The following is a 105,993-nucleotide window of genomic DNA, read 5'->3' as shown; positions in this document are numbered from 1 at the left end:
TCGACTGAAATGACTGACAAGTCAGCCAACCATACAGCAAGCCAGTGACCCTGTCTGTCAGTTGCTGTGATGATCAATCAGTTGATCAGATAACCAAGAAAGTATTCAACTAACAAGCCAGTGAAATTACCAATTCATTGGTCACCGACTGTAATCAGCCACAGAGGCAGCCGTCCAGAACAACAGACAGCCGACAGATCAAGTAGGAGAGGTGATAATGTTCCCTGTTAATTCACCATGCCAAATAGTCAGTTAGCTAATGCGGTGAAGACAGCTAGCCGGGCAAACACACATGATTAGTTACGGCAGCGAAGCCTGCTGCTATGACACAACCGGTCAGTAAGTGTGACAGAGAAGAGACTGCAGAGTGCATGCAGCCAACAGATGGCCTGACTGAGTGAGGAGGTGTGTGATAAAACATATCCATTCAGAGAAGAATTACATACATGGGGGATTTGATTTCTCCCCAAAACAATTTGTTTGACACAGATAATGGACCAACAGAACATACAGTACATTATATATATATATATATATATATATATATATATATATATATATATATATATATATATATATATATATATATATATATATATATATAGAGAGAGAGAGAGAGAGAGAGAGAGAGAGAGAGAGAGAGAGAGAGAGAGAGATCAAACACATCTCCAAACATGAATCCATTCTGCAGGAGAAATATTTCTATGATAGAACCTCCTCATCTCTCCCCTTTTTAACAGACCACCTGCATCCTAACTTCCTTGCTTCCTGATTCAGGGCTAAAATATTATCAATTTTCTGCACACCCACAAACCGCAGACGTGCATGGAACAACGTGTACAGATTAATGATCACACATCCCAGCCTCCCGCCATGCAGATGATTTACACCGACAGAATGAAAAGCAACGAACGAAACCGGCAACACGATAAGCTGTTCATTTATTCACACAAGCACAGTGCATACTTACATGGCAGCAAGGTTATCACCACCATCAACGTGACGTGAAAATCCTCCCACCTTAAAACGATATTGGAACGGCACATGCAGCAGCGGACTAACTACCACAGCGGTGTGCAGTATGTGTGTGTGTGTGTGTGTATGTGTGTGTGAGTGAGTGAGTGTAGGTGTGCGTGTGTGTGTGGAGACTCGCTAAGCTGCACACTCACTGCTACTGCCTCAGCTGGGGCTGTCTCAATGCACAGCCTGTACCATGTCGGCAGGCGGCAGGGGTGGGCATGTGTGTGTGTGTGTGTGTGTGTGTGTGTGTGTGTGTGTGTGTGTGTGTGTGTGTGTGTGTGTGTGTGTGTGTGTGTGTGTGTGTGTGTGTGCGTGAACAGTGCTGCATAGCAAGGAGGCTGCTCTTCACTTGACAAAGCCTTTCCCTCACTGGATAGAGGGATTGAGATAGATAGATGGAAAGATAAATGAATGGATGGGTTGATGTAGATGGAGAGAGATGAAAGGTTGGAAGCATGGAAAAAAGGGAGCGGATACGACAGATGTTCTAAACATCTCTCTTTTCCTGTGCTTCTCTCTTACTTGACGTCTGTGACATTTTGCCCTCAGAGCAGAGCAGGAGGTTCACTTTAGACATGAACACAACCTCGTTTCAGAAATGACTGGTGAAAGAAGAGAGATTGAGAGAAAAAAAGGGGGCAAGGGACAGAGGGAAATAGAAAGAATAGATAAATGATGTAGAAGACTACCCACTGGAGCAAGAAAGGTGAAAGCAGCAAGAGATGGAGCGGGACAAAAAGAGAGGTCCGAAATGTCAACAAGTAAGAAAGATGCTGAGGTAAAGAAGGAGCGTGCCTATATGCAAAAAAAACTGAGAAAGAAAAGAGGGAAGAGGAGGAGGGGAGGGTAACTTTCAAGGACATGGATTGTTGTCAGGTTCATTCTTGTGTTCTGCAGATCGGGATACCCATACCACACATGCAAACTTGTGTACAGCTCATCCCAGTGGACATGCTGGCTGCGGAACATCATGCTTTTGTGTGCCTGTGCAGGTGTCTGCTCATCTACACACACACACAGACACACAGACACAGACACACACACACACACACACACACACACACACACACACACACACACACACACACACACACACACCTGTTCTGCCTTCATCTGGCTATCCTGCAAGCCAGGAGAGGATAACAGCCTTGTGTCATGTTGCTGTCATTTCACTATCCAGCATCTCATACTGTCACAGCTTGGAGAAGAGGAAGAGGAGGAGGAGCCCCCCACACACACACACACTTCTCTTACTCGTCTTCCGTTTCATTTTTTTCCTCTCTCTGTTTTGTCAGGGTCTATTTTTCTGTTTCTTTCTTGTAACGCTCTCTCTACCCCCTGTGGTGTCACAGGTGTATTATGTAAATATCAGATGTTGGACAGCATCAGCATCCCTAGCAGCATTCCCCTCACACTTTAGGTTATTCCCACCAGAATAAATACAGGTTAAAGAGAGCTGAGCTGTGCACATCCAGCATGTGCTGACATATCTACAGTATTGTAGCGGTCTAAGCGTTTGCATGCTGTACAGAGGAGCCATGCTGCACGATTGTTCCACTTTAGAAGGAGAACATCCCTGGTTATCTGACAAGTTTTGAGTCACTAAACTGAAGCGTTCAGCATAAAGTTTGGAAAAAGGAGCAAAAAAGGGATACTCAGATTCTGTCATAGTTAATGTCAAGCTACGAGACTTGCTCACTTGCTTATTAACAAGCCTCAACTACTCGAAACATCCCATTCTGGCAAGGGTTTATCTGAGACACCATGTCTTGCGGTGGACTTTTACTACCGAGGAGCCCTTACAAGAAACTCATACTTCAGCCAGCTCACGAGCTCGCCCGCTGTTGATTTTGTGTTTTATGTGTACAGATAAATACTGTATATACAAAAAAAGGAACGCATTTTCTTTTTTCAAATCTAAGATAAATATTTTAATCACGATTCATTAAGAATAAATGGAAAAAATTATATTATCCATTGAAGCAACATCTTCGAGTTGCCACAGTGGCTGCAGTAATGCAGGTGAAGACAGGTGGAACAGAATATAATGGTATAGAGAAGTAGTTGGCAGGCCTATATAGTCCTTTATATCATTGAGTTAACAGGATGACTGTGTACTAAGTTCATATATAATAATGACGTTATGTGAGGAAGCATTTGGCGGGGTGTGGAAAATATAGGTTTTTAAGAACATCTATTAGGATCATTAATCTTTGATGGGGAAGGAAAACAGAGAGATTTTCTGAATGAGAGCGAGAGAGAGAGAGAGAGAGAGAGAGAGAGAGAGAGAGAGAGGTAGGGAGAGAGAGAGAGAGAGAGAGAGAGCAGTGATGGGGATCAGAAACAGGCCCTGAATATCAATGCAGCACGTCTGAGAGAATTCAGGGCTGCAGTGCACCAAAACCTTGGAGAAAGTGCACAAGAGGACAAAAACATCACAGGCAGCCGGCGCTGGGGTTACCTGTCCTGCAAAGCCAAGACCACCCATACAAAACCCCCATCTTGCTCCACTCACATGTCATGAATCCCAACACAGCGACACACAACACTCCCCTCATTTGGATTTCCTTTTTGATGTCACTTGAAAAATTGTCCTTGTCCTTGCAATTCTAGGTTAAAATTCAAAATAGACATTTTGTGAACTCAGATGTTCTGAGAGACTCTGAGGTGCAAAGAAATGTGCGATACCACACCATATTTATAGTGGAATTAAACTATAACACAGTGATTTGAAAGTCAGCTTCACCCCACCCAAAATCCTGCAGGTAAGCCCATCCTAAGTAGATGCTGCAGGCACACCTACGTACTAAAGAGAACACAAACACAATTTTTTTTGATTAAGCTAAATGTATGCTATTCATCTTAATTAAATGACTGCTAGAATCATAATTGTAAGGCTCCTCATCATCTTTGTCCCTCTCTCTATAAAGTACTTCTTCCCAAAAAAGCTCCATTTCCTTCCAGAAGGAATCTGTTAACCCATAAAGTGCCATGTTTACCTTAGGTCAATCAGACCTGTCATATCGTCACAAGCCACCAACCAATAACTATTAGCCTTATTAATTGTGGAAGCCTTAGACCAGGGGTGTCAAACTAATTTTAGTGAAGGGGCCACATCCAGCCCATTTTGATCTCAAGTGGGCCAGACCAGTAAAATCATAGCATAATAATGCATAACAACAATATTTCTCTATGTTTAAATCATTGGTGAAGGTTTTTGGATGATAAACCCTATTATAAGGTATTTCTACAATAAACTAGAAACGTAAACTAGAAACAGCCCACTGCCTGGGCTTTCCTCTGCAGATCCCCTCACTTTTTGACGCGATTGTGACGCCACTTTCATGACGTGATCCATTTTAACGACTTGCAACACAATGCCTCGCGCTGAAAAATACAGTGAAATGTCCAAAAACGTTATCCTCCATTTGCAGCTTGTCACAACGCCTATTTTTCTCCCGATCATTAATGGTGCACCGTCTGTAGCCCCACTGACAGCACGGGTCCAGTCCTCTCCGACCCAGTCCAGCTCTTCAATGAGAGCGCTATCATCAAGACCACGAATGAATATGGCCAGTTAGGCTCCAATCAGTGCTCCAATCAATTGTGACTGTGGCTCAATGGTTAGCATGGCTGTCTTTCAATCAGAGGATCGGTGGTTTCAGCTAGTTTTTTTCTGAAATTTTAACAATTGGACTGGACCGCGGGCCATATGTTTGACACCCCTGCCTTAGACCATCTCCTGAGTATAAAATAAAACCATACAATCATGGACTTTGTGCGTGCACACACACAAGCGTGTGGTCAATGAGATGTCTCCCAAAGGTCTCTAACCTTTCTTCTATGAGAGGTCACCATCACGCATACTTCCTCTTATCTAATATATTACTCACACGCTGCATGTCTGTACTTCCTTCAAGCAATAACCTCTGACAGTTATGAAGAGTGAAAGCCAATTCTACAACTGCATGTGAAGAGTCTGGGGCCTGTTTTATCTGATGTGCAACATGCAAGCTGCAATTTGCAACATCAGATCATTTTATTTCATGTTGATTTGGACTCTATCACAAATCAAGACCAATGACAAATGACCCACACATTCACATTGAGAATAGTCCTGCAGAACACATGAATTAATCTACGATTTGCAAAAACAGCCCCTGAAAAACAAGACTGTCTAAGTGAGTAAAAAATGAATAGATTTGAATGCACTAGTACACTAGTACCCTGGATATATTTTTAGTTTTTGGAGTATCCTTATTTTAGAAACCTAGAAACGTGGTTACGCTACCTGGAGTATTCCAAAGAACCAGGATACCGTGTCATGCATCTTATTCTGGGTTCTCAATATGTCAGAAACTAGCCACTACCCCTATCCATCCATCAGAGCACTTACCATTATATCACCTGCTTTTTTAATTCCAGGCTCGCAAGCAATTTTCATTAATATTGTATTTTCTTTGCATCTGCCTCGGTCAGCAGTGGAAGCTGATGGACTATTGCACGCAATGTTTCTGTAAGTTATAATAATAATAATGACTTTAATGCCAACGATATGGGTGACACACTGAACTATTCGGTATAGTCCTAGTAATTACATATGTAGCCCCAACTCCAGCAGGAAAGATTACCACTCACATTAGTATGCAACATTATTTGGTTTGGGACGATAATTATGTAGTAAAGTAAAGCAAAATTCTCAGTACAAGAATTGGACGGTAATAATACCCTTCATTAATACCACCAATCCATCGATTAATCACTAAAATATTATAAAACAGTGTCCATCACAGTATCCCAGAGGCTGTGGTGATGTCTTGAAATTGCTTGTTTGACCAATCAACAGTCCAAAACCCAAAGATATGTAGTTGACCATCATAAAAGAAACACATTTTCATATTTGAGATTCATTTACTGAAAGAGCTACAAAATGATATATGTTGACTAACTGCAGTTTTTGCATAAAACATGTTATATATAATCACAGCAAATGGTGTCAACACAATGTTTTGAAACAAGAGAAGAGAAGATTAGCAAATATTCTGAGTATTTCATTTGTGACCAATCTTACTGTGACTCATACAATCACAACCAGCGTGACAGGCAATACAGTTCAATGAGGTCCTCATGTACCTCTCTCTACACTGCTCTGTCTCTTTTCTCTTCTCTCAGTCCTTGTTCCAAGACTGATGGAGAACTTCAACTAACTCCCCAAGGACAGTCATAATCCATAAGACTAATGGAAACGCACACACAAACCTGATAGCTCCACAAAAACTCAGACACCTACACCCACACACACACAAAGCCAGCAGACAGGAAGACATCGTTCAACAGTTGAGATGAAGTAAAATTCTCTTTAGCTAAGCTTTCTGCATAGCGCACCCAGAGGCAAGGGTAGGCAAAGGAGAAGGGTGTCATGCCCAGATCTCCTGGGTAGTTCTGTCTGTCTCTGTTGTGTCTGTACGTCTCCTTGTCTCTCGTTCCAGACTCCTCCCTCCTCGTGTGCCGCCCTCCTGTGTGATTGCAAGCCCCGCCCTCATTGTTTCCACCTGTGTCTCGTTCCCCTGTGTATTTAGTCTGTGTCAACTCCCTGTCCTGTGCCGGTTTGTCTCTTGATGCTTGTTTGCCTAGTAAACTTTGTCCTGAACGCATAGACCTCGCCTGTGTCTGCTTGTGGGTCCTGCTCTCCGTGGATCGTAACAGTACAAACCGGCCAAGACATGGACGCAGCAGACTTCAATCCTTGCCGTAAGCTGTCGTTCCCAGCTGACCACGACCAGCTTCTAAGAGACATGCTGGAGGCTCTCCAAGCCCTCCGCCCGGTCAAGGCTCCAGCTCTCCGTCTCCCGTCGGTGGCCCAGCCGATCTCGGGCCCTCATCTCCAGTCGGCGGTTGAGCCAATTCATGCTCCACTCTTCCAGGCGGCGGTCCAGTCAATTCCTGCTCCATGCCCCCATCTTGACGACCGGCTTCTTAGTGACATGATGGAGTCCCTCCGTGCCCCGTTCCCAAGCAGGGCCCCGGCTTCCCCTGTTCTGTCGGCGTCCCCTGTCCCTGCTGCTGCCTCAGAGCCTCCCTCGACACCGGGCCTCTCGCCGGCACCGCGCCCTGCTCCCCAGAGTCGTCTCCCTGCTCCCCAGAGTCGTCTCCCTGCTCCCCAGAGTCGTCTCCCTGCTCCCCCTGACACCTTCAGGCTTCTGCCGACACCGGTTTCCCCACCGGCGCCCCGATCTGCATCTGAGTCCTGTTCCCCCTTCGGAGCCCCCGGCCCCCTTCTGCCCACCTGATGGCCGCTCTCTGGCCAGACACCTGGACTGGTTCTGCCGTGCCACAGGTCCCGGCTCCCCTCCACCCACCCTATGTGGTTCAGTCCTGGTGGGATGTCTGGGAGCCGTCCCTGGGGGGGGGGGGGTACTGTCATGCAAAGGAGAAGGGTGTCATGCCCAGATCTCCTGGGTAGTTCTGTCTGTCTCCTTATCTCTCGTTCCAGACTCCTCCCTCCTTGTGTGCCGCTCTCCTGTGTGATTGCAAGCCCCGCCCTCATTGTTTCCACCTGTGTCTCGTTCCCCTGTGTATTTAGTCTGTGTCAACTCCCTGTGCCGGTTTGTCTCTTGATGTTTGTTTGCCTAGTAAACTTTGTCCTGAAAGCATCTACCTCGCTTGTGGGTCCTGCTCTCCGTGGATCTTAACAAAGGGGACATTACGCAATGACAGACACACCATATCCTACAGTGGCTATACCCCTTCGAGTCAAAGACTGTAGAAAGAAGTTGATGTCGCCTCTGGGTCTGAAAAGTGAAGCCAAGAAGTGCCTTGCATTCTTTCTAATAGCCATCAGGGGGGTTACAAAAAGAAGACTGATTGTAAAGAAAGAAGACTTTGATAAAGTGACCTTATTTATTACTCGGTAAACATTTTTCGAATGAGATTATGGTCTATCACTAGTTCCAAGTCTTTTTCAATACATTCCGATGTTCATCTGATAAATGATGGTCCCATTTAGTGTAAGCCAGATTTTAGTGTATGGTTTAGGACATGGTTACCTTGTGATTGACAAGTCAGTCCCATGGCTACCTAGAGGAAGTAGCAACGTAGATAGGGTCACTTCTGTCTCCAAAAGAACCCAAGATGGCAACAACCAAAATGCAAAACTCAAGGCTTTAAAACCAATGGGTGACGTTGCAAAATCCCCTCTAACGAGTTAATTAATTAAGCTTACAAAACGCTAAAGATATGTAGGTCATCCGTATAATTAATAACACAATTGGTGTGTGGACAGAAACTCTGTATTTAAAAAGCAATAGTAGTCTTGGGACTCACTCTTTTGACATGAATATGCAAATGAATGCAGCAGAGGTGCATTTAAGAGTTTTACGATAAACTATTCGCGTCTCAACAAAAATCTCGAAGATAGCATGTGCAATAAGTTGATGTGACAACAAAATATCCTTTATTCACTTTGGGTATTAAAGGATAATACCTGGAGACTACCATAGCAAATTAAAAATGTAATTACTTTAACCACTAAATGCATGTTTTTTTTTTTTTGCTTTACAGATTAGATTTAGTCAGGCAGTATTTCTTCCTGGTCTATTATCAGTATGACTCAGACTGTAAATAAATTGAGATAAAATGTTTCAAATATTTGCTCGGGCCATTTTAGCACACAGGATACAGCAGCATGGACAGATTTATGAGTGACACTGCAATATTGACTAATCCTTACTTTCAGTGAGAGTACTTCATTGTATTTCGTCAGTATGATGCAGATTAAAACTAAAAACAAAATGTTCATAGGCTGAATGGCAGTGCAGAAACTGTGAAGAGAGGCTGGTGCCTTAGCACTGGTAGTGCTGAAATATTAATGAATGACCACATGGTCCATTCTTAACACCTAACAACAAGTGCAAACACCAGGGTTTTAGAATGTTGTAAAGAGTCTGGTGAGAGGTAATTGTATGTGGGGGTGGAGAACTAAGACTCACTGTTGAGACATCCAGGTAAAAAAGGGCTTTTACTTTTCCTCTCCTCCCCATGTCGGTAATTGACTTTCGACAAAGAACACATTTAAGGTTGCACGTGGAAGGTGTGATTGAATTAACTAGCTCTCTACTTACACCCGACATTCAAATTAGAATGGATATTCCTTTACGTTCTCTTCTCTTTTTCATCTCCAATACAAATATAGATAACAACTAAATGTGTGGATTGGTCACATGTTAAAACAATCTGACAATAATTACAGTCAATGAAAATATTGATTTTTATTCTACTTCATTTGACAAATGCTCAATAGCAAATAAACCATTTTGATGTATGATAGAATTACAACCAAGAGCTCTTAATAATGTGGAGATCCACAAGGTTTTTGTAGAGTAGGTTTCGATGGAAGCCTTATTGAACCCATCACCTTGCTGACGGTGGTCTTTGTTCATGATTGTCTGACCTCTGGGAGCAGAGCTAATTTAAAAAATAAAAAACACACACACTCACATTGTTGTACTGATAGTCTAACAAAGCTGCCTGCTTCTGAAATCTGTTCAGCTGGTCGGGTATTCAGTCAGTGAATTACAGACGAGAAAAGCTGGGCGTCTAAAGCCATTAATTTACGCCAGCTTCCTCGTTTTTCTCTTTTTCATTTATCTCCTTTCCCTCTCGACACATAGACTCCCTCCTAAATAGCCATAGATTCAGTTCTTATTCTGCCCATTTCCAGGGGAAATTAATGCCTGGTTGAGGTGAGTTGTGAGGATTAAGCTGTGGCAGAGGATTAATCAGTCTTGCATGTCTGTAAACTGGACAATTACACATAGTTTATAAAAAGACTGGAACACGCGTATGAATAGATACAGTCAATGTAATTGAATATAGTTCATTCTCAGTTGAATACAATAGGGTTCCCAGCAAGAAAAGACAACCTGTATTGTGTTTTACATACTCTTTTGTTGCAATGCTTTTGTACATTATTTTAAGTACTTAAGTAGCAATGACATCATTTCCTTGTTAAATGAATATATAAACAAAGGATTTTGAGACCCTCACATAACTATTTGCTAAGTAAGGAATATTATGACCATCATGCTGCTTTTCTTGAGAAAAAAAAGAAGCACTGAATTCACTGAAAAGTTAGTTAGTAGTTTCAGCTGTTATATCGCCTGCCAGACCGACCCGTCAATACAGGTGTGTGCTCGCTGATGCAAGTGGAGGATTTCTTTTTTTTTTATCGCAGAAAAACAATTGTTTTTGAAAGGCTAAATGCCAACAAATATAGATTACAGCAGAATATTTATTTAAATAGGATAAAACATGTTATTAGTTTGGTAATGATTACTATTTTCAATACATTTTGACTACTACAGACAAGAGGATCACAGCTTTGTGTGTGTGTTTGTGTGTGTGTGTTTGTGTGTGTGTGTGTGTTTGAAAGAGAGAGCGACAGAGGTGGACTGTTGTATACAATGTTTTGCAATGTGTATGCAATGTGTTCTGTACGCTTTTAATAATATTAACTAAAATGTTAATGTTATGAATGAAACTACTTGGTACAGCCCGAATTATGGCTATGATTTGGATTGTGACATTGAAGATAGGATAGTACCCTGATGATATGGTCCAACTAAGCACACATACAGACTTTTTAAGGGGAGCCATTGTTTGAATAGAGGATAGATTGCTTTGAAGTAGGCTTTTTACAATTAGATATTTTAAATTAAATGTTCATACTATTTCTTAAATGTTTGCTCACAATACGGACTACATTGCTTGCAAAAACCTAAGAAGGTTTTATGTTTTAATTAATTAATTTGGGGTTTTGAGTGTAATGACTCAGCAACTCGTGGAGAGAGTTTCACTTTGGACCTTATACAATTAATTTTCACCAGCTAACAATAACCATTGTAATACAGCAACATGAACAGTAATGAGTAATGAGTCCACATGTTAGCTGCAAACACTGATATATGTAATGTTATAATGTTAGACATCTGTGTGTTCTGTACAACACTTTGGAAATGTCCAAACCTCACCAACACAACATGTCCAGTACAATCGAAAGCAGAACTTAATGTACTAACCCTGAATACGGATCAACACTAATGCACTTTCACACTTTAAACGGCATCTAAAATTAGTTGTTTTGAAGTGAGGGGAACCGCACGCCGCGATCAGCTGTTAAACTAAACAGCATGCGCAGGTACCAAATCCACGGCCCGCCACTGGAGCCAAGTAGATACACTGAACGGTTGCACGGTCTCTTCACCGCAGGACAGGACAGCAGAGACAGAGAGGAAGAGGGAAATAAGAGTAGGGAAAAGAAGAGTGCTGACAGAGAGGCAATGCTCTCCTTTACAGATCGTCTCTGACCTTGAGTGTGAAAAAAAGATAGATTATCTTTGTGCATGAAGAAGACAAGTCCAAACACCTCCACCACTGTCTGGCTATGTTGCTTACACAGTATTGTCTATTGCTTGGTGTCCATCTTAGTGCCTGAGCCAGCATAAACATACAGTCAGAGAGAGACCGTCTGCATGTTTGTCAAATTACTCTACCATCTATCAGCCTTCAAAATTGTCAAGCAAATGACAAAAGTAATTATTGGCATTGCCATTTTTACCCACACATGATGCAGAGGTTTAAAGACAGAGCAAATACGAAAGATGTCACTATGTAAAGGTGATGAGGAGCCAACGTTTATGGGATGTACTGTACTGGCAATAATATATATTCTGTGGTACTTAATCTTATTGTGATTCTGAAATATATAAACAAGTTCACTATATTTTGTCAAAATCAAATTGATATGAGATCAAATATCCAGTGAGATATGCAACACAAAAGTGAGAAAACACTTGCCCCCATTTTAAACATTGTATATGGATCTGATCAGCAGCATCCAATTAATTGAGCATGGCATGTAGACAATTCAAGAAATATTGCCTCCTTTGGTAATTTAGAGAATGCCGGGAAAGATTAATGACTTGCATTATTCCAAAGAGGTGTCTTACAATTCGATGACTGCTATGTCACCTTTGTGTGTGACAGATTGAAGTCCATCTGTAGTCCCTCCCCCAATATTTAAGTGGGGTCAACTAGTTCTACTGCTTGATTAGTAATGTGGTGTGCTATGATATGGTGGAAAAATGGTTGTCAAAGGGTCAGCAAATATCAAACAGCAAATTTAAAGCTACAACCCAGTGTACAATACATAACTGAAAGATAGTGCAACTCTTATATGACCGATGTGACCATGCTACATTACCTACTGCATGGAACTCTGCTGCTATCAATGCACACAGTTATTGCACGGGGTATCTTCATCTGCATGCTACACTATGACTATAGTCGTTTCAGTTCAATTAAAAAAAAATTATAAAGGAAATGGGAAATTGTGTAAATGAGGAAGGAATAAGAAATAAGAAAAATACTTTTTTCAGTGTTTGTTATTGAGGCAAAATCATGGATCCTGCCCTTTTTTCTCCAACCAAGAAAAAGCCAATATTCTCCAAAGATAAGATAATTTCTCATCATATATATCGATGAACAGGGATTTTGTTTAAACATAATTGTTATGACTCATAACCTTTAGCAACCGCTCTGCTGCAGAAGTAGCAGAGCAAAGAGGAGACAGATCTATTTTGGATGCTGTGCTGCATCCAGCCGCTGACATGAGAGATTTGCTGACAATGTTGCAACATCCCTCACCCCACACTGAATTGTTTGGGACATTTTAATTCACATTAAACATCATGATGAAGTAAACGTACATAACATGAATTAAGAGAGAGTGAGAATACTGGTATGAAAGAGAATAGAGGTATGGAAAATATGGAAATGTGCTTGTGAAAATATTAACACCAACAAGAACAAGCAACACTAACACACAACACAAATAGTAAAGGATAGACAGCAGGAAGGCAAGAGGTAATCTCCAGCAAGAAACAAGCTTGTTTAACTGGATTCTGATTCTTTTCCACCGGTAGCACTGGTGTTACCAACTTTTCTCAGACTAGCTCAGTCATAACCTCTTGTCTCTTCCTTCTCACAAGCCTCCTTCTCTTTAGTTATTTCGTTTTTTGAAATGGTCAGCTTCATTTCTGGAACAGTGTAATAACTAAAATTATGCATGTGTAATTTGTCTCAAAACCCTGCAAAAAAACAGTTGTTTCCAGTGAGATATTAATTACTTTATATAGTGACTTTATAAATAACTTCTAATTCTGTTCTGAATTTATCTTTTGAAAAAATGTATTTAAGTCACATAGAAAAGCAGAGTATTAATAAGAGTAGCTCCTAGTTGTACTAAACTTATAAACATGCCTATCCATACCTGTAAGCCACCGCAGTTCTCCAACATGCTTGGGAAGGGAGGAGTGAGCTGAGGGGTATTTAGTTGGTTGTTACCTGCCACAAATCACGACACGCCACTGAAACTTACTCTCTGTTCCTTTAAGTTGATTAACGCATATTTTTGATTCACACGTCACTACTAACCAGTGTTACCCCACTGTTTTATGCATTTAATTGCTCAACTTTATTCTTCCACAATAGAACATGTGCTTGGTTCAGTTTTCAAGACAGTGAGGCAACAAAAAGTCCAAGGTACAATAAAAAACAAAAAAACAATGAGAACACAACATGATAACATGTGCAGCGTAAAGAATAGACGCTCATCGCCTCGTCACGTTGTGTTTTTAGCATAGAGAAAGTATGCAGCGCTGCCACTGCAAAGAGGAGGTGGAAGTGACCCTTAACGGCTGAGTGAGAAAAATGCGGAAAATAACGCAAATGGAGTGAAGTTATACTTAAAAGAGATCTGTTGCATTTCCACAGGGTAATATTTAGACTATGATTTCCTCCAGTAAAGTACATTTGTGTTAAGACTTGAACATAGGAATGTTGGGGTTTGTAGGCTACAGTGAGGATCTCTCTCTCTTTCCATTTTTACTGTTCTGACACATTCCACTGGTGAAAGAATTCCTGCCCTCAAAAAGTTCTTGTTGCTATGCAACTGATCTGCCTGGCACTGAGAATAATGTTAGCTCACAGAGTACAACCCTTCACACACACACACACACACACACACACACACACACACACACACACAGAGAGAGACACACAAACCAAGCAGCTCTTAGCGTACATCCTGTGCTTGTTAAAAAAGGATGAGCTATTAAACTAGTACGAACAAAACATCTTTAATCTGCATTGTTTTTGACCAAATAAGCCTTTTGCATCACAGTGATTTTCATAGTCTGCTCTTACAGGCTAGAACTAAATATATTACATAGTTACAAACATTACAAAATGTCTCTGACTTTGCAGTCTTTGTTGTATAAAGGCAAGATAATGAAGACATTTCACATTGGCACATTAAAGCATATGAGAAACAGATTGCTGTTATGGTGGATGGAAACCAACCTTACCCCTGTGAGTGTCAGCAGGCTTTTATTGAACACAATTATTTAATAATTATATTTCTGAAAGAAATGCAGATGAATAACTTTCCAAATAATTCTGCTACTTTGTTGTAAGTATACTTTTATCTCTGATGGAGGACTTCAAGAACAAGTTGCTACGAATAATAAATATGCTGTTAAACACAAATTGCTTGCTGGCATTAGGACTTATATTTCAAGTCACAATTACAATTCCTAATCATGAATAAAAACTAAATTAGACATTTGCTTTCAAAAAGATTGTGTAGGAAACTCGACCAAAATACAGGTATATTATATAACCCGTCTACATAAACTTGAATCATTGTTCCTCGTGGTCACTTCCATCTTCAAGGAAGTAATCAGACAACCTAATCCTTTTAAGTAATTAAATGTATCACTCTGTCATTATCCAAGTCCACAGTTTGACCGGCCTCATAATACTATTATTATTAATACTATTACATAGTTTTGATACAATCCCCCTTCAGTAACAGTAGCTTTAAAAAGTCAATGTACTATCCTTTGCTATCTGCATTCAGCCATATTGATACTGCATTACTTTATAAGTCAAAACTGGCCTTAAATCCTTTATAGTAGAAATGGACTCAATCAGGCGAAGCTGTGCTTGCAGCAACATAATAAAGTGTCAGCAAATGTGTAAAAAAACAACCAAGATTAGCCTCTAACTCCCCTCAAGGGTGAAGAAGAGCGTCAGATTAGGCGACCAGGAAGCGTGTGATGAAGAGTGATGGAGAAAAAAGGAGAGACTAGACTGGTTTGGGAATGGTGAGCTTCAGACGAGAGACAGCCTGGGTTGCAAGTTAACCAGACATGCCTGGTTGAGATGCACTACGCAAATAACACTGACTGCTGCCAAGAACACACACACACAGGCTGTGCTTCTTTCACACGCCATCTCTTATTATCCGAATATACACACACACAGACACACACATACAAAGTGAGAGCAACTTGCTCACTCACTGGCTTTTCACTGCAGAGCTTTAGCCCATCTCCCTCACGGTCACACCAAGGGCATCCACTCCCTTGAAACAGAACCGCGCAGCTTGACACAAGAGAGGAGGGAGAGGAGAGAAAGGATGGTGAGGAGAGGAGAGGAGAGGCGAGGAGAGGCTGAGGAGAGGAGGTTGTCCATTTAATGACTACGAACACATGCACAAGGAAAAGACTAAGTACTATACAAAGACAGAGTGATGGAATGATTAAGCCACCTGTGAAAAAGAAAATATGCAAACAATGGAGAAGGAAATTATTTTAAAAAAAAAATAAGAAAGGAGTGGTGGAAATGCTGCAGGTGATGAAAGGAAGAAGAGGAGATAACAGAAGGTGGTAAAAAGCAGAGAGAGAGGGCAGGATGTCGATGGGTAATGGAGATGAGATGTTAATGTACCTGCTAGTGATGCACTGCAGCAAACTGAGGGAAGAAGTAGAAGAAGAAGGAATAGGACGTGGTTGAGGACAGACAGATCAGAGGAAGAGGGGCATAAAAAAGAAAAAGAGGAAGAAGACAGGGTGGAGAAGAAAGAAAGATAGATGATGTGGAGATATGCATTAGAAAGAAAGGAGAACAGAAAGAGAGAAAGAAGAAGATGCTGAGATGTAGGCTAAACTTTAATGGAGCTGATGATGCCGCAAGATGATGCTTGAATAACCTACATAAATGTAATGCATACTCTAGCCGTACTTTAACTGTGTACAAAGGCTCCTATGTTATCACTTTTACATATCTATCAGTTTAATAATTTCCATAATTAATTAGATCCCCAAACACACAGACTGGAAATTGTGCTCTTTATAACGAATGTAGAAATATGACTCAAATGGTTCCAAGCCACACATGCCATGTACTTGCAATATAGTCAGCATAAGTACAACTATGTTCCATCTCCCATTACAAGTGCTCGCTGTCCAATTACACAAAATTGCTCAAACAATATTCCAAAAAAGCTTGACACAGAGCTACCTACATGAAGGCATCTTTGATGTTACAGCTGAACTACAACTGAACCTGCAGAGCAGCAAATCATCACACGTGGTTGCTGAATAAAGACGTCCAAAAACAGAGAGAAAAAAATGACGGAGCAATTTCATCAAAGATGGAACTAGGAAAAGAGCAGATCAGGGGTGGGAATGAAACACAGCCATTGCCACGAGCGAAACACCTTTTAAGACACAGCTAATCTCCGACACAGAGACCAAAACACACAATATACATAGAAACTGTAAGAATAAAGTCACCACAAATATCAGGTAAACTGTCAACTTTTGATTAGGGAAAGATAGAGCAGATGGTTTCATATAGAAACTTCTGTAAAGATCGATTTTTAAAGGTTGCGACAGTTTTCATCGGATTTTTTAAAAGGCTCTCTGTCTTGGATTCAAAAGGACCTCGCCAAAGCCCGAAAGTGTTAAAGTCCAGCATAATGAAGATTGCACTGTCAAAAATTCAAACTATCTAAATGCAATGGTTGTTAGCCAAACCCATTACGCATCTTTCATGACCTCATGAAACTAGAACATCACCTCACACCCCAACGAGCAGCTCTCTCGTAACATCAGTATGACTTTAACATCATGGCTATATTTATCTTTCGCCGTACAAGTAAGCTTTTTGTGTGAGCAAGACATAAGACATTAAAGTCTTTGGACTATGAACATTTCACATAAAACATGAATGCTAACTTCTGAGCATGTCTTTAGCTAGGATGTTTTCTTTGTATGTTACTCTTACATTAGGTGAGTAAAGGTGAAGAAAAAAATGGATGGTCCAAACCCTAAATACATTCAGTAAATGATACATGACAAAAGGAAAGCAACCAATCTTGAAACAAATCTATTAGAGAAGCCAACACCATGGTTCTCTGCCGAAGGTGGATTGCACTCTCTCGGTTAGGATTGAGTCACTGGCCCGAGCGATGGATTTTGAGTATCTCTGGGTCTTTTTCGCAAGTGAGGGTAAAATAGAGCTTGTACCGGACCGTTATGGTAAAGAGGGAGCTGAGCCATAAGGAGGAGCCTTATGTATGATTTACGTTCATCTACGTTCCGACCCTCACCTATGCTCATGAGCTTAGGGTAGTGACTGAAGGTATGAGATCACAGATACAAGCGGCCATAATGAGCTTCCTTCGTAGGGCGGCTGGGCTCAGCCTTAGAGATAGGGTGAGGAGCTCAGACATCCAGAGGGAGCTCGGAGTAGAGCACCTGCTCCTTCGCAACAAGAGGGGACAGCTGAGGTTGTTCAGGCATCTGATCAGGAGGCCTCTTGGACGTCCGTCCCCCTTTACAGGATTTCCAGTCACGTCCAACTGGTAAGAGGCCCCGGGGTAGCTCCAGAATACGCTGGAGAGATTACATATCTTGTCTGGCCAGGGAACGTCTCTGGGTTTCCCAAGAGGAGCTAGAAAGCGTTGCTGGGCAGAAGGGCGTCTGGTACACCATCCTAAGCCTGCTGCCTATGCGACACGGCCCCGGATAAGCGGAAACAAATGAATAGATGAATGGATGATACATGCCAACATTTTTTTTTAACAATTCCTCTCAAGCTGAAACCAGAGAGAAATATTCACCTTATCATTTCAGATCTAATCCGCAACTAGTAAGGTGCACTCAGGTGTGTCTGCAACGACCACTGCCGTATTGGTTGATCGAATGAATACAACTCACTATTTTGTGCAAACTCTCGCTGGTGCATGTAATGGTAATTCCGTTAGCTGTTAGCTAAACACATCGTCCAAAACACTAAAAGTGAGCACACTCAACTGTATTAACAACGACATCACATGATCCTCCTGAATAGGTAGATATTGTTCTAGTCGTTAAACAAAGCTAAAGTACATACATACCCCCGGCAAAATGTCTTGACTTTGTGTAACATGGCATATTTAAAAGAGTAATTATTCCTTGAAGGGATTCATAAGATAGTAGTAGTCATAGCAGGGTATTCATAAGATAAATGATTGATAGGAGGTACCATGTGGATGAACAACCAACAAGTAAAAATAAAAGTCTGAACCGGTTCGAACCACAGAGACTACATTCATTGGCGCGCACCATTACACTGCGGCGTCCATGCAACTCACGTTGCTGAAAGGAGATATAACAACGCTGGTGTCTTAAAGAAAATGTGTTATTGTGTATTTTACGGACCGCCAAGTCCTCTTCAATGCTGCATAACATAAACGGTAGACTGTATTTTAGTCTAAACATTTTGTTTCTAGTTAAATGTCCAGTGCCGTGGCTGCCAAACCTTTCAGTTCGCCAGTCGGCCATCTGTGTGATAAAGTTACTGCTGCGGTGAGAATCTGCCTTGTTCTTTTCAAACTAACCCAGACACACGTACATGCATTCTCACACACACACATATGCACTTGTATGCTTATTTCATACACCTGTAGTGTGTTAAGAGCGGCCTCCATTTTGTGTTGCATTCTCCCTTTAAATAAGAACGGCGTAATCGTTTACATGAATACGTCCACCATTTTTAGCAGCATGTAGGTCTGTGTGGAAGTTATAACTTCTCCATCACATAGCTCTTACAATGGTGCAGAAAGAAACTGGGCAGGCATCCAGTTTTATTTCTGCAGCAGAATAGGGTGAAACATAACTCTCTTATTCTCTTACTCTCTCACAAACACACATACACATCAAACATACATTATTTCTAGGTATAAAAAGGCACACACTGTGAAGGACAGTACAATGCACATGGGTCGAGTGCACAACATATGGTAACAGATTTTTTTGGTAATGCTTTGACCACATGGGTCAGATTGGGAGGAATACAATGTCAGCATATGTTTGGCCTCGATTCAATCATAACCATTAAAAGTGTAAGATCCAAAATTGATTGGTCACACTTTGACTGCCCCTCAACGACTTTAAACTTGGCGATGCTGAGCCAATGGCTCGTAGTTCACTCTGCTAACTATACACACAAGCTGACAGAGCTAACAGTGTTTACCTGATGGGGAACCTGAGGGTGTGTGTTACGCTTCCGCTACAAAACTGTCAGTCGGGACGGCTTCCTCAGCTCTTACCACCACATGAGAGCAATGCAGAGCAGCGTCCATGAGCTAGCCAGTAGGGCACGGTCACTCCCATGCACTAAAGTGCACTAAAAGCAAGTGCGGTCGGCCTGGCTGTCATCAAAGCAAGGAAAAGCTCTCATAACACACACAGAGGGAGAGCAACTACATTCTCTTCTCAGGTGGACATTAATTCACTATGTATTTAGATAGTCAATGGTTGTTTGCTGCTATATTAATGCTCCGAATGCTTTTATTGGCCCTTTAAATTGACTACTTTTCCGGTCCCTTCAAAAGCCACGTGCTCTCGACTAAGATGTCCTGGTAATTTGATAGTAGAGAAGAACAAATCAAAAAAACATCTCACAGGCGGAAACTAATGTCCTTGTGTTGGACATCAGAACAGAGTGTACAGTAACATACAAGAGCCAATAATGTGAAACTTACTTGGAAAGCAATGGCTCGTTAAGTAAATGTGGGATACTTCATAGAGTTGGTCTTGCGCACGTCAACAAAACCTAATTATTTATAGATATAATTGCATTAACAAGTGAATAAGCAAATGTATCTGGAAAAATGTAAACCAATTAATTTGATGTTATGGGTTTATTTTAATGTCACCTGAGAAATTATTTTTGGAAAATTTTTCCTCAGGGGCATGGCCCAATTTATACTCACTCAATATTCAAATTATGTTAGGTCCCAATTAATTGCAGGGTGCATTTGGGAATATGGACCAGCAGTATATCTGAACGGCCCTTCCCCACCTCCAAAATGAATGAACTTGGCTGCTACCATGGACATTAGGATGTCTTCTTTACCTCGACATTGAAACTTAACCAAGTTAAGTAATAGTCCTTTGATGAAGAGATAACTGTTGCTTTGTGCTTGGCAGGTAACACAGGTGGTCCAGTCTTAGTGTGGACACATGATGAAGTGGCACAGTCAAATTAATTTGTACGTCTTGGCAAAATGGGTGATTCTGGAAGGCCAAATCTGTCGAGACAGCCAAAGTGCATTCTCCATTTTCCGTTAATCATAGATGAATTGTTACGCACGCAGCCCTGCACCACAGGCAGCCCACGCCATTTTGCCTGACCTGCTTTGCCATGGTGATTTTGTAAAGTTAGGTTTGCAGACACAGCCACTGCCGAAAGCAACTGCACAACAAATATGCAAATACAATGCAGGGACTTGAGTGGTGGCTACTAGTAAAGCTGGTCTGTGAATGTACAAAATCACTCACTACATCACCATTAGTTATGGGCCATTTCAGTTGAATGACATCTATGTAAATAATCAAAAAGAGAAAGACAGTCGTTTACTTTGATGAAGGGAGAGTCAAAGCATGTTTATAGCAGCATATGAAAGTGTTTCAGAATATGTTCTTTTTTCCCCTCATGCTCTTTCCGAACCTCATCTCTTTCCAAACCAACATATAATTCTTCCATTCTTTCTGCATATCTCCATTTTCTCCTTCGAGCTGCAATCATTACAAGAAGCTAATTAAGTAAGACCAATGGTGAACTGAGTAACCCCATGGGCAGACTGTTGCAGCTGCCTATTTTAGGAAAAGTTTGCTGTTAAGGCAGCATAGAGATACTATGCATAGAATGGACACAATCCCTCAGCCCCATCAGAAACAAAGACAGCCGACAGAGAGGAATATCTGTGTCCCTGTATTTCTGTGAAGCAGGAACTCTGTGTAAGCACAGGCATGCAGGTAGCTCCTCTCTTTGCTCCGTCCTGCACTGTTCTTTGGTGCACTGAGTGCGTGGGTTCATTGATTGTATCTCTCTCTTGGCACTTTAATGGTCGTGGTACACTCGTCTCTGGTCCCAGCATTAGCATGGTCAAGTTATTTCCTCTCAGGGGCTATTTCCACTGACCGAATAGGATTTTTCCATTCACTCCTTTAAACTTGTGTAAGAAAACGGCAAGCTGTGTTTTTCCATTATTTCCTATACGCTGCCTTGTGATACAGGGAGCAAGAAGTGACTGTGCCTTGATGTGTTTATTGGTAACATAACAGGCTGATTTGCTTTAATTCTGAAAAAGTAGTCAATCTAGATAAGTGTCAATTATAAACCAATTGTCTGTGAATTGTACATCTTTGCAAATTCTACCCAAACTGTGCAGTGAGCAATGGTGCATACATACTAGCAGATTAGTATTTCCTATTTGATATGAACTGTAGATTATTTTATTTTTTTATCTTTGATACCGTTATCATATCACAGAAAATGAAGGTCCACTTACTGTACATTTTCCAGAGCTTCACAGCATTAATGAATATAAAAAAAACAATTTAAGAAATATGAGATGAGGTTGAAAGCTCTGGAAAATGTCCAGAGAGTGGGTCTTGTCCAATCAGTCAGAAACAGAAATCCCCAATTTCAAATGTAGATACATAAGGTCAGCAGACTGGAGCATGATACAGAGGGGTCTACAAAACATCAACATTAATTTTGTGAGATGACTGAATACCCTACACACAGAGAGAACCCAATACAGAAAAAAAGCCTTGAAGCAAAAGATTAAGTTTGGGAGTTAGGGTAAGTGAAAATAGAGAAACAGAGAGAGAAAGACAGTGAGGGAAAATCCAGGTGGGAGTGCTCCATCAAGCAGCTTTTCCCTGCAATTAAGGATGATTTGCTTGGGGTAATTCTACACACATTCACACACAGACAAACGCTATCCACTGAAAGTAATTGGTGTCATGAAAACTGAACCTGAGTCCACCAGAAGGTAGTCGTGCTTTGTTGTACCTCAACTGCACACCTCACCCCATCATCTTCCTGCCCTCCACCCCCATCCGTTGGGTGCATTCGGTGCTGCACATTTTGAGCATCCTCAATATTTATATTGTCCGTAACCGATGACTCTTCATGGAACTCAATGAGAAAGGGTAACAATACTGAAAAAGAAAGCTGCCTGCCCACTCGTAGAGAATTACAACTATGTAAAACTTGAACACTTCATGCCAATACTTAATACTCCCAGAAAAAAAAAAAACATCTACAACAAATGCTATTAATTACATTTTGATTAAAGGTAACTCTTGCCATTCAGGATTTCCCCTGCTGTATACCACTGGATTACAGTATAAACTGCAGTATGCCTTTGGATTACAAAGCCTTTAAACAGAACAGATAGCCACATGAGGTCTCCTTAAAGGCCACAGTAGAGCACAGCAGGTGAGCTGTGTAGAACATTGGGCAGGTGCAGGCAATGAATGAAGCCGCATATTGCCAATCACATTGCAACTGTGAATATAGGTACATTTAACACCTTGAATACTGATGATACATAAATAAAAAAGGCCTTTTTTTGGCTAATTTAAAATTTGCGAAAATAAAGTCCATCGCCATTACTATCATCCAATTGTGGTGTGTGACTTTGTAAGAGTGTGTGATCATCAAGGCTCTCTCAGGAGACTTTCCAGTCCCGTCATGTTGTCACAGGGTTTGGCACTGGTCTTGTTTCTCCAGATGTTCCCACCATCCTGCCTCTTCTTTTTTATGTCTGCCTCCTCTCTGACTTCTCTTCCATTTTCAGGGATGAGAAATTCACTTTTACATTTTCCATGTCTTGCTGTCTGCCTCCTTTGTCAAATGCAAGCACAATCCCCTCCCCCCATCTATTTTCAGAGAGTCAGAGAAATGTTTACCCTGCAGAACAAATATTGTATTTACCTAACTCTTGAACACAGAATTGCCAAACTTGATTATAATTTTTTTTGTACAGGCAGTAAGACTTTACTTCTACTTTACTTCTATATTCAACAAAGTCACTTCAAAACTTTTAAAGTTTATAAGAAAAAATGTTTTTAAAGTTAATAAGAAGAATGATAACTAAGAACGAATATCCTATTGAACATAATTTTTCTTAACAAACCACAGTACAACAGTGCTGATTATTGAGCCCATTTCAAAGGCAGTCTGATACACTGAGGCATACAGTGAGTTACCATAGTTGTGGAACCACATTAAGGATTACAAAAACTGATTTACTTCACTACATGTCAAGTGTAGTGTAACTGTTTCCAACTAATCCCATTGTGCCTTCTCCAAAGTGGCAAAACCGGACTCTGTAATTCAACAGAACTGCCATTGTTTGAAAAGGATTTACTTACAGTGAAACCGCAGAAAGAGGAAAATGTGGCGACGGTGCTAGGTACAGTTTCCCCGGATATCCTTTTTGGTGCTGATGATAGCTGAAGTAGACTAAATATAACCTAGAAAGCTTGTAGCAGGAGTAGACAGCAGGCCGGATTGGTCTTTTCCACGCCGCACAGATAGTGTATTTGCAATAAGCCAACTCATTCTAAACGGCTGGAAAGCTGTATAGCACGAGAAAGTACAAGAACAAGAAGCTTCACACTAATAAGGCTCTATCCCTAGAACACATAATTGGAGGGATAGAGGGAGGGAAGGAGGAAGAGAGAGGGAGGGAGAGAGGGAGGGAGGGACAGAGCTGGTGTCGTGTATATAAAGGGCCTGCTTGCATGACCTCTTCTAATGAGAGCACAAACTGACCCATACACAGCCAGAGCCTTCAGTCAATCTTGAAAAATACTGATAAATTGACAGTCATCAACTTTGCACTCAAAGGGATTCGTCTTGTTCTGCAGAAGGTGAGTATATTTGCTTAATTTGCATTCTCTGTGATTCCTCTGTGATTTAGAATAAGGAGACAAAATAAAAGTGAAACGCCCATTGTTAAGTTGAGCAGAATAATCTTCAGTAATCATATTAGTAGTTATTTTCTTTTTAGCTGGCTGGTAGTGGGCGGGGCTTATCAATTAACCCACTGTCTCAGGAGTGATAAGGCTTCAGGGTAGCAGCGACCAGGAGAGATTTTGGCACTGAGTGAGAGACAAGACGCCAGGGCCACTGTAAGGTTTTGCTCTGATAACTAAACACCTATCACCTCCAGCTCTGTTGTTTTCTTTGTGAACGAACCACCAATAACAACAAAACTCGAACAAGAACCGCCTACTGACGCCATGTGGACTGGCTGCTCTAGGGAGCTCTTGGTCAGAGATAGCCGCTGTTGCTGACTGGGGAAAAGCCCACACAACCACTGCCAGCCAGCAGGCCTTCTCTTTAGAGCACATTTATGTTCGGGGATGAACGTCTGGGAACAACATGTAAATCAGTTTAAATGGCAGGAATCTCTTGGACCTGATTTTGTCACAGATTATCTGTCTCATGTCAGGATAGACTAGAGTGACAGTTTGAGCAAATATGACAAAAAGTTGTTTTTATCAAAGTAGCTGTAGCTTTAAGAAAAAACACCATGGCCCATTTCGAACAATTTATGCGTGAAAGGATTCAGCAATCACTAAATCCTTTTATTTACCTTTGTTGAGCCATACACACTGAAAAAGAAGGTGTGTCCAAATTTTTGACTGGTACTGTACCTTTCAGTATTCATCCCACAAAATATGTACGTATACCACATGAAGTGAAGTTCTCAATGATGATGATGATATCTGAGTTCAGCACTAGCAGAACCCATTAGCCTAACACATACTGCCCACAACCCTAACCCTAACCCTATTGCAGACAACATTCAGACTATTTTCAGCTCAACACCGTATGGTGAGAATTCAATGGAAAAGATCCGACAGAACCAGAAAGAAGGAAAAAAACTTCAGAAGGGCCTGGACTTCTCCACGAGATACCACAAACTCAATTACACCTAAGATCGATTTAGTCTGCACTTCCTGCAATCCGCTCATGTTTAGTTGGGTGTCGTCAAAAGCTCACAGGGATCTCAGTCCTTCAGTGCCTGTTGCAGTTATGAAAACATTCCGTTCAAAGACCCTCCTCTTACAATGAGGTCTCTTTGATAAAACCTCTCAGCAATCTAGGCAGTTCTTACAGAACACCAGGCAATATAATGGATTAGTGTCTATGATTTCTTAGAATGTCTCTGAAAAGATGAAAGAGTTCAAAGGTCGTCTGTCAAGAAGCCTTAAAGTTTTAGACAGAGAGTTTTCTTTTATGTGTATGTGACAAGTATTATAATCTTAATAAACAAATATACAGTATTACTGCACTGAAAGTGTGAAAGTTGAGTGCTTTTTGGGATATGTGCAATTCACCTGTCCCGTTTTTTGCACAGGATATTTGAAGGGGTTGGGCCAATGGGTCAATGGGATCAGAAGAAGCTGAGGGAGAAATCAAAGGAGAGCAGAGGTCACATTAACCAAATATCTTCTGTCATTGACAGAATTATTTTTCCCAGGAAAACTCTAAAGGCCATCTGTCACGTTGACGGACTGGAGGCCTTGGAGCACGTCTGTGAACGCCACCAGTCACACCGCTACTGGTCACAGAGCGCTACCGATTGCAAAGCGGTGCCGGTGCAGCTGTGCCACTGGTGGAGAAGTAATGCATGCTGGGGGATATCCTTCCAGTTAAGCGTGAGCTTGCAAGATTGCAAAATCCCACATTCAGAGACTCTGGTAAGTTCAGTCTCCAGTGTGGCAGCAAATCGTGGCTTCAGCCTTCAGAACAAAATAAAAATGTCCATGATCATTTGTTTGTCCAAGGCAAATACAAAAAGAAAAAAAATATAATCTGCTTTGTGTGTGTTAACATGAATAGTGACCGCATGGTCTGTGTCATGTCTCTGTTCATCTTTTCTCTCCATGCCCTTGAAATAAATACACAATCTATAAGCCTGTTCTGTATATATATTATATATGTAGTAGACAGTGGCTCTGTCTACTTTGTTTGTTTTCAATTTACAGAGACAGGACTGTGTATTGAACCCGATTTTTTTTCCATTGCACACAGAACTAATGGGCATTTGCTGAATTTGACAACAAGTGTATTGGATTAAAATTGAATTTTTACAACCCTGTCTGTCAAAAAGACAACGAGAATGTCTAACGCAACCACTGATGTTGAGGGCTGGGGTACACAAGCAAAAGTCTCAGAGGTCAGGGGAAGGTCAAGGAATAAAGGGGGCTTTGTTCCAGTTTTATGACGGGTTAGGGATGACACCGATTTTTCATCTACTCAACTATTCCTCTACAGTTGTGTATGAAAGGTAATTTTCAGTGCTGGGCAAAGTTGAAAAAATTTAATCGATTAATCGCATCATTTTTCTGTGATTAACAGCGATTAATCGCATTATGCTCAAAATTCAATAATGAATGAAAACCTAGTGTATTGCACGCTTTTTCTGAACAGGTACCAGGAGAAACATTTGTCTTTTATCAGGGAACAGCATAAACAGTCTGTTCAGTAGAAAGGGACCCTGTTAGAGTGAGGTAAAGTGGAATCGCACAAAAAAAAGTCCACAGCTAGAATTTACTGTGCAAGGGGCTTTTTATCAGATTTTTCAGTCTATAAAGCCTACTCCTTCTTTTGTCCATGTTCAATTTGTTGCAGTTCTAATTCAGCAGCACTTGCTAGACTGTGTTTGAAGTGGCCCACAACTGTTCTGCATTTGGCCAGGACATTGTCCAACGCACTGTTCTGCAGAGACACCGTGACAGAGCGCTGCAGAGTGCGCGCACAGGGTATGCGTTCATCAAGATAATGAACTCTCCAGTGAGACCAACAGTTAACGCACGTTGTAACGCCGTCACTTGTGTAGTCCGCTCCGTTTCATACAACTTGTGTATTCTCCTCACGACCGTGCTTCTTGAGGGAGGCTCATATGCGGCGTCATTCGTTGGGATTCTAAGAACGCTGGCATCAATGCTGTGTAACGCCTTTAAGGTACTTCAGGCTCGTAGTACTCCGGTGATAAGACAAGTCCAGTTTGCAGTCGTTACAAATAGCTTTGCTTCGATCAACTACGCCGTCTGGAAGAGATTTTAAATGAAAATGTCCATTTAAAAGTGCAGTACCTGTGTGTTAAGCGTAGTTAAGCCCCTCCCAATGCAAAAAAAACATGCTGTTAACGCATGATGAAATCATTGTCGGCGTTAATGGATTGCTACGTGAACGCATTTATAACGCGTTAACGTGCCCAGCCCGAGTCATTTTGTAATTAGTGTGACCAACATAATCTTAACTCACTTACCAAACACTCCATCCCTATGACAACTGAGCAAACTACATCCTCTGATGAAGACTGTGAGATGCAGTTGACAAAAAGCCAGTGAGGGATATTTGTGTGGAAAATGTACATGGTCAAAAAGATTACAGATTTGCCTTTAAGCATCTGATGGTGGATATTTTAATAATTTGTAAATACCCTGACACATACATGTTAAGTAAGCTAGGTATTGAAACATTCTTCAATTCAAAGTAAAATGAAATAAAAGTTTGTTTCTCCATTTGTTTTCTTTTTCTCCAGCTCTCCTACAAGTAGAAAAGAAAGTATTTGGCCTTGTAAACAACCAGTTGTATTGGGGAGCAACAAGGATAATCTTGTTAGACAATAACCCCCTGAACAATTGTGTGCGTACATGACCAGGAGTCATATTCCTTCACTTATGCATTGAGACTATTTTTAGGAAACTTGACACAACACACAATGTACACGCACCCACAAACACACAGCTATACAAACACAAACACACACACACACACACACACACACACACACACACACACACACACACACACACACACAGTGCTTAAAGTTGAGCAGAAAGGGATGACACATGAGGCAGAGAGGAGGTCTTCCCATGCCCCCCTGCCCTTTCTGTTGGACTTGGACATCTCCCACAGGCTGAGCTGTAAATAGACAGTACCCCCAAAAACTTCACACATGCATGCATGCACGCACGCACAACACACACACATAGCTATATTTAGACTCTGGCCTGCCACCATATGACAGTGAGATGGGGCACATCAGCCTGAATCTTCAAGCAGAGAAAAAGCAAAATTACATTTGAAATGAAAGTTAAACTTTGGAACACTGGCTTGCTTAAGGTTTGATAAAGTACTGAAGTACAGAGGATTTCACGCAGGGCTGCTTCTAGCCTTGGAACATCTGTAACTGATAATGCATAAACAGATCACAGTAATAGTTTATGAAATGTCAAGAGGGGTCTAATTGCAATACCACAGAACAGAAACAATGTTTTATTGGACTATTTTTCAGGATCCAGCCCCTTGAAAGATTGCACAGTAAATTGATTGTGCTTAAACACTGCAGTGGTCAACCTACAATAAGGTTCAGTAAATTAATGTTGTCAGGGAGTTATTGCTCTTCCGGTTAGGTCTCATTGTTACCGATGGCTGTAGACTAGGTACGGTGGAAAGATGTACACACATGCAAGCACAGTAACTCACACGGCCACTAAGATGTTTTGACATATGATCAGACATGATGCTGACAAAAAGCAATCCAAAAATGTTGAGTTCATTAGTTTATTAGAACGGAACATCAGTGAATCTGAGGCAGAAGTAAAGTAACATGTTGCCTTGGGGAGAAGAGGCAGTGAAGAAAATAATTTGTCTGTTCGGAGTTGGGGAAAGGCCGTTACAGCAAACTGCTTCCAGTGGTCCCCATCATCATGCATCTATCTACTGGTAGTCCTGCAGCAGCCACTGCAGCCAGTTACTTTTCAAGTCAACTTTAGCAGTGTGTACTAGTGGTGAAGAAGAAGCTTGCAAAGCCAAACAATCAAACAACTGATTCTGCATCTGTTGGATACAATAATGATCAACCAATAGTGAACTACCTTTATGGAACCGACATAACAGCACATCGATCTATTTTGCACAATTGTTGTAAGGTTTTGCTCCATGACTACAGTGTTTGTGTTGAACGGCAATAATTACTGTCTGAATTGAACATTTGGCAATATTTTTGTGTGTTGTCCGCAAAAAAAAGTTATGTTCAGAGAGCACCTAACATAACTTAGAGTGACGCTCAAAACAATTCATCCACCGTTTTACAGTCGTAACCATAGCAACAGAGTAGGCTACGGAGGAGGCTATAATTATTGGCTGTTCGTGGTGTTTTTATAGGTAGTAGAGGAAAAGCGAATCAAAAATAAATCTCAGAAACGTATCAATCATATCGCTAGGGAAAATGTTCTAGATTGTTTTAATGCCCAGCCTTGTAAGGGGTTAGGAGGTCTGGGATATAGGAGGGGACCAGTCCATTTAGGGCTTTACAGAGAAACAGGAGAACCTTAAAAGAAAACCTGAACCAATCTGGCAGCAAGCAGAGAGAGGACAGAACAGAGGAAATATGGTCCCTCTTCCGCATACCTGACAGGAGCCTTGCTGCAGAGTGTTGCACCAGTTGCAGATGGGACAGGGACGCAGCTGTATGTAAACAGTGCATTAAACGGAATACAATTCAAATGAATGTAAATGAGACAGTTGGAATTGAAATCCAATATTCTGTAATATGAACACATCTACAAAGTTACTATTCATCAAATTAAATTCTGATAATGCATGGGGCTCACAATAAATAACAAATATCACAATATCACAGCATGTGCACCAGAAGGTGATTCTAGCTGTGTTGCAGTGTGACGGGTGAACCAGGCATAGTTGCCTGTTTTGCTAATGCACTGCAGCTGGTGATAAATGATGGATTTGACATGTGGAGCAGGTTATCGTTGCAGCTGGGATGCTTTTTAGGCACTCTAACCACAGCACCCCTGCATGCAAAGTACTAATCTTGTCAATATAATGCTAATGATCAAGGGTCGGCTATCGGGCCAAAACAATTATGTGATTTAAGAAACTACATGTACGTACAAGTATATAACTATATAAGTCTCTGCAACCAGTATTCATTGTGCTCCATCATTATTAAAAAAGCATCACAGTAGCAATGCATACACATTTTTCCGCGGTACTGCCATGATGTGTGTATAAGCACAGCTTGTCCTGGAAGAAGAGTGACAACTTGTACAACTCAAGGACAACTTCAATGCCACAACAATGACAAATTATTGCATGACCTTACTGTGAACATCAATGCACACCTCCAAGAGTACAATGTTGTTTTATTCTGGACTGCTGATGTTTTTGCTAAAGATCAAGGTGTTTCACACCTCCAGTCCCTCTAAAGATGTTTAATATGTCAACCCCACGACCTGAAAGATAACACTGACCCAAACCCATTTCATGTCTTTATTACCAATGTGACAGTGTCAATGCCATATCAAATGGCACCTACCCATTCCAGTTTATACTGCAGATATAAATGAACCTCTGTGTTCAGCTACCAATAACAGTGTGAACAGTAGGAATGGGTATCGTTCGGGATAGGCTTTCCGTTCGGTTCCTTATCGCTACTTTTTTTGTGAAAGAAAAAGCCAATTAATTAGAAAAGAACCGACACAGTTGCTCCCCTTTTAATAACTATGTATTAAACAACTAAATATACACTGACAGCTTTCATTTATTATCCTGTTCTTATTATCAAACTCTATATGGCTGCTAACGTTACCTGCAGTGAACGAGGATGGACTTAAGTGTCTTAAAGGTCTTCAGCATGATCAGAATTTCAATACCTCAAAAACTGTATTAGTGTTAAAATAACTGCCAAAGATGTTTAAACATGTTTGCTCGCATAAAAGGCCTCTCTATCCTAAAGTCCCGGGCTTTATTTCAGTCCTAGTACGTCCCTGTACTCCCCTATGGTTAAGGTTTGATCGGGTTCAGGCCAAAAACAACATTAGGTTAGAGTTAGGGAAACATCATGCTCAGGTTCAAATTACTACTTGGATAAGGTTGTGTGCTCCTTCTCCTAAAATAACATCCTGGTTAAGGTTGGGGAACGATTGTCATCATGGTGAAAAGAACAAATAAACAGTGGTCTAGCAACATTTTGTTTACCCTATGAACACAACTCCAAATTCATACGACTTAAGGCTTTGTCACTTGAGCGCAAATATAGTTTTTAGGGATTTTCTGAAATGACTGATCCTGTTGTTTTTCTTGGAAGAACAATTTAGACTTACAAGACATTACTTATTTTACAAACAAATACAACCTTAACAAATTGAACATGCACCATTTATTTTTATTTTGCTCATTTACCAACCGGCCAGATGTTCCCAAATATTAGTAACAATATGAATTAATTGAATGTTCTGGAATAGAGTTTGTTTTTTGATGATATTTGGGAGTTTCGTTGAGTTAAACTGTCGTAGCAAGAAAAATGGTATCCCACACAGATCGTTTCCACAAAATATACAAAATAAATAGCAAATACAGAGGATCCATCCTCCAACAGCATCTCAGAAGAACTGGGTTCCTTCTCCCTTTTTTTCCAGGCCTAATTTATCTATCATACTCTAAAATAACAACCAAACTTTTTTTGTATACATGCTCTATTTTGAGTGATTCAATTTATTCCTATCACTGAGCAATTAGCAATTAGCTATCCCTTTCGCTTTCACAAACAAGATGTCTACTCCCACCATGTAACATAAAAATCTCCCACTTGTTTTGAATGCCACAAATACATGCACAGTGAATTCAGGGGGAGTGTAACAAAGAGCAGCAAGTCAGCAGGAAGGAACTTAAGTGACCACTCAAGAGGCACCTGCTGTGCCTCAGACGTGGCAGGAATTTCAAGCCTAGGGGGTATGAAAGATTCTAAAAACAATACATGTATGAAACATATACAGAAACATATGATACTAAGAGCATTTTAAAGTGATATAGAGGCCGATATGTGTTCTATTACAAGTTAGTTATGTACAAGTTTGTCACATTGAAATGTGCAACTATTCGAAAATGAAACTCTGCAAGTTCCTTTAGTCTCACGGAAAGCTCTGTTGAGCAAAAGATTTGACCAGAATGCACCCAATACAAACAGCCTACTGTAAGCTCTTTAATGTGAGTCTAGATTATTTAACTGCAAGTGATGAAAGTCCACTTTTGCCAAGACTTAGATATCAGGCAAGTTGACCTAGCCTGACAAACAAAAGCATAACTAGACATTCCTGATAATAAGGTAAACAATCACACAAAGCTCACTTGGTTAAAACTAATGTAAAAATGCTTATTTAAGGTAATGCAATCTGACAAACAACAACTGGAACTATTATAAACACACTGCACCTTAGTACATGAGGGGAACTGTTGACAAACAGCGCTGTTCGTTTTTCTGGATGACTATTAGCATAACAGCAATTTACAGGCCTAACAGCCAAATATTTTCGAGGCAGTTCTGCCAACATAAAATTTGTGAAACAAACACATAACAATTGTTTGGTGTGTTGTTCATTCAAAAAAGGTGTCCTTCAGAGAAGAATAACTGTATTTATTCATATAAAACTGTGCCTTACTGTCTGTGAGAAAATCCTGACCACACTATTGACAGAAATTCAATTCAATTTAACGCTGCGTTTCCAGAGCTATTAAACATATTTTATATAATATATCAAGCGGATTCTGACGTGTGTAAGGCCAATGAGTATAAAACCGAACAGTAAAAAGATTTAGAAACAGATATGTAATAGCTGTGATCCTAAATTATTAATTGGCACATCTGGACAGCCAAAGATATCATTTATCACTGTGAGATTACACCCTTGAAAACATCCAGTCATCTATTGTGAGCGAGATGGAGAGAGGAGGATTGAAAAGGGACAGAACAGAGAAGAAAAACACAGAAGAAACATAATCATACGTCTGTTCCGAGACTCTGTGAGGGCCATAATGCCTGCAATAGTGTTTTTGATTGTTGCAGAGAGAATTGGTCATGGGTAAATCGATTCCAACACTGTGCCATGATATGCAAATGACAGACAGAAGGAACACTAAATCTGCTGCAGTAATTAAACGTCCTAAATGGCTCATTAGAATTCATGATTTTATTAGCTAATCAAGTGTTTAATTTGGGGATGTTTGTGTAAACATAATAAAAATGGAAAAAAAACATTCTGATTTACCGAAATGGTGAATTGACTGGAGTGTCTATTATTGGCCAGATTTCTACAGCTGGATCAATTGCTCAACCGACCTTCATTTAGGAACTACACAAGACACTAATTGTAGCCACACAATAAGATGTCACCTCTTACTACGTTGCAAACACAAACAAACAAAGTAATGATGTATGCACTCCGAATTGATAGAGTTAGAGGAGCAGTAGTAATGGAGCAACTGTTTGTGAAAAAGATTAATGAGGAAGGCAGTCTAGTCTGCCTTTCAAACGATTTTGATACAGTATCCCCTTTCCTTGGAGGCAGATAGCGAATAGGATAAAAACATGGAACAAGATATCGCCATTAAACGTGCCCACTTGATTACTTACATTAAAAACATTGTTTTTGTATGACAGGTTTTCTGAAAATGGATGTTTAAAGATGCAAATGATGCTTAGGCACTACTGAAGTCTTTTTGAGAAAACAACCTTTCAAAGATATGGCTTGTGAATGCAGGATAACCACCGCTTCACCCGACTTCTTAAATAAGGTGCAAGAAGTATCAAAAAAGCTCAAACTGGTAGAATAGATATCAGCACACTTAAATGTATGCAGAGAACACTTTATTTATTAGTTTTCGGTCCAAAGGACCTTCTTTAGAGCTCTGGTTTTATCCAGCAGAGCTCTGATGAAGGTCCTTCAGACCAAAAGCTAAAAGTGTTCTCTGCATAGATTTAAGAGTGAGGATATCTATTCTACCAGTACAATGTTATACATTGTTAAATTCCATATATTTTGCAAGACACTACAGGGAACAACTTAAAAAATAACTTTTCTGAAATGTTATGTTTAAATATGTAAATTAGGCATTATACAATGCTAACTTTTTATGAAAGTGGGAGAAATCTACAGACGCCAATAAGCAAAGTACAGTAACATATAGCCCTAAATGTGTATTTTGAATGTTTTCTTTCCGATAGTCTGAAAGAAGACCTAGCCCAAAATCTCCAGATTGACCAGTGCATGAAAAACAATGTTTTGCCGAGGGGGTGTCCCATAAAGGAAGATTTTTTTTTTTTTTTTACACACACTGGGTTTTGTTTTCATAGTTTTGGCCAAAACTCCAGCTGGGTATTACTGGATTTTACTCCTTAGTTTCACTGCTGGAATTTGGGAACATGGCAACACTGGTCGCCACAGCATCACAATTGAGCCAAAAGGAACAGGCATCTAAAACAGCAATACTATAAATCGGGCTTTGCTATTTACCTCTCGAGGATCCACCTCAGCATTGAGAAAAGATTCTCTGGGTTGTAGACCTTCTGATAATAACCAATATCTCAGGAAAATTACTACTGATCCGGTGTCTCATTCGTTGCTTGGGGAACCACCCGGGGAACCTCGTCTAGAGGAGACTGAGGTGTGTTTTGGGCGATATATCCAGACCCTAGATTCCTACAATATCCATAACTATGCATAGCTTAGTCCACCTTTCTACTCACTTAAAAATAATACCAGTACTTCGGTATCAAGTCCATGCCAAAATTCTGATAACATAACATGCTCGTTTTTCTACAGTACCATAGGTACGGGGGATCAGCGCTCATTACCATTCTGGAACCACATTTACATCCGGTGGTCACCTCAACAGAATTGTTTTTATTGCAATAACAGGAATCAAGGCCATTTGCTTGCAAAGCTGGGGAGCAAAAAAAATGTAAACCCTAAAGGTGTATTTGTAATGGGGCCTTTAGTGTACCACTGCAAAATCCTTAATCTCAACAAAGTGTAAAATATACTGCAGGTAGAAAATATACTGCAGGTAGAAGAAAAGGCTACAAAATGCTTCAAGTTATATTTTTAGGCTCTTTTTACAATAGGTGTTATTAATGTGGAGTGCATATTCTTGATTTGCATTGGTTCACCTTGGACACTAGGAGTGCTGAAAACTAAAATAACAGTGCACACAGCAACAAACAAAAACCCTCAGCCACTGGTGTCAATGATTAAAAACACAATATAATAATACAATTAATAATAATGATTGTAGCTCATGGGGATGAGTGGTCATCCTGCAACCACAAGGTAGCCGGTTCGATTCCCAGTCTCCCCATATTTCGCATGTCGAGGTGTCCTTGAGCAAGACACTGAACCCCCAGTTGCTCCCTGGGCGCTTCTCAGCAGCCCACTGCTCCTAAATTGCTATGGATGGGTTAAATGCAGAGAGCAAATTTCATCTATGTAATATGACGACGTGTTTAAGTATAAATGTAATCCCAGTGGTGTGACGTTGGCTATCATCAGTGGGTCTACAACAGTCGCAATACTGCATAAGTACACAGTTTACACAAACTAAATAACGTATCACTTGTGATATACAGTAAATAAAGTAAATGTCTGACAAACATCCATTGTATCCATGATTACGTCATCAGTTGGAGTACTTTAAATTAACCCCAGTTTTCCCTCTATTACATTCGAGTCACACAACTGTGTATTTAATTTACTCAAAAAGAATGATCTTGCATCTTTGAAAAACATATATGGTTGTTGAACAACACAGTCAGTTGCACACAAAGAAAGATTTTCTGAAGTTGTGACTGTACAGTTTATCATAGGCTGGAAATGACATACTGTCCTTGCTCACAGGAGAATGAGAACATGTTTGTTTTTTTAAATATAAAACATTGGAAAGAAACATCAATATAACTTTTAATCATGTGGTTCACGTTGTACAAATTGAGCATCTGATGCTTAGCTCTGTGATTCAAATGCAACGGTGAACCAAAGAGGCACGTGTTGGGGCTACGTCCTACGGCTCTTAGTGGAAAGTAACTGAAAATAGGTCGCCTTGTTATATCATCAACCAATCATTATGTCTTCAAACTGTGTCACATGAAGAAAGAAGATACCCCATGTTCCATGTGCAGCACACATCCACACCAATAGAAGTGGAAAATAAGAAAGTAATTGGTTGCATCCATCCCCTCTGTTCCACTGCATACCTGCGGCAGAATACACGTCTCTGTGGCAACTCTACCGCAGACAGAATGGGTAGCAACAGTGTGTCCTTTCTGCATCTCACTCCGGATGCCAGGGCATCTCCCATTATCACTCCTCGTCCGACAGACAGCGGGCTCCTAACGACCACGACACGGACAAACTAAAAAAAAAAGGTTTGGAACGCAAACACTAGAACGTGAGGGACTCAACCCCCACTAACTGGATATGTGGGAGATATTTCCCAAATCGGAAGCGTGTCCTACCTGTTTCTGCCTTTCCAGGAGGGAGAGGGGGAGGAGGAAGAGGAGCGAGCGCATCAGGATGAAGATAGATGCCGCATTTAGAAGATCAGGAGATAACGGAAAGAGCGCAGTAGCGGGGACGTGGTGGCGCTCCCTCGGTCATTCAGGACGCAGGTCCCGACACTTTGCGCTCCGTTACTGGTGGCGCACAGCTTCTCCTACACATGCAGATGAAGGGCACAGTTGTTGCGCAACATAATAGCAATTGAATCCCCTTTCTTTCTTTCTTCCCCCCCTGAAAAGCTTCTCACCAGTGGTGTCATGAAAGGAGGGTAAACCCTAAAGGCGGTTATAAATGGAGTCAACATTGAAGCTAAAGTGAACTGCATCCTCATGATATCACGTTGACCATGACTAACTTACCTTTAGTCTATAAACAGTTTATGAACAGTAAACTACTTCAACTGAGGGGAGTTCAATTAGCAGCTTTTCCATCTACTAGCTAGCTATCTCCCAGCTTACATGTAGCGTTATCGTTTTTCATAATAAGATGATTCATCTCTTTAGGTTGCTAACGAGTGCGTCCACAAGCTAAGACCTCTGGTGAATTCCAAGTGTTTACTTTAACCATTTCACTGTGACTTGCTTTTTTTAATGACAGCCACGATAACGAACAAATAAAGCCCCCTTACCTGCAGCTCGACCCGGCTTGTGCGTCGTGTAAGCCCTCGTCTTAACATTAGAAACTTTCTTGAGATGTGCTTAGCTAACGGTGTGAAATCAACGTGCCTTTAAGAGATGAGCTGTTCATGGTTTTCTCAACAATAAACTCCAGGCTAGACAACAATTACGGCAGTTTTGGAGACATTTCCAGATTCCATTCGACTTTAAAATATTATAATATTCTTCTGCTTATGAATATACAAACTATTTTCGAATCAGTAATGCTAACACAATAAAGATGGCTGCCGGAAGTGATATAACTGCCAACTGCCATAAAACATCAGAAGAATAAAAGATGTAACTTTTTGCTGGTTGTTTAGAAAGTGATGCATACAAAAAATAAACACACTAGAATGTTAATGAATATCAATGAACCTGATAACAAAACCCAAATGATTGTTGAAGCAGACAGATGTTCACGCCATATTCGGGCCAAAGCTGCCCCGAGTATATTTTACAGGAATTTGGGGATGTAGCAAACTAAGGTAGTTAATTACATTAAATATACTTTACAATAAAAAATAAACAAATACTTAAAACATGTTGTCAATTCAAAGGATCATTTATGTATGCTTAACTTCAATCTATTAATTTGGACAATTGTAAAGCAAACAAAACCCCCAAAAAGATCCTGTATTTGTCCACAAGCATTGCATTCCTAGAAGTGTATAGATGGCTTTGAAGCAGCATGTTGGGGAAAGAAAATGCAGAAAACATAATGAAACACGTGAAAAAAAAATGTAAATATTCAAGAGCATTTTACTGTAGGCTGTGCATCAGATGACTCATAACCTCAGTGGGTTAAAAAATAATACTAGCTAGCTAGATATAGTGTCAGTTTACTTTTATTTTTCTAACGATTCCTTTTTTTAAATTTTATTTTACAATTGTTGCCACACTGTGTACATTTTACAATTGAAATTTAAACTTGTCAAGTTTCTATGGATAAACTATGGAACAGCAGCACTCTGTCTCAATAACCTAAAACATTCAGTATCTTTGGCCTTTCATGCAATTTATTCTCCCAATATTGGCCTGCCTAATGAATCAGTCAGCCTCTAATGTGTATTGCAAGAAAAGCCACAAGGTAGGTCATGTTTTGCATATGTTGCATTCAGTAATTTTTTATTTATGAAATCATGGTAACATATGTGGTCAAAGAGATCCCATTATGTGGGTCCCTGCTCATCCAGATATTCTGGGCAATGTTGACATACTGGCCAAACTAGTTGTTAGAAGGAAAAATGCACTGTAAATGTCAATATTTAACTTTCAAAGACAAACGGGATAGGATATAGTGTATAATTTGTATGGTTTTACACCAAGAATTGAACAATCTGAGCTTGGATGTTTTTTCCCTTGTGTGTTGCATCCTTCCTTTGAACTGAAATATAAATGTTTTGTAAATCCAAGATGCCACAAATGGCTATACTTCATCAAATTAATTCCTTTGAGATCACAGATCTTCAAAAGCCAAAATAACAAACACAGCTAAGTTTGTTTCCCATCCTCTTACCTATTGTGCTTGCTTGTTTGAGGTTGTATTTGTTGCTGTCATTCTGCAGTGGGCAACATGCAGAGCACTGAAAATTGATTTACTGGCAGAGATTTAGATTTTTCCATTACGCAGCGCACGTGTTACCAGGGTGGGTGGGTTGGAAACAAGTTCTTATTGGCGTTTCTATTCTTGAAAACACACCTGTCTTTATCCTGCACTGTGGCAAAACTTTTGTTCTTTGACGACTGTCACTGCAGCACACTGTAATTAGTTTTGTTGTGCATTATTAGAGTTAGATGACAGGGGTCATGTTCACTTCACCTATACTGCATTCTGTATTTCTGTGAAGTCTTTCACCAGATGGGTCACTGACCTGCTCTCTTACCCAGGCCGAAGTGTGCAGAGGCACAAATGGAGCAGCAGGAGCAGATGGGAGCGAGACGGATGAGAGGAGGATGAGACAAGAGCTGTGTGCTTAATATTTAACCAGTGAAGCAGCATGCTGCTCCGCCCAGAAGCGGGGAGGATAAAATCATCACAGTGAAGCGACACTGATTATAGAGATGCTGGAATTCACAGGTGGAAAATAAAGTACTCCTCTGTACTACCCACATTTTTGAAGTGGCACTTCAAGTGTTGGAGAGACTTTACACTTCTTTTTTTTATTCCACAATGTTTCCAATGAAAATACTGTACTTGGGTGAAAATATCCCCCGACATTGCCAAAATACCGGCGCCTCATGCTTGTTTATACCGTGATACGGTAGGTATTCCTAACTAATATTTCTGGATGTATAAGGTCAGTGTGGACAACAATAGAAATATAACTTTTACCTGGAGTATTTTATGTATGTGTTATCTGTTTTAGGTATTTGGGGTAAAATGTTGCTGTGAATGTACTGATAAAATAGCCACAGATTTACTCATCTGATGTATTCATGGTTAATTGTTTTCTTTTAGCTGAGAAGCAGTTTAATATACTGTGCTGGTGCTAATGGTGCAGCAGCCGGCAGCGAGCAAATGTTTATGAATATTATTTGGATAATACAAGATTAATTGTGTATTTATGCATTTCATTTGAATGCAAATTAGCAGTACAGTTTAAGCATGGTGGCAAAGTATGGAGAAGAGAGGTTTCGCAGCAGCGCCCCCAATTGAGAGTTACCTCAACTGCCAACAGGCAGTTCTCCCTTCTCACTATATTGGCTGCAAACCAGTGGGAACCTGGTTTCACAGACACAGATTACCACTATGCTTGTGACGTCAGCATCCTACCAACATCCCCTGGAAATTCCAGTTGGCATCACGCTGTGTTTAATCCTCACCTGTCAAACCTCAAGGTCACCCACGCTAGGAGAGAATTATGTTATATTCATAACATGGAATCTGTGACATTATTAACTTTTAAAGATATAAGTGACTCAATTCAAATAATGTGAATCCCTTACTAGAACTGGCTGCTAGAATTGAAAACTAGGACGAAGGCATCTTTACAGAAATGGAGCTCGCAGAATGACCCCGTGGATTATTAATTGTGCTTTCTATTGCCAGCTAATTACTGGGTAAGAACATATGAGGCGGTAGCTTTTCATCCCTTAAACTAGACAGAGGAGCGTGCATGATTAGGACACTATCAGTTGACAGGAAGTATCCTCAGGTCACAGATAAGACAGTAAATAGCAACCATGATAAAAATTCGTAAAAAATGCCTTTAGTCAGGAAAGATGGTACTGTCATGTGGTAGTATGTTTAGCCACTGGAACCTTATATTTCACATTAGGGTTCATGTAGAGTCACAACAGTGATGGAGTAACAGATGGGCTGCTTGTTGGAGGCCGATTTTATCATAAAACTATAACAAATTAAAAAAAAAGATATTTTTTGAAAATGAGATATTCTTCTCCACTCAAGTGGAATAATTTTGAGTCTTGATTCTTAAAAAAAAAAAAAAACAGGGTGTCACTTTCCTCTCCTGTACTGCACACATTTTTTTAAAGGAATAGTTTGACATTTTAAGTAAAACTCTCACTTTCTAGCCGAGCGTTAGAAGGGAAGATTAATACTTCTATGTGGATATCATTATCTTTATACAAAACCCTTTTTGTAACTATTTCCCAGTTTCAAGACTTTGCTAAGCTAAGCTAACGGTTTGCTAGCGACAGAGTTCTAATAAATAGACAGACATGAGATTGGATCAATCTTCTTATCCAACTCACCAACCAGGCGAATAATTGTACTTAATAATTGTACTAAGTCCCAGATATGATGTGTCCCTTCTTGTCATACAGAGGTTTAGTGAGCAGAAGGAAAAAAATACACCTTTGATTTGATACACCTTTGATTTATTCCATTTGTCACTTAAAATAGTACATTATCCTTTTGTTGCTCTTTTTAAATAGAGAGCCCTTTTGTCCTTGGAGGTACAGCAGCCCGAAAAACCATTTTACCTTTCATAATTGTCAAAAGATTCCCAATGCAATGAAGAGCAGGTTTATCTGTTGAATACTAAATTGTGTGTCAGCACAACTGGCCAAATTGATTCCCAGATGATGAGCCAGAGCAATACTTATTCTGGACAAAGCTCACCTTAACTAAGCCTTAAAAAGAAGTAGGTAGCATACTTTCCATCATAATCATAATAAAGACAAAAACATATATGGGTATAATATTGACAGCTTAGACAGTTCCCTGGAATATGTATGTCCAAGCAGAAATACTAAAACATGACTGAAAAGAAATCTGCAGCAAAAAACTCAACTTTGGCATTTTTTTCTGGGTAGTTTGGGGTGAGGTTTTCCTTCTATCAGACAATTCCCACATTCCATGAGCTGTTATGAATTAACAATCATTTGTTTTTTAAAGTGCGTCCACTTTCTAGTGTAAAATTGATGTGTATCTCTTCTCTATCCAGAATAATAAAGCCTAGCAAAACACTGTTCTTTCTTAGAAACCGTCACTTAAAATGATATGTGACTTATGTGACTAATTAAGGGAAAGAACAGTTATGTAGGTCTTGCCTAAATAAGATGTTAAGTTAGAGCCATTGACATGGGTGATAGTGACTCAATTAATTACAACTTGTGAACTTGTCAGACAAACCTGCTCTGCTTAAGGATTTCCAAAACAAATGACATACAACAAAAGGGACTACTGGTTGAATTTAACTGGTAAAAAACCTTGTACAGGGACCATGTGAGGCATCTGAGACAAATGTTCCTAAAGATGGCATCTCTGGATTTAGGCCTCGGCAGTTGTTGGTAGAACTCGCACAAACAGGGTTTTGGTGTCTAGTGATTTTACCGATGAATCACCTGGCAGCTCTGAAAAACACAACGAGACAAACAGTTACAAAGTATGTTTATTTCTATTTAGTCAGCTAAAAGTAGGAGTGGAAAAACATTCAAGCAATCACAAAAAAAAAATCCCAGTTTAGAAAAAAACCTGCAAAGATCTCAAGCTGCTCACATTGGGAGGTTAGTTTAGTTTATTCAAATGAAATAATCGAAAAAAGAGGGTCCAAAAGAAAACTTTGGAAAGCCACTAAGGAATGTGCTGTAAAGTGTCCATCCATAATACAGAACTTTATCACATCCAAATTGTGCCATTATATCATAGCCACTAACATACTGACCTGTTCACTTACGGATAAGAGGCCACCTGACCTTCCTCCAGCATTTTGTTCATGTTAAATGTCACATTTGTTGCAGGCCAAAGAACTTATAAATAAAGTGAAGGGGATATTTAAATGACCTGACACCAAACACAGCCAAACAGTTACTGTCACTTGTTTGTTTGCAATTTGTAAAGTACATTTTTTTACTTTTTACTGACTGTTTTAGGAGAAAAAAAATTGGAACAAAATTTAAACATGATAACAGACATTGTCTGGAAACTACTTTTCCTCTCAGTGACCTGTTAGATGATGAAGGTAAAAACTATGAATCAGATTTTCCTCTTGCTGTAGATCTGCCCAGAATGATTTACCTTAAATCACTTTATTAGGCTTCTAAGTGGATGCTATAGTCAAAATGGTATCCACAATCTTTTCATCTTACCCTGGCTGAGGTCCTGGTCCAGGTAGAGTTTAACCCGTCTGCTACGGAGTCCAAACACCTTGGCAGCCTCAGACAGCAGGCCTGGGTAGTGGAGCCCATTCTGACCCACTGGATTCACCAGCAGGAGGGTGCCCACATCTCCTGTCTGGCATTCTGGGGGAGATGGGATGAGTGGTCAAGAGAAGTAAACCATGCAGAAAGACTTCACTTTCTTTACAAATAAGACATGATTGGCTTGAAGTCCTGTAAAGGTAACACACCCGAGCCAAAACCATGGGAAAAACAAGATACAGAGAGGTGGAATGATAGAAGAGGGTGAGAGGGTCAAGGTGAACATTGAGTGTGAATGACTTAAAGCCTTAAACTGGATCATGGTACACTTAAGTAACAGTGGACACAGTACAACACACAATGAGTGTAGTCGTTTCTAGTGGATTTACTGTACAGATTCTGATTTTATACATAAAACATATAATCAACATATATAATATGATGTTTTAGTATAGTTTAAAATACCCAACAGTATATAAAAGCAGTTAAAGGAATGGTTTGACATTTGGGGAAAAACATGCATTCGCTTCCTTAAATGTATGTATGGTAAATATAAAGCTACAGCCAGAAGCTGGTTGGCTTAGCAAAGTATAACGACAGAAAACAGCAGAACAAGATAACCTAGCTCTGCTCAAAGGGAAAACTTGCTTAATCACATATTATTTTTTATTAAACAATTGTGTTAATAAACAACAATTGCGGTTTAATGGGGGATTATGTTTTGGACATATTCTTTTCAGAAACAGCCAGGCTAAAAATGTCAGCAGGATACATTAATTGTTGTTTTTGTTCTGCCCAGGGGATTTGTTGGCTATAATTAAAAAGATGAATGACAGCCTCATAACAGTGAGAAGGACCGACTTATCAGTTGTGCATGGCTATATGTACAGTATTGTGGTTGTGTGTGTGTTTTTTCTCACCAGCTGGTTGTGCGTCGCAAAGCATCAGGTTAACGTAAGGACACAGGAGGGTGTCGGTGGTCTGGGCTAAACCAGGGGAGGAAGAGCCTGAAGTCACTGACACCGTTGTTCCACTCAAAGTCTGAAGGTCCATTTTACTAGTCAATTCTGAAATGAACACACAAATGCACACATAATCAGTTTATAGCTTAAAACAAACACCCAAATCCTGGCGCAACCGACGCTGTCACCATGTATGTGCACTTCCATGATTTTATCATACAAGCATCAGGAATATTATAAATATTGTGTGGGAGTAAGAGGTGGTGGCAGATGTTTCAACTGTGACAACCATTCACTGCATTTATATCTTTCTAAGGGTCCAAAACCAGTTCTCACCAGTTCCGCCGTTGAATAATCTGAGTTGGGTGTCATTGGTTCCAAAGATACTGCTGCACACTTTCTTCAGCTTGTCCAAGTTTAGTCTGTTATCGCCTTTAGGGTTCTCCAACAGCACCACCCCCTCTGAACAAGAAACGAGTTAGCCAGGATTACAGGATTATTGACATAGCTAAATAGTTCACAGAGTAACATGCAAAATAACCGAGGCAGGACCAACTGCCATTGAGAGTTTAATTGTTACACATATTTTTGTAAATCTTCTGGCTGCAAGGACAGACTTGCTTTTTGGCCTTCCAATGTACTACCTTGTTCTTTGTTGTTGACCTTCACCCTGATGTTCACATAGGTGCAAGCTGGTCCATTTAAAAGAGCCCGAGGTGCTGAAGATCCCTTTACTATGGTTAACTCCAAGTCTGAACCTTTCAGCTGCAAGAAAGAAAGAAAAGAGCATGACGAAGACATACTGACTTTTTATGTTCTTTAAACAAAAAAAACTAATTATGATTCATACCACAAATACAGTCAGACAGTGGTGATATGGGAGTTTAAACAATATTCCTGCTTGCCCTGAGGTGTCATTACATACCTGAGTCGTTTCTTCTATGATGACGCTGGCAGTCTTGGGGATGGGGAAGGGCAACAGTGGAGCCTTGGTGGTAGCCAGGATGAAGTCAGTGTGAGCCTGGATCACAGAGCCCAAGTACTGCCCCTCCGGCTGGCAGCGGTAGTACACACTTATCTCATCTGATGGCACCAAATGACCCTGTAAACAGGTAGTTGGTTTTGATTAGAATGTTTCAGAAACTAAGAAAGTATGTTTGTTTTAGTAAAAAAAAAAAAGAGCAAAAAACAGAGTGTAGGACCAAATAAAGGGAGCCGGGAACAATAGGAGGTTTTTTATTGGATGAAAACATGTCTATTTTGGCAGTGTGTGCTGACAGCTTCCTCTAACCTTGACACATTCAAACACATTGATCTCATTCTAATCTTCAGTGTACAGCCCCTGCACATGTGTGGACAGCCCTACACACATACAGTATATTGACTGTATAGTGCACACACACGCACACGCGCACACACAGCTCAAGGGCAGAGGAATAACGTTAGCTAGATACAGAGAGGCAGTCAATCAATGGAGGAAGGTTTATAGGCTTTTCCTGCCAAGTCAAGGTACTGACTCTACCCTGAAGGGGCTCGTACAGTGTGTGAGTGTGTGTGTGTCTCAAGTCACAGAGCTACAGCTATCGCCACTTTGTCAGCGATCTCCAGTCAAGTCCAATAATAAAAGGAAACACTGACCTCCATTTCTCATCCCTGCATATGTTAACACACCAATACCCACGCAAACACTGATTAACATGCATGCACCTCCACAAACTACAACCAAACATGTCAAAGAATTGTTGAAAATTAAATCCCATCGCAGGGGTGGAAAATTCCAAACAGATCTCAGTTTGAAATAACTGGAGGAATTTAGCCTGGCCTGGAGCCAGTGCACACCACTGCTGTAGGGGGACGGAAAAACTGTTTGTTGCTTGTGAAAACAAGGGGCTGTTGGCTAATCCGTCTTTACTCCCCAGACCACTTCAAAGCTCCAACATTAGAATCTGAAAGGGGCCAGACTGTAATTAAGCTTCCATTAAGCCTGCCTTATGATGGAGAAATTTCTAACTGTGACGCTGCAGTGGAAAGATTTTAAAACTGCCCTGAAAAAAATAGTATGGGACATAAAGAGTAAAGGGGTAGCACTGGTTGATCAGGAAGGAAATGTAACTAAATATAATACAGCAAATGTGTCAATGCTTGGTCTGCATTGAAGGGCCGAAACCACCGATTACTTTCAATATTTCCATCAATTAATAGTTTATAAAATATCAGAAAAGAATTTAGGAAAGGTTTCTCACTGAGGGAAAGATGTAAAAGTATTAAGAGCTAGTCAACGCTAAGGAATAGTGATCAATGCTTCCTTTCTTATTTCCTTTAGCAGAGGGTACACTGGTCCATCCTTTAAGGATCACAAATATAACAAACAAATCAATAAATGAGCATACTAATAATTAAAATGGAGTTTGAAAAATTATATAAAGCATTACACTACTATAATTCATAACTTGAATTAAAACATTATATTTTTCAACTCTTTTTCAACTTTGTACACATTTAATGATTGATCTTTTTGTCATCACATTTCCACATTAAACATAAAAAAATATTTATAATAATGATATTGACATGTTGCAGTTGAGAAGCGGTAAACCAAGTTAAGTATTTTTGCTGAAGAAATCCCTTAAATGATCAATTTAAGTTGTTGCTGATAAATTTGCTCGACTATATACTGTACACACAAGAAGGAACGGGTGTGTGGTGAGGATACGGTCAGCATTAGGACGACTAAAGATCACTGACAGATGCTAAAAGAAAAATTGTTTTGACCACAGGTATAGTATTTTGTTCCAATTCTACAGAGCATGCAGAGTCCCATACATTTTTCAGGAGAGGATCAGAAACCACTTTACTGGCCAGGCATGAGAACATATACCAGAAATTTGACAGTTTGTCAGTTGTCATCATATTTTGATACTCCCAACGTGACATGCTCCCAAATGCCTCTATTATTCAGTACATTTTCTTTCCCCTGCTTAACTGTCACGAATCATCACGTATCATATTATTATTAATATTATATTATGTATTTTTTCTTCCAGTACAACTGCTCAAATGGCCTCAGTGGCATGTCTTGCTCACCCTGGTACAGCCCTGTTTACATGTTGGCAAACTGTTTCTAATATGTTGTATTCTATTCATTAGACACTGGATTGTAAAATTCACTAGTAGTGTGTTATGTGTCACTCTAGTTTCCAGAGCTAGTAGTGCTCCTGAAATAATTGTCCCACCTTCTTGCGTAGTTTCTGAATGCGGTTGATGACCTCTCGGGCAACGCCTTCATCCATCATGGACTGGTCCGGGGAGACATCCAACAGCACAAGAACCTGAAGGACAAGAGAGCCAGAGGACAACAGGAGGCTTTTTAAGCTACATATTCGCAAAAGTGATCACAGAACTGATCCAGCTATTTGAATCTGTAAGTGGGGGCACACCAGGCTCCTTCAATAGGTATTTAAGCACAAATATAAAGTTTTCATCAGGACTTTACGTTTCAATATTCGGGCAAAGAGAAATACAGAATTCTGAGGAGTTATCTTTTTAAGTATGCACTTTAGACAGTTCTAGGTCGGCACATTAAAAAAGCTTGTTGACATCCTAGCCGAGGTGATGATGTTACAACATGAATTAAATATTTTCATGTTACTATAACAACAAACAGTAAGCTCCTACAAAATTAACGTTGACAGGTTGGACACTAATCATGTACAACCCACAATTACCGCAATGTGCATTTGACAGAATAGTAGAAGAGTGTGACATAATTTCCAATGACATGAAGATCTCAGTGACCAGACTCCTCCAGCCACACGCTATACAGCCAATAAGGCTGGGAGCAACCTATTTAATAAATCTGCCTTACACTGTTCAAACATTTATAATGTAGAAGTATTTTTTTTTTATATATATACAGCTACCCCCACGCAGCAATAATGACAATAGTGAGTGACTGAGAAAAGTCCACAAAAGCAAACAGAAAATGAATTTTGAGAGAGAAAGAATAGAGAAACGGACAGATGGGAGCTGAAGAATCAGTGCGAGCGAGCGAGAGTAACAGAGAGAACTAAAAAGCCAGCTCAGTAAACTGGTATTAAGGTGCAGCCGTGTGGTGTGTATACGGTTGGAGGAGCACTGATTAGAGAAGGCCTGTGGGAAACGCATACATGCCGGTTTCCACTTAGCCGTGAAATGATTTCATACATCACACTCAGTGAGGACGAATAAATGCATTTACAGTATATGGCAGCTTGGTGCAGGAGCAGCCGCGCAGAGGGTTTTTTGTTTTTATCAGGTTACATTACACTTTGCAGCTCAATCTAATAGTAATGTGGCAGTAAGGAGAGGAGGGGGAGGGAGGGTATTGTATGTGTGTACAAATTGCTATACATTGTCGTGTGTGTTAAAAAGTGACTGCAATTATTTAGAACCGTTTGTGTGATCCAAGCACATGAATAAATGTATCAACTTTGAAAAAATATTTAAAAGATTGACATGCATTAAACATATTAAACCAACTAAAAGAAAAAATATACACATCTATATCTATATTCATTCAAATAAAAGGACGAGACTCCTTCAAGAATCAAGGCATAGCCTCACATTATTTTGGGTAAAAATAAATATCTTTCTTGCCGAGAAAAGAAGGAACTATGGTTGAAAGCAAATAGTTTCGACATGAAACTGATCACAACAGGGTCTGTGGATTATCTTGAGTAAGCGGATGATTTATGGAAAAAGACATTGCTGGTGATTATTTCAAATGTAAATGGCACTTTGAGCACCACAAGCCGAGTGCCATAAAGTCCCTTTATATTGGGCAGAAGGAAGACATCTCTATGGTGGATATCTTCAAAACTAACACCTCCCATCAAAACAATCCGAATTGATAAATCAAGAGGAAAAATATGCATTTCTGATTTTAGGTTGGACCGTCCCTTCAAACAGGGACCCTATGGTCCTACACAGAAAATCAAGAATGAAATCTTTATCCTTTTTTTCAAATCCCATTTGTATTTTTTTTATGTCTTGGGTTTAAATTTCAAATCATACCTGTGAATCAGAGTGTGCTTCATACTGTGCTGCTGAGCCAGAGCTCTGGTCGAAGGTGTACATGAGTCTCAGATCCTCCTCGTGAAGCTCATGGCCGTCCACCTTGATGGAGCCTAAACATTAACAACAACAATATGAACATTTTCAGAACCACAGTTATGGCACTGAAGCTAACAATACACACTGTTAAATGGCAAAAAAAAAAAAACATCCATCAAGTCACAGAACAGCGTATGAATTGTACGTATACGTTAATCTGCCGTTCATGCAGAATTCAACACCCGTGGAACCTTACTGTGTCTCAGCATCATCAGACCACATATCTCAAAAGACCATCAATTATACAGCCCACACAAAACTCACCAGGGGCTATGAGAAAATGAGTCGAACCATAATTAATATACATTCATTAAAACAATTTGCGACCACAAATAATATACGATTTTCCTCTTGGGTTGGGATATTTTTGGTAACAATCATGTAAGACAAAATGATTTGAGTCTCCAGAGACTCATGAAAAATGGTCTGGATGTCAAGTGACATGAAATAAAGACAATCATTCACATCACTACAAACCAGGTAATGATAATAATAACATAATTATCAAGAGACTAGACGAGTACAACGTACTGCTTTTTAGATGCTTTCCTGTGAAAATCTAAAATACCACCAGTCTAATAACAGAAAATGGATGATCTAAGAGAGGATGAAAATCTGTTTATGCATTTGAAAATGATCTATATTGATGTCCATTATGATTAAATCGATGCTGACAACAGACTTTAATGCAAATTGGATGATAAACAATTAGGTGCCGGGCTATTCTCTTAATTAAATTTGAATACAGTTCCAACTGATTGTGTGAAATGAGTATTTATTTCGGTGTTCCGTCTCGTGGAAAGGATTCTAGAAATGGTTTCAATTACACCTAATCATACTGAGTAAAGTGCTCTCTTAACCAGCATGCATGCCGGGGCTTTGTTTTGAATTAGCATGGGTCTGGACCAGTATTTGCTTGCATTTTTAGATTCCTCACATTACAGTCTTCCTGGCCAAATCCACACAAGATCTGAGCTTTTAAACAATACAGCAAACCCATTCTAGACAGGTTTATATCTCTATTTTGCTAGTGGCAGCAATTATCCCTGTCTGTGTTCTGACTAAAAGCCGTGACAGGGTTGTCCTCTCCTCTTCACTTCTCCAAACCCAGAGGCTCGATGAAACAGTCACCCCCTTTCTCTCTAATCCTAGATTTCCATGCTTTGATTTCTGGTGTCCCTCCCTCCTTCTCTGCTCTTTTCCACCTTTTCTCTTCAACTCTTTTCTTCTGCCCTATCAAAATGATGGGATCAAAAGCTGCAGGTAAGGAATATTGAGTAATACAACCAATGGTCATGAATGCACATGAGTCGCTCACCAAACTGCTCCCCTTCTAGTCTAAAAAGGTTTTCTGAGTCACGGATTCTTAGGTAGAAATTGCTCAAGAGGTTAAAAGTGGACTCTCAACCGAGTGTTAGCTGTTAGCTTTTTCATGTATAGATTATTTCAGAGACAGTGGCGTACCTTCTACCAAACGTCTGCTAGCTGAACTATTCCTCTCAAGAGAAATAGGTGACATTTATACAGTTAAGCACCGTAAAAGCAAGTTTTGTAATCTTAAAACGTCCTATCTTGCCTTTAATCACAAGTCAGTGAAATGTTACTTGGTTCTTCTGCACAGCGTCATCTGTGTGTTTCCTCTCTCCATCATTTCCCCCCATCCTCTACCACGTCTATCTCTTTCCTTCCATCGCCCATCCTCCTTCTTTCCTTCCAATTGGCTTCACTTCAAACATCCAAGTGATTGGAAATGTTAAGTTCCCACAGCCCAGCTGACCTCCACTGCTTCCTTCCCCAGAGACTCTGGGGGCTCTCCTCGTCTCTCTATAATTGGAGAGACAAGATACCTTGCACTGCTTTGATCCGTACTCCAGCTCTGATTATAGTTTCAGAAGGGTAAGGGTTTGCATTCTGAGGATAAACTGCCCGTCTGTCTGTACTCAACTTCATTGCGAGGATTCACAGTTGAGTTTTTAGTGGAAAGAAAATAATTAAATAAATATATACATTTTTGATTTCAACACAATTTGCAGCAATTGTACAGTTGTTTTCCCCGTGAACCTTTTTTTCTGTTTTTTGGGGGAGTTTTTCCTGATCTGATGTGTACATATTGTAACTCCCTCCAAGGCAAATTTGTAATTTGTGAATTTTGGGGCTATACAAAATAAACCTGCTGTTCTTCACTAATTAATGATTGATTAAACAAAATAATTGAATACTGATTTAATCCTTGCTATGTGTCATTGGCATAGACAACATAAGTACATGGTAAGAAAACTCCATGAACTTTGAATGTGATTTATAAGTTAAAAACACAAGCAGACACACACACACACGCACACGCACACACACACACACACACACACACACACACACACACACACACACACACACAGAGAGCAATACCTGTCTTCTGGAAGGCCTCTAGCTGTTCGCTGGTGAGCTCCTTGATAGAAGCAGTGATGGCTTTGAAGGCCCCCTTTAGTCTCTTGCCCAGCACCATGTGGTCTGGCTCGGCTCTCAGACGGATACCGTACTTGTCCTTGTCTGTTGATAGTGTCAACTGTCGCACATTAAGCTCCTGGAAGATCAAACAAAAAAAGACACAACCTGTGTCTTAGAAAAGGTAATGTTGCGGCCTTGTCGCTTCTCAAGTATATGGATGAGTACCAGTTAGGGTTATTACTGTTGATAAAAACAAACATGTAAATGAACACAAACATTTAAACTAAAATGACAGGGTAATGTGCACTGCTAAAATAACAAAACACATTGTGTTTTCATTATATGCTGTTAAATCATTAAATGCCAAAAATACAATTTAAAAAAAATTATGAAATACTTTAAAATACTTCAGGCATGTACCAAGAGCAAATCAATAATTGATTACTGTAGAGTCATGCACTTAAAGAGTAAGTCAGCCATGAAATCAAGCAGTAAGTCAGTCAGCACACCATTCCTCCTATACAGTCAATACTTCTGCCTTTCAGTACAGTACATTTCAATCTTCAATCTAAATGGAGATAGGAATCTGTGATCTGGTTATATCTGGTGTAGCAATAGAGATACTAAGTTTATCCAGCCATGCAGTGTCTTTCAGTCAGTTACACTGAAAAGTGGGACTTAGTTTGAGCATATCTGAGCCCAGATAGGCGGCTGTAGTGGGCTGAGTGTGGGGTTGAAAATAGCAGCTGCAACTTCTGTTTTGAGCTGAGCTTGGTTTATGAAAATAGAAATGAATCGATGCTAAATCACCTCTTTTATCTTGAGGACATACATGGCTTTTTCTTGTGTGATGTTGGTGCATTACATTATATTTATTGGATATCTTCAGCTCGGCAACGAGCTTGTCAGCAAAGCAAAGCATATCAAAGCTACAGCCATCAACAGCCAATCCCATTGTGTGCTTTCTTTCTTCCAGAAGACTTCAGACTGTATAAAATAAAGAAGTAATCTCCATCACATTTTTGAGCCGTTTTGAAGCTCAAAGTGAGTGGCTATTGACGTCGCTATTTTGACAACATAGCCCAACTCTAAAAATGGGCTTGAGCTGAGGCACCTCAGCCTCACTGACCCAGCAGAGCAGACGGCCAGCAGCTAACAACCTGGTACAGTACGCACCTGTCACTAAAAGCGACCCACGACATATGCCAGTGATATATAGTCTTAATGCCAATTGAAAAGGCCATTCTGAAGGGTCCCAGGTTAAAGCTAGATACTTTGTTACATCCTGTAGGAGTCAATTAAAAACTGTGATTGCTCCAAACATGTGCTTTAAACAGACAGGCAGAACATGTAATTCACTCAGAGCAATGCAGCCATGAAATCAACCAATGAGCCAGTCGCTAACAACAATAGGTGCCAAATCGTTGCACATTTAAGTAGTTATAAAATTAATTCAAATTGATCACAGATAAGGACCAGTTAAATAGTAATAATTTATAATACTAATTAAGGAATCTAAGTTAAAGCCACAGTGGAAAGGTGAATCTAGACTTAATCTACCAAACTTTCAAAAGCTCAGCTCAACTGAAACTACATCAATAGGAAGAGAGTTTGAAGGTTCTTCACTGGGCTGTTGGACCTTAACCTGCTCTCAGTTCTGATCAAATAAACCTTGTTCACGGGAGGGAAGCTAGATGCCGGTCAGGTTAAATGTTTTCCTCACCAGAAATCAAACAGAATGAGAGATAAGAAGTGGCTCGAACTAAGATTAAACTTGAAGGTTCCAACAAAAGGTTGCACCAGCAGCCCTTTCCCAGGTAATCCCCATCTCTATATGTTCGGTCAATTGTCTTGGTCAGCAGCACATGGCAACAAGAGCCACAATACATTTTTCATCTAAGATGCATCAGTAAGAATGGAAAGACTACAGTGGGAACAAAAGCATCAACATTTCCAGGTGTTGAAAAGCTTGAAACATTCTTCCTTAAAAAGTAGTTATCTGAGTCAGCTGTGGAACATCATTGACTTATTGAGATTTGTTGGTGGAAGAGCAAACCCAAAGACAAAGGGATAATGTCAGTTTAATGGCTTCCTGCAGTAAAGGCTATGACAATTAGTCTGCCTGAGTTCCCCCCAGTCTTTTGGGCAGCACCTGAATGGGCCAGACACACTTATAATGAATCTGCATTTTCCGGCGAATAACCATACAGTGATGATGTTGTGTGAATGTAATAGAAAGAGACTGTGATTATGCATTTATATAGTTAAACATATGCCTAAATGGCAAAAAAAACATGACCTTAGCTGGAAAGTCAAACTTACAGAGCCAGCTGGTGCAAGCTCTCTATGTAAAACAAGAACTAGAAGAGCTGCGTGAACTATAATCAGACCTGCAAACTCATGAGGGGTGAAAAAGGTGACACCAGCGGGGCGAGGGGGGGGGGGGGGGGGGGGGGGGGGGGGGCAGTGACGGGCGAGTCAGTGCCGAACAGCGTCACTCGTCGAGAAGCTGACAAACTATGATCATTATGGGTTTTAATTCTTCTTTTGTCAATACCCAAGTGTATGTATATATATATATATATATATATATATATATATATATATATATATATATATATATATATATATATATGGGCAATGTATATATATGGGCCTCTACACACCTATGTAGATATTTCATTAAAAAACAGACGTTTCCTCCTAGAAGTCATTTACCACATTAACAATGTATAGTGCATTTCTGATTAATTTAATGTTATCTTCATTGAAAGAAACAGTGCTTTTCTTTGAAAAATAAGGACATTTCTAAGTGACCCCAAACCTTTGAACGGTAGTGTGTGTGTGTATATATATTTTGTAGACTTAATACTTACAATATGCAATACTGCTATACTATACTGAATATTGTTTTGCTACTACTACATTTAACTTCATAATATTACACTTATATGCCATAATATGTATAATGTACCAGCCTTTTTATTTTATTTGTATTTGACCATATTATGTCATACTGTTATACCACTTTACTTTGAGGAGACGTCACTGTTAGTCGAGAACACTGAATAATGTTTCCACCAGTAAACCTGAACATGCACAACTCTCTCTGTGTGACAGTGATTATAACCACATAACTCTATAGATTATAATTAACTGGAGGATACACTTTTTCCAATGAGAATAAAAAAACTGAAAAAAAGGTTTTATTTACCTTGACTTCGATCTATGTTATAGATTATCGATCTAGGTTGTAGATTATAGATTATAGAATGGTTAATGGTCAATTCTGTTTATTTTCATGTATAAAAAAAACATTTAATATAAAAAATAAAAAAATATTTAATTTTTTTTTTCAAAAACTTTTTTTCAAACTGACCAACCTTGGGGGGGGTTGCGGCATCATCGTATATTCCATGTATCATGCACCAAATACAGGTATACTGATAAGCACCCCTTAGTTGACAGTTTGTGGGAGGAAGCCGGAAACCCATCTGGGCACGAGGGGCTAGTGCAAGCTCCCCACCACGTGCGCGGCCGGGGGCGCGAACCCGGTGCGCACGGGGTGTGGTAGGCAGGTTTAAATCCAGTTTAAACCACTACACCATCGTGTCAGCCAATATACTATGTGCATAATGTCATATTTATCTTTTCCTTTTCCTGTTATCAAGGTTCATGTTGTTGTTAGTTGCTTGAGTAAGTTATACTAGCAAGCGGAATTAAGTGATAAGATAATTGGGGAAAAAAACAACTCAAATATACCAACGAGCACGTCGAAACCCAGGGCGACGTGACGCGTCAGTCTTGTACCACGTGACCGAGCCGCCGTTCTGACTTCCAGAACGCACGGAGAAAAAGAGAGAGGACGTTTATCTTCAGAGACCGAGGGAAAGAGGGAGGGAGGTGAAGAAGAAGAGAGCTTCGAGCTCCGCCTGCAACGGCCACAAGCATCGCGGCATGCAGAACATCCGGGTTACAGCCGCGATTGTGATTTAGGAGCCGTTCACACCAGACGCGTCGCTAGCAAAACCATAGTTTTCCTATGGTACGGCGTGTCTTTCATTTGCGCTTTACACATAGCAAGACGAGAGCAGGCGGCCGCAGCAGGAGGCGTTGACAAAAAACTGCGATCAAGTCGGACAGTTGTCAGCTGTCAGCTGTGTAGACGCAGGAAGTCACAGAAAAAAGTACTTCCTGTTAGTTCCGAACTTTTGTTTACTTGTAGTTTACAGATCACGTTTGGATTTATTATATGTGTTTGTAAATATATATTTATGTAGAAATGTGTGTTTAGCTGCATCCTTTGGTATTTTGATGTCTGCCTGTGAAATACATTACTAGTAGTTTTGATGTGTGTTGTATAAATACGATTTTGTATTAACAACCACACAAGAAATGTTTTTAGATCAAACATGAGACTAATAGTCAATAATCCAGCGCTAAGTATTCCAACTACACATAAAATAAGGATTTTCTAGAACATGTGGGCCGTTTCTCAATACCCAAGTACACAAGTACGGACTTGTGAACTTTTGGGAGGACGCAGGACGGTCTTTCTGCAATTGGAACAGCAACTGACTTGATGACGTCACCACCTCAGCTGTTGTTGCTCATGAGTTCACTCTGATTCTTCACTGTAAAGTATTTGTACAGTGAAACAAAATATGACAGCCCTGCTACTACTACATTTCACGTCACAACATTCCACCAGTGAATGAATGAATGAATGAATATGAGTGAATATATACTTTATTAATCCCCAAGGGGAAATTTTTGTCGTCATCAGTAGCGCCTTACTACTTGAAATACAAACACACAAGATAAAAGATAAAATATATAAAGAAGCAACAGGGATGAGATATACAAATTAAAATAAATATAAAGTAATATATATATATATATATATATATATATATATATATATATATATATATATATATATATATATATATATATTTAAATATACACAATAAAATAGAATAGAATACAACTAACTGGAATGAAATATTTATATTTACAGCTGAAGAGTGTATTCATTAATTAAGTAAATAAGTGAACTAGATAACCAGATGCAAAACCAGTGCAAAATATATATATGGTACAGTGATGCCACGAATCCACGGAGGAACTAGCAAGCGGTGACTTGTTGTGAACCTGAACATGCACACCTCTCTCTGTGTGACATAATTATAACTGCATAACTGGAGGATACACTTTTTCCTACACGTAGATCTTAAACCCTTAAATATAAACAGTAGCCCGGTCACCCGACGGAGGAAACTCATTTGTTTTTTTTTATTAAAATAAAAGTTGGGTAAAATGTCCTCTCCTTATATGTAGTGAGGTGTCGGTAGGTAGAACTGCAGCGCCGCTGACTCGCCGCTCTCCTGTCTGACGTCACACGCTGCCACGGACTCTCCGCTGCCAGTAATCTCACTCGCTGTCTCTTCCAACAACATTAGCTAATGTGTTAGCAAGCGAACTAGCTTGCCATTAAAAAACTGGTGGGAGGGAAATGAAGCCGCTGTAGACATCTTAAGACTCGACACGTCAAAGATCTTCTATTGCTAAGATGATCACGACCTCCGTTTTTTCCCGTGTCCCACTCCAATCTCAGAAACGGCGGCCAGTTGAACCCCTCCCCCCCCCCAAAACAAAAACTCTTCGGATCTACACGATTCACGTGGATGACATATTTTGATTTCAAAACGGCGAATTTCGCAAACACATTAACAGTAATTTACTGTTGCCATGTGATGGAGAAAAAAAAACTGCTCCTTGTGTCTGCATTCTATAGTTGATGAAGTGTTTGCATGTGGCAATTGGAGTACATAAACTGTAAAAACATTTTCCAAGGCATCTGCTCCACCCCCTTTTTAGAAAACCAACCGCAGACATTTACATTACAGCTGAAGATACAGATGGTGTGTGAGCATGTGTTCCTTCCCCTCTATCAAATCAACACACTGGCTTTGGAGTGTCAAAGAGGATCTAGGGGAGATATCTCTTTCACTTAAAAATCTAATGATACTAATCAAAGCAGAGTAAAAAAACTAAAACATATAGCAAAGATGAGAAGATGCACCTCTTTGCTTGAAGCAGAAAACTGGTACAGACTAGTATTTAGACGACTCCAAGACTCCACAAATTATCACACAAAACAAACGGCGTGTTCGACTTACTTCCAGGATGTATTTCTGCAGGGACTGAATGTCTTTCAGAGCTTCTTGGTCCTGGTGAATGACTACCACCTCCTTTAATGGGTACTGAAATACACACCAACATTACAGCAATTGTTCCAGCACAAAACCCCCCACAAAAAGGGGGTTGTTATGAACACAACAATGTAAATTAGTGCATTTATATGACAAACCCAAATCTAACTCTGGGAGAGCTTGAGGAATTCCAGACAAAGTACAGAGAATGTAAGAGCCCGACTGTTGCTGGATTTGTGAAGCAAATACTAATATTTGTAGTTTCAAAATACAAAAATATCAAAACAATATGGTTACAGATATTCATGTTTTTGTGAACAAAAAAATAAACATTCTAGATTGGGATCCCGTAAAGAACTTGCCAGTGCTTTTTGGAGGACAAACCATGTCTAATAAAGAAAACACAAACATGTCTTCGGCATTGCTGTGCTGCAAATTGTTGTTACTTAATCGGCTGACATTGCGACCAATATCAGCCGATCTATCGTATGTTTCCGAGAGTCTTAATTCACTGTACCTCTTGTACTGGAGTGTATGAATAGACAATAGAAGGAGTAAAATTGATGATTCACCTTAACGGGCAGAGTCCTCCTGTCCCGGATCACTCGGCCAAGCTCAATCACAGACTGCATCTGACAGACTGCGCTCTCGATGCGCTTGTCAATCACACTCTCCCTGAAATACATAAAGAAAATCTAAGCATCACCACATCATAAGTAGCGCTACAATTCCATGCTATGAGTGTTTGAATAACCTTTTAAGTCTGCAGTTTGGGTTATCCGGGAGAGAAAGTTTTAATCCGAAACTCTTATCTTGGTGCGACTTTTGCAATTGCAATGGGTGCTTACCTGACCGAGCTACCTCTTTATAATAAGTGGATGTGGGAAGATGAGGGGAACATCTTTCAAAACAACCCATCTTCTTAGGAGTGTAGCTCGCTATTCTGTGAAATTCTGTTCCATTTCAGGGCACAGTTAGGGGTGCAGTAGGTGCATTTCTGCCCAAATGTACAGGCAGCGGCCATCATATTCTGGTTAATCCGTGGTTTTGAAATTTTAAATGACTATTACACTGAGTAAAATGAATAATAGAGCGTGACAAGGTTAGTACCATATATCTTAACAAAGAGAGTTCAGAACCACCAGCGTCAGAGTTTAACTCAGGAGCATCCACTAATAAGGTACACTGTGACTTCCACTGCTGAATTCAAATTAGAGCTACACAGACACTGATAATCACGCATAATAGCAATATTAGCCCTAACTGTCTGGAGGAACACAAACTCATGTGTGCATGCGTGCGTGTCTACAGCCTGCTTCTCCGTGTGTGCACACAACAGTGGAGTAAAATGAGAGGAGACGACTTCAGGGACAGCCAATCATTTAATGAGCTGATTGAGGAGCAGCTCTTACCAACGCCTGATTGGTGGCTGACCTTTGGGAGGGGGGGTGAAGTGGTCCCATTCGACAGCAGGAAGGACAAGCGGCTAATAAAGCAGCAGGCACTGAGTGGTGCCAAAGTGACAGGAGTGATTATATGAACCATTACACAAACTATTTTCCTTACGCTAAATCAAATGGATATTTAATCATGTCAGAACTTTTTTATTGTTGAAGATGATGCAATTAAGTTTGGGCATTTAGACATTCCGCCCGGGCTTTAAAAAACAGATCAGACACAAATGCACACATTTTACACAAGTAATTGAAGTAACGGGAATGAAATGGTCATATTTTTTTGTCAGTTTTATGTCAGTAATTCTCTGCTAAAATACACTTCTCTAAATCTCTTATCGCTTTCTGAAGAAGGCGTCAACGGTTTAACTCTGAAAATACAAACAGGGTTAGGCGGCTTTTCGAGAAGATAGCAGTGAATTTGAGAGAAGCTGTGCACAAGGATTTCAATGTCTTTCTCCGTATCAGATAACCTGGTTGTTGCTCATAACTAACTTTGTACTACTGTGGAAAATGCATCTGTGATGAACTTTTATCACCCAGAATCCGAGCCTTGCACTTGACACATGAACAAGGAATCTGCTCAGAAATGACTCAAACGCAAATCTTTATCGATAGAACTATTCATTGCCATGTATATTAATACATGTTTAAATGGAAAATATGATCAGAGTATTAACTAACAACACAGAGGACCAGCAAACAGCAGGAATGCAAAGAAGAAATGGTTAAGACCCAAAGAGAACAGCTGCTGTGAAGCCTGAAACTTAATTTAGAAACTACTGTCGACTTTTGAGCTTCAAAAGCTTCTACTTTGAGGAGTTCAGAGTGTGATACGATTGGGGGAAAGCAAGGCCACACACTCTGGCGGAGACTGATTAAGCACTGCACCAGCAGTGGATATCCTGCGAGAAAAGGACGTTTTCCTTAGCATTTCATCTGCACTACGTGGATGAAGAGTACTATAGAAAGTTTTTCTTCATAGGACTGTGATGTGCTGCTCTAAATAATTACTGCAAAGCAAATATACAATGGAATGATCACTCGCTGTTCCCTTGCGAGCGAATCAGACAGATCCTGATGCATTGTATTTCATGATCAATCTCATTTCTAGAATAAATATGTAGTTTTTTTTCTGATTGAATAAATGGCTTCGCTTGTTTTCCTAAAAGCTTCAAATATTTCATAAAAGCGGAATAATTCCCCTTACGTTAGCTGTATTTCAGGCAAAGCCGGCCTCCACAGTGACACACTGCGGGAACCTCCATATAAAGAGTACGTACATTCTCAATTTCTGCCTGGCTACCCCAAATAGAATATTTAAAAGATGTGGGGCGCGACGGGGCTTTAGCTCATATTGATAGCGACAACTGTCAGGGCTTTTGTGCCATTCTTCCTTGTTAAGCTTTGAATTAATCAGTCGATGTTCGTAAATTTGAGCTTTCTTGAAGGCTTTGACCTACCTGACTTGGGGCAGCATGAGATAGTGGATGCTGCTGCTGTCCTTTTCGACAGTGGCGGGATCGATGAGGTGACGCAGATTTTGGTACATCATCTCTGTAATGAAGGGTGTGAAAGGAGCCTAAGGAGAAGGAAGGAAAATAGCAAGTAGACATGAGAACAAGGAAGAGAAGATTATTAGATGCTCGGTACTGTTGCCAATTTAAATTTTTTATGACAATAAGGTCTAGAAGTCAGAAGCATAATCAGCATAAAAAAACTGACGTTTTATTTTTCCCTCAATGGTGATAAAGCTCAAACAGAATGGTGCCAGAGTGAGGTTACTTCAAGTGTAACTTTCTTCCATTTCAACAATGGTTAATTAATTTCTGAAGCTCACAGCTGATCTGTATTGATCTGGGTTAGGCTAACTGGCGCTTAGCGTGCCTCTCGCCTCACATGCAAACATCTTCAATGTGTTATAAATAAAGACTCCTACTGCTCATGCATAATTCATAGCCATGCAAACACATACACCTCTTCCATACCAGCGTTATTTCTTTGTGTCTTGCATACACAAGAGCTAAACCTCAACACAAAATTTTTCCCCCATACAATCTCATTTTCACAAACACACAAAATGACTCACCATCAGCCTGCACATGGAGAACAGAACACTGAAGAGGGTTTCCAGCGCCCACAGGCAGTCCTCAGTGCCACTCTCTCCCTACAAAGTTCACACACACACACACACACACACACACACACACACACACACACACACACACACACACACACACACCTTAGAACAGGGAAAAGAGAAAACAGCCCTTACACACATCAGCACATGTATCCCCAATTCACTTCAACCGAATGTTGACTTGAGGGGCCACAAACTGATTGCTCCAAAATGTCCACAGATGGTGGCGATGATGAAGACACTTAGTGGTAGCTTAAATCACTATTTCCATGAACCAAAGGGATAATTTAAATGCTCCACGAAACAGCAACAAAAAGAAAGATACATGACATAAACTGTAAAGAGTAACATCATCTATGTATTTATACACTAATGTATAAGTATACTTGGACTCATCAGATCCTACTAGTGATCGTCCCACCTGGGACATACATTATAGTCATAAGTGGCCCCTTGCATCTACTTTACATAATAACATGAAATCAAAACAAGCACTGATCAGAGCAGTAATCTCACCTTCAGTCTGCGTCTGTTGGTCCTCACATACCAGTTGGTGAGCATGTCCACAAACTTGACCAGGCGAGGCACGACGGTGTACAGGTGGTAAGCTGCAACAAGAAACTATGGTCTCTTTTGGTTGTCTTTTCTAGCTTAGTTAAGATGAACATAAAAACTGCATGAATATGTTACAGGATGGGATGCATTTTAAGATATGAACTACTAATCTTCGAAACCACTGTCCATATCAAGTGATGACTGCAGTGTGTGTGTGTGTGTGTGTGTGTGTGTGTGTGTGTGTGTGTGTGTGTGTGTGTGTGTGTGTGTGTGTGTGTGTGTGTGTTGAGGATGTCTGTCTCACCGTCCATCTCAGCCTTGAAGAACTGGATGAGGGACTGTGTAAAGGACTGAATCCATTTGTCCATGATGTTGTCACTCTGCTTCTTCGCTGTGTTTTCATTGTACATGAACTGAATCTCATCCTCCTAACACATTAGTACAGAAGCACAAAAATACATCACTATTGTATTTAAAACATTTTTTTCCAAAGACAGTTGATTTAAAGCCACTGAAATAAGGCCTGAAACCTGTACCACATTTATTCAAGAATATAAGCAAGAAAAGTAGAAGTTTGTTGCTGGAAAAATAAACACTGTTGTGAGTCACCTACAGACAAAGAAAGTTAACTACAATTATCCCTATTTGTATAGTTTCTGTTGGTGTCTGTGTTTTGGGGTCTTTTGTTTTTGATGGTCAAATTCCTGAAATAGCTTAATGTTGAGGCTAAAAAAAGAAATCTATTAAATTTATACAATCTTCAAAAAGAATATCTGTTGTTTAATTGTTGTTAAAGTATGTTTTGGTGTGAATGCAGTAAATATTACGTTCTTTGTCTGCAGGTGGCAACATTGATATGTTTAAATTTAACCACAGGCTGGCAAGTCTAAAAGTAGTAATGTAAAGTGAGTGAAGAGCTAGTACCCTGTGTGAAGAATCAATTATATTTAATTAAATTTGTACTTCTAAAAATGACTCTCACTGGATAATCTGTGATAAAAATAAAAATTCAAATAAAAAAAAGAATTCCCTATCTGGACCCAAATACCTTCAGCCACTTAACCACGAACATAGGGACATCAGGGACGCGGTATTACTGCAGCTATTACTGCAGCTATTACTGCATTATTGTATGGCACTAACAAGTAATTTCCGTTTTGTTCCGGTGATTACCTCATAAATAATTGGTTAACAACAGTAACATCCTCTATATATATATATATATATATATATATATATATATATATATATATATATATATATATATATATATATATATATATATTATCTCCTGTGCCATCAAGAGTTGCTGTGCTTTTTAGAACAGGAATAGCTAAAGCAAAACAGTAGGAGTTATGTAAGATATGAGCTTATTATTTTGTTCATTACCTTCTGTAACCTTTGTACGTTCTGTACCAGGAAGCGATAGGCATTATACCACGGCAGGAAGACATCCTTTAACACGTCTCGCACACCGTCCTCCTTGAAGCGCAGGTTCTCTGCTCTCACTACTGGGGAGTTGATGAGGTACAGTCTACCGGGAGAGACAGAGTTGGTCAGTGTGGACGGATTGATAATGAGTGAGTGAGAGCACACAGTGTATGGAATCCTGCGCGGGCCAAAAAATCCAACCCTAGCCCGGCACAGCCTGCAGTCTTTCAGCCTGACCCGGCCCAAGACCGACACCGATCCATGTAAGCTCTCTAACGCACGTTCTCACTGATGCGTGCAAAAACGCTGCAGCGCAGATGCGTGTATGGGCCCAATGAGAGGACAACGCTCCCTCTGATGCATGCAAAAACACAGTGGCGCACACACAAGCTGGAGAAAAGTTACAGGAGTCCAACTCAAGCCTGTTGGGTCCCCAGCAGTCAGCAGCAAGATTGACAGGTTTTTATAGCTACGTACAGAAAATGCATGATAAATCAAAGTTATCATTTGGAATGATATATCATAAGTCTATGCATTTACAACATGTTACCAGTGGTGTGATCAGGCTAATGCTATAGAAAGCGGTGGTCTACATGCTGTACGACCACACATAAGCTTTCGGCAAGTTTACCAAACTGTAAACTTTGCAATGTAACAAATAACAATGTATCCTGATTCATCTTATAATTATATGGATGTCCCAAGCGACTTTTCAAGACTATGCCAGTTTCTGGGTCAATCAGGGTATATTTCAATATCTTCTAGAAAAAGCTTGGTACAATCACATTCCTTTTTAAAATTGTAAACAATTTAAGTCTGGGTTTGGCAGCTGTCAACAATGCCCTTTTGTAAGCATCATTAATTGTGAAGGTATCTAGATATTAAAAAACAAAGTATGAAAAGCTGATCTGGGCTAAAAAAAAGAAAAAGAAAAGGCGACTATGTCATTTGTTCGACATTTTTCAGGTACACGTGCCTCTGGAGTGCCGCTGTTTGTTGAAGCCAGCATTTGAACTTCAGTATGTTGCTCATACATGTTCAAAACTCTTTGCCACAACATTCTGAGGTAAACACTTCCCTTTATGTTACATAAAAATACTTATCGGACACCATTAAGAGAAAGCTGTGAGGCAGGCAGCATTTTCTTAATGCAAAGCTATTCAGCTGTCAAACATATCTGGATTTGATTAGCTCTATCAATTAGTTTAAATGTCCACCTTGAATAGGTTCTGAAAAACATTTTGGGCCAAAAGCTAATTTTACCAACCGCATCCCATTGCAAATTAATCTCTTCATTTAGGCCAAATAAAGACACTGTTGACATGACAATGGAAGAAAATCTGAATAATCCATATGGATATAATAGTCTGTGGCAGGCATCAGCACAACGGTTTTGATGATGACTATGGAAGCGAGCTAAATGATGCAACTTCATGCAATAGGCTGTGAACAAATTTAACAGCAGCATCTATTGAAAATACACTTTATATATAAAATGCAGAATGGACAGAACCATCAGATGGTTAAATACCTCAAAATGAGCCAACATGAAGACAGGCAGCTGTCACGGAAAAAAAACAACAAAAAGCCCCCACGGTCTATACTTCACTCTCTCACTGCTTCAGTTTCTATCAGATGGATGTACGCCTTTCTTTCTTTCTTTCTCTATATGCAACTCACTCTTCATCAGTACATACGGTTTGCGAGCATATGGCGCAACTGCATCGTGCTTTATTCATTAGGCCATATGGCCATGGCACTCTCACTGCTCAAGGCAAAGGAGTGAATGTATGAGGAGAAATGCGTTTATGAATGTGTCTGTACAATATGCGTGAGCATGTCTATACTGTTAGTAGGACGAAGAACGAGCTTAATTAAGCATGGATAGCGATTCAAAGCCTTTAAAACCATGCCTGCTAATAACATAAGGTAGGTTAACGGTAACACACAGAACCCTGCCACCGGCACAAAGGCATTCATGCTTCAGAAACACACACTCGTTCACATTCAAGCACAGAGCTGACCTGAGGGCATCAGCTCCATATTGCTGCACTATCAGTCCTGGATCTGGGTAGTTCTTCTTGCGCTTGCTCATCTTCTGTCCATCGCTGCAGGAGTGAGACAAGCAAAGGCATTAAAGTACATACACACGCATGCATGCACAAAAGTGCATGTTAGAAACCAAGTACTTGGTATTCAAATTAGTCAAGCCCTTCCAGGTCAGCAGGCCACACACAGCACTGCATTTAGACCCCGGGGCTAAGGACATGACAAGTAGCCCGATTGTAGAGCAGCTCTAAAGGGGCTAAATGCTGCAGCACACATACCACAATGATCAGGAGAAACGGCAGAAAAAATGGGGATGAATGGGTGATGAAAGGAGAGGAGAAGAACATAAAAATAGTAGTAAAGAGGAAGGCAACCAGTGGATTATTGGAGGCCAACAAGAAAACAACAACGTCTGCAGAAAAAAAAAACTCTGAAATGTGCTTGAAAACAACTGAAAGCATTAGGTTGGCAATATCCTGTATTTTTCTTACCGTAAAAAAAAATCTCATTAAAGATGAGAACCAACCCTGCTATTGAGTATTTCCTGTGTAACCAAACCCTGATTGGGGAATTGCATTTGATATTTTCACAGCATTTGTAGACAAGAAAAAACAGAACAGCCTTAATCTTTAACAAAGATTACTTATATGTGCAACTGAAAGAAAGATGAGGAAGAGGGGTTTGTTAATAAGTCAATGAACTCACCTAGCGAGAACCAATCCGTTAACAATGACATTCTTGAAGGGCGGTCTGCCAAACAGTGCCGTGGAGAGCACCAGCAAGGTGTAGAACCTACAGCAGGATGCAAAATATAGTACAAAGGTCAGCGTGACAAGCAGGACTGAAACATTACAATTCATTCTTTCTTCGCGGTAGGATTGTGGAAAAACTCATCTCCTAACTTAAACCTTGATAAGCTAATCAATTTAATCAAAATTAGTGTTTTCGTCATTTCCCTCAATGGACTCAGCAGGAAAGGACTCAGTGTCACTATTCCTCATCTGTCGATCTCTTTCCATCTACCATTCATCAACAGCTTACCATCCCCTCGTCTGGTCAATGCCTTCGGCGATGAAGTCTGCTGGGAAAGTGTCTTCAAACTCCTTCTTGTTTTCAAAGGGGTAGTGGGCCTGGGCGTACGGCATGCTGCCGCTCTCAAACCAGCAGTCAAACACCTCTGTGATCCTCCGCAGCACGCCCTTCCCACACCGCGATGGAATTGTCAGATCATCAATGCTGGCCAGAGGAAGTGGTGACAGGAGGATGGAAAGAAAGAGAAAGGAGGAACAATTGTTAAGACAAATGGCAGCAATAACAAATTGAAAAGTCTGTTTTTATTTCAGGGTTTTATTATTGCCGTGGGGCACTTTTTAAACATTTCTACACAATATGGATCCAAGCGTCTATAGGCTTTTGGGCTGCAGTCCAAAACAAGGATTTTATAATCTTTTACCTCTTGGAACAAGGTTTAAGAAAAATAAAAATGTTGCAAACAATGTGCTGACACCCACGAGAATAAGCTTGGTTATTGCTTTGGGTCACAAGCTTCAGACACAAGGATATGGATTATTTAATCCACATACCGACTCACTCAGATTCAGCCGGTGAAAAAAGTAATTGTTTCTTCAGTAAAGTTACATAAACTGAGGAAAACAGATGAACCTGGGTTCATCAGCCTGTGTGAGGTGCACACTATATCGAGATGTGTGTGTATGGAAAGTTCCCTCAGTTGTAGAAATACAAAAACAACAACAGAACATTAACATCGCATATACACTTAAAGTTGATTAAACGCACATTTATTACTTTGTTTTACCCTTCAGCAACAGCCTGCTACACATTTCTAGAACTATTAGCACTCAGGCCTTTAAACTGCAGATTACACCTTTAGTAATCACTAAAGCCCACTCTGCTGCAGTACTCTGCTGTTTCTAAGAGCTTATTGAGGAAAGGGAGACTGTTAAGCAGGAATATTACAAAAAGAAATGCACTGCTGAGTACATTTTGAGGAGTTTATTATTTCATTTTTGTGGTGGTACTAAGATTTTGATCAAATGTTCGCAATGCGGGCAAAACCATTATCTCTGGGATTTGGCCACTTCACACCTTATTATATGATGCAACAGTCTGCCCATTTAGTTGTTAGAGATCCATACATCTTTTGTACTTTCTAAAGTTCAAACCACTGCATACTTTTCAAACCTGGTTTAAACACCTGCTAAACTTCATTCAATTAGAGGAGTCTCTTTTTATTCTTGAGGGATTACTCAAATTAAGTGTCATCACTCACGCACGCACACGCACACGCGCACGCACGCACACACACACACACACACACACACACACACACACACACACACACACACACACACACACACACACAGAATAGACATACACCTCTGAGTACATGCTCAGGTGGTTGGCTGATAATCTCAGTGTTTGATCGGGGACTCACCTCTCCCGATGCAGATCAGTGACTTTGACACCGGTCAGTTCCTCCAGTTCAGCAATGGACCCGACACACACCACCTGAAGTACAAGCGCGCGCACACACAAAACACACAGTACATGTCAAGTGAGCAATATCACAAAACAGCTTTCAGTTACAGATTTCCTGAAGATGGAAATGAACAACTATTGCGGGAATTAAAAGTGAATTGATTAGTTGATGCAAAAGAAATTACCAACAACAATTTAAATAAGCAATTTACTTTTTATATCAAAAAGCAAAACATTTATTAACATCACATTCGGCCTTTTCCTTCAATTTCTGACATTTTATCAACAATGAATCAATTAATAAAGAAATTATCAACATTGCAGCCCTCAAGGTTGACGTTATGTATTTATGTTGAGTTAAGTTAGTAATGATTTGATTAAAAAAAATAAAAAAAATATCAATATCTGTGTTGGCCTCCAAAATCCATTATTGGTAGAGCTACACTTTAGAATAAGCACGTAAAATAGTTTAGTTTGTACAATGACGTATTACCAACCTTTACAATGTTGTGGTCAAATGCAATTATGTGTTTTGTGTTTCTCACGGTTCATTTTACTGAAAGGAATTCTTTGACATTTTGGGATACGTGCTTATCTATATATAAATATGACCTTATAAAAGGTCATATTTAATCAGACACCTGAATACTTCTTCAATCAATTACAATATACATTTAATAGACACAACCATCGCACAAGGAACGCTAGCTCAGGTCACTTAATACCTCCAACCCCAAGAACAAACCTCCTCAAACAAAGTTATTTTTCGTGCAATTAATGCTTGGAATTCGCTACCTCCTCATATAACTCACACTGGTAATAATCTGTCATTCAAAAAAAAATTAAAGGCGCACCTCAGGACATCAATCACTTAACGTTTTCCTTTGCTTTTTAGTCATCTGATTTTCTTGTATAAGTTATGGTTGAATTGCACTAGGTATCTGACTCTACTATTTTTATTTTTATTCTGTTTGTTTCACGTAATGTTTTGCATGTTTTTGTATGTATTTTGTCCTTTCTGTGGACTCCAGGAAGATTAGCGGCCGCTAAGGCGTCAGCTAATGGGGATCCAGTAAATAAACTAAACTAAACTATCCACTTACTCATTGAGTAAGATTTTTGTAAACAAAATTCATTTGTAAAGGACCATGTACAATATCAAACAAATGTTCCCATTTAGTTTATTGTATTAAGGTAATGATGAGAAAATTTATTTATGTGCAGATTAAACAAATGAGAAAGAGTGTGTGCTATAAGTGAGCAAGGGTCCGTTTAAAACCTGTAAAGGACTGTAAACCTCACAGTATTTATCACCATACAACACATATTAAAAAAGGAGGCCTACTTGAACACACTTCCCGAGTAACTTTACCTAAAGTATGGTAAAGTGTGTTATCTGGTCTCCTCAGAGTGTTAACCTGTAGGCTCTGCTCTAGTTTTACCACAGCGCCAGGTAACATGGCCCAGATTCAGCCTGATACGAAACCACGTCACATACAACCGAGGAGTAAAAGAAACGCATCCAGAAAAGACACAGAGAGAGAGAGAGAGAGAGAACAAAAAACAAAACAATACTGAGATACTGCCACACAGACAGACAGACTGACAGACTCGCTTACAGCTTTAGTTTTGGGTGTGTGCTTAACCGCTGAGGGGTGTTTGAAAGAGGCACCAGGGAGCGCAAGTGTTCTGGAAACAGTCATAATGCTATTTCCAGCAAGCAGGTCGCTGGCTGTCCCTCTTTCAGCCAAACGCTCAAACAACCCAATTCTGACATCTCCTTTCAGTTCAGTCTACTTCACACAGTTGGCCGGGTTTGGCAATGAACATCCATAACCAGACGAACATTTATACAGTTTGGCTGGCTTCTCCGCTGTCCGCTTCTTTTTCTTCCATCCATTTATTTTCCTCCCCCTCTTTTTAACTCACACTCCCCCTTCCCTTCCCCCCTCTTCTTGTGTATTTCACTTCCTCATTTTCTTCACACGATAATTTATTCTGTCCCCTCTTCCTCCTCCCTTTATTTTCATGCCTTCCATTCCTCCACTCGATCGCTGTTTTTTCTTCTTCTTTCAAACCGGTTAAGTCGGCATGAAGAGAAAGCAAACACATTGGTTCTGGTTTATTTGCCGTTTACGTTAATGAATCATTCATGTGTTGAGTTCACGGAGGCACTTGGTAATGGTGCCTGAAGGGCGCTGACTCAGACTGCAGTAACGAGTCACGCTACACTCTCTGGTTTGACACCATGGTCATCTCACTCTGCAATGCCAGAAAGTGTCTCCTACACAAGCCTTCACACACACAAAAAAAGGTCCAGATATGCTAAATAATGAGTGTCAAAAGGAGGTCAGTGAGAAACATTTTCACGCTGTACATTTAGGAGAAGACTTGGATTTCTGTGCCCTGGCAGCAGACCAGTATACTATTCGGAGAGACATGGGACATTTGTTCCCCAAACTCATTTCTAGAGTAAATAAAAGTCAGACTTATGGAAAGTTCAACTTTTCAATTATGCCTTCTCATGCTAAGCCCAGATTGATTTACGAATGCCGCAAAACCTGAGAAAAGAGTAACTGTCTTGGTATTTGGTCATGACACAGACAAATTGTGTGATATCTGCAGAGTACAAAGACACATTAGAAGCATCGAGTGCTCTATTAAAACAAGTGTATATTTGTGCGTTTTCCTGACCTCCTCAAAGTCGTCGCTGACCCAGAGAGGGATCGGAGTGCCCCAGTAACGGTTCCTGGAAATCGCCCAGTCTCGTGCGTCTCTCAGCCAATTCCCGAAACGCTTCTCCCCGACAAACTCTGGAACCCTACCAAAACAGAGAGATGATGATGATGATTGTCATTATTTTAACCACGGAGATTCAAGTCTGAGTGTGGGATTTTTTTTTTTTAAATGCCAAAACAAGAATATTGCAGTCACACTCATGTTTAAAACATAATTTAACAGCCATTTGCAACCAACACTTCTCAAAAAAAAACATTTCATCAGGTTTTCTGCAGGGTTCAACAAGTTTAATTTGATAAACTTATGAGCACACCCTGGAGTCTGATCAGCGGTATATTTGGATATACATAGGGAGATGATTTATTTATTTATTCAAAGTTTAGCCAAAATGTACATTTGCTCATTTTGAGATGAGCTTCCTCGCTACTGTAGCTGGCAGTAGTGACGATGTTTGCTGAAACAAGAAAAGACTAAAAAGCCGAACAATCCACTGTCACAACATCACCCACCTATAAACTATAAGTGGGAGATGACGGACACAAAGCCATTCAGGAACTAACGTTACTGCCTCTTGTATGCAAGAGAAAATATTCTCAATCAAAGTTAAGATGTTTATTAAAATGCAATGTTTAAAACCTATAGATACCCCTGATCATGTAATGTGCAACACATGTTCTGACAACACAACAAGAGCAAGCATTATTATAATGTCCGTCCATTATTCCTTATTCCTATTAAGCTGGCTTTTTTTTTTTTCTGTCCTCTTCTTTTCTTCATATATAAACACGCATGCCACTTAACATACACTTCAACTTAAAACACACATGTCACTTTAACATACACTTACATTAAAGTTATCTGTTTGTCTGAGCACTTTATCTTATACTTGATTTAATATCATTGCACTGTTATTGTCGTTGATTGTCTCGTCTAACGTCTCATGTCTAATGTATGCACCTTCCGCCTAACAGAATTCCTCGTTTGTGTAAACATTCCTGGGAAATAAACGGTTTCTGATTCTCTTCGTCCTCGTTTTAGCCCTAAAAATAAACCGTGTTGCTTTCTTTATGAAGCTCAACTGCAAAGGTTAACGTTCCCTCCAAGGCATCTCCCTCCTCCGTACCCCTTTTCTGCTCTCCCATTTTCCTATTTTGCCTCGACCGGTTTTGAGCTTTAATCCACTATCTCACAATCTCTTCCTCTCATTTTTTTTCTGTCCCCCTCTCTTGCTTTGCCAGGCAGTGTTGCTCAGGAGAACAGAGGAGGGGGGTATAAATTGTCGTCAGGATCCACGGGCTAAGCAACGAGTTCATCAATTCCCATTTGTAGGAGGCATTTCTATTTAGGCCCCTAATATATCAATTTAATGATTCTTTTTTTTTGCTTGCTGCTGCTGCTGCTCACCAACCCCCCGTGAGCACTCATCCACCACCTCGCCCTCCCACTCTTGCTTCATTCTAAATGTAGAACTTAAAATGTGCTGTCTTGTGCTCAAGACGCACAGGAGGAGCCATTTAACATGTACAGGCTTCTATTATAAGTCAGAGACACTAGGGAAGGATACATGAGGGAGGCAGAGGGACAGAGGTTGTGGTCAGGACCGATTGAGCGTGTGCATGATGGGAAAAAGGTCAAAAGGACGGAAAAAAAAAGAGGGAAGAAAAATAGAAAATGATGACTGGCAATTTGCAATTAATCAGGAAATAAACTGTACACTAAACCCCTCCTCCTGAATGGTGATCGTCCAATCATGGCTTAGTAATTGTCACTATGCAGGTAGGTCTGTCAAGCTTTGGATGTATCCACATGTTGAAGCAGTGTGCACAGGGTTGTGTTGTTTTAAACTGTGTTTGTCTGCTCTAAGGCTAGCTGCAAATGTTCACATATCCGCCAAACTAGCTTACCATTATCTGCTCGCGACAAATGTAATTTCAGCCCATTTATTGTCTGAAATCAAGGACCCATTGTTTAAAAAAATGACTAAGCATTTCAAAGTGGCTTAGCGAACAGTTGGGTTTGAATTAAAGAGACGGACAAAAGACAAAAGAGAAAACATGTCTGATTCCTGTCATTTGAGGACCAGTCACTCAACACCACATTTTAAGAAACTAGGTTCTGAAATTAGGCATTGAACGAGCTTCCTGCAAAGAGAGCAGCTCTCCTTGCGAGCACTCATTAATTCAGTCCTTAATTTATTCAGACAGACGGACATCTGGAGAAATCAGCCTGAACTTGCTCAATATACTTATAACCACTGCACTCAATGTGCATTGGAGGAAGGAGAGATAAAATGAAGAAATCACGTTGAGAATATGGTAATAGCACTTTGCTTTCTGAAGGATTCTTTTAAGTCTTCATCAGCTAACATGCACTTTATATAGGAGGTACTGAGCACAGGAAAGATTGTACTCTTTTCAAGATGCAGATGAGCTGGCAACCCTCACAGACAGCCAGCGAGACAGAGAATTGTCTTGAGGTTACAACTCAAGTATGAAAGTGGAATCAAAAAAAGAAAAGAAAACTTTTTTTGACAAAATCAAATAATTAAGGATGGAGTATAAGCTTAATTAGAAAGCTGCATAAGAGCATCACCCTGCAACCACGCAGACACAGGAGGAAATATGTGCACAAGTACTTAAGGTATAATTTCCTGAAGGCTTCACAAGTAAAACAGCTAACTATATCCTTACAAATTATGAATTAACAAGGATGTTTTCAACAAAGTCATTGTAAATGTTTCATTATGTCTACAAATATGTTACATTTCTTTGCATTTCACTCTAGGGCTGAAACGAATAATCCAAAATGTGATCAGCAACCATTTTGATAATCGAGTGGTTGTTGCAAGTCATTTTCTAAAGGTTCCCTATTAATACTCAGAGCATTATTATAGCAGCAAATATCCATTAGCTATGTAAAGATATAGTGGAGTAATTTCTACCTGAGCAGGGCAATAAATCCCTCTCCCTCTGTGTGTGTTGTAATCAGGTTATTTCCTTGCTTTGTTTACACAGCTGGGCCGGCCGCTCTGCACCGCTCTCATGCAGCAGGAATAGCTGATAACGCCAACTTCCGGTTCCCCCGCAGGTAAACACTGTTAGCTCTGTCAGCACTGTTGGTGCTGTTTGCACTGCTAGTGTTATTAGCACCGTTACCTGCTAGCCGCCATGTTGAAAGCCGTGTGAAAGCAACAGAAATACTCTGAATTTAGCACCTTTCAGTCAATTTTCCAAAGTCAAAAGTTCGCTGATGTACTGAGTTATCTATACAAGTAAATGGACCATCTTTGGGTCCATTTTCTCGATCATGTGATTAATTGTAATAATAAAAAGGCAGATTAATGGATAATGAAAATGATCATTAGTTGCCCGATTCTTCTGCAAAGATACCCCGTAACATACTGTCAATTACTTGTACATAATATGGACATAGTTGTCCTGTATTAAATATGACACGTAATCCCCTCATATAAAGAATGTAGCCTCTAAAGTAGTGTGTGCGTTTGTGCCGGTCTCTGTGAACGCGTGTGTCTGTGCGTCTATACCTTACTAGCGGTTACTCATTCATCTCAGTTTGACAGTCCCATTACCAGAGGCAGCTACTGTGGCTCAGAAAAGAGCACTGGGAGCACCAGGGGTAATACCACTTAGCAAAGCCATTGTGGCGACGCTTACTTAGCTCCACATTCTGCCTTTAAAATTAGAATCATGCCCCTGTTTTCTATAAAAACATCGGTCCTGTGTGCATCATAATAAAATGCTTTGATAAGGATTTTAACCTTAATTAGTGAAAGATAAATATAAGTATATGCACAGTAATACATAGCGGTCCTGCGGAGGTAAAGAACTTGATGCGGTCATGCAGAATCATGGCTATAATTGCCGTCTGTCCACTTGACGCTTATAGCTGCCAATTCCCTGTCACTTAGCACCACGCTAGCTATCAGCTGTCTCAAAAAAAACGCTTACCAGTAGCATTTGCTGTTGTTTTCCAGTAGTTTTTCCACCATGTGCTCCACTCGAACAAACCAGCTGGGGACGGCTTTGTAGATCAGAGGCGTGTCAGACCTGAAAGTATATAAACACATTACATAAAACATGGTGCTGCAAAATGAAATGCATTCATGAGAGAAATCATAATTCATGAAGCAAGCCTTTCACTTTCAGGTTGGACAGGGATTTTGATGATTGTTGTTATTTATTTTTGCATAGTATGTTACATTTTGTTCTACTGTTGATTTGCTGTATTTACCACTGAATAGAAACTGGGCCGGTTCAGTGAATAATAGGTGGCAGTGTTTTTTTTAGCCACACTAGCAGCCTTGCTGAAAGAATAGCAATGTTGCTCGGTCGTTAATTCTGCCACTTGGGTTTAGACTGAAAGATCTATATAACTGTTGGTCATTCAGAGAAATAGAGAGAACAAATCAGAATGACTTTGGTGATCTCCCCACTCTTGATCTAGCGTCATTATAAAGTCAAAATATACATTTGTTCAATAGTTTGATTTTATCACCAAATATCTCAGGAGAAAACAGCATTCCTACCAAGACATTTAACTTGACAGAGCCACCTGTGGACTCCATCTTATTAAGACCAAAGAAAAAACATCTTGAGAAAAAGCTTCATTTTTTTCAACCACAGACACAGTGGAAAATATGTAAAGTTAAGTTTAAGTAAGTAGAAATGAATGGGGAATCTAAATCACACTATTTAGTATCATAATTATATTACCGTGTTCTACTTGCTCTCCCAATATGTTTTAATAGTGTTCTATCGTTTTCATCTCTACAACCAATTTGTGGTTTCAGGTATATTCTTTTGAAGTTTTGTCCAAAGCATAGCTCCCTCCACTTTGCCAAGTTCTACCTTGCAGGTGCTAAGTGGTTCACACAACTGTTTCATCTCCACGAGCCTTTGTCTCCTTGTGGCATAAAGAGCACATCTCTGCTATTTACTGGGTTAATTAATCCTGCTCAGGTCAGCCTGCAGCTGCTCCAAGTGAGACAGTGATTTAGTTTGCTTAAAAGGTTAGTGTATGTATGTGTGGATCTGCATGTGCTTGTTACGATGTGATAATGTGGGAACTTGAGGTTGTGTGTGTGCGTGTGTGTGTCCACGCTGACATTGGCTCTGTGAATTGATTCTGTGCAGACCACAAAACCTCTAGTGCTCCTGAGGGAGTCATGACTAGAGAAGAACCACAAACTTTGTTTAATACTGTACTGAATGCTGAACTGTACATTATGTTTTCTAACACTAAATAAGGCTGCTTGTATTAAAGTAGACAATCTAATATTACATTTGTAGAGGCCTAACATCTGCAGCAGGTGGGGTTATTCTATAACCGTTGTTTTAATGATCGCCAGTGGAAGAGTGACGCTTTTAGTTGAAGTGAGTTGGAAGAGGGAACATCAGTTTTACAGTTTGACCGTTTGTCTCACCTCCAGCAGAAGGGGTAACTATGTTTGAAACTGCTGGCATTGACGAGGCGACCCTCCTCCTTCAGCCACTTGATGATATTTTTGTCGGCATCCTAACAAATAAAAAATAGAAAACAATTTTCAAACTTGCAGCGTTAAAGAGTAACACAATACCAGGCTGAAAAGCAGTGTTTCACTGTTCTCTGTGGTTGAAGTTCCCATGTGATTTGATGTAGTCAGAAGGTGCAGCGATGCACCTGTAACTCCACCCACCTATGACGTCATAGTGTACTGAAACAAGCTGGAGTACACTTGTACATCGTTGCTGAAAGGTGAGAAGTGAAGGCCCTGGACGTCAGCAAAAACAGGATTTTCTGCTGATGTTAAATAGTTTAAACATGAAAAAAGGAGGTGATGACTTTAGGATGATATTAAAAGTCCATGTGAAAGCCAGATTATGACATTTGATACCCAATCTTTTTGAATCTCACTATTTTGCTCCTCTTTTTCTATTAACAGAAGCGCTGTCACGCGGTCCTTGGTGCAGTTTCTCAAGCAGCAAATCTACAATTTGTCTTTTTTTAAAGAAACATATAAAGATGTCCATTACTGAAAATATTTTTCAAATAATATTAATAACATATTTAGTATACATGTCAGCAGTATTGTTCTTAAATAATTACTATCGTCTTAAACATTTGTTCATATTAAGAACAGCTTGTGTAATCATAAACTGCAGTAGCACAACTACAGCTGAACTTATAATACTACTACTATGCATTATATATCATAAATCTTGTATTGAAGCTATTGGAACATTTTTAGTATGTATACTTTATGCATTTCTTGCATATAAGAGAGGTTCACAGTAAAGACATACTATGGGAACTTCGCTGTGCACCACTGGCTATGGTTCAAACCATTCCTTTATCACTAGGTTAACATATTTTACTTTCAATATTACATTTTCTCATTCAGGTAGGAAAAATCTGGAAGCTTGAATGCACTATGGCTTTAAGTTTTCCTTTGAGTAAAACCAAGGTTTAGTCACAGCCAAGGTCACGGTCCGCTCATTCAGGTGTGATGAATACCACCAAAGAGGGAGGAAGAAATTGTCTGTTTTGTCATCCAGCTCGTTGTTTATGGCAAACAATCTAATATGCAATCAGCCCTGTGCCTCATCACGCACCATTTCATCTCCCCCCGAACCAAGCCTACAGTGCAATTCACAGGAAGCTCATAAATATGACTTCTCAGCAAGGTGTTTGACAGACTGTTGGTCGTGACCTCTTTGTAGAGAGAGGGGTTTCAAATTTTCTCAGCCAGGAGTACACTTTGTTATGGCCTGACCCGGGCTCATTAAAACATGAAAGCGCACCTGTGATGTGGAGATTCATTGGAACTTCGCCTGCAACCAATTGAGAGAATTTCCCCACCTGGCCAATTTAGTATAGAGAAGGGCTCCTAGATATATTTAATAGATTACTATCATACATGTGTGACACTTTTAGAAGCTCTTTGTGACGAGACCATTTAATTATTCGGTGGTACGTTCACTTTTTAGAAATGATGATAAAGCAAAAAGTCTAAAATTATTTTAGCGTGCCTGACTTTCTAACCCATTAGCTGTAATTTGTAGGTTAACATGAAGGTAGGAGAAGGCAAAGAGACAGAGAAATAAAGTTATTACAGAAGAGGAAGTAGACCAGTCACTAAAAGACACGTAATATAGGAGTGCAACAAGACACGCAGGAGAAAGGAAAACAAGATCAATGCATTATTTTGAATGCACTCACTTCAATCTTTATTATGCAACAGTTGGTCAACATTAGTGTAAATAGTCAATAGTTGAGTCCCGTCAAAACATTTTGAATAATCAGTGAAGAACTGTAAAGACGAGGCAAAACACTGATGGCATCTGCTCTGCTTTGTTTGGATTGAGATGAGAAACCTCTCAGGACCAAAGTTTTTTTTGTAAAAGGAGGGGAGATCCTACATTTTGATCAAGAGAAGCAGCGGAGGCAAACGGTGTGCAGATGTATCGACGGGAAGTTGCAGAGGTGGTGAGAGCAGTATAACAGTGGGGTTGATTTGGCAGGAAAAGGGGAAGGTGAATTAAACAAGGGTATTGTAGGAAAAGAAGTACACAGAACTGGGAGGGAAGTAGACATTGTAAGCAAAGAATCAAGGATAATGGGGTCAGGGTATGGCAAGGATAGTACAATGGTAAGAAGGGCTGGGTATCAATCTTAATGTGTTAAAAAAAAAGATCAAGTACGGAAAGCTGGATTCGATAGACACATACATCTTGTTTAGCATATTTTTTTATCAGAAACTTTCAGTTTTTGATTTTCTTTTTCTGTGGAGGGGGGACACCTCACGAGAGTAGGTTTACGTTTTTCCTCAGTTTGTTGAATCAATATTTCTCCAAAATTTGGGCAAAGTTCTTATCAAAGAACACGCGTTTGGACAGCATTTTACATTTTATATAAGTGTCCTTGTCCAAAGAAATGTTTTGTAGAAAAAAACATATCTCCCACGTGTCATTTTGGCATCTGTACTGAAACACAAATCTGTATTGAAACATTTCAAACAATACCCAGCCCTTGGGGTAAGGATGGGAAATAGGGAAAAATGGGAAGAATCTCTTTGACGAGTAGGAGCCCCACAATGCTCTGCTGGTCGCTGCTTTAGACAATTTCGTCAATACCAAGCCTATGCTCCTCCCCTTCCAGCAGCTTCCTGTAGGTGGCGATCTCTGCATCCAGCTTGAGCTTAATGTGCAGCAGGTCCTGGTAGTCTTGGAGATACTTTGTCATCTCTAGTTTGGTTTCGCAGAGCTGGGCCTCCAACTGAGCAATGATGCTCTCGAGGCTCCCCACCTTATCCATGTGGGACATTTCCATGTCTTCCAGCTGCTGCTCCAGGGCTGAGTTGCGAGCCTTCACACCATCAATCTGGTTCTGCAGCTCTGACACTTGGTTGTGGAAGGTCGTGATCTCGTCTTTCATGGCCTTCATTTGGTCCTCATGTTTGCCGGCATGCTCCTTGAGGGTGTCAAACTTGCTCTTGTACCATTTCTCAGCTTCCTGGACGTTGCGGGCAGCGACAGATTCTATCTCTGCACGCATGGTGCGCAGATAAGCGGCCAGGTCAGGCCGATCGCCGTCCAGCTCTGCTGTGATCTTTGAGTCCTCGATCTGCTTCATGAGGTCAGCCACTTCTTCATCATGGAGCTTTTTGAGGAACTCTATCTCGGCTACCAGTTGCTCGATACGCCTCTCCAGCTCAGCCTTCTGCAGTGTGGCATTGTCCACATCCTGGCGAAACTCCGTCAGAATGATCTCTGCCTCTTCCTTGAGTGCCAGCTCCTCCTCTAGCTTTAGTCTCCATACTTCAACCTCTTCTTCAATGTAGCCTCGCTCAATATCAGCTGCTCCCTTCTCGTTGGTAAGCGCCTCAATCAGCTCCCGCACCTCTTTAAACTTGAGCTCATATTCCTCTCCGATGCCCGTGGGGCCTCCCTTGTAGCGGCTCTGCAGTGCAGCCAGCTCAGCTTGAAGAGACGCGTTTCTCTGCTCTAGTGCCTGGACCTTCTCGATGTATCCTGCAAACTTGACGTTGAGTACCTGCATCTCCACTTTCTCGTTGGCATGTTGCTGATGTATCTCTGTGCCCAACTCGATGGCAGTGCTGCGATTACCGGAGCGTCCGCGGTTATCATACGAGGATCCACGGCACCGGGCAGGTGACGGGCTCTGAACCCTTACTCTGCCGCTGGAGCCGCTAACCTGCAGGCTCTTCTGGGTGTACGATGCAGCCCTCATGATTTGTAAAATACTGTTTTTTGTTCAGTTTACAGAGGAACAGCTGCTCTCTCGGCTTCTCTATGTGTAGCTTACGTCGCGACTGACGCTCCCTCAGATCACTGCTGAGTTTTTATGCGGCAATAAAGAATGTGTCGGACAGCCATGAAACTAACGCTTGGTTTTAACATATTTCAAAAGTGGATGATGACACTCTTTCAGTGAACTGTGGCTGCATGCTCTTTATTAGCTAACGCTGTACTGTTACTGGCCAAGCGGGTCAAGTCCACTCCCTGGCCTTTACACCAGGATGTGAAATAGTGAAGAGATCATGTATGACTGCTATTTTTCACTCGCTATCCACTTAGGATGGTAATGAAGTTGGGTGTGACAGGGAAGGCACCTAGTGCACTGGTAAACAGCGACAATGTGCTTTGGCAGCAGGGTTTCCTTTTCAACTTTGTGAAACTGCTCTGATGCTAATTCCCTTAACTCTCTCCACATCAACGAACAAATCATGCGCCGAAAGAATCATTTTAAATTACATTTGGAAAACATGATGAATATTTAATATTCTCATCTCAGTTCCAACCTAACATAATTAGAAAAAGCATTACATCTATGACCAAAAAGAAAGTCAGTCACTATTCAGAATGAAAGAGGAAAACAATCCCTATACAAAGATGTATTTATGTATGTGTATATATTTATGTGTATATATATATATATATATATATATATATATATATATATATATATATATATATATATATATATATATATATAGAGAGAGAGAGAGAGAGAGAGAGAAGAAATGGAGAGGAATAGGAAAGTAGGTGCCCAGAAAGTGGCAAACAAAACAATTAAATCAGCTATCAATATCGTTGAGGGTTTTATCATGTGTCAAACCAGTGGCTCTCACCAGGGCTGGAAGCCTGAAATGTCTGCTAACCTAGTCTACATGTAAATGTCTGAAGTGTCACTCACTTTGACATACTGTCCCGCAAAGTCAGTGACCTCCGAAGTGAAGCAGCCCGAGGCGTCCACAGGGCAGATCGGAGCCTGGTCCTTCTGGATGATCTTGTATTCGGTGCACACCCTGTAATCATCCTACAGATAGAATAATACACAGTTCAGAGGGTTTAGTGAGTGATGGTATTTGTATCATCCAATTCTATTAATAATGTAATTCACTGCAAAAGGAGTAACTATATCAGAAATGATTGGTCTATTAATCGATTCATTAATTGGCAATACTTTTGATAATCTGTTAATCCCGAGTAAGAAATATATATTTTTGTTTTTTATAAACATGCCCCCAAAGAATCCGGATTTCTTAGTCGTTTGTCTGTGACAGTTTGTTGTACAAAACAAGCCAATGAATATGGGTTTGAGGGAAATTATGAGGGGCCTTTCTCACTATTTTCTGGAATTTTCATTAATGATTAACAATTAAAATCAAGAAAATAATCGTCAGAACAATCAATAATATAAATAACTGTTAGAAACCCTAATTTTAACAAAGATATTTACTGTAGCCTTTTACGACATTTTGAAAATGTGTCTGGAAGTAATTCATTGGATTATCTTGAAACAGTGAACCATTTAATTTAATTCATGTCATTTGTTTCAATGATATTCTCCGAAAGGAACCAACCGTCTATGAAAATAAATAACTATCTAACCCCTTAGGCAGCCATTGTCACTAGTTCAAAGATATGTTATGACTCCATATCAAATTCCTTGTTGAGCTGGATACTTTTTGCAGTGTTGAAAGAAGCACTACCGGCATGTGACAGCTATGCATGAAAGATCGGAGCAGTGTCCAGCTGTAAATGCATTTTGTATTCAAGCACCCTGTCAAGAGCCAAAATGGATGGCTCGCAGGATCACATCCAGTCATAACAACATAACATTTGAAGAATGTACTTTGGCAGCGCATTTCTTCTCACTGTATATCTCCAGAGGAAAGTCATTTGTGTTTCAGATCTTCAGTAACCAATCAAAGTGAATGTGATCCATATATAACAGAAGTGTTACCAAATAAGCAAACCAATATTTAAATGCAAATGGAATGTGATGGTTTACATAGGGACTGACTGCAGTGAAATAAGCAGACAAGTGCAGAAGAGAATGCTTAGACAAAGAGTTTGTATCCACAGCTGGCTACAGTCATGAGGGCATCCATCTGGCCCTGACAAGGGCATCTAAAGTATCAGAAATAACTCAATACCTATAATGGCACTGCAACATTGGCTTCTACACTGTAGGAATACCCTGATACTGTAGCATTCAAAACAAATATTTCATAAAACTCTCTTAAATAGGGATACACATCAATGTGAACACAAAGAACATGGTATCCATAAGAGGTTGAAAGTATTTTAAATTGTCTGATGTGAGACACAATACTCTACATGTTATATACATAACAAAAACAGATTAATTACAGGTTAACATGGAGGGTATTCAAAGTTAAACGCTTCATTACATTATTTCCCAAACTGGGTCATAGATTTCAAGACCTGTGGGTCCTGAATAGTCTTAAATAGAATATAAAAACAGTTTAATTTGTTGGAGTCAAGAACAAATTTATTTTTGGGGCGAAGTTTAGTGCTCTTGTAAACTAATGGATCAACCCACGTCTGCACAATGTGCAGGAAAAAGGCACTCGAAGCAGTGCAGCTATAGAAACAACAGAGGACCTTGTTTATGTGCTCCATGTGAGCATCTGCAGGACAGGATTACTAGAAGAAATGTTTCAGAAGTACATTTCTTGACGGTACTCTAAGTCCCTTAAGGAGATGAAGTACATTATAATTATAAAGGAGGAGGTGAGCCTGACAAGAGGCAGGTGGAGGCCCGTCCGGTGACAGATGATTAACAGCACGTAAGGCAGGGCCAAGGCCCTCACCTCTTTTTGGGGTTATTCAATAAATACATAGTTTATATGAAATAACCACAAGGTAAAGCCTGTTTGTATATAACCCCGTGTGAATTAAATACTTGACAAATGAAGATTGCCAAAAATTGTATTATTTTATTAAGGACTTTAATGTAAAATTATGATATTTTCTGGGTAATTTGAGTAAGTATTTGCTTGTTATTATCAATTAAGCCAAAGTAATTATGTATCACAATATATGATTTCATGACAGTATTATTGCATTGAAACACAATACATTTATTTAATTATTGCCCAACCCTAAACTATAGTACACTATACAGCTGTAATTCTACATAAAAAACGTGATGTCTATCTAACACTCACACTAAAATCCGTGGTTGGTTTGGGTCTTTAATGAGCGTTGACTAAAGTGATTTATGCCTAAGAGAGTATACGACTAGTCTGAATATGTATCACGATATATTTCAAAACATTTGTTAGTAGGCGCCAATTCCCCACTTCTGTTGGCAATTTTCATATCACGCTATCATACACTTGTGTACTTTTAGTAAACTACAGAAGTGGTGGTGAAACAATTAGTCAATTAACTGATTATTAACTATGAAAGAGTCATTTGTTGAGTCAAGATGCTGAACAGTTACTATGACGGTGCTTCTGAAATGTGACATTTTCTGTTGGAAATAATGTTAATTTCAATATCTTTTGGAGAATAGCGATGGCCAGTTAGTTTTTTTTTCTGGCATTTTATGAATCTCTTGTTAAAAAAACAAATGCACTAAGCAGGAAATTAGTAAAAGAGCACACTCACAGTTCCAAAGTAAGGTGCCTGGTGGACCACGCCTGTGCCCTCTTCCTCCTTGACGTAGTTATCTAGCACCACCTGGAACGCGCCCGTCTCCCCACACTGAAGTGAAACAAGGATGAGGAGAATTAGATGAAAGAGGCCGAGTGGTGAGGAAGCAAAAGAAATAGAGCCACAGATAGCGATGCTGATAGAAAGAGAGAGATTAAGAGACAGATTTAGAGAACATAAACTGAGTTGCCAATTTGTGGTCAGACAGGTAATTAAAGGGAGACATAGGCCAGTCTTCAGTTTGGGTCAAACGATACATGAACCTGTGGGACAAGAACAAGACTACTGACCTTGGCAAAGTACGGGAAGAGAGGCTTGTATTTTTTCCCTTTCAGCGTCTTGCCGGGAAATCTAAAAACACAAAAACACATTTAAAGTTAAAAAATGTTTTTTATGAGATACGTTGCGATTCTTACTTCAGCATTCCCATAACTATGATTTTTAAAAGACAGAAACTACAATCTTAATTGAAGGTTTAAGCTTATGTTGGCAGCTGAGTCGTGATACAGTTTTTTTTTTTCAATTATCATACAAATAAATCTCTGCTTCTGTTTATGGAGACTTTGAAGAAGAGGCTTCCGCCAGTTAAGACATCAACATGCCTTCTTTATTGCCAGTTAATTTGTCCAATATATGGGATGAGGAGATATAAATCATGCCTGGAAATGTGCTCCATTAGATTTCAGTGTATTCTGTATTCGCTCGGGTGTTTTCATTACTTCACCTTTTGCTCCAGAATTCATTTGAGCTTTGTGCTGCATACAAAAAACACAGTTGGTGAAATGCACAATGATAATTCTTCTGTCAGTAATTTCATCCTCGTCTCAAAGGAAAAGTGTGTCGCATTTAAGGGAATATATTAGCAGAAATGCAATATAATAATAATAAGTATGTTTTCTTTTGTGTATAATCCCTTGATCCCCAGATTTGTTGTAATTTCGTTACCTGATCAGTTTCTTTCTACATATGGAGCGGTCTGCAATGTTTTTCCAGTAGCCCAGAGAGAACACACCACAACACTGGCTCTAGATAAGGCAATTTTCATTTTTGCGTTGGAAGTTTTAGGTGGTTGCGATCTACAACCTCACCGCTGGATGCTGCCAAATCCTACAAACTGCACCCTTAACTCTGTTATAAAACAAGACGAAACCTTTCACAGTGACTGTGAAACACCAGTTTGACACTTAATGAAAGACCATAACTAGGTTTGAATTATCTCAATTTATCGAGTTTGTAAGTTTCATTGTCCCAAGTGAAGAATATTAAGGTTAAGAATATAGTGGGGGAGTCCCCCACTATATTCTTCACCTTAATAAAAAACTGGTGTAAACACCTCATGGAAAAACACCAACTCTGAGGTAATTAAATAAACACCACTAGAGGAGTCAGCCACATTGGCTTTAAATCCCACTATTGTATATAGAGAGCTGACAACCAGTGCTTTGATGTGTCAAAAAAGAATGTCCTGATAAAAATAGTCTTGAGTTGATACTACAGTAGAAATGCTGATTATAATGCAATAGGACTGAACCGTGCCGTTCAATACTTTCATGTCATTTTAGGAAAATAATTTCCTCAATGGCTCAGCAAAGGGCCGTTGTACTTGACACCTGTCAGCTGAATTATCTACAAATAAAAAAGAACAGTTGGAGAGTCTTGAGCTTCTTTACTGTAGCACATTTCTAAGTGAAACAGCATATGGAGTCTGGGGTTTAGTTACAAGAATGATTTGAATCAAATCCTCGAACTTTGATTGGAACGATCAAAAATTTGAGTCAGTATTTATTATCATTAGTCATTTGCACTCTTGATGTGTTTTTCTGAGGTGGCTATAGGGTCTTGTGTACTTACTTGTCGAGGATAGTGTACTCGCTCTCCGACTTAAACAGAGATCCCAGCCTGGCCTCCATCAAAATGTAGGTCTTCTCTGTGGCGTTATCTGAGAGATGAACAGAAAAAAAAAACATGTTAATGTATTTGTTGGGTTTACACACTTTGCTGCCAGGCCAAGGCTGCTAATATTAAAACCTGTGCTGCTGTTACACAGAGGCACACTTTAAACGAGAACACATCTCATTTCAGCACACAAACTGTAACACATGAATAATTAAAGAGCACCGACATGACATTAAGATAATGAAAATCTTCACTTTTAAACATCTTAATAACAAATTCAATTGACTACAAATCTCTTAAATGTGTCAATTTATAATCTGCAAAAGAACTGTGTAAACTATAGAACTACGGTTGAATTTGAAGTTCACTTTATGTTTGATATTATCTATTTTGTTATTATTTGGTTTTATGTTTTGGTATGTATTGTAATTTTCAATATATGTATTTAACTTCTTAACTTACTCATGTTCTACTTCTTGAATGTTTTAACGGCCTTGTCATTTGTATAATCATTATTCCATAAAGCATTAAAAAGAGAAAGGAAGTAAAAAAAAAAAAAAAAAAATACAAGACATAGAGATATAGACAGAGTACATTCACAGAAATGAGGCCAAAGAGAGAAAGAGAAAGATGAAAGTATTTGCTGAATAGCATAAAGGAAAGCTACAGTGGAAACCAAAGAGGTTTACCAGACCCGTCATGTTACGTCTCTGGCAATAAACAGAAAGGCAACGACAACTGAAAGCTCTATCCAACTGCAACATTGTTGACGTAGTCTAACCAGGCAAAACATTGTTGTGACTTCATCACATTGAAAACAAAAATGTTTCTGAGAAGGTGACAACATTAACTCAAAAATCTCAGCGGATATTTGTATTTTCTGTACACACCTCATCGTGGATGAAATGAGGAGGTGGGAATAGAAGTTATGAAAAATTATTTTTCTCGGGGGCACTGTGGTCATTTTTTTAAGTCTGTCATCTAAATAGCCCCCGTAGAGTGATTTAAGTTTATTAAACTGAATTTCATGTAAGATTAATAGCAACGTATCAAACAAAGCATCCAATAGCCCTCAATGTCCCTGCTTCATAATAATACAGCGACACATAAAGTCAAGGTCAGGGAAGAACCCAATAATGTGGCTACAACCAATCAACCAGCAACTGGGCTTTCTGAAAAGTTGCCACCTCAAGCAAGATACCTGCCTGCCATTCTGGGAAACTTAACGCTCCGGGCCAAATGGGGATTTTTAGCAACAATAAACAGGAGAGATGGAGAACAACAAGAGAGAGAGAGAAGGGGGCAGCATCAATAAAAGATGTTTCTTCCCCTCAGTGGTGTGACAAATGACTGCACAGCTCAGACCTGCTGCTGCTGACAGCCCCTCAACTCAAACAGCAACAAAGGCATCGAGGAAAAGAAACGGAAAAGAAGAACAACGAAAGGACAAAACAGGTGCATGTGGAGGCAAAGAGAGCGATAAGAAAATGAGGGGAGGGAAGAATTGGATGAAGATGGAGCGCAAGAGAGGGAGAGAGAGATAAAAAAAAAAACATTCATTGGTATTCTAAGGCGGTCTTCCATGCAGCACAGCACAGGCGGTGCAGTCAGGATGACAGACTGTGCTCCAACAGTGCCCCCTGCAGGATCAAAGAGGCTATGACCAAGTGGTATAAATCTAGGTCACCCTTTTTTTTTTCTTTTTTAAACACCCGTTTCTCTCACAGGGAACCAAAAACTACTGCAGGAGGGTAACAGGAAAGACACCAGAGACCTCTCTGGAGTACTTCTTCATATATTTGAACAAGGACGACACCTTTTTTTAAGTGACCTGATTTGAAGTTCACCTACATTTCTCAGGTCTGACTCTGGCCCACACACAAATGTAGATGGCATACAACACATGAACAAAACGATTGGTTTAAGTTACAATGATAGGACTTTTTTTTCTAGAAAAGACACTTTGACACGTCACAGCAGAAACAGCACAAGTGTAAATAATAAAATGATGTGTACAAAATAAAAATATATTTAGCTGCTTCAGTTTCAAGGTCCTGGCTTACTGTGACATTTAAATAAAACAAAGTAATTGTTAAATGATATTAGTAACACCTGTGTTTTTCCTACTATGACAACTTGTCAAAAACATATGATAATTTAGATATTTACAAACTAGAATAAGCGCCCCGCAGTTGTTTGTCTCCGCAAATCAAGTTGCAGTTTACATCTAGGTCTGTCCAAAATGTAATTCCTTTACATTTTATCCTTTCAAGACATTTGTGTGAAATAGTCATAATTAGCATATGAATTATTGATTATTGTTTAAATAGACAGCATTTCATCTTGGTGTACCCAATAAGCTGGTATATATTTCATGTATCTGACAGCAGTGCGAGTGGTCCTGAATCAAAAACTTAAAAGGAATCTTGCTTTTGGAAATTAAAAGACCTGACAATTTGAGGTAGGTAGGTTTTGTAGTAAGGTAGCAGCTTTCAGGTCAGATTTGGATCACAGATTGTGCCGTTAAAAACATCAATTTGACGTTGTGACAATAAGAAGTCATCCCTTAAAAACACTTCTACGTGCAACTTGTGTAATAACCGTATAACATAATAGTAGAAACATTAGTACATTTAATACACAACTATATGCAACTGTCTTTTGATTAAATCTGAGTGGGACGTTTTACGTGGGCGAGTCAACATGGACTTGTTTTTAAATGAGCCTACGTGAACATCAGTTATGCCTCAGCATCAAGTTATTGCTCATGAATCTGAAGTGTCTGCTCGGTTGTCGATGAAAACAAATTTACAGCACAAAGAGTCCCGTTTCATACAACAAAAACATCTCATTTCATCAGCTAGCACTTATCCAAAGGCTAGAAACTCCACCAACACATTATGGTGCAGAAACCCCCTCCTCTGTGTGCAAATCTGCCACAGCAGAGCACTGCTCCTCTGTTAATTTGTTTTTTTTTTTGTTCTGTCTGAAGAAAAAAAGAAAAAACACCCATGAGCTGATACTGTGGTCCAGGACACTAAACCCACATGGGAAACACGATTTCAGGGAGAGAACTTTGGCCTTAGGCTACCAGCACTCAACAAAACTATCAATCTTGGTAATTCAAGTAATCCACAACACAAACATGTTTGAGGGCAGGATATGTGAGCAGATATATATTTCCTTTCCCCTCCAAGTACAGACAACAGCAACAAAATAACCAGTATTGCCACAATACTGGAATGTATAACTTTGATGCAATACTTTAAACCAAGCCAGTGTTTCCAACAGGATTTTATGAGGCTCACTGTGGTGGATGGATGCTCACCAACAAAGACACATCGAAGAGGACAGATCTATGGACTCTTGTAAACAATTTTATTCTCCAGTAAACAATTGAATCCTAAACATATTGGTTGTATAAATCAAACCCACAAAGCATGGTAAACGAGACGGGCTCCATATTTAAAGTAGGGTCTGGTGGGAGCAGGGGCCTCTGTCCCTCCCCGCAGGGAGAGATGGTGCAGCGAGCTGAAGAACTTTCACCACAAGTAAGGTGTAAAAATATGTTCAGTTCATTATGAAACTGTGGCAGGCCTACTTATACTGTCTAGGTAATTAACCCTCTGAGACCCGTCAAAAGCTTGAGAAATCAAACAGCATGAATCTTTCTATGGGGTTCCTCTCGATGTTGGTGTATTAATGTTTTAAAAAGAATGAATGCATTCATTCATACATTTTTACTTCTGATTCATGACTACAACAACTTGCCACATCATTTCAGATTATGTACACCACATATATGTGGCATAGACTGTTGAGCTGCTATCTACCCCTCAAGATTCTCACCGGTATACCGATGGAAATTGAGTACCGAAAGCGGTTCAAATATTCAAAATAAATGTGTCAGAAAAAAACTTTTTTTTTTTTGTTTTTTTTTACAAAACTAGTTTTTACTGGTTACAATAAGAACGTAGTATAGAACTGGAACACAGCACTCGTGTCACGCTTCGTTACTCACCTTTGACCTTGACGTATATGAAATCCGGGTTAACACAGAGGGCCAGGTTGCTTGGCAGTGTCCAAGGTGTTGTTGTCCAGGCGATCAACGCCACATCTTCACTCCCAACCAATGGGAAGTTGACGATCACCGATGGGTCCTGAACGTCCTGGAGACAAAAAGAGAAACAGAGATTCAGTCAAGTCAATATATTTACACCCAGACGGTCAATTTTATTACTCGTGCTGAGATGTAGACCACTCATGTTGTGGTGGTGGTTGTGATTTGTGCCAACCTTGTAGTTCTGGTTGGACTCAAAGTTGGACAAGGGGGTGTTGCAGGCAGTGGAGAAAGGCATGACTTTGACTCCTCGGTAAACCAAACCCTTGTCGTACAACTGTTTGAACACCCACCTGAAAGAATAGAAGACACATGAAACAATTATATATATATATAAATAGCTGAAAACTAAATTTCCTTCAGGATAAAAAGCAAGTTAAGGTTGAAGAAATTATTTAGTGGAGTAGATACTGTAAATCCAAAATAAATGATGAAAACAACTTGTATTAGTTCATCAAATAGGGCCTACATTTAATATATTGTATTAAAATCTTTAAGCCACAACTTGTACAAATAAGATGGTAAATGTGACATTCATACCAGACAGTCTCCATGAACCACGGGTAGAGAGTCTTGTAGTCGTTCTCGAAGTCAATCCACCTTCCCATTCGCGTCACTGAAGTCTAGGAATAAAATTAACATCCACATAGCAAATCAAGAGAACATAATGATCTTATGCCAACGGTCTTGTCTTATTTAGGTCAGTCCGCATATAAAACCTCCCACATAAAAAACAAACATGTTACACATGTGAGATCTACCTATGGTATGGCCTCACCATGTTAAAGAGCTGCGTCAATGCACTGTTTGCAAGTCAGATATGTTTTTTTGATTGACACATTGAATGAAAAAAAGCCAACTGGGCTCACAAGTATGGCTACAAAGTTGTCTCGCATATTGTGCTTTTGTCTATGCTCACCTTCCACTCGTTGGAGTATCTCATGACAATGTCTCTGCAATGCTTGTTGTACTGAGCAATGCCCATCTTGGCCACATCGGCAGGCCCTTTGATCCCCAAAGTCTTATCAATCTCATACTCCTACAAAAGCAGACAGAAAATTAGACAAATGAATAACTCAAGGATAAATCTGTAAATAATTTTTTTTTTTTTAAAGACCTCTACAAATCAAACAGATTCTTACCACAGGCAGGCCGTGACAGTCCCAGCCAAAGCGCCGGTCCACATGGAAGCCGCTCTGGTGAGCAAAGCGAGTAACAATGTCCTTTATGGTGCCGGCCAGGATGTGCCCATAGTGGGGTAGACCCGTGGCAAAAGGGGGGCCATCGTAGAAGGTGTACCTGGTGTGGAAATGGTCAGTAACATATATTTAATAAGGTCAAGAGTATATTCTTTGTGATAAAAGAATACGTTGGATACGAGATGATAAGACAGGATGAGTAAGATGTCTGGAAACACCTCAAGATAACAATAACACTGTCTCGTTTATATGAGTGTGTTTCTTCGTTCACAAAACAGCAATTTCACTGCAATTTTTACTTGTTTAGCAAATGTCATAAAAGGGGGGGGAAATATCATTTTGAAAGGTAATTAATGCACAAATATTGCTGTTTCAATCGAAGTGAGAGATATGAGCCAAGATTTTTAAATGTGCTTTTTTCACTATGAATTTTACACCCTATTCCTATTTATTGTGGTGTATTAACTTTATTCTAATAATTAACATAATTTCTTGTTACTTAACATTTAATGTTTGCGCAGAACACACACCAACACTGCTTCAATGTTTCCTACTACATGTTGTCATATGGACAAGTACCGATACTCATAAAGATCAAATTCTGAAAGAGTAAAATGGAGTGAAACAATAACTGGTTAGCCAGGAAATGCAACTTTTACTTTTACCTTAGCAGCACAACAACTGTAATGCCAATCCCTTAAACCATTCCTTAAACACTGGCAACATTTAAGAGACAGACAGACATGGCATTACTATGTTGCTGGTCTGAACCACTTATTAAGTGTTCATAATAATAATTTACCTAAAATATTAGAAAGCCTTTTCTTATGTCAAGCGCAGAGATTATTGTTGCATATCAGATGTCTTTGGTATAATTAACTTATTTTACATTTCAACAGCTTTTCGTGAGATCATGTTACTTAGTAAATCAATAATTATAGATAAGAAACAGTTTGATTTACTTGGGCTTGTTCTTAGACTGTTTAAGGCATTCCTGGAAGCATTCCTTGGTTTTCCAGAACTGCAGGATATTCTCCTCCTCCGAGGGGAAGTTGATGGACTCAGGGACTCGCTCCACCATGGCGTCTACCCAAAAAACAAACAAAAATGTTATTGACTTGTAGAGCAGGAAGACACGGAAATAAACCACACTGCATGTGTCAAGAAGGTCACACAATTAATCTGTTGGTTTTCCCTCTCCATCTGTTTTGATGATAACAATAGTATCACCATTAAAATATCCATTATTGGCCCTAAAAATAAAGCACACATGCATTGACCCACAACTCCACGAATCGGTCGGGACAAGTGAGGACATTATTAAACATTAAGATGCGTGTCCTTCAGTAAACGTCTCCTCCGCCCTCCTCGAAGCCTTTGGTGTCTCGTTAGTTAATAGCTGACTTGTCAAACCCTGTAAGCGCTCGATAGTTTGTCAACAGAACATTCAGTCCTTTTACATAATTTACGTGCGAAACTCAGGCTATCTAACAAGTTAATACATTATTTCAGAGTCGAAAGACTTTGTCACAGAAACTCTGCCAAATTAGTTTATCGGGGCCAATAAGTCACTTTCTCACAGCAGTTAGCGTCGTTCACAAGAATGACGCCTGCTTGTTGTTAGCTAGCAGGCTAAGCTAGCAGGTGAACGTTAGTTAGTTAGCTTGCAGCTCAACCGACAGTAAAGTTAGTTAAAGACCGCGTGTGGACGCTCACGCTCATATGTTCAGGGAAGTGTGACTGTAATCGAACATTTCCTCGCGGATATTGAGTTTGAATGGATGTACTCACATGTTGGCTGCTCAGAGAGACAAGAAATGATGCAAGCTGGAGTCAGCGTGAGCGGAAGTGACGTTGTAGCGTAAAGTCAATTTTTTTTTTATTATAAAAATAAAACGCGGACATTTAAACGTGCGACCGTCAAAATAAAAGAAAGGAACGTTTCATTCACAATTTTGGAACCAAATGTTGTACATTTTACTCCACTACATTTACAATGACTTTGCATTCAGATCATTATAAATAATACAATAAATACATGTTAATCAACGCATTAGTTATTGAGCTACACTTCAGTTTGTAAAGTAACTAAAATTAGCTCCACGTACGGTTTATACCAGCTGTAATGCCAAACTAATTTTAAACCAGTGCTATTATACACATATCGGTGCCAAACACAGTAAAAGTTCATGGACAGTTGATATTTTCCTCATGTTGAATTTATATATTATCTGCCCAGACAATTGTTTTTGTTGCTTCTGGTTACAATCCCTATGATGAAAATAAAAATGCACTACAATTTAGTTGTGTTTGTCAAGGGTTTGCTGTGTTACAAAGGAGCTACACCTGTTTTTCGTTTAGCATCTCTGTTACATGACAGTACATTATCCTTGAACTCTGATCATTCTGAAATGGTTCTTTCTGTATAATGAGTACTTTACTTTTTTTTTAGACCTATATTTCGATGCTTATATTTTTGTACTTAAGATTTTGAATGCAGACCTTAAAAGTATTACTAGAATGTGGTATTGCTTGTGTTACTTAAGCACACGATCTGCATACTGCTTTGCTGACACTACTTTTGCAACAAAGTACTTTGATTGTGATCCCACACTTAAACACTAATTTGATAAATGTAGGAAATTACACAGATAAACCCTTTTTTTTAAATCCGTATTTGTCATACATCATATTTAAGTGCTCGGAATTCTAACTCATAAGGGTGGAAGCTTTTTTTCGTCCAAGGACAAACAAAACTAAATCCTTAATGCTTCTTTGATAACAAATATACTCGACCAAGGATACTTCTTAAATCCCTCTTTTCAACATGGCATCTCCTTTCTTGTCCTAGACCAAGACAGTCCTACCTAGTCTTATCTTTGTCCAAGTGAAGAGAAAATGCCATTTGAGCAACAGAGCGCTGGACATTTTTTTACTCAAAAGACTGATATAAAGGAATGAGGTGCTTTGTTTCTTCACACGACTATGATCGGATGCTGGGACAGAAAAGGTTAACACTTGTTGTGGGACCAGTGGTGTGTGTGTGTGTGTGTCAATCACAGATAATCTTCAGAGTTCAATCTTTTTTTTTCCATATTGTACTGTCAAAACCAGACCGTTAACAAACTCAATGCTTCAGAACTAACTGGCTGTATGTGACCAACTTGATGAAAGTGTAGTTACAGCACATTTCTAAAAGGACAAAGCAATGTCAGAAATTCAATTGACTTAATCGAACGAGCATTTTTGGAATCCGCAAATTCTTGTTGCTTTAAATGTTTTGATATTTGCCTTTGTTTGAGTAATCCTAATTCCAAATCTGTGATGTTGATGAATGATAAATTAAGACTACAAACATTGCTTTGGAAGAATTCCAGACACCCAATCAAATGAGTTATTCCTTAACATCAAACTGAGGCAGTCACAATAAAAAAGAGAAAAATCTAATATTGGTTTGTTAACAAAGCATAGCTTTATTGTAATGGTAGAAACAGTCTATTGAACGCTGACAGACATTGGGGTGACCGAGTGGCAGCCTATTTCGGCGCTTGAACTGCTGCCGCCTTGCGTGCAGCCTTCATGCCCTTCTTGTTGTGCTTCTTAGCAAAGCGCATGTTCTTCAGGAACTTAGGGTCCACCTGCAGCAAAGAAAGAAAGCAAATGGTGAAGTGAGTAGTGTGGAAGTGCTGCACAATCCCTTTTTTTTTTACTAAACAATCAACCAAATTCTAAAACTATTAAACAAAAGCAAACACGTTAATCTCAAGAGTAACACCTCTGACAAGATTTGCATAATTTTCCAGGCACCCCTGTCAGGGACATGGTTAAGATGGAGTGAAGAATTTTGAAGGGATATGCTTAGTTTTATACTCGTGAACAATGCTGCACTGTCAGCTGAGCAAAATGGCATTTCAGAACATTATCATCTATAACTGCCAAACCACTTATACTCTAAAAAAACAAGTCAACAATACAATTAACAGGAAGACAACTTCCAACGATGCTGAAAGCATCTTTAATAGTCTTGTCAATTTCTCAGCTGCTTGAGTAGCATGAACATTTGCCGAAAAACATTTTAAATCATTCAACTGTTAACGTTCGGTATTAAAGCCTGCCATGACACCAACTGCCATGGACTTTTCAAATGTGATGATAATTTGGAATCAACAGCAGTGTGAACAGCTTTTTAGTCAAAGAAATTACAATTAGTAAATTACCTCAAAAAAGGGAACCACTAGCCTAAATAGAAATAGGTAACTTGCATTATTCTCCTGACGAGAGTTGCCAGTATCAAAGTGTTGCCTAAACAAGTGGGGACACATGGAAATAAGGCTCTTCCTCTCACTTAAGAGCATTAACCCACATCTTAGTAGCCGGGTTACCAACAAATGTATACCTATTCCCTATTCTTGTAAACAAGGAAGAAGTGGACATAATAAAAGAAAAGCAGCATGATGTAAGGTAATATTACTATTAGGATGCATTATGGTCATAATAAAATAATTCTAAAACAAACTAAAACTGTTGAAGTAAACCCCATAATTCTGATCTGGTTTCTACAACTAAGTCGGTTTTGGGTGCATTTGTGCTCTAAAAATATATATATAAATAAATAAAAAGGAGTAAAACATGGATCAAAAATAAAAGTCTGATTAGGAAGGATACTTCTTAAATCCCTCTTGAATGTAAACAGACTATGCAAGCACCATACTACCACGCATACAATCACATCGTCCTGCACACCTGATTTCCCAGTGCACATACACATCATCCATCAACACAGAGCTGTACTTACCCCCTTCAGTGACTCGTACCGCTGAGATCTGGGCTTCTTGATGCCATTTCTGTGAGCTTTACGGGCTGTTCAGACAAGGGAAGAACAAATTAACACAGGCCTGGGGATCCATTTGGTTCAATAGTTGCACCACTCACCTTCATATACATTCTTTTAAGTCATGCACGTGAAACTCAAAGCTTGCATTTAAATATCCTGAATGATCTACTTGAATGCAATAGCTTACACATGTACAAGTTCCTGAGTACTGTGACTGCAGACATACTTACACTGGTTGTGGGTTGTGTGATTCTTTGACTTCGCCATTTCGATACTGGTTAACCTGAACAAAAAGGAAAATTAGATGATCTTTATTTAGAATCACTATTATTAGCATCCACTTCCGTGCTAGCTAACGTTTGAATCGCGAGCCGGCAGTCAAGAAAGCTTTGTACAATGTAAACAGAGAAGCACGTTTTAAAAGACAACGTCATCATAAAACAGTAGCAGTCAAATGTCGATGTTAAAGGACATATTGGAACAAAAAAAATCACTCTTAACCCTAAACGTTAGCATTGTTTGGGCTCTATGTTGAACTGCCTGGTCGCTAGCTGCTTTGCTTCAGGCAGCGTTAGCACTTCTACAATGTAAAATTCGACCATAAATGAGGAAAATATTTCAAACATACTGGGGTGTAAATATGATCAATAGAGTGATTTATCGCAATCGGTTGTTGTTTTAGTGCGGGGAAGTCAAATCCACTCAGATTGATTAAGATTGTAAAAGTCGACATATGTGGAAAAGTTGTATACCTGCCACACGAACAGACGACAACCGGAAGAGGAAGAAAATCCAACCCGGTAGAAAATAAAAAGAAGAGTGGGGGTCAGTCTGCTCTGTTTGAATCACACCGCCCCCTGTTGGTGGTTTCTGGTATGACAGGTGAGAGCCCACAGAAGGCCACACGATGTCACCCTCTGTTCATACGACACCATGTATTTATGATAGCCACAAGGAATTAAATGTGTGAATGCGCACAAACAACACGCGCACACACACACACACACACACACACACACACACACACACACACACACACACACACACACACACACACACACACACACACACACACACACCTATATGTATGAGTCATGTGAACAAACGTTAACACATGTGTCTTCATTAGAAATGAAAGTCTGGAAATTACATGACTTCCTGTATCTGGGAGGCCATTATTTTTTTTACTTTCTCATTCTTTTTTGGTTCTCATTTTCTTTCTTTTTCATTTGAAAACTGGACATGACTACATATCGTCACCTTCCTAAAATAATGGCACAAGTAATTTTTTCAGGTTTTTCAGAAAACACAAAAAACTTGCCTCTAGACACTGCACAACAGGCATACTGTAATACCGGTCAAATTATGTTATGATTACTAATATATGTTCGAGTGAAAATTTCGAGTGAAATTTCATTGATAAAAATGCTCACACAATTTCTATCTTAAATGCTATCTTCAAAATGCCATCTAACACATAAGTCACATTGTCTTTTGACTTAGGCAAAATAAAATGGCCTAAGTCACACTCTTGACATGGTGGCCAGTATCATGAGGATCATTTAGGCAAGAAAATCATTTTTGTCAAAAAATGACTTTATGAAAAGGTGACGATATGAAATACGAGCCTACAACAATAACACATTTTAAATAAAACTATACCATATACTTTGAATCAGATAAAGCAATGTACAATCCATAATCAATCGCTAAAGGGCCCGTTTTCTTCATAACAAGTATTACTTTTGAGACATTGAAGTACATTTTACTGATACGTCTGCACTTTAACTTTAGGATTTTAAGGGCAGGACTAGTCACAGAATGTTTTTACATGATTGTGGAAATTAGTATTTCTTATCCCACTGCTTCTCTTTCTTTCAGTGAACAATTTCTTATCCTTTTTGAAGGTTTGAAGGCTTTGTTTCTGAATATACTACCAGAAGGTCTTAATAAAATTAGTACCACAGACACAGAAAATAGCCTTCGAGAAATATTGACTATAAAGAAATATTATTTTTGTTTCTTTTATACCCATTATCTCTCCTCCAAAGTGTTTCTTTAAACACCATGATCTACTTGAGGGTGACTATCAGCAGCAGCCGCTTCTAATTATTCCCAATTGAATAAGGTGTGTGGTTACACATAAGCCTAAAAGGCGTTCATATTTTGTTCCATTACATCAATTACTCCTCTTAATATCGCACCAGATATGTAACATTAGCTTCTTTTGACTTCAGTTGGTTGCATGTGGTTAAGAAATCATACAGCCTGTTAATTTGTGAAGAATTTATTTTGGAACCAAAAAGATTAGCCTTTGTTTAAGACAGAGCTCTTAAACCTATTGCAAAACGTCCTAAAAAGAAATCTGACGTTTGCACTTAAATCCAGGTCGGCCATCTCTGAGCGGTCACTACCTGAATGTCTATATGTGTAGCTTCTATGCAGTGAGAGGGAATTGAAAATATAATAATTTAATTTAATTTAAAATGGAAAATGGATTTTAAAAAGTCAGAAATTATTAGATTATGAATACAAACGATGAGTATTATGACAATTTAAGTCATTGTCCTAATTTTGACTTTGTAAGTCTCATAGTTTTTATTCACATTAGCTGCGAGGCTCTATTGATAGCAATGTTGGTCTGTTTGTATTTATGGTTCCCAGACAAAGTATCCTGCAGACTTTGTTGATCTCCTTTTTTCGCTTGGCTCCACCATGATGTTTACATAGTAGTTTTGAGTGAAATGTAATTTTTCATGAAAATTAAAAATAACTCATCATTGTGAGCATGATAGCAGGCTTAGCATTTAGCTCAAAGCATCGCTGTGCCTAAGTACAGCCTCACAGAGCCACTATAATGTCTGTAAACTCTTGGTGTTAACTTATTTTATTACAATTTAGATTAAAAAAGGAAAACATTTTAAGTTGCAATTCATATTTTTAATGTCCTTAGTGGCTTATAATTTGGATTTACCATGAGTATACATCACATTTGATTTCAGTTTCCCACTAGAAATAGGCTTCCATTTCTGGCGACTGTGGCTCAGTGGTGAGCAGGGTTGTCCTTCAATCAGAGGATCGGTGGTCCCGCTAGCCCATGATAATCCTGATGTGGCACCTTGCATGGTAGCTCCTCTCATCAGTGTGTGAATGGGTGGATGATCTCATGTAGTGTTAAAGTGCTTTGAGTGGTTGGAAGACTAGAAAAGCGCTATACACGTATGGGTCCATTTACCAATGTCATTGGGGGATAACAAAACTGGGGTATAACAAATCTGGGGTCTAAATAGCAGGTGCAAATAGTATTATTTACTTCTGACACCTAGTATTAGCATCTGCCTAAAAATATAACTATGATGGAAAAACCACAGTCGAAGTTTTCGGTTGGATTAGTTGCTAAAAGCCTGAATGAAGTCTGGTGGAGATGATGTGAGATTTCCTTCTGGTGCACCTGTGAAAGATACAGATTGAAGTGCCAGTCACAATATTGCAACCAGCAAGCGGCAGGACGGACAGATTGTAAAGCAGCCAGCATTCATAGACACATTCACAGAGATTGACCCTCCCCTCTGTCGTGGATGAGAAAGGATGCACAGCCATGTGACTGATCACTCTCTCTCACACACACACACACACACACACACACACACACACACACACACACACACACACACACACACACACACACACACACACACACACACTTGACCATACACCGACAGAACAGACAGAAGTGATTTTTCTGGACATGTCCCGAACATTTCCTCTTTCTTTCTCTCTCCTTTCTTTTTCCTTTCTCCTCTCGTTCTCGGCTGAGGTTGGGTGAATCCCTGCTCAAGCAGAAGAAATTATGCATCCTATATTTAGACCTGTTTGATCATACAAACCTCTCCGCTCCACTCTGCAGCACTCGGCTCTGCTCGGGTAATTACAGATTTGGGTACATATTTTATTTCATACTTTCTCCTTGATCTGATATCGTGGTCAAGAGAGGTTTCCGTTTCCTGCGAGATTCTTCACACATGGTAATTCTGGTGGTGTGGGAGTGTGAGATTATACCACAAAATGAACACATCGCTGTGAATATTTTCTCAGTGTTATCTCTGTGAAATATTTATTAATGAAGCGAGATAATCTCGCTTTGTTCACTGAAACTCTCAATTATCATAACTCTACCCTGACAAGTCATGCGGAAATTAAAAAAATCTAAGATAATGAAAACACAACGATTCTTAGTTTAGGGGGATTATACTCTAATGAAGACATAGTTATGAATATTATATTCCATTTCTGACAATAGATCTCCAAAAAGCTAACAGCTGTAATAGACAGACGTGAGAGTATATTCATCTTCTCATCAAAACAATCTTTGATTGTCATAAACACACTTTCAGTTATCCCAGGACAAACACTAAGAATTCAGAATACATGTTACAATTGTATCTTATTTGGAATTCTGATTGTAACCAATTTTCTATCTGGAAAAGAATCACTGCACATCTATTATTGTTTGTGTTTATTACACATTTTGCTATATTTCATAATACAGAAAAGTTAAATTACTGTTGCATCCTCATTTGATGATCAGTTTGTTGTAATGATCTTTTTTCTCAGGGTAGAAAGATTCAAAGACTGGTAAAGAATGTTCTAATGTCAGGAAGATGTTCTCATAGTGACATTAAACAGCAACGTCACTTCCAGCATAAACTGTATAATGATGCTTCTGCAGAATGAGCAGCATCTTCAGAGATGCTGTACATTAACTCCCACCTATAATGAAGTCTATGGGGACACGAGCACCGCTCTGTTACTTCTGATTCTCTTTGAGGGAATGGAAGACATCACATGCTGCTCTGTGATTTCTGTACCTGTTCTTTCTCTTTCACTCTGTTATTTGTTTCACAGCGTACACTTCTTATTTCTCTCCAGTGACGGCGGGACCTGTATTTAACAATTACACCGAATCCTATTTTATCCACAGCTACGGGTTACTTTCCAGATTACGTACGATTTTACGTCTCAGATACCCGCAATGTCCACTTTATTAGGTACACCTGTATAAGTATGATTGTAGGAGTTAACATTTTAGTATTCTTTTACCAACACTAATATCTCTCACCAACTATTGTTCTGACCTCTTTTCTGCTTCACTTTCATTCACATAATCCCCTTTTCCTCTCGGCCTTTTTCTGCAACTCCAACTCTTGTGCTCTATTCTCACTTTGCCCTTCTCTCTCAGTTTTATCCCTGAACTCCCTCTGTTGCTCTCCGGCTCTCTCTTTTGCACGGCTCCCCACCCACTTCCATTTCCCTTTCATCTGTGAGAGGAAATCTTGTCTTTGAGCAGGGCAGAGTCAATCCCTCAGGGACTCGCTTCACCTCAACACATGAAAGAGGCTGCTTATCATGTCTCTGGATTTGGGAGGCATTATAGGGAGGCACAACCACACACAATGAGAGATCCATTATGTGTTGCATACACAAGTGCAAATGAATATAATATATTGGGGAAAAAACACCAGGATATTGAATACTTGAAGAGCCACAGTGAATGAACTGTGTTCTTTCCTTGGCTTTTAATTAGGAGTTGACGTTTTACAAGCCCACAAACCAATGGTTAGTATTTTTTAATGAGATTGTTTACTGTAAAGTCTTCTTTACTGCTCACATAGCCTTGATTTAGGGCAAATGAAGAGGGAAATCATACTGCGTAACGCTTAATAGTTGCTGTCTTGTCAATCAAATCAGCTCTTTTAAGGCCAATACTGTTTATTATAAATTTAACAAACAATACCCACTTGTTTCATGACATTCTTCCTATGTGGTTACAGTAACATGAATGCCTCACGTGGGCCATTTTGACAGAAGATATCCACATATTTCTGATGTAAAACAGTTATAAGCAATATCTCCACATTGACAATGGATCAAAATAAATGAACCCACAGAGAATCTTCAGTTGCAGCTTCTCTTTTTAACAGCCTTCTTTCAGCTCATTGTTTTGGTTCCCTGGCCCGCAACTTTCTTACTCCTTTGGTGCATTTCTCACTGCTCTCATCAGAGTCATTTCTGGCTGCTGCACGGCAGCAGTTTTAAGTGTCAAAGCTCAGATAAACCCGCTGCAACAGCAGCTAGAGAACCAGCTTTTTACCCCAGGAGTTGGTGGAGAAAAGGAAAAAATAGCTAAAGAGAGAGCTAAAAGGAGAGTGAGTATTGGATTTGATGGTGGCCATAAACAAGACTACGCCACTAGAACACACACAATACAGATCTTAAAAGATTTAAAGACTTTAAAGACATAGGTGGGTAGCAGCGTTCACTTCACAGCCTGGTTTCAGCCCTCTGATTCCCTGCCATCATCTACCTGCTCTGCTACATCTTTGAGAAATATTGACAGAAAAATAGCACCAGAAATGGCAACAAGCGTGCATTAGATAGATGCAGGTGTACAGGTTGTTGACTCACATAAATGATTTAGGATACAGCAGGTTAACGTGCAGAACATTTCTCGCCACAGTACGTCAGAAGAACCATCAAAGTAAAGAGATTGAACACCTCGTCAAATTGCAACCTGCTCTCACTCTCAACGCTGCACAGCCCAGTGCAATAGCACAAGTGACTATATAAACATGCAGTGATGCCCTTAAGCGACATAGTACATTTATGATTACTCAGTTTAGCTGCCCAGCAGGAAAAAACTGCAGCAGCTGTGGTGTGTATTTTTTTTTTTTTTTTAAATCACTACTGCAGTAATGCCCTCCTTTTTGCAGACCCATGCACAACTAAACACTGCGCTCCGTCTGAGAAAATCCCTGGCACATGACACACTGACGTCTCTCCACTACCCCATGAATCTGGCATTGAAATGTATTCACTTAGTGATTCTCTCGCTCTTTCTGTGTGCATGTATGTGTGTGAGAGAGTTTGTGTTTTGTCTCTCTGTACATCTCTCTATTTATGCTGTCCCTGACTCCTCGTTTGTTTTACTGCACTGACTTCATTCATCCTGGTCAAAGGACAGAGACAGTATATGAGAATAAAGGGCAGAATGAAAATTTGATAAAATGGAGGAGGGAAGCAACGTGTGTATTGGTGCTGGGAGAAAACAAGCGAGCGGTCTGGGCTAAGATCGAGCTTCCCTATTGGTTGATGGGAGGGGATGAATGAAAGGATGCTGATTTGAATGAAGGCCATCAGGGTATGAAGGACCACTGGGATGAGAGATGGAGGGAGAATCATTCTATCATCCATCCATCAATCTGTTCGTCTGTCTGTCTGTCTGTCTGTCTGTCTGTCTGTCTGTATGTCTGTCTACAGCAAAGAACAACACGTGTTTGGAATCTATATTAGAGTTAGAGAACAATTTTAGTTGGTATTAGATAAAAACAGGATGTATTGATCCTTTTCTATATGGTTCTATTTTAAATTACATTTATGCAATTTCCGTGTCTTTTCGCAGTTGGGAGCGATAGAAAAATATGTGGCAAACACAACACTGACATAGTATTACTTTAAAAAGATGATTACCAGTTTTCCATTGACAGCCATCTGTTTTTTGGAACAAATAACAAAACGATGCAGTTTTTTAAACCTTGTTTTGATGCATATAAACATATTTTTTCATAAAACTCTTTTCTCATTCAACAACGTTTTCAAACGTTAAAGTCTGTCTCAGCACAATCAGCTGCACAATAATATTTTTTAATTATACATGTATATTATTCTCTAAATCAGAAACTATGTGATTAAACATTAAGATGTTTGGGATGCTACAGAAACATTTAAGATAGCTAAAAAATCACATTTATGTTTTACTACAGGCAAGCATGTCTTAATCTTTAATGTCACATTTGTTTACACGTTTACTTGATGTTGTTTTCTTCACCTTGACCTTGTCTTGTTCTTTGACCTTGTGCATCCATTTGCTTCTGGCCAAAAGAAACAATAGACGTCGGTCCACATTACAGTAAACTGTCAGTCAAGACATGAGACCGATGCAAAGGTCACTAAAAGTAATACATCAATATGTGCTATGAAATTTCACAACAAGGAACAACAATACGAACAACCTCATTCAGTCTAAACATAAGAGATGAACACAGATACAAAGATGAAAGATATTGTATGCCATAAAGACCCAAAACATTTAAACTGACACAAGTGGGTTTGCTCAGTAGGTCGAACGTTGTTATTCAATATACAGTAGTAATAGTAGCATCTATGATTGTTGTTATGTTACTTAGATGTCCCTCAGGGAACATTTATTTTTCTTGGGTGTATTTTCTTGCATAACTATGCTGATAAAGAACATGAACTATAAAGATAACCTGTTGGAATAAAGACAGAAGGATTGAATCTTTGCATATGAAAACATGTACAATAAACCATTATATTTCCCCAGTACCTAGAAAGATGAAATACTTGAGAACTTGGACAGAGATCTCATTTGTTAGACATTAATACATTTTCAAGAATCTAACCTTTTCTCTGAAGATGATTTAAACGTGATCCCCAACACACCCAATATATTAGATGCATACCCCAAGATAAAGCATTCCCCCATTTATAATAAATTACCTCGAAAACTGAGACATGCTGTTATTTCTTCCAGTATTAATTACTGAAATGTACTCATCCCAGCTCCGCTTTCAATCAAACTAATTCAAATCTCAGCAGACAGAAGACAAGTGTGAGCCAATGAAGCAGATTGCATTATACCTCGGTTTCTTTTCCGTGTCGCATTGTGAACGCACACACTGATTATAAAGTTTCAGAGCACTGCACTCCTTCACAGACAATCATATGGCAGTTCACAGCATACACGTTCATTGTTATATTTGAAAGAGAAAGGGACTCTTTTCAGACACCGTCTCATATTGTCTCAACCAAACTGAGGGAAACATTAAGAACTATACACATACACAAGAATGCTATTATGTATTATAATACATGATAGAGCAGTGTTTTTTTGCAGTTTGAATTTTTTGTTGACACTGACTACTTACTGTAGTCTACTATTTTTCAAGTTTATAGGGGGAAGTCAAAACTGTACAACAAAGAAAATAGGTTTGAACATTTGTATGTATACAGTAAATGTGTAGCAATGTGCTGTAAATAGAAAATTTACCTTTGATGAATACATTGTACCTCCTCACAGCACGTAACACCATGTCATAGATTTTGATTGAAAATGCATGTGTATGTGTAGATTTTGCATGTGATGGTTCACACAAAGAATGTTTAGAAGTTGTGAGGAGAATGACAATTTCCCTGAGAATCAGGTAGTTTTGATCATCAAGCCACGTGCGAGTGGTTATTGTGCAAATCACAGACACCTGTACTTAGTCTTGTGTCAAAACATGTACAATTTGCTTGATTTAATGAGAAATTCCAATCTGTCATGAACAACAAACTAATCGTTTAGAGACTTGAACTAATAGTAATGAGCAACACATCTTTGCGTATGGAAAAATCATTTCAATCATTAAATGTTTTACTTGATAAATGACTTATAGGAAAGCACCGAAAGTAAAATCCATGTTTCTCACAACCTGGATGCAGGACTTGATCAACACTGTTAGCTGTGGGCCTTTTTCAACCACTTTGATTTCCGATACTTTATGCAGTAATTTATTTTGGAATTAGTGCCATACAAGCACAAAATTGAAACGGAAATAGTGATTTATAATTTCATGGCTGGTTTGCAGTGCACATGTTGGCCAAAACTACTATAATAAAATCATGATTGTCGAAAAACATATGAAGACATTTAATATGTCTTATCACCAACAAGTCCTTCAAATTATACGACAAATTACGCCGTTTGTCCGTACCATCTAGAACAACACACAGAGTTCTTACTGTTTGCTGGAAGTGTGAAACAAACAGAGGTCTAACGTGATAAATCCAACCTCCCAACGCAGGCTTTGTCATGCTATGGCAACGTCAGTTCACTTCTTGTGGTCACCAGTGGGCTTTGTCACTTCAACGTATGTCGTTTTTTTTTAGGGCTGTTACTGAAACGACTGCTGCTGCCGTTCTCCTTATTACAGATGACAGAGATGAATGTAAAGCAATTGACTGGTTAAATAATGGAACAGAAACAGAGGCAAACATAGTGTATAGATCATATTCTGGTGACTCACTTGTATCACTGCCACACTTGCTCACTTTCACACAGTGCACACACATTTATTGTACATGTAGTACACACTTGCACACACTTGCACACAGTGCCGCTCAGGACTGGGTATTTTTGAACACAGTGTTGTTGGGTAGCCTGTTACACAATATGTGTCTCAGGGACAGTCAGTCTCACTCTGACCTGTTTTATGTCTCAGTGGGAAGGTGGGAGGAGACCGGCCTCACAAACAGGCACGACTCACCATCGTTTTTACAGAGAGAGAGA

The 105,993-nt window shown here is 39.6% G+C and overlaps 3 protein-coding genes across 3 annotated transcripts; all 3 read right to left on the bottom strand.

The window, feature by feature from the left end:
- Positions 1 to 41,132: 41,132 nt before the first annotated feature.
- Positions 41,133 to 91,832, bottom strand: iars1 (isoleucyl-tRNA synthetase 1; the record flags this gene model as incomplete). Its single annotated transcript, XM_079218081.1, has 33 exons — positions 41,133 to 42,121; positions 42,857 to 43,009; positions 43,828 to 43,974; positions 44,206 to 44,331; positions 44,514 to 44,634; positions 44,795 to 44,971; positions 47,103 to 47,198; positions 48,922 to 49,034; positions 51,427 to 51,601; positions 57,648 to 57,731; positions 58,253 to 58,355; positions 60,598 to 60,716; positions 61,224 to 61,301; positions 61,791 to 61,882; positions 62,134 to 62,257; positions 63,219 to 63,363; positions 65,285 to 65,368; positions 66,015 to 66,101; positions 66,351 to 66,545; positions 67,765 to 67,838; positions 70,503 to 70,629; positions 74,516 to 74,614; positions 75,991 to 76,082; positions 80,763 to 80,885; positions 83,492 to 83,587; positions 83,827 to 83,887; positions 85,388 to 85,475; positions 89,454 to 89,601; positions 89,728 to 89,845; positions 90,093 to 90,175; positions 90,472 to 90,591; positions 90,695 to 90,851; positions 91,714 to 91,832. 33 exons carry the CDS (start codon positions 91,830 to 91,832, stop codon positions 42,039 to 42,041), a joined length of 3,807 nt encoding a protein of 1,268 aa, XP_079074207.1. The 3' UTR covers positions 41,133 to 42,038.
- Positions 77,755 to 79,865, bottom strand: LOC306736499 (vimentin). The gene has a single exon (XM_079218144.1). The coding sequence runs from the start codon at positions 79,794 to 79,796 to the stop codon at positions 78,660 to 78,662; it is 1,137 nt and encodes a 378-aa protein (XP_079074270.1). The 5' UTR covers positions 79,797 to 79,865; the 3' UTR covers positions 77,755 to 78,659.
- A 2,372-nt stretch (positions 91,833 to 94,204) lies between the features above and the next one.
- Positions 94,205 to 96,371, bottom strand: rpl29 (ribosomal protein L29). The gene is made up of 4 exons (XM_079218507.1): positions 96,338 to 96,371; positions 95,816 to 95,868; positions 95,547 to 95,611; positions 94,205 to 94,389 (listed from the first exon to the last, which is right to left on the bottom strand). Exons 2-4 carry the CDS (start codon positions 95,850 to 95,852, stop codon positions 94,288 to 94,290), a joined length of 204 nt encoding a protein of 67 aa, XP_079074633.1. The 5' UTR covers positions 95,853 to 95,868; positions 96,338 to 96,371; the 3' UTR covers positions 94,205 to 94,287.
- Positions 96,372 to 105,993: the final 9,622 nt, after the last annotated feature.

Source organism: Taurulus bubalis (assembly GCF_910589615.1).
Source record: "Taurulus bubalis genome assembly, chromosome: 5".
NCBI classification, from domain to species: Eukaryota; Metazoa; Chordata; class Actinopteri; order Perciformes; family Cottidae; genus Taurulus; species Taurulus bubalis.
The sequence above is the reverse complement of the archived record's forward strand: the minus strand, read 5'-3'. Positions and strand labels throughout refer to the sequence as shown.

Bases quoted from the DNA above. Each gene is read 5' to 3' on its own strand.
- rpl29 (XM_079218507.1), bottom strand. From the start codon at position 95,852: ATGGCGAAGTCAAAGAATCACACAACCCACAACCAGT. The intron at 95,612-95,815 runs GTAAGTATGTCT...TTGTCTGAACAG, and splicing joins TCACACAACCCACAACCAGT to CCCGTAAAGCTCACAGAAAT. The intron at 94,390-95,546 runs GTAAGTACAGCT...TCTTTGCTGCAG, and splicing joins GGTACGAGTCACTGAAGGGG to GTGGACCCTAAGTTCCTGAA.
- LOC306736499 (XM_079218144.1), bottom strand. From the start codon at position 79,796: ATGAGGGCTGCATCGTACACCCAGAAGAGCCTGCAGGTTAGCGGCTCC.